The sequence below is a fragment of the Phacochoerus africanus genome, chromosome 9 (assembly GCF_016906955.1).
Source record: "Phacochoerus africanus isolate WHEZ1 chromosome 9, ROS_Pafr_v1, whole genome shotgun sequence".
NCBI lineage: Eukaryota > Metazoa > Chordata > Mammalia > Artiodactyla > Suidae > Phacochoerus > Phacochoerus africanus.
In genome coordinates this window covers 56490957-56635135 of record NC_062552.1, presented here as the reverse complement: position 1 = coordinate 56635135, position 144179 = coordinate 56490957, and the positions used below count along the sequence as shown (strand labels likewise).

The following is a 144179-nucleotide window of genomic DNA, read 5'->3' as shown; positions in this document are numbered from 1 at the left end:
TCCCAGGCCAATACTGAAAAATGACTTTATTTCTTATTAGAAAAGCAATAAAGGCTTATTACAGAAAGATAAGAAAATACACAGACACAAAAAGCAAAAAATACTTGTGATCGCATCCAGGAATAGCTACCGTTTAACCTTGGTGCATGTATATCCCTCCAAATCATTTCATTTATATAAACATGTATACATATACATATATATACATACATAAAAGTAAAACGAAAACCATGCCATATAAATCCTTGTGTAAACTGTTTACACTTTATAATACTTCAGCAAAGTTTTCTTGCCAGCAGGTGCTCTCTTTTTTTGGTCTTTTTTAGGGCTGCACCTGTGGCATATGGAGGTTCCCAGGCGAGAGGGGTCTAATTGAAGCTGCAGCTGCCGGCCTACACCCCAGCCACAGCAACACCAGATCCGAGCTGCATCTGAGACGTACACCACAGGTTGTGCCAACCCCAGATCGTTAACCCACTGAGGATCCAACCTGTGTCCTCATGGATGCTAGTCAGATCCATTTCTGCTGAGCCACGACAGGAACTCCAGCAGGTGCTCTTCTTTTTTACACTTGATAATTGTAAAATATAACACGCATAGAGAAAAGTACACAACACAAACATAGTTCAATGATTTATCATAAAGTAAACACCCATGTAACCACTACTCAAATTGAGAAACATGTCAGCAGCCTGGGAGCCCATTGTGTGTGCTCTTTTAATCAATGCTTCCTTCCCTACAAAGAAAATGTCTTACATTTTCCTTTTATTTTTCCCTTTTTTAAAAATTTTGTCACCTAAGCTTTTATCCCTAAACAGTATAGTTTAGTCTTGCCTAATTTTTAAAAAATTTTTTTTTTTGTGGTTTGTTTTTTAGGTCCACACCCGTGGGATATGGAAATTCCCACGCTAGGGGCTGAATCAGAGCTATAGCTGCCGACCTACAACCACAGCAACGAGGGATCCGAGCCCTGCCTGCAAACTACACCACAGCTCATGGCAACATCAGATCCTTAACCCAATGAGGGCGGCCAGGGATCCAACACATGTCCTCATGGATACTAGTGGGTTGTGTTACTGCTAAGCCACAAAGGGAACTCCCCCCAGTTTATGTATAAATTCTACTTTCCATACATATTTGGATTGTTTCCAGTTTTGAACTACTACAAATAGATCTACCATAATTTTTTTTTTTGTCTTTTTGCTATTTCTTGTGCCGCTCCTGCGGCATATGGAGGTTCCCAGGCTAGGGGTTGAGTCGGAGCTGTAGCCGCCGGCCTACGCCAGAGCCACAGCAACGCAGGATCCGAGCTGCGTCTGCAACCTACACCACAGCTCACGGCAACGCCGGGTCGTCAACCCACTGAGCAAGGGCAGGGACCGAACCCGCAACCTCATGGTTCCTAGTCGGATTCGTTAACCACTGCGCCACGACGGGAACTCCAGCTGAGAGTTTTTGTTGCTTCATGACTATGTTATTTTTTTTTTTTAGTTAAAAAATTTTCAGTCTTATTAAGATATAATTGACAAAAAGAATGTATATTTAAGGTGTAGTATTTGATGTTTTGATTCATGTTTACGTTATGAAATGGTCACCAACATCAAGCTAATTAAACTATCCATCACGTCATATAGTTACCTTTGTGTGTGTGTGTGGTGAGAACACTTAAGATCTACCCTGTTAGCAAATTTCAAGTATACAACTCAGGATGGTTAACTATAGTCACCATGCTGAACATTAGATGTCTAAACTCATTCATCTTGCATAACTGAAACTTTGTACCTCTTGACCAACATCTCCTCACTTCCCCTACCCCCCAGTTCCTGGAAACCATCGTTCTACTTTCTGCTTCTATAAGCTTAACTTTTCATTTTTTTAAAATTTATTTTGTCTTTTGTCTTTTCAGGGCGGCACCCGTGGCATGTGGAGGTTCCCTGGCTAAGGGTCCAGTCCGAGCTGTAGCCGCCCACCTACACCACAGCCACAGCAAAGCCACATCCTTAACCCACTGAGCGAGGCCAGGGATCGAACCCACATCCTCATGGTTGCTAGTTGGGTTCGTTAACCACTGAACCATGACAGGAACTCCAAGTTTAACTTTTTAGATTCCATGTATAATTGAGTTCATGAAATATTTCTTTTACTGTGTCTGGCAAGTTTCACTTGGCATAATGTCCTCGAGTATTATCCATGATGTTATAAATGGCAGAATTTCCACACACAATACACACACACATCTGAGGTCTGGTGACATCTTTTTTTTTTTTAATTCAAATGAATATATCACATCTGTAGTTGTATAATGATTGGTGACATCTTGAAGATCATTTGTCACTGCCTGTAGGCTTGTAGCTGCTGTCTCTCCTTATCCCCCTGAAAGAATCATGCTCCCATGGTTCTGGGTGCCCTTGAAATTCTAACCAGGTATATCTCGCCTCAGTTGAATGAAACAAAATAAATGCCTATTTTAACTTCAACATATGTTATGTATAGCTCACATTTTATTTATCCATTCATCTGTTTTGTTTTAATTTTTAAGGCTGCACCCACGGCATATAGAGATTCCCAGACTAGGGGTCCAATTGGAGCTGTAGCTGCCAGCCTACACCACAGCCAGAGCAATGCCAGATCCAAGCCACATCTGTGACCTACAACACCGGATCCTTAACTCACTGAGCGAGGCCAAGGATCCAAGCTGTGTCCTCATAGATGCTAGTCAGAGTCTTTTCCACTGAGCCACAACAGGAACTCCTATCCATTCATCTACTGACAGACATTTAGGTGGTTTCCATAATTTGGCTATTGAGAGTAATGTTGCAATGAATGTGAGAGTGCCGATACCTCTTTGCAATACTGATTAATTTTCCTCGGATATAGTCTCAGAAATGGGATTGCTGGATCATACGGTAATTTTATTTTTCTTTATGGCCACACCCACACCAAGGATCAAATCTGAGTTGCAGCTGTGACCTATGCCATTGTTTGGGTAGCTTTTCATATCTGTTGGCCTTTTGTATATCTTCATTTTGAGAAATGTCTTTTCAGATCCTTTGCTGATTTTTTTTATTGATTCACTGTGCTTATTTATTTATTTATTTATTTTTGTCTTTTTAGGGCTGCTCCTGAGGCATAGGGAAGTTCCAGGCTAAGGGTCAAATCAGAGCTGTAGCTACTGACATGCACCACAGCCACAGCAACATGGGATCTGAGCCGTATCTGCGACCTATGTCACAGCTCATGGCAACGCTGGATCTTTAACCCACTGAGCAAGGCCAGAGATTGAACCCACATCCTCATGGATACTAGTCAGGTTCATTACCACTGAGCCATGACGGGAACTCCCCCTTCGCTGATTTTTAAATCAGGTCATTTGTTTTTTCACTGTTGAGTTGAGTTCCTTATATATTTGGTGCTTCGTGAAGCAAGACGTCCATTTCCATTCTTAGATTTGGAAAGTTCTCAGCCATTTTTTTCTTTAAGTAAGCTTTCTGTCTCTTTATCTCTCTCTCCCTCCCTCCTTGCCATGACCCCCTCCTGTCTCCTGGGACTCACATAATGCATATATTATTTCACTTGATAGCATCCATAAATCTCAAATGCTTTCTCCACTCTTTTTCACTCTTTTTTCTTTTTGTTCCTCTGACTGGATAATTTTAAATAACCTGTCTTTGAGTTCACTGATTCTTTCTTCTGAATGAATGAATCTGCTGTGAAACTCACTATTGAATTTTTCAGTTCAACTCATTGTATTCTGCAGCTCTAGGATTTCTATTCGGTACTTTCTAATGGGTTCTCTTTCTTTATAAACTTTTTTTGTTCAGGTACTGTTTTCCTGATTTTGTTTGGCTGTCTGTGTTCTCTTGTAGCCCATTCAGTTACTTTAACATGATTATTTTGAATTCTTCATCAAGCACTTCATGGACTTCCATTTCTTTAGGATTAATTACTGGAGCTTTATTAGTTTCCTTTATTTTGTTACAAGTGGCAATTTTTTTTTCTCTCTTTAGGGCCGTACCTTAGGCACATGGAAGTTACCAGGCTAGGGGTTGAATTGAATTGGAGATACAGCAGCCGACCTACGCCATAGCCACAGCAATGTGAGATCTAAGCTGGGTGTACAACCTATACCACAGCTCACAACAACACCAGATCCTTGACCCACACTGAGTAAGGCCAGGGATGGAGCCCACATCCTCATGGATACTAGTTGGATTCGTTTCTGCTCTGCCACAATGGGAACTCCTCCTTGTGGTTTTGATTTGCATTTTCCTGATGGCTAATGATGGTGAGCATATTTTCATGTGTTTATCGGGCATTTGCGTATCTTCTTTGGAGAAATGCCTAATCAGATCATTTACCCATTTTTATATTAGATTATTTGTCTTTTATTAAGCTGTAAGTGTTCTTTACGTATTCTGGATACTAGACCTTCTTCAGAAATATGACTTTAAAAAATTTTCTCCTATTTTGTGGGTTGTGTTTTCACTTTCTTGACAGTGTCCTTAAAAACATGAATGTATTTCATTTTGATGCTTCTTACTATCTTAACGTCATTTTAAAAAAAAACTCTATGGCCACGCCTGTAGCATATGGAAGTTCCTATGAATTGAATCAGAGCCACAGTTGCAACCTACTGTGGCAAAGCCACATTCTTTAACCCACTGTGCTGGGCTCAGGGATTGAACCAGCACCTTCACACTGACCTGAGGTGCTGCAGTAGGTTTTCTAACCCACTGAGCCACAGCAGGAACTGCTCTTAATGCTTTTTTTTCTTCTTTTTAAGGCTGCACCTGCACCATATGGAGGTTCCCAGGCTAGCGGCTGAATCAGTGCTGTAGATGCTGGCCTACGCCACAGCCGCAATAACTTGGGATCCGAGCTGTGTCTGCAACCTACACCACAGCTCATGGCACTGCCAGATCCTTAACCCACTGAACAAGCCCAGGGATCAAACTTGCATCCTCATGGATACTAGTTGAGTTCATTAACCACTGAGCCATGACGGGACTCCCTTAATGTCATTTTTTGATAAATAAAATGTATTAATATTCATAAAGTCCAGATTATTAATCTTTTCCTTTATGGTAGTATCTTTTTTGTGCCTTAAAAAAAAATCTTTATGGAGGTTCCTGATGTGGCTCAGTAGGTTAAGAACCTGACATAGTGTCCGTGAGAATGCAGATTCAATCACTGGCCTTGCTCAGTGGGTTAAGGATCTGGTATCACTGCAGCTGTGGCATAGGCCTGCAACTGCAGCTCTGATTCAACCCTTAGCCCGGGAATTTCCAAATGCAATAGGTACAGCCATAAAAAGAAAAAAAAGAAATGAAAAGAAAGAAAAAAAACTTTGCTTATCTCAAGCTTATAAATAAGTTGTCCTACGCTATATTCTGGTGCATAGCTGCTGGATGATAGAGATATAAGCCGCAAATGAAGGTCATGCAATTTAAAAATTTCTGAAATTCCTGCTATGGCACAGTGGGCTAAGGATCTGGTGTTGTCACAGCAGCAGCTTGGTGAAAAAAAAAAGTATTAAAAAAAAATTCTGGGAGTTCCTGTTGTGACTCAGCAGAAATAAATCTGACTAATATACATGAGGACATAGGTTCAGTACCTGGCCTCGCTCAGAGAGTTAAGGATCTGGCATTGCCATGAGCTGTGGAGTAGGTCCCAGATGCAACCTGGAGCTGGTGTTGCTGTGGCTGTAGTGTAGTCCAGCAGCTACAGCTCCAATTTGACCCCTAGCCTGGGAACCTCCACGTGCTGTGGGTACAGCCCTAAAAAAGACAATAAAATAAAATAAAATAAAATAAAAATTCTGGTAGTCACATTTAAAAAAATAAAAAGAACCAGGTGAATTTAATTTGAATGTTTTATTTAACTCAATATATCAAAATACTATTTCACCATGTAATCAATATCAATTTTTTTTGGCCATACCTACACGTGGCAGTTCCCAGGCCAGGGATTGAAACTATGCCACAGTAGCTACCTGAGTCGTTACAGTCACACCAGGTCCTGAAACTGCTGTGCCACAAAGTAACTCTTGTAATCAATACAAAATTTTAATGAGATATTTTACATTCTCTAATACTAGAAGAGAAAAGCAGTGTGTATTTTATATACAGAGAACACCTCCAATCAGACTAACTACATTTCTAGAGTTTGTTAGATATATGAAGCTATTGGCTAAAGGCTTTTTTGTCTTGCTTTCCACCCAGATCTATAATCCACTGGAAATAGATTTTTGTGTATTGTGTGAGTTAGGAGTTGAGTTATCTTTCAATGGCATACAGGTATGCAGTTGACCCTGCAACACTTACCGAAAAGACCATTTTTTTCCCTGCTCTTCTGCATCTTCATCATAAATCAAATGATCATGTATCTGTTTATCTATTTCTAGGTTCTTTATTCTGTTCCATTAGTCTGTTTTTTTTGTGCCAATATCATCTGTCTTATTAATATAACTTCATATAAGTCTCTTTTTTTTTCTTTTAGAGCCTCATATGGCAGTTCCCAGCATTATAAGTCTTTTTTTTTTCTTGTCTTTTTTTTGCTTTTTCTAGGGCCGCTCCTAGAAAAATCATATGGAGGTTCCCAGGCTAGGGGTCTAATCAGAGCTGTAGCTGCCGGCCTATGCCACAGCCACAGCAACACCAGATCCGAGCCTTGTCTGCAACCTACACCACAGCTCACGTCAACGCCGGATCCTTAACCCACTGAGCAAGGCCAGGGATCGAACCCTCAACCTCATGGTTCCTAGTCAGATTTGTTAACCACTGAGCCACGACGGGAACGCTTTCATTTTTTTCTTTTCAATCTTTACCTTTATGTCTTTATTTCAGTTTGGACTTCAAGTACAGGTAGAATAGGATGGTAATTATAGGCAATTATTTCTAGTCTCAGGAGTAGAGCTTTCAATCTGTTACTATTACAAATTTGCTGGGGAGTTCCCGTCGTGGCGCAGTGGTTAACGAATCCGACTAGGAACCATGAGGTTGCGGGTTCGGTCCCTGCCCTTGCTCAGTGGGTTAACGATCCGGCGTTGCCGTGAGCTGTGGTGTAGGTTGCAGACGCAGCTCGGATCCCGCGTTGCTGTGGCTCTGGCATAGGCCAATGGCTACAGCTCCAATTCGACCCCTAGCCTGGGAACCTCCATATGCCGCGGGAGCAGCCCAAGAAATAGCAAAAAGACAAAAAAAAAAAAAGTATAGAATAAATTTCCTATTAAAAAAAAAATTTTTGCTGGTGGGGATTCCCCAGTGACTCATTGGATTAAGGATTTGGCGTTATCACTGCTGTGGCATGGGTTTGATCCCTGACCTGGGAACTTCCACATGCTGTGGATGTGGCAAAAAAAAAAAAAAAAGTTGCTGAAGATTTATCTGATTAAATAAATTACCTTTGGAGTTCCCACTGTGGAAGAGGGGAAACAAATCCACCTATTATCCATGATAGGGTGGGTTTGATCCCTGGCCTCGATCAGTGGATTAAGGACCTGACATTGCCGCATGCTGTGGTGTAGGTCACAGATGCGGCTGAGATCCTATGTTGCTGTAGCTGTGGTGTAGGCTGGCAGCTGCAGTTCTTATTCAACCCCTAACCTGGGAACTTTTATATGCCACATGTGAGGCCCCAAAAAGCAAAAATAAAAAAAAGTAAAAAAAGAAGTTACCTTCTATTCCTAGTTTGCAAAGAGTTTTAAATCATAAATTTGTGCTTTCATCAAATTCTTCTTTTCAGATGATCCTATGATTTCCTCCTTTGTTCTGTTATGTGAATTACACTGATTGATTTTCAACTGTTAAACCAACTTTGCCTTCCTGAATTGCTTATGAGGTAATACTCTATTTTACACAATGCTGATTAGATTTGCTAATATTTTATTTTAGATTTTGTTTAGAATTTTACATCCATATTTATGAGAGAGATCAGTCTGTCATTTTTCTTTCTGGTAAAGTATTTTTGGTATTAAGGTATGTAGGCCTCTTAATATGAGTAATAAAAGTACACCTGACCTTTGAACAACACCAGATTTGAACGGCATGGGTCCACTTATATATGAATTTCTAAAAATAGTAAATACGACAGTACTACATGACCTGTGGTCATTGAATGAACAGATGCTGAACCACAGATATGGAGGAACCATGGACCCAGAGGGCTGACTATAAATTATATGTGGATTTTCAACTGTGTGGAGGGTCTGTGCCCCTCATGCCTGGGTGTTGTTCAAGGATCAACTGCATTCTTTTTTTTTTTTTTTTAGGGGGAGGGTGTGTTCTTTCTTTTTCTAGTCTTTGAAAGAGTTTGTGTAAGATTTGAATTATTCAATTAATATTTGGAAACATCTAACATAAGATTAAATTCCTAGCTATAGGAATATTTCAATTTTGTATGTCTTATTATATCTATTTTTAGTAAATTATGTTCTAAGAATCAGTCCATTTTCAAGTTTGTTGGCATAGTTTTTAATAGTTTCTTCTCATTATCCTTGTAAAGTCTGTAGATTCCATCATGATACTCTTTTTCCAATTCCTGATCCTGGTAATTTGTTTTCTCTCAATCTCTTTCTCTTTCTTCCTCTCTCTCTCTCTCTCTGTCACAAAGCTTACATATTTTATTGGTTTTTTTCAAAGAAAACAGTTCGTTTTCTATTTTATTAACTTCTGCTCTTTATCCTTTTTTCCCTCCTTTCTTTTTTTCTTTCTTTTTTTTTTTTTTGCTACAGCTGCTGCCTTACACCATAGCTACAGCAACATGGGATCCAAGCCATGTCTGTGAGCTACACCACAGCTCATGGCAACACCAGATCCTTAACCCACTGAGCGAGGCCAGGGATCGAACCTGCAACCTCATGGTTCCTAGTCGGATTCATTTCCACTGCACCACAATAGGAACTCCTATTTGGTCTTATTTGCTGTTCTTTTCTAGCTTTTTAAGGATTCCTAGATAATTGATATTTTTCTTCTCTAACATATGCATTTAAAGCTATAACATATAATCAGTTTTTGCTGCCTCTCGCAAGTTGTGATATATCATATTTTTATTATCTTTTAGCTCAAATATTTACAAATTCTTTATGATTTCTTCTTTGACTCTTGGGTTAGTTGGAAGTATATTGCTTAATTTTCACACATTTGTGGATTTTCTAGCTATCTTTCGTAATTGATTTCTAGCTTAACCCCATTGCAGTCAGAGAACATACGATTTCAGTATTTTGAAATATGTCGAGACTTGCCTGATGGCCTAATACACCATCATTTTTAGTAAACACGCCATAGGCACTTGAAAAGATATGGATACTCTGTTTGTTGGATGCGGTGTCCTATATATATGGCAATTAAGTCAATCTTGCTAAAAATGCCCTAACTTGAATTCTTCTTTTTTTTTAGGGCCACACTCAAAGCCCATGGAGGTTCCCAGGCTATGGGTCTAATCAAAGCTGTAGCCGCCGGCCTACACCACAGCCACAGCAACGGCAGATCCGAGCCACGTCTGCGACCTATCCCACAGCTCACGGTAATGCCAGATCCTTAACCCATTGAGCGAGGCCAGGGATTGAACCCGAAACCTCATGATTCCTAGTCGGATTCGTTTCCACTGTGCCACAATGGGAACTCCTGAATTCTTATTTATTTATTTATTTGTTTCTTTTTAGGGCCGAACCCACAGCATATGGAGTTTCCTAGGCTAGGTGTTGAATCAGAGATACAGCTGCCGGCCTACACCATAGCCAAACCAACACCAGATCCTAGCCACTTTTGCAACCTACACCACAGCTCATGGCAATGCTGGATCCTTAACCCACTGACCAAGGCCAGGGATTGAACCTGCAACCTCATGGTTCCCAGTTGGATTCATTTCCGCTGCACCATGGCGGGAACTCCTGAATTCTTATGTATTTTGAATCTGAGTTACATACAAGGGTAGCAGAGCTTACCTGTTCTGCCATCTTGTCTTTAATCCTCCCAAATAGGGGTAGCATTGTGGGCCACTCCAAAATATGCAACTCTGACCAAGAATTCTTTTGAGTGAAAGGCATTTGAAAAGAAGAAAACACAAGAAAAAAAATCTCTGCTCCTCCCACCCACCAGGAAGGATAGGATGATTCTTTTTGGTTTTTTTTGTTTTTTTCTTGTGGGGGGGGGGGTTGGCTGCACCTGTGGCAATGTGGAAGTTTCCAGGCCAGGGATCAAACTGGCATCACAGCAGTGGCAATGCTGGATCCTTAACCTGCTGAGCCACAAGGGAACTCTGAGGATGATTCAATTCTTTTTTTTTTTTTCTCCCTGAAGATGATTCTTAATCAACAGAGACAGCTCTAGATTCTTATCAGTCTGGAGATAGCACAGAGGAATCTACATAATAAATATCTTCCTCCAATATATTTACCTTTCCACAATGTGCCACCCTAGGAGCTCAGAGTCCCATCGCTTTGGTCATTTCTTTATAATTTATTGTTCCTCTGTCAAGATGCTATAAAAGCTCACTTTTTTTTTTTTGTCTTTTGTCTTTTTAGGGCTGCACCACGGCATATGGAAGTTCCCAGGCTAGGGGTCGAATCAGAGCCACAGCTTCCAGCCTACATCACAGCCACACCAACACCAGATCCGAGCCATGTCTGTGACCTACGCCAGAGCTCACAGTAATGCTGGATCCTTAACCCAATGAGCAAGGCCAGGAATTGAACCTGTGACTTCATGGTTCCTAATCAGATTAGTTTCCACTGCGCCATGACGGGAACTCCTAACGGTCCAGATTTTAAACCACTTCTTTGAGTACTCCCGTGTTTATGCATGATGCACATGTTAGTAAACTTAGGTTTATTTTTCTCTTGTTGGCTTGTCTTCTGTCAGACTATTTTGCAGGGCCCCAGCCAACGAACTTCAGATGGGTTGAGGAAAAACATTTTTCTCCTCCTGCAATGTTTTGGTAACGAACGAACAGAGAAGACTGGGATACCCAACTTGCTCTGAAAACTGCTGATTAGTTCTTGGGACAACAGATAAAAGGTGGCAAAAGGTGGAGTTCCCAGCATGATGCAGCGGAAACAACTCCGACTAGGAACTATGAGGTTTCGGGTTTGATCCCTGGCCTCCTTCAGTGGGTTAAGGATCCGATGTTGCCACGAGCTGTGGTGTAGGTCACAGACGAGGCTCAGATCCCAAGTTGTTGTAGCTGTGGTGTAGGCCAGCAGCTGTAGCTCTGATTCAACTCCTAGCCTGGGAACCTCCATATGCTTCAGGTACGGCCCTAAAAAAAGAAAAAAGTTAAAACAAACAAAAAAAGAATACTTTCCATGCCACTCTCCTGGATGTCTGTCTGTACTGTCTGGTTGGGAGAGGCAAGAAGTTCTCCTTGTTCTCTTTGTCCAAATGTAGATTAATAGGAGAACACATTTGTGTAAACTAATTCTTTGGGTATGTGCAGCTTTGAGCGTTTGTTATTGATCCAATTCTCTCCCAAAGGGAGATGTAACTTTCCTTTGTCTTTGGTATAATTTGTAATAATGGGAAGAAGCATAAGGTAAAACATGAGCACAGGAGTTCCCGTTGTGGCTCAGTGGTAGCAAGCCTGACTAGTATCCATGAGGATGCGAGTTCGATCCCTGGCCTTGCTCAGTGGGTTAAGGATCCATTATTGCCTTGAGCTGTGATGTAGGCTGGCAGCTGTAGCTCCAACTTGACCCCCTAGCCTGGGAACCGCTGTACGCCAAAACACAAAAACACAAAACACAAAAACAAAACAAAACAAAATAAATAAATAAATGGATTTTTAGAGAGACCTCTCATCTTAAACAAATGTCATATTGGCACCTATGGAAATATCATAGGTGCTATCATAGGTATATCTCATGTGGAGGACACAAGAAAAGGATATTACAATTAGCCTGAGTGACTCCCTTAAATTTAAAAAGCAAAAATCAGAATTTGAACACAAGTTAAAAATTACAAAAGGTGGAGTTCCCGTTGTGGCTCAGGGTAACGAACCCGACAAGTATCCATGCAGTTGTGGGTTCAGTCCCTGGCCTTGCTCAGTGGGTTAAGGATCTGGTGTTACCATGAGCTGTGGCTTGGGTCCCACGTTGCTGTGGCTCTGATTCAACTCCTACCCTGGGAACCTCCATATGCCACAAGCACAGCCCTAGAAAGCAAAAGAAAAAAAAATTACAAAAGACACTCAGGCAGGCATGAAATGTATGTAAATGCTGATAGCCAGGAAAGCGAGAAAAAGAAGAAATTAAAACCAAGAGTTATTGCCTTACAAATTGAGTTTTTACAAAAATGGCTCTAAACCGTGATTCGGCTTCCTGTTTTCTACTCTAGCATGTAAGAAGCTTGGAAGTCTCTACTCTGTCCTAATAAGTAAACAATGGAGCAAACTGAAAAAAATCAACAACTCTGCTGAATTCCGTAGGGGAAGTGAGGTCACAGTGCAAACATCTGCCCCTAAAGTTGGAAAGACAAGAGGCGGATATGGAAAATCACATCTTACCAGGGCCACAGCCTCCGTGGGAACCAGTGCCTGGGGAGGAAAACCTGAGCTATGGTGTAATTGACAAATTGCTGGACACTCACTTTGATGGTTCTGAGAGTTTAAAACTGCAGGAGGACTCTGTCATTGGGAGTTCCCCTAACTTTAGTGAGTTTTATCTCCTAGGTATCTCTAACAGGTTCTCACAGAATATCGGAGAAAAATCCCCTTGCTTCTAGCAAGGCGAGGAGAAAAGGAACCATTTTTTCGTTTGTTTGTCTTTTGTTTTTTAGGGTTGCACACAGGGCATATCAGGGTTCCCAGGCTAGGGGTCTAATTGGAACTGTAGCCGCCAGTCTATGCCACAGCCACAGCAACGCCAGATCCCAGCCACGTCTGTGACCTACACCACAGCTCACGGCAATGCTGGATCCTTAACCCACTGAGCAAGGCCAGGGATTGAACCCGCAACCTCATGGTTCCTAGTTGGATTCATTTCAGCTGAACCACGATGGGAACTCCAGGAACCATTTTGAAATAGAGCATTCTGGAGTTCCCCAGTAAGTCAGCAGCTTAAGGATCCAGCAGTGTCACAGCATGTGTTTGCTCCTGAGCCCAGGAACTTAAACGTGCCAAAGGCCAAAAAAAAAAAGGAAAGAAAGAAAAGAAATAGAGCATTCTAGTCTTTATTTTTTGCTTTTTAGAGCCGCACCTATGGCATAAGTGTTTCCAGGCTAGGGGTCAAATCGGAACTACAGCTGCTGGCTTACACCACAGCCTCAGCAACACCAGATTTGAGCTGCATTTGCAACCTACACCACAGCTTATGGCTATGCCAGATCCTTAACCCTCTGAGTGGGGCCAGGAATCAAACCCAGGTCCTCATGGATACTTGTCAGGTTCATTACCACAGAGCCAAGACAGGAACCCCAGCACTCTCTTCTTAACAAGGTCTGTCCTCAAGTGAAACTAATGAACCAGAGCCTCATCTGCTGGGGTTTTATCAGAGTCTGATTGAACTGGGGGAAGGGAAATATCCAAGGCAGGCTCTAGCCTTCCACCCAGAACGAGTGAAATGCCTAACTCCAGCCCACAATTGCCATCCTGTCCCACCGAAGTTTGACGTGGAGACCAAGAAGCATGTGTGAAGTTTACAGTTCAGAGGCATTGGCTCACTAAGACTCAGACCTGATCACAGGACTATAAAATGCTTCTCCTCTCCCGGCAATTTAAACCACATTACTTAAGGCCTATTTCCAGTAGTTATTTTTAACCAACACATCATGCCCAGCTACCCAGAAAAAAACAAAAAGACATACAAAAAAGCAAAAAACACAGTCGGAAGAAACAGAGCAAAGTTTAAAACCAGACTCAGATATGGCAGGGATGTTGAAATTACCAGACCCGGATTTTATTTAATTTAATTAATTAATTAATTAAATTTTGCTTTTTAGGGCTGCACCCAGGGCATATGGAGGTTCCCAGGCTAGGGGTCTGATTGGAGCTGTAGCCGCTGGCCTACGCCAGAGCCACAACACCAGATCCGAGCCACGTCTGTGACCTACACCACGGCTCATGGCAATGCCAGATCCTTAACCCACTGAGTGAGGCCAGGGATTAAAGCCGCAACCTCATGGTTACTAATAGGATTTGTTTCCGCTGGGCCACAATAGGAACTCCAGACCAGGATTTTAAAACAATTATGATTAATATTCTGAGGGTTCTAATGGTTATAGCAGAGAGCATTTAAGAACAGATGGGTAATGTAAGCAGAGAGACAGAAATTCTATGAAAGAATCAAAAGACATGCTAGTGGAGTTCCTGTTGTGACTCAGAGAAACAAACCCGACTAGTATCCATGAGGTCTCGGATTCGATCCCTGGCCTCACTCAGTGGGTTAAGGATTTGGCATTGCTGTGAGCTGTGGTGTAGGTCGCAGACATGGCTTGGATCCCTGTTGCTGTGGGTGTGGTGTAGGCTGGCAGCTCCAGCCCCTCGCCTGGGAACCTCCATATGCTGTGGTTGCAGCCCTAAAAAGACAAAAAAAAAAAAAAAAAAAGGAAAGAAAGAAAGAAATGCCAGAGATCAAAAAAAAAAGTGCAACAAAAGGGAAGAATGCCCTTGATTGGCTTATTAGCTGAGCAGACACAACTGAGGAAAGAATCTCTAAGCTTGAGGATATCTCAATAGAAGATGATGTCATCGAGATGGCAGAATAGGAGGTACCAGCCTCTCACAAAAACAATGATTTGGGAGTTCCTGTCATGGCGCAGTGGTTAACAAATCCGACTAGGAACCATGAGGTTGCGGGTTTGATACCTGCCCTTGCTCAGTGGGTTAACGATCCGGCATCCGGCGTTGCCGTGAGCTGTGGTGTAGGTTGCAGACGCGGCTCGGATCCCGAGTTGCTGTGGCTCTGGCGTAGGCCAGTGGTTACAGCTCCGATTGGACCCCTAGCCTGGGAACCTCCAGATGCTGTGGGAGCGGCCCAAGAAATGGCAAAAAGATAAACAAAAACAAAAACTAAAACAAAAAAAACAAAAAAAACCCCAATGACTTGGTAGTCATCACAGATAAAAGCGATGGGAGCTTTGGGATGCAGGTGGGAGCTTTGGGATGCAGGTGGGAGGTTGTAAATCTATAGGTAAGACTAAGACTGAGGAGGGCTGCTTTGAAAAAGCAGATCCTGCACCCCAGGGACAAGCCCACCGACCATGGCTGCAACTGCAGACCTGGAAGCAGCCCCATAGGCCCCTGGACTAGGCTCCAGGCCCGTTTATCCATGGTCATGGCAACAGCAAGGGACTTAGGAAGAGCCATGCTTGTCATGCCCCTAGTAGGACCCACTGTCTGGAGATCTGACTGAAAATCTGGAAGCAGGCTTATGACCTGGCTTCAGCTTTTGCTCATCCAAGTTCTTAGAACCAGTCCTGATCACTCAGGGACTCAGGATGAGTCAGGCCCATGGGCACCAATATTAATATATGTGCTGACCAGACTGGACTGTAGACTCTGATGTAGCCCATAACACAGCTCAGGCCCTACTCTGCCACAGACCAGAGGCAGTCCTGCCAACCTAGGGACCTAACCAGGGATCCAGCAGAAGCCTGACCAGCCTAAACCCATTATGCACCTGCTAACAGGCCTGCCATCTCGGAGCTACAACTGCCGGCCTATGCCATAGCCACAGCAATGCCAGATCCAAGCTGCATCTTCGACCTACACCACAGCTCATGGCAACACTGGATCCTTAACCCACTGAGTGAGGCCAGGGATCAAACCTGAGACCTCATGGATACTAGTCAGGTTCGTTTTTGCTGCATCACAGTGGGAACTCCCTTTGTATGTAATTTTAAAGGTACATAATTGATGTTGGGTTATAATGATGTCCTGTTTTGACTTTTTACACTCAACTTGTAATGTTGCTGCCTGGGCTCCAGATCCTTTATCCTGGATGCTGCCTGGCATTTCATTGCAAGCGTAGTGCCCCATTCCTCATCCATTCTGCTGGTTTGGGATGGAACTACCTGCCTTCCAGGTCCTTGTTATGACACACATGGTTGTCGTAAACCTTACAGACTTTGCAAGACAGTTTTGGGAGAGGTGTGGAGGGGAGAGTGTATCCTCAAGGGAGGGGTTGCTGTGTTGTAGGCCGTGTATATTTCACTAAGTGCTGTCAGACTGGGCTCCAGGCACCTGCCTCACTTGACAGTCATACCAGCCAGAGGGCTCTTCATTCCTCCACATTCTCCAGAACTTGCCAACATCTAATTTCTTGATTTCAGGAAAGTGGTATCCGTTGTTTTGATTTGCTTTTTTTCTCAGGTCTGCTTACCAGCCAGGTGTGTTTCCCATTCTGTGTATTATCTAGCAAATCCCTTGCCCAGTTTAAAAATTGAGTTTCCTGTCTTTTTCTTGCTGATCTGCGGTTCTTGAATGTTCTTGCAATGACTCTGTTCTTGGCTTTGCACACAGTTTTTCTCAGACTGTCATTAGTCTGCTCACTTTGTCCACGGGGCACTCTATTGAACTCAAATCTTTAAGTGGTCAAATCCATTGATTTTTTTTCCCTACCTTTACAATTTAAAAAATCTTATTTAAGTGCTCCTGCCGTCCCCCAGGGTATAAAACTCTTCCTCTGATAGTTTTTATCTCTGAACCAGACACCATGCCTGAACCAGGCCTCCAGGATCCAGGGTTTCTCATCGGCAAATTCCCCTGCAGCATCAACATTTTCTATGAGTGTTCCCTTCACTTTTACCCTCTTTTTTTTTTTTTTTCCTTTTTCTTTTTAGGGCTGCACCTGCGGCATATGAAAGTTCCCAGGCTAGTGGTTGAATTAGAGCTGCAGCTGCCTGCCTAGGCCACAGCCACAGCAATGCCATATCCGAGCCGCATCTGTGACCTACACCACAGCTCATGGCAAGACTGGATCCTTAACACTGAATGAGGCCAGGGATCAAACCTGCCTCCTCGTGGATACTAGTCTGGTTCTTAAACCACTGAGCCACATCCTTAACAACTTTATTGATTATGAAGAATGTTCTTCCACTAGATGTTGAATTACTTACTGCACTATTTAATTTAAGTCCATGCTCAAACTACCTCTTTAATTAATTAATTTATTCATTCATTTATTTATTTATTGTCTTATTAGGGCCATACTCTTGGCATACGGAGGTTCCAAGCTAGGGGTTGAATTGGAGCTGTAGCCACTGGCCTACACCACAGCCACAGCAATGCCAGATCCAAGCTGCATCTGCAACATACACCATAGCTCATGGCAATGCCAGATCCTTAACCCACTGAGCAAAGCCAGGGATCGAACCTGCTTCCTCATGGATGCTAGTCAGATTTGTTTCCGCTGAGCCACTACAGGAACTCCATCAAACTACCTCTTTAGAAAGGCCCTTCCTGATCATCTTATATAAAATCCCCCTCCCCAGCACCATCTATCATTTACTCTGCTTTATTTTTCTTCACATATCATCTCCTAACAATATTTAATTATGTGCTTGTTGTCCGTCTTCTCTACTCCAATGGAAGCACAGTAAAAGCTATTCTGTTCCATGCTGTATCCCCAGCACTTGGAACAGTTTTGTCCCATGGCAGGCGCTCCGTAAATAATTTTGAAATGAATGAATGACGGTGGGCTCCAGACCGATGTCCCAAAGCATTAAACATTGCAGGAGGTGAGGCCAACATGGTGGAGTTAGGAGACTCTGAGCTCACGTCCTCCCAGGGACACAGCAGAATTACAACTACTTACAAAACAACTGTCCATGAGGATGACAGAGGAGAAAGGATTTTCTGAAACTAAACAGATAAAAAAGGAACCACAGACAGGTAAGAAAGGCAGAAATAGGATGTAGTTAAGACCCACACTCCTGGGGAGGTGATCCTCAAATGGGAGGCTAATCATAATTGTGTTTAGTGAGTGAGGGCTCTGCCCTAAATTGAGCTCCCCAGCCTGGGGTTCCTACACCAGGATCAAGAGACCACAGAAGAGCTGGCTTTGAAGGCCAACAGGGCTTGATGCAGAAGAGCTGGAAGGCTGTAGGAAACAGACTCCAGACTCCACTCTTAAAGGATATGCGCAAAATCTAAATGCTCCAAGTCTCAGCTCAGAAGCAGTACCTTTTTTTTTTATTTAAAAATTTTTTTTTTTAAATTTTTAGGGTCGCACATGTGGCATATGGAAGTTCTCAGGCTAGGGTCGAATCAGAGCTATAGCTGCCAGCCTACACCATAGCCACAGCCACAGCAATGTGAGATCCAAGCTGCATCTTCAACCTACACCACAACTTACAGCAATGTTAGATCCTAAGCCCAATGAATGAGGCCAGGGATCAAACCCATGTCCTCAAGGATACTAGTCAGATTCATTACTGTTGAGCCACAACGGGGACTCCAGAGGCAGTAACTTGAAAGAAGCCTTGGTCAGACCCACTTGCTGATCTTGGAGAGCTTCTTGGAGAGCCAGGAGGCAACTAGAACTTCCCTTGGGGACATTGATGCTGGTGGCAGCCATTTCGGGGAGCTTGTTCTACCATGAGGACACTGGTGCTGGTAAGTGCCACGTTGGATCTTCCTTCTAGCCTGTTAGCAGAAGGAGCTGACTCATCTGCCAGTGGGCTGGCACTTGCCCTGGGATGCCTCTGATTGAGGCAGGACCTGGCAGCCAAATGGGCCAGGGGCCAGCCCCATCTACCTGCACATGCATAGTAATCAGTACCACCAAAGCAGAAAAGCTCAGAGAGATGCAGTGATCAAAATAGTATGGCAAAAAAAAAAAAAAAAAAAAACCAGCATTTAGATCATAGAATAAAGCACCCATAAATAAACCCACACTTATAAGGTCTATTAATCTATGACGAAGGAAGTGAGAATATACAACAGGGGAAAGAAAGCCTCAATAAATGATGCTGGGAAAGCTGGACAGCTACATACAAAAGAATGTAGCTGGACTACTTTCTCACAGCGTATGCAAAAATAAACTCAAAGTGACCAGACACTGAAATATAAGACCCGAAGCTCCCAGAAGAAAACAGGCAGTATTCTCTTTGACATTGGTCTTAGCAATATTTTGGGGGGATATCTCCTCAGGAAATAGCAGTAAAAGCAAAAATGTACAAATGGGACCACATCAAACTAAAATTATTTTGTACAGTGAAGGAAACTATCAACAAAACAAAAAAGCTATTGAATGGGAGAAGATATTTGCAAATTATATATCTAATAAGGGATTAATGTCCCTCAAATACGAAGAATTCATACAACTCAACATTAAAAGAAAAAAAAAAAAACCCCAAACAACCTGATTAAAAAAAGGGCAGAGGATCTGAATACACATTTTCCAAAGACATACAGACGGCCAACAGACGCATGAAAAGATGTTCAATATTACTAATCATCAGGAAAATGCAAATCAAAACCACAAGACACCACCTCACATCCGCTAGGATGGCTACTATGAAAGAAAACAGAAAATGAGTGTTGGCAAGGACATGGAGGAATTAGAACTCTTGTGCACTCTTTTTGGGAATGTAAAATGGTGCAACTGCTATGGAAAAGAGCATGGTGGTCCCTCAAAAACTAAAAACAGAATTACTATATGATCCAGCAATTCTACTTCTGAGTACATAACTCAAAAGAATTGAAAGCAGGATCTCTTTGAGATATTTGCACACCCACATTCATAGCAGCATTATTCACAATAGGCAAAAGGTGGAAGCAATCCAACATCCATCAATAGATGAGTAAATAAACAAAATGTGGCATATCGGTATAATGGAGTATTACTCAGTCTTAAAAAGGAAGGAAGTCCTGTCACATGCTATGACGTGGATAAATCTTAAGGACATTATGCTAAGTGAAATAAGCCAATCTCAAATAGACAAATACTGCACAATTCCACTTAGATGCGGTATCTAGAGTCACCAAATTCATGGACACAGAAAGTAGAATGGTGGTTGCCTTAGGCTGGGGAAGGAGCACATGTAGTTGTTTGATGGGTACAGAGGTTCAGTTTTGCAAGAAGAAAAGAGTTCTGGAGATAGTGGTGATGGTTGCACAACAATATGAATGTACATAATGCCACTAAACTCTATACTGAAAAATAGCTAAGATGGGGAGTTCCTATCATGGCCCAGTGGAAACGAACCTGACTAGCATCCATGAGGATGCAGGTTTGATCCCTAGCCCCACTCAGTGAGTTAAGGGTCTGGCATTGCTGTGAGCTGTGGTGTATGTTGCAGATGCAGCTTGGATCTGGTGTTGCTGTGGCTGTGGTATAGGCCAGTAGCTATAGCTCCAATTCAACCTCTAGCCTGAGAACCTCCATGTGCCCTGGGTGCAGCCCTAAAAAGACCAAAAAAAAAAAAAAAAAAAAAAGAAAAAAAATCTAGCTAAGATGGGATTTCCCATTGTGGCTCAACTAGTATCCATGAGGACGTGGGTTCGATCCCTGGCCTCACTCAGTGGGTAAGGATTTGGCATTGCCGTCAGCTGTGGTTTAGGCCAGCAGCTAAAGCTCTGATTAGACCCCAAGCCTAGGAACTTCCATATGCCTCAAGTGTGGCCCTAAAAAAACAAAAAACAAACAAACAAACAAACAAAAAGCCTAAGATAAATTCAATGTTATTTTTTTTTACCCTAATTATTGGAAAAGTGAGATCATTTTTCAATTACAACAGAATGTAAAATCTGGAATGTATGAATATTATATTAAACATGGGCTTAAAATTATGATTAAAAATTTTTAAGTAATAAAATAAAAAATCATGTTATAATCCAGTTGTGTTTTTAATAAATTGGTCCTTATGAAATTCAGAGTGTTGTAAATTTATAGACCTACAAAAATTTTCTACTTAAACTTTCTGGGTAATATTTTCAAAGTGTAATAGTTCTCTAATTATTATTGACAGTACTGTTAAAATGTTTTATTTTAATATTCACTCGATTTTATTTTTTGACAACCTCATGCTTTGGAGATTTTGGACAAAAACAATACTGACTTCTTAATTTATCCAAAGACTTGTGAATAATTGGAATTCAATAGCCTATTGCCTGTGATGAAAATAAATCATGTAATAGATAAATTAAAGGTAAGCATTACATTTTTAAAACGAGTCTGTATCTGGGTATATAACCTAAAACAAAAGTGTATATTTCTCTACATTCCAAGCTTTATTACTCATATAAAATTCTATCAACAAATAGCTATTCTCCCTAATATGTCCCTAAGGGCATATTAAGACTTCTTTTCTCTTTAAAATAACCAGTAGTGTGTTACAATGATGCTAATAATGAAACCATCTAGACCTCTACACTCTAAGTCAGTACTATATTATAGGAGCCTAAAAGAAAAGGAAAAAGGATTCATGGCCACAGCATAATCCCTACGTGATATCTAACTCTGTATTTTTGTCTAATTGTAAAATGAACTGGTTCTTCCTAAACCCAAAATGTTATTAAGCTCTAGTAAAAGAATTAATGTGTTATTGGTTTGGTCTTATAATTTTCCCACGTAAGATTTAATTATATTTGAAAATAAAGTTTTCCTTTTATTTATTTTTTTCTTTTACTGCACCCGAGCTGCTTATTTGCTTGCTTGCTTGCTTGTTTGTTTGTTTTTCTGGCATAACCCGAGCTGCTGCAGTGACAATGCCAGATCCTTAATCTACTGCACTACAAGAGAACTCCTGAAAATTGTCTTTTATTTATTTATTTACTTATTTTAATTTTTATTTATTTATTTATTTGTCTTTTTGCCATTTCTTGGGCCGCTTCCCGAGGCATATGGGGGTTCCCAGGCTAGGGGTCTAATCGGAGCTGTAGCCGCGGGCCTACACAAGAGCCACAGCAACTTGGGATCCAAGCCGCGTCTGCGACCTACACCACAGCTCACGGCAACGCCGGGTCCTAACCCACTGAGCAAGGCCAGGGCTCGAACCCGCAACCTCATGGTTCCTAGTTGGATTCGTTAACCACTGAGCCATGACGGGAACTACCAATTAAATCTTTTAAAACTCCAGATAAGATCATAATTCAATATTTTTGCTATAACAATCTCTCATACATGTGCATATATGTGTGTGTTTTACACTAACACACACACACACACACACACACAGAATAAACTTACTTCACATTTCTCTCTTCCTTTTTTTCAGAACAATCAATTTAAAAAATGTCTTCTCTTTGTTTTCTTGGTCATCTCCAAGACATATGGAAGTTCCCAGGCTAGGGGTTGAATTGGAGCTATAGCTACCAGCCTACACCACAGCCGCAATAACACCAGATCTGAGCCTTTTCTTCGACCTACACCACAGCTCATGGCAACACAGGATCCTTAACCCACTACCTCATGGATACCAGTCAGATTTGCTTCAGCTTCACCACAATGAGAACTCCATCATAAATATACATTTGGAAAATTTAATATGCTATGTTGTCACGTGTGATTGCATACACATACGTGTGAATCAAGACTAAAAAGAAACGATAAACAGAGAACCAAACCCCCCTGATAGTTCAGAAGAAGGGGGGAGATAACTGTAAAATTTATACTTTCAAGCAGTAGAAAAATATAGATTGTCTAATAATTCTTATGTAGGACCTTTACACATATAACCAGCATTGAACCAAAGAGAGGCCGATCCAAACTCTTGAACATGGCAGCCCATCCACCCATCTCATAAAGACTTTTTTTCTTTTCTTTCTTCTTTTTTTTTTTTTTTGTCTTTTTAGGGCCATACTCTTGACATACGGAGGTTCCCAGGCTAGGGGTTGAATTGGAGCTACAGCTGCCGGCCTGCACCACAGCCAGGGATCGAATCTGCGCCCTCATGGATACTAGTCGGGTTCGTAGCCAACTGAGCCACAATGGGAACTCCAAGATTTCTTTTCATGTTAGCAGCTATACACATCTGCCATGTAAGGATAAGTTGCAGAAAGCCTCTATCAGGTATAAATTGCAAGTTATTAGAACAAAATCACCTTTAATTTGAAAATAAATGTAAACAATCAGATCAAGCTATACAAGTGTTTATACCATCACAGCCAATCAAGAATTATTACCAGTACCTATCACCTGGTAGGTCTATTCACCATATGGCTACCAAGGACCATTCACTAGTTATAATAAGTGCTGATATTATGTTTTACCTCAGGAGAAAACAATCACATGATTATAGTTCTACTGAAAGTTTTTAGTTAAGGCTCATCACCTTATGACATGAAAAGAGTAACAAATCTAAAGATTTTGGAAAGACCCATCCCCCAGCCAGGATGCACGCATTACCAGCCAAATTATGAGGGTCTCTGCATCACGTGGAATCAGCGGGACCCCTTGGAATACAAGACAGGATTTATATCTTGTAATAAACCGAACAGATTTTTGCACAGAGCCCTAATTCAGGTGAGCAGATGCTCTGTCCCTCTGCAGTCGACAAGAAGATGGAACTGTCCCCCTGCAGAGTCAGAACGAGACCCTCTTATATTCTCTGCACTGAGTTATCGAATGTAAATATTCATTGACCTTGTGTTTTTCTTTTTACCACCACACCCATGACATATGGAAGTTCCTAAGCAAGGGGTTGAATTGGCGCTGTAGTTGCTGGCCTACACCACAGCCAAGCCACATCCACAAACTACACTGCAGTCACAGCAACGATGGATCTTTAACTCACTGAGCAAGGCCAGGGATTGAGCCCGCATCCTCATGGATACTAGTCAGGTTCTTCTTTGTTTTTTTGTTTGTTTGTTTGTTTTGTCTTTTTAGGGCCGCATCCATGGCATATGGAGGTTCCCAGGCTAGGGGTTGCATCAGAGCTGCAGCTGCCGGCCTACACCACAGCCACAGCAACGTGGGATCCGAGCCACATCTTCAACCTACACCACAGCTCATGGCAATGCCAGATCCTTAACCGACTGAGCGAGCCCAGGGATCGAAACTGTGTCCTCATGGATGCTAGTCAGATTCGTTTCCGCTGAGCTACGATGGGAACTCTAATACTAGTCGGATTCTTAATCTATTGAGCCACAACAGGAAGTCCCTTATTGACCTATTGAATACACTCTTGGATGTGTTTTCGAACACACTGAAAGGTTTTTGTTTGGATGTATTGATTATATTTGTACATGACTATATTCATGGTGGTTTTAAGAATCTTAAACCACCCCATGAGAACCCTGTCTGTGAAACACAGCATTCCTTGAAACAATCTCGGGGAGTTCCTGTTGTGGCACATCACAGACAAATCTGACTGGTATCTGTGAGGATGGGGGTTCAATCCCTGGCCTCGCTCAGTGGATTAAGGATCCGGCATTGCATGAGCTGTGGTATAGGTCACAGATGTGGCTTGGATCCCTCTTTGCTGTGGCTGTGGTGTTGGCGGGCAGCTGTAGCTCTGATTAGACCCCTACCCTGGGAACTTCCATATGCCATGGGCGGGGGCTCCCCCCAAAAAAAGAAAAAAAGGCATCCCCCCAAAAACCCCAATGCTATAGATATATTCCTTATGCATGTATTTTCCTATGCCGAAATATGGAATGGATTAGCCAGAAAATAAATAAACTGATTCCTATAGAAGAGGAAGGGAATTAGGGACAGAGATAGAAGCTATGCTTGTCTGAATATATTTATTTTGTAGATTCAACTCTAGGACTATATGAATATTTAACATAAGAGTAATGCAGACTTACCTCAAAATGTGTTGGCAATTTATGTCTCCTTTTTTTCCTGATCAGTCTGTCTGGAGGTTGATCAATTTTATTGATCTCTTCAGAGAACCAGCTTTCGGCCTCATTGATTTTCTCTAAGGTTTGCCTGTCTCCTATTTTATTGATTTCCTCTCTTATCTTATTTCTTTCCCTCCACTCACTTTGAGTTTAATTTGCTCTCTATTTTCTAGTTTCTTAAGGTGGAAGTTTGATATTAGAAATTTCTTCTTTACTAATGCAAATATTTACACAGCTATAAGTGTCTCCCTAAGAATATTGCCTCTGTGTGTGTACGTGTTTGCAAAGATTTTGTTTTTAAATTACAAACCCAACTTCTTTAAATACGTACAGAGATATACAAATTGTCTATTTCTTTTTATGCCAGTTTGTGTCATTTCTCTTTTTCAATGGCTTTTCAAGGGACAGCCTGGCTGTTCAGTGCAGCCCCTCCATTCAGGTTGGAACCCAGCATTTTCTGAGCTCTCTCATAGTTGCTATTTGTCTGCCCTGCAGTTATTATGTACATTAAGTGTGTGCATAGTTTCAGGGGTGTCATTTCTTCAAGGCTCTCTCCGTGGACAGAGCTAGGGAATATATGTAAGTGTATTTCTTTTCTTATCTTTTTTTTGTCTTTTTTTTTTTTTTTGTCTTTTTGCCATTTCTAGGTCCGCTTCCTGTGGCATATGGAGGTTCCCAGGCTAGGGGTTTAATCTGAGCTGTAGCTGCCGGCCTACGCCTGAGCCATAGCAACACAGGATCCGAGCCGCATGTGCCACCTACATGGCAGCTCATTGCAAGGCAGGATCCTTAACCCACTGAGCAAGATCGAACCCGCAACCTCAGGGTTCTTAGTTGGATTGTTAACCACTGAACCACGACGGGAACTCCTGTAAGTGTATTTCTATGTACGTTCTTATATCCACATCTGTTTATCTATCTATGTTGAAAACCATAAGTTCACGTGATACCTCTAACTCCAATCCAACTCCATACAGTACCCCATAGTGTTCTCCCTTCCCATATCGTAACTCCCTTTTCTGATACTGAGAAACTTGATTCCCATTGTCTTTTTTTTTTTTTTTGTCTTTTTAGAGCTGCACCTGTGTCATATGGAGGTTCCCAGGCTAGGGGTTGAATCAGAGCTGCAGCTGTGGGCCTACACCACAGCCACAGCAACACCGGATCCCAGCCACATCTGTGACCAACACCACAGCTCACAGCAAAGCTGGATACTTAACCCACTGAGTGAGACTAGAAATTGAGAACCCCTTCCTCATGTATACTAGTTGGGTTACTGCTGAGCCACGACGGGAACTCCCCACATCCTGAATTTTTGCCCCACCTATTTTGTTTTGTTTTGTTTGTCTTATTTGCCATTTCTTGGGCCGTTTCTGCGGCATATGGAGCTTCCCAGGCTAGGGGTCGAATCGGAGCTGTAGCCGCCACCCTACACCAGAGCCACAGCAATGCAGGATCCGAGCAGTATGTGCCACCTACATGGCAGCTCATTGCAAGGCAGGATCCTTAACCCACTGAGCAAGATCGAACCCGCAACCTCAGGGTTCCTAGTCGGAACCACTGAACCACGACGGGAACTCCAGAACGGCTGTTTTAAGGGACAAAGTTTGTGGCAATTTGTGATAGCAGCAACAGGAAACAAATGCACTTAAGAAACAATGAATACACTTAAAAATTGGTTTTGTTTCTTTTCCTACCATTTGTTGGATTGATCATACTTTATTTCATTTTTTTTCCTCACTAGTGGTTTGCAAACTCTGCGTGCCATTTCTGTTATTCTGATGGTTACCCTTAATGTTTTCACCTTTTTTCAATGTTATATGTGCGCTTAATGCAGAAGTCTATTCATTGTGTAAGTCTTGTTATGAAAAACAGTAGTCTCTTCCATCCTCCCCACTACCATTTCCTTTTACCCAGTGGAAACCACTTTCACTCCTTTAGCTGATTCTTCTCACAGTTACTTCTTTATCTCCAGATAATATACATGTATTGCTGCTTCTTGATTTTTCAGTTTTAGTCATCATCTGTTGACTTTCCACTGGAGACAATAAAGATCGAAGTCTCACTATCAGTCCACACACATACTTTCCCCATCCTCCAAAGCTGGTAGGAGGTAGGAGAATGAATGGATAAACTTGGGGTGGTCACACAATGGAATATCATATAGCTGTAAAAAAAAGAACAAACTATAGTCCAGTCAACAAGCATGAATCAGGGTAATACAATGAGGAGTGAAAAAACACATTCAGACAACCACAGAGTGATAACTCTTTTGGGGGAGGGACAGGAGCCTGCACCCTCGGCGTGTGGAATTTCCCAGGCAAGGGATGGAATCCAAGCCACAGCAGTGACAATGCCAAGTCCTTAATTGCTAGGCCATCAGGGAACTCTTCTTTTTATAAGATTCTAAACCAAGTAAAAATAATACATTGTTCAGGCATTATATATTTGTTAAAATTATTTTAAATTTTGTTTTGTTTTGTTTGTTTGTTTTTGCCTTTTCTAGAGCCGCTTTCTCGGCATATGGAGATTCCCAGGCTAGGGGTCTAATCGGAGCTGTAGCCACCGGCCTACACCAGAGCCACGGCAACGTGGGATCAGAGCCGCATCTGCAACCTACACCACAACTCATGGCAATGCCAGATACTTAACCCACTGAGCAAGGCCAGGGATCGAACCAGCAACCTCATGGTTCCTAGTTGCAGCCACAGCAACTCGGGATCCAAGCCACATCTGTGACCTACACCACAGCTCATGGCAATGCCAGATCTTTAACCCACTGCGTGAGGCCCGGGATCCTCATGGATCCTGTTGGGTTCATTATTGCTGAGCCACACAGGCAACTCCCTCATTATTAGTTTTGAATGCAAACTTTTCTTTTATCTATCTGATATCATATATAATTAATCTAAATTCTTACTGTTTCTTCTGCTTGTTGGGTTTGGTATCCCTGGTTTAAGGTGTTGTTTATCTTTAAGTATTTTTCGACTCTGAGATGTACAATTGTCTTAGTGTTGGGGTGTTTCTCTTAGTTTTCACAGAGGACACTGACAATGGGCTACTAATAGGTATTCCTCCCTTCTTGCTTTCCAACAGAAACCTGATTGTGTTTGGACAGTCATGGGCCCAGCCAGCTCAGTTAACAAATCATGTTGCACTAACTGTTGTCATTTCAGTGTGTGTCTCTCTCTCAGCCTCACTTACGTGGAAGCCGACTGAGAAATTTCTGAGAATTTTTACTTTATTAAAAAAAGTCTTTTGTGAGGCAATTCAGTGGTATTGCCTTTTTCCCTTTCTTCCTTTCTGGACATGGGAGTGATGGCTGGAACGAAGCAGCCATTGTATGACAATGAGGCAGCTATGCATGAAGGAAGGTGATTTGGAAAGTTAGGAAATCTGTCTTCTAGATGGCTTCATGGAATCAGAAGCACCAAAACTGAAATGACCTCTAAACATCTTGTGATTTAATTAAATGTCTTGTTTAAGCCACTATTAGTGATTACTTGCAAAACATTCCTGGAATTCCCTTGTGGCACAGTGGGTTAAGAGACATTGTCTCTGCTGTGGCTCAGGTTTGATTCCTGGCCTGGGAATTTCCACAGCCAAAAAGGACAAAAAAAAAAAAAAAAGCGAAACCCATTCCTAACAGATGTGGCTGGTGTGTGAACATTGTAACTGTTTGCTACATCCTAAATCAAATAATTATGACTGAGGAATGGAACACTCTGCTGGGTGGGATGAATCAGTAGCTTATGTCTTTGGCCAAGGAAGTTCCTTCTTGCTTCTAAGTGTTGGCTTTCCCAGACACTGCCCTGATTTTTTATTTTAGCTCAAGTGCTCACCTTACTGCTCCTGACTGCAGGCAAATTCCTCTGCTGTTCTTGGCACAAGCAGGGGAAGAAAGCAGAGAACACAACTCTTGTTCCTACTGTCATGCCTCAACCAACTACCTTCAAGTGGCCCCAGAGGGCGTAAGAACTGATCCAAGAACTGTGATATATATTCATGAAAAGAATAATCAGTCTTATTTTTTTCATTTTTTCAAGTTTTCTTGCAATATAGTTGATTTACAATGCTGTGATAATTTCTGCGGTACAACAAAGTGATTCGTTTATACACGTACACATATCAATTATTTTTCGGATTCTTTTCCCATATAGGTTATTACAGAATATTGGGTAGAGTTCCCTGTGCTATATAGCAGGTCCTAGTATTTAAACCTGTTCTAGGACTTCTTCTGAAGAAATAACAGAAAGAGTAATCAAAGTTTTACATGCAAAGATTTCCTTTCCATCAGAACTTATGTGATAGGATTGATATCCAAGAAAGTATCAAAGCATCTTTCCAGATACATACCTTTCTTTCTATTTGGCTTGAAGGATCCACCTGCCTAGAGGTAGAAGAGGAGGTGTGGAAAGGAGAAATAGTAAATTTCACTCTAATTCATCATTCCTAAGACTTTTTTTGTAATTGGGGTGTGTCCTATAATCGGTTGGTTGACTGTTGACCAGGTAATAGTCATGATACAACTGTCACTGTCTACGCATAAGCAATTGTGGTCTGAAAAACTCCTATTAATACCTTCTATAGGGTTTTTAAAGTCTGGGGAGAAGGTTCCCATTGTGGTGCAGTGGAAATGAATCTGACTAGTATCCATGAGGATACAGGTTCAATCCCTGGCGTTGTTGATCAGTGGCAAGGGGATTCATATAAAGTAGTTACTGCTTTTTTGTTTTAGGGAGGGTTTTTTTGGTCTCTTTTTGGTCGGAGGGGGGGCCATCAGAGGCATATGGAGGCTCCCAGGCTAGGGGTTGAATCAGAGCTATAGCCTCTGGCTTACACCACAGTCACAGCAACGCAGGATCTGAGCCGCATCTGTGATCTACATCACAGCTCACAGCAATGCCGGATCCTTAACCCACTGTCCAAGACAAGGAATTGAACCCTCATCCTCATGGATCCTAGTGGGGTTCGTTACCACTGAGCCACAATGGGAACTCCCTCAATAACACTCTTGATGCACAGACAATACTGTGGGAAAAGACAAAATCATCACCAACTCTAAGCCGAAAAGGGATTCAGAGGAATGATTCTCTGCATGAGTCTCTTCTGTTTGTTATAGGAACACTTTCCAATGTATTTCACTTGTATTTTCTTTTTACCTATGTAAAAGATATATGATAAAAAATGTATGTCCAAATAAGTCTAAAAAGAGCTTTTTTCAATAAATATAAACCAACATTCTAAATGATAAGAAGACATTGTTCATAACATAATTAGCAGCTTGTTTTTCTTCCTTGGGAGTACCTAAAATAACAGTGCATTTTACAGCTAAAGGCATTCATTTCAGGGAAATGCAAAATTGTGTAAAGAATGAAGGGAGAACGGAATTAATATCCAGCTTCTGACATTCAAAATAGAATTATGCAGCAAGACATTAGCCTTGCAAAATGAGTGTTTGTCTTAAAAGTAGAACTTCTAAATTCTTTTCTTTTGATACTAGGCACATGCACAACCCCCATTCTTTAAGCATTGCAACCACCAAGCCCAGAGGATTCAGCCTGTGGGGTCCTCTCTAAATGGAGAAGATAATCCTTCTGGCTCTTGAAGTTCCCATTGTGGCTCAGTGGGTTAGGAACCTGACTAGTATCCATGAGGATTCGGGTTTGATCCCTGGCCTTGCTCAGTGGGTTAAGGATCTGGCATTGCCATGAGCCATGGTGTAGGTCACAGATGTGGCTCGGATCCTGTGTTGCTGTGGCTGTGGTGTAGGCCGGTAACTACAGCTTCGACTCAACTGCTAGTCTGGAACTTTCATACTCCAAGGGTACAGCCCTAAAAAGACCAAAAACTAAAAAATAAAAAAATCCCTCCAGCTCTGGAAAGCAGGCTGGGAGCTCCCTGCCCCCCATTGGAGGGAGGTGAGGCAGAGCAGGGCCAGGCTCACCTGTCGCAGGCCCTGGGGAAAGCTGGAGATGAAAGCCAAGAAGGAGGAGAGGAAGACAGGCAGAAATGAGACCCAAGATTGACACCCATGGTGGAGGGGGCTTTGTCTCTCTTCCTGCTCGGGACTCCTGGTGGAGGCTTCCTCTGAGAAAGTCCTGGAACTCTCCAAGCCACAGACACATCAATTTAAGGCAGGTTGGCAGGGGGAGGGCCCTGCAGCTCCAGGTCCCTGAGCCCCTGTAGCACCCCTGTTGGTGGATGGGGTACCAACCTAGCTGAGAGCCCACAGTGAAGTTGCCCAAGGGGCTTGCTGTGATGCAATACACCCCTACTATAAAGGGACCTGAGCCAATGATGGCCAAAGTCCCCTGATCTCACACCCCTGCCTTGGAATCCCAGCTGCCACACTCCTTCCCTTTTTATTCCTCAGTCACCATCCTGGACAGGAGTGGAAGACTGTAGAAGGCTAAGAGAGACTTAGCCTTGCTTGCATGTAAAGGTAGTTGGATAGGACTAAGACTTTATGCATTTATTTATTTTTGCTTTTCAGGGCCGCACCTGCAGCACGTGGGGGTTCCCAGGCTAAGGGTTGAATCAGAGCTGTGGCCACGGGCCTATACCACAGCCACAGCCACAGCAACATCAGATCCGAGCTGCACCTATGACCTACACCACAGCTCATGGCAACACTGGATCCTTAACCCACTGAGCTAGGCCAGGGATCAAACCTGCAACCTCATGGTTCCTAGTCGGATTCATTTCTGCCATGCCACGGTGGGAACTCCAGGACTAAGACTTTAAAGGTAACTTTTTTTCCCCACGCTAGCCAGAGACCAGGAATCGGGAAGACAAGAAAAAAAAATTAAAGAGCTACATTTTTTTCTTCATATCCCAGCTATAGTTGTGTTGTATTTTGAGACTCCGTGATACCGATAAAAACAAAAGCTTGGGAGTTCCCACTGTGGTGCAGTGGGTTAAGAACCTGATTGCAGTGGCGTGGGTTGGATCCCCAGCCCAGCGTAGTGGGTTAAATGATCTGGCATTGCCACAGCTGCGGGCATAAGTCACAGCTGTGGCTCTGATTCAATCCCTGGCCCCAGGAACTTCCATATGCTACGGGTGTGGACATTAAAAAACATTTTTTAAAATAAAAACTTGTAAGGAATTTAAATATACTAAATAGGAGAATGGTTTAACAAGTTATTACATGTGTATAAAATATGCTTTTGCACAATTATTAAAATTATATTTATGGACTTTTTTTTTGGCCTTACCCATGACACGCGGAAGTTCCTGAACCAGGGATCAAACCAGCACCATAGTGGTGACCTGAGCTGCTTCAGCGACAACGCTGGATCCTTAATCCTCTGTGCCAGAAAGGAACTCCTCTTTTTTTGCTGCTGTCTTTTTTTTTTTTTTGTCTTTTTAGGGCTGCACTCTCAGCATATGGAAGTTGCCAGGCTAGGGGTCAAATCAGAGCTACAGCTGCCAACCTACGCCACAGCCATAGCAACGCAGGATCCAAGCTGTGTCTTCGACCTACACCACAGCTCATGGCAATGCCAGATCCTTAACCCACTGATCAAGGCCAGGGATTGAAACTGCATCTTCATGGATGCTGGTCAGATTCATTTCTGCTGAGCCATGACAGGAGCTCCTATTTTAATTCTTTATACTTCTATTTTTCACATTTTCTACAATGAGCATGTAGATTTGAACAAATAATCATAAAAACTTAAAATCTTACATAGCAGTGTCATAAATGGATTTCCAAAGCCCCTCTCTCTTCTCAAATCAACATGCCCCAACTGCAACAGGATGTGGGTGAAATGATCAGTGGGGGAAGTGATCCCTTTCCCCTGATAATATTCAGTCCAAGTAGGAGAGTTTGCAGGGAAGAGTTGACAGGATATCTCTATAACACCAGCCCTCAACACAGAAATATAACATATCTCCAAGTTCATTCCCAAATGTTAAAATTTAACACCACCATTTCTTATTTTTTTTTTTTTTTGGCTTTTTTGCTGTTGTTGTTGTTGCTATTTCTTGGGCCGCTCCCGCGGCACATGGAGGTTCCCAGGCTAGGGGTTGAATCAGAGCTGTAGCCACCAGCCTACGCCAGAGCCACAGCAACGCGGGATCCGAGCCGCGTCTACAACCTACACCACAGCTCACGGCAACGCCGGATCCTTAACCCACTGAGCGAGGGCAGGGACCAAACCCGCAACCTCATGGTTCCTAGTCGGATTCGTTAACCACTGCGCCACGACGGGAACTCCACACCACCATTTCTTATGAGCACACCAGTGAGGAATTTTCCAGTCAGATTGGCATACATGCTGGAAATCTAGCAAAACCCCAATTCTGTCATTCTAATCCTCAGAGATAATTTCCTTCTTAGTGAGGTATCTCAGACAAAGAGTTAAATACAATGGAGGAATTCCCATCGTGGTGTAGCAGAAACGAATCAGACTAGGAACCATGAGGTTGCAGGTTCAACCCCTGGCCTTGCCCCATGGGTTAAAGATCCAGCGTTGCTGTGAGCTGTGGTGTAGGTCACAGACATGGCTCGGATCCTATATGCCACGGGTGCGGCCCCCCAAAACAAAATAAATAAATAAATACAATTGAAATGTGACCATATGCCCAAGCAGAGAGTCTGAGAAGAGTCACAAAGGGAAACTTGCCATATCGGTTTTTGGATTATCTCATAGAACTAGAAAAATTAAAAAAAAAAAAGAGGAAGTTCCTGTTGTGGCTCAGCAGTAATGAACCTGACTAGGAACCATGAGGATGCAGGTTCGATCCCTGGCCTTGCTCAGTGGGTTAAGGATTGGGCATTGCTGGGACCCCTGCCTGGGAACCTCCATATGCCACTGGTGCGGCCCTAAAAGAAAAGAAAAATTAAAACAGTGTTTTGGTACTACACAGACAGATCAGTGGACCAGAATAAAAAGTGGAGTAGGGAAAGCTTTCTTAAACAAGATGCTGAGAGGTTCTAACTATGAAAGAGAAGATTATGTTGCGTTTAAATTAAGAGCACTTACTCATCAATAGACATTGTAAAAAATGAAAAGGAAAAAAGGGAGAAAATATTTATAGCATATGTATCCAAACAAAGACTTGCTGCCAAGAATGCATAAAGAAGTCTTCAAATCAAATAAGAATAAAATAAACAACTTTATCAGAACATGGGCATAAGACACAAACAGGTATTTTACAGTAGAGAAGACATATGTGGCCTATAAATACATACAGAGATGCTTAATTGACATATTAATCAGTGAAATGCAAATCAAGACCACAATGAGATACCATTTAACATCCACGAGATTGACAAAAATTACAAAATCTAACTATACCAAGTATTGGAGAAACGATGGATTTATGAAATTTCATAACTATTCCTGATGGCTCACCTATTTTGAAATAATTTGGAATTATTGTGTACATTTGAGCATTCTTACACCCTATCACCCATTGACTCCTAGGTGGATAACTGAGAGGACACATACATACACATATATACACACACACAAAGAGACACATATCAAAGCGTTCACAGACTTATTGTGCAGAGTAGCAGAAAAATAGAATTGATGCAATGCCCATTGGTATCAGAATGATTGAATAAACTTTGGTATATTTACACAGTAGAATATTATACAGCTCTGAATATAAATGAACTATAGCTCTAGGTGTTGAACAATAGGTATGAACTTAGCATAATGATAGTGAAAAAATTGCTTCTCAGATGACCACATGGAGTGCAGTACACTTTTTATAAGACTCAAAATCAAGGAAAACACAGAACTGCTGCAATGGGATCAGCAGCGTTTTGGGAGTGCTGGGATGCTGGTTTGATCCCCAACCTGACACAGTGAGCTAAAGATCCAGCTTAGGTTGCAGCTATGGCTCGGATTCGATCCCTAGCCCAAGAGTTTCATATGCCTCGGAGCAGCCAAAAATTAAATAAATAAATAAATAAATAAATAAATAAATAAAACAAGGAAAACAATACATCATTAAGGCACCCATATACATGATAAAACCATTTTTAAAAAGCAAGGTCCATATGGATATGAAACCAAAAGCATAGACAAACAAAAAGATAAAATAGATAAACTGAACTTAACCAAAATGAAAAACTTCTATGCATCAAAGGACGTAATCAACAGGGTGAGAAGGCAACCCATAGGGTAAGAGAAAATTTTTGCAGAGCGTATATTTGATAAGGCATTAATATGCAGAATATACAAAGAACTCCTACAACTTAACAACAAAAAATCAACACAATTAAAAAGTGGGCAAAGGACTTGAACAGACATTTCCCCAAAAGAGATATTCAAACGGGCAAGAAGTCCATGAATACTGTTCAGCATTACTAATCATTAGGGAAACAAAAATCAAAACCACAGCGATGCCACCTCACATACAGTAGGATGGCTATTATAAAACAAACAAACAAACAGAAAATAACAAGTGTTGGTGAGGATGTAGGGAAGTTTAAACCCTTGCAAACCATTGGTGGAAATGTAAAATGATGCAGCCGCTATGGAAAGCAGTACAGCAGTTGCTCAAAAAACTAAAAACAGAACTGCTGAGTATCTATCCAAAAGAACTGAAAGCAGGACCTCAGATAGGTAAGTGTACGTCCATGTGCATAGCAGCATATTTTACAATAGCCAAAATTGCCCTAAAAGCAACCCAAGGGTCCATTGATAGTTGAATGGATAAACAAAAGGTGGTATATACATATAAGAAGTTATTAGTCAGCCTTTTTTTTTTTTTTTTTAGGGCCGCACCCATGGCATATGGAGATACCCAGGCCAGAGGATCAAATCATCGGAGCTGTAGGCACCAGCCTACAGTCACAGCAACTCAGGATCCAAGCCGCGTCTGTGACCCACACATCACAGCTCACGGCAACACAGGATCCTTAACCCACTGAATGAGGCCAGGATCCTTAACCTACAGGATCCTTAACCCAATGAATGGATGCTAGTCAGGCTCATTAACCCTGAGCCACAACAGGAACTCTGGGTTATCAGTCAGCCTTAAAAGGGCTACATGCTATATTTAACATGTATAAACCTGAGGAAACCATGCTAAGTGAAATAATCCAGGCAAAAAAGGACAAAATAGTGTCTGATTCCCCTTGTATAAGGTTTTTAGAGTATTCAGATTGATAGAGACAGAAAATAGAATGGTGGTTGCTAGAAAGGCTGGGGGGAAGGGGAAATGGGAGTTATTTGGTTTGTTTGTTTTTCATTATGGCCACTCCCTCGGCATATGGAAGTTCCCAGGCTCGGGGTCAAATCTGAGCTGCAGGTTTCAGTGTACACTACAGCCACAGCAACTGCCAGATCTGTGTCTGTCACCTACACCACAGCTCACAGCAACACTGGATCCTTAATCCACAGACCAAGGCCAGGGATTGAACCCACAGTCTCACGGTTCTTAACCTGCTGAGCCACAACAGAAACTCTGGGAGTTATTGTTTAATGGGAATGGAATTTTAGTTTTGCAATATTAAAGACATTCTACAGGTGGATGGTGATGATGCTAGTACAAAAATATGAATGTTTTTATTGATTTTGTTGTTTTGTTTTCCTTTTTTATTTTTTATTTTTAAATATGAATGTTTTTAATGCTGCTGAACTGTACAATTAAAAATGGTTAAGATGATAAATTGCATGTGTATTTTGCCACAATTTTTAAATTAAAGTGTAGTTGATTTACAATGTTGTGCCAATCTCTGCTGTACTGTACAGCACAATGACCCAGTCATTCACCACAATTTTTAACAAACAAAAAATGAAAAAAAGCAATGAAGGAGTTCCTGTTGTGGCTCAGAGGTAACAAACCCAACTAGTATCCATGAGGATGTGGGTTCAATTCCTGGCCTCTCTCAGTGGGTTAAGGATCTGGCTTTGCCCTGAGCTGTGGTCACCCATGCAGCTCAGAATCTGAATTGCTGTGGCTGTGGTGTAGGCAGGCAGCTGCAGCTCCGATTTGACCCTTAGCCTGGGAACTTCCATATGCCGTGGGTGCAGCCCTAAAAAGCAACACACACACACACACACACACACACACACACACACACACACACACACACACCCCCACAAACAGCAAGAGAATGATGAGCACAAAATTCAGGATGGTGGTTCCTTTAAATGTGAAAGGATGGGAACGGGAAAGGCAAGAAGCCAAGAAGTTATTGGCAGTATTCTAGTTGGATGGTGGTTTCGAGGGAATTCATTTTAGAAATGTATACACGAACAGATCAAAGTAAATAAAATGAAAGTGACCGTGCATGTACTAAACAATGAGAGTGTATTCCTATCTCTGAATTATAATCTATGTGCATTTGAGGTCCAAAAAGTAAAAAATCATTTTTAAAATGCACTTTAAGCAAGAAAGACTATAAATCACTCAGGATTTATAAACTATCACTAATTTTTTGCAGTCTTTATATGTGTACATATAAAATTTAGAAAATGGAACACTCTCTTCTGTAACTTTATTTTTCACGTTAACAATAAATTGACAACATTTTTATGTATTAATGATATGCTTTAAGAGTATTTTAAATGTGGCCATAAAATTCCATTGTATGGATATACCATGGCTTATTTAAATAAAGAACTATTGTTAGAATTTATTTATTTATTCATTTATTTTTGCTTTTTTGGGCCGCAAGTACGGCATATGGAGGTTCCCAAACTAGGGATCAAATTGGAGCTACAGCTGCTGACCAATACCACAGCCACAGCAATGCCAGATCTGAGCTGAGTCTACAACTTACACCACAGCTCAGGGCAAAGCCAGATCCTTAACCCACTGAGCGAGGCCAGGGATGGAACCCGAGTCCTCATGGATACTAGTTAGGTTCATTACCACTGAGCCAGGCGGGAAACTCCTATAGTTAGAATTTAATTGCTCTTAAAATTTCCCTATTATTAATGTGCTGAATTGAATATCCTCGTAGCTTAATCTCCACACCTGTTTTTGATTCTTTCCTCTGGGGAAATTCATGGACATAGAATGGTTGAAGCAAAGGTATAGAAAAAAAGTTTAGGTCTTCCTTGATATCAAAGTCCTTTGAGGAATTCCCTGGTGGTGCAGTGGGTTAAGGATCTAGTGTTGTCACTGCAGTGGCTCAGGTCACTGCTGTGGCACAGGTTTCATCCCTGGCCCAGGAACTTCTGCAGACTGCTTGTGGGGTCAAAAAAAAGTCTTGTGATCCTCAGGAAAAGTTGACCAAGGCTCATTCCCACCAATAAAATATGCAAATAATAAATGAGCCAATTTTCTCATATCCTCGCCAACTATAAGCTTTCTGAGATTTGAAATCCTTCCTAAAAAAACCTTATTTCCCTGATGTTTTAATTTGCATTTCCCTGATTACAACTAAGATTGAATATTAAGATGTTTCCATAGCTTAAAAAATTAACTAGTTTTTAATCGAAAAAGTAATTCATGTACATGGAAAAATATCAAACAGCATAAAAAGATACACTGTGAAACATAAGCTTCCTTCCCACCCTGGAGGCACAGTCCCCCCAAGGTAGCCATCGTGATCAGCTTTTTGTTTCTCCTTCCAAAAATATGTACATAAGCAAGCACACACACAAGAAATACAGTTATGTATATATATAGTGTCCTTTTAGAAACAAAAGAACAGGAGTTCCTATTGTGGCTCAGCGGTAATGAACCAGACTAGTATCTGTGAGGATGAGGACTCAATCCCTGGCCTCACTCAGTGGGTTGAGGTTCAGGTGTTGCTATAAGCTGTGGTGTATGTCGCAGACGTGGCTTGGCTCTGGCATTGCTGTGGCTGTGGCATAGGCTGGCAGCTGCAGCTCAGATTCAACCCCTAGCTTGGGAACTTTCATATACTGTGGGTGCAGCCTTAAAAAAAAAAAGTTAACAACACAAGAACATGTTTTTAGAGTGAAATACATACCCCCTGTCCTGCTTACGGCTCAGACCTCATCTGTACAGCCCCCTCCACCGGTTACCGCACTGACTGCACTGGCATTTTTGGGGCCTTTGGCGGTCTAAGCTCTTGCTGGCTCTAGGGCTTTTTTTCTTGTGCCCTGTTGCCTCTCAACTCAGAGCCTCTCTAGAGAAGTGTTCCCTGACTCCCTGTTCTAAAGCATCCCCACGGCACCCACTCTCCTACCATCACATCTCTGCCTGCATTTCCTACATAGCATTTACCAATATTGGAAATGATCTCACTTCTGGTTGTTTTATTTGTTCATTGCCTCTCTCCTCTATCAGGATGCAAGCTTCATGACAGCTTGGATCTGGCTGTTCTGTTTACTCCTATTTCTCCAGTACCAGGGCAGTTCTAGGCATAGTTCTTGATTAACATTTGTTGAGGAGTTCCCGTCGTGGCTCAGTGGTTAACGAATCCGACTAGGAGTCATGAGGATGGGGGTTCGATCCCTGGCTTTGCTCAGTGGGTTAAGGATCTGGCGTTGCCATGAGCTGTGGTGTGGGTCACAGACACGGCTCGGATTCCATGTTGCTGTGGCTCTGGCATAGGCCAGTGGCTACAGCTCTGATTAGACCCCTAGCCTGGGAACCTCCATGTGCCGCGGGAGTGGCCCTAGAAAGAAAATTTCTTGAATGATTGTTGAGCACACTATGTTATATTTTGCTGTTTTTACTTAACAGCAAATGAGAGAATTCAATATTGAGAGCGTGCTCCTGCCCAGAGGTATTCTTCATTCTTTTTATGGCTACAGAGTATTTCTTTGAATTGATATTTTGTAATTTCTTTAGCCAGTCCCCCACTGATGGACTGGTAGGTTGTTTCTAGTATTTTGCTATTTCAAACAATGCTCACATATGTTATTTCACATATAGGAATATAGTCATAGAAATTGTTCTACTTGGAGTTCCTGTTGTGGCACAGCAGCAACAAATCTGACTAGGAACCATGAGGTTGTGGGTTTGGTCCCTGGCCTCGCTCAGTGGGTTAAGGACCTGTTATTGCCCTGAGCTGTGGTGTAGGTTGCAGACGTGGCTCAGATCTGGCATTGCTGTGGCTGTGGAGTAGGCCAGCAGCAACAGCTCTGATTCGACCCCTAGCCTGGGAACCTCCATATGCCATGGGTGCGGCCCTGAAAAGACAAAAAAAAAAAAAACTAAAATAAAAATTTTAAAAAGACATCTGTTTCTGCTGTGGTGCAGTGGGTTAAGAATCTGACTGCAGAGACATGGGTTTAGTCCCTGGCCTAAGAACTTCCATATGCTGGAGGTGAAGCCATAAAAAAAAAGAAAGAAAGAAAAAGAAATAGTTCTACTCCTAGAAACTGAATCACTGGGTATTATGGTATGTTTGTGCATGGTTTATCTTATTTTATTTTATTTATTTATTTATTTATTTTTGTCTTTTTGCTATTTCTTGGGCCGCTCCTACGGCATATGGGGGTTCCCAGGCTAGGGGTCTAATCAGAGCTGTAGCCACCAGCCTACGCCAGAGCCACAGCAACTCGGGATCCAAGCCACGTCTGCAACCTATACCACAGCTCACGGCAACGCCAGATCCTTAACCCACTGAGCAAGGGCAGGGACTGAACCCGCAACCTCAGGGTTCCTAGTTGGATTCGTTAACCACTGCGCCACAACGGGAACTCCTTTTTTTTTTTTTTTTGGTTTGTCTTATTTTATTGAGGTATGATTGACCTTATATTAATTTCAGGTATACAACGTAATGCTTCAATATTTGTATATATTGCAGAATGGTCATTACAATAAGTAATTAGCATTCTTTGCCTAGTTATAAAATTTTTTTCTTGTGATGAAAACATTTAAGATGTATATGTTTGTAATTTTAATAGCATTGTTAAGTGTCCTTTCAAAAAATTTGCACCAATTCACACATATAGTTTCCCTAGAAATGAACGAGTGTCTCTGTATGTTATAGCCAAATTTGTACTATCAAATGTTCTGATCTTTACCAAACTGGGGGAAAATAGAGATGAAAGTAAAAATTGGCTTTCAGGAGTTCCCGTCGTGGTGCAGCGGAAATGAATCCGACTAGGAACCATGAGGTTGTGGGTTCGATCTCTGGCCTCACTCAGTGGGTTAAAGATCCTGCGTTGCTGTGGGCTGTGGTGTAGGTCACAGACGCGGTTCGGATCCCACGTTGCTGTGGCTGTGGTATAGACCTGCAGCAACAGCTCTGATTAGACCCCTAGATTGGGAACCTCCACATGCCGCAGGTGCGGCCCTCAAAAGACAAAAAAAAAAAAAAAATGGCTTTCATAGAACATGTAAATATAAATGGCTTATAAAACATGTTAAAAGACACTCAACTCCATTCAATGGTTTTGTTTGCATATCTTTAATTATGAATGAAGTTGAGCATCTTTTAACACTTTCATAACCCATTTGTAAATCTAGAATAATACTTCCCCCACCCCTTTTTTCATGCCATTAGCATGTCAGTGCAGAAATTTAAAATTCAAAGAGCCAAATTTATCAGTCTTTTCTTTTTATGGCTGAGACTCAACCAGTTAACAAAGCTCTGTTGTTAAAAAAAAAGTTACCACATATTGAAATTATTAGGCTTTTAAAAATGTTTTCTTCTGGTATTTTTACAGTACTTTAAAAGGTTTATCTTTTTTTTTTTTTTTTGGTCCTTTGTCTTTTTGTCTTGTTTCTTTTTAGGGCCGTACCCACGGCATATGGAGGTTCCCAGGCTGGGGGTCGAATGGGAGCTGTAGCCACTGGCCTACATCCAGCCACAGCAATGCTGCATGCGAGCCGTGTCTGCGACCTACACCACAGCTCATGGTATCACTAGATCTTTAACCCCCTGAGAGAGGCCAGGGATCGAACCTGAGTCATCATAGATACTAGTTCATTACTGCTGAGCCATGACAGGAACTCCTCTACTGTATTTCTAACACATACATGTACACACACAAGTCATTTTTTAGTGACATTTCCCCTTCCTGCACCGTTTCCCCTCCCATTCCAACTTCACTCTCCCTCTGCCCCTGGTATCCACCTAATGTCCTTGGTTATATATGTCTCATCAAATGTCATTGTGTTATGGTCTGAATTGTGTTCTATCAAAGTTCATATGTTGAAGTTCTAACCCATACAACCTCAGAACATAACAGTATTTGGAGATCAGGTCTTTAAAGGTAATTAAGTTAAAATGAGCTCCAGGGTTGGCCCTGATCCAATATGGTGGGGGTCCTTCTGGGTTTTGTTTTTGTCTTCTTTTTGTCTTTTTAGGGCCACACCTGCAGCATGTGGAGGTTCCCAGGCTAGGGGTCCAATCAGAGCTGTAGCTGCTGGCCTACACCACAGCCACAGCAACACCAGGTCTGATACCTACACCGCAGGTTGCGTCAACGCCAGATCCTTAACCCACTGATCAAGGCCAGCGATCGAACCCGCATCTTCATGGGTGCTAGTCGGGTTGGTTAATCTCTGTGCCACAATGAGAACTCCAACAGGTGTCCTTCTGAAAGAAAATCTGCACATAGATATGTATGCAGACAAAGAAAAGACCATGTGAAGATAAAAGGAGAAGACGGCCATCTAGAAGTTAAGAAAAGAAGCCTCAGGGAGTTCCCATTGTGGCTCAGCGGTAACAAACCAGACTCATATCCGTAAGGACGCAGGTTCGATCCCTCCCCTGGCTTGGTGGGTTAAGGAGCTGGCATTCCAGTGGCTGTGGTGTAGGCTGGCATCTATAGCTCCCACTGGACCCCTAGCCTGGGAACTTCCATATGCCATAGGTGTAGCCCTAAAAAGACAAAAAGAAAAAAAAAAAGAAAAAAAGAAGCCTCAGAAGAAACCAATCCTGCCAACACCTTGATTTCAGACTTCTAGCTTCCAGAACTATGAAGAAATGAATTTCTGTTGTTTAAGCTATGCCATCTATGGCATTTTGTTATGGCAGCCCAGCAAACTAAGACCCAGTGTTGGTGTATATGTGTGTTTGTTTTTTAATTTACACATATCATCTTAGATATGGGCACAATCTGTTTCTTTTTTTCCCCCTTAGTGCAATTTCTAAAAACATTTTCCTTTTGCATATCATATTTTCTACAGTGGATGTGTGTTTGATTTTTTTCTTATTGTTGAAAAATGTACATAATGTAAAACTTACCATCTAAACCATTTTTTTTTGGTTGCACTTGTGGCTCATGGAAGTTCCCAGGCTAGGGATCAAACTCTTGGCACAGCAGTGACCTCAGCCACAATACTGATAATTCCAGGTCCTTAACCAGCTGAGCCACGAGGGAACTCCAACCTTAACCATTTTTAAGTGTACAATTTAGTAGTACTAAGTACAATCCCACTGCTGTGATGCATCCATCTCCAGAACTTCTTCATTTTCCCAAAAGGAAAATTTATGCCCATTAAACAACTTCTTTTTCCCCCCTCCCCCCAAGCTCCAGTCCCTAGCAATCATCATACTATTTCTGTCTCTATGAATTTGAATATAAGCACACTCAGAAATATCGAATGTTTGGTTCTGAACCACCGCAATAATGAAAATAGCACAATAAAGTAAGTCATCTGATTTTTTTTTTTTTGGTTTTCCAGTGTATATAAAAGTTACGTCTACACCTTACTGTAGTCTATTAAGTGTGAAATAGTTTTATGTCTAAAAAAAAATGTACCTACTTTAATTTAAAAAATACTTTATTGGAGCTTCTGTCGTGGCTTAGCAGTAATCAACACAACAAGTATCCATGAGGATGCGGGTTCGATCTCTCTCAGGATTAGGGATCCAATGTTGCCATGAGCTGTGGTGTAGGTCTCAGACATGGCTCCGATCCTGCGTTGCTATGGCTGTGGTGTAGGCTGGCAGCTACAGGTGCAATTTGACCCCTAGCCTGGGAAGTGGTAAATTAAAGTTTCACATTTCTACTGTATTAAGTTTTCCATATGCCATAGTTTTAGCCCTAAAAAAAAAAGACCCCCCCCCAAAAAATATTTTATTGCTAAAAAATGCTAACCATTATCTGAGCTTTCAGCCAGTCGTATGCTTTTGCTGGTGGAGGGTCTTGCCTCAATGTGAATGGCTGCTGACTGGTCAGGGTAGTGGTTGCTGAAGGCTGGGGTGGATGTGGCAATTTCTAAAATAAGACAACAATGACGCTTGCTGCATCAATGGACTCGTCTTTTCACAAACGATTTCTCTGCAGCAGCCACTGTTTGATAGCATTTTATCCACAGCAGAACTTCTTTCATAATTGGAGTCAGTCCTCTCAAAACCTGCTGCTGCTTTATCAACTCAGTTTATGTAATGTTCTAAATCTTTTGCTGTCACTTCAACAGTCTTCACAGCATCTTCACAAGGAGTAGATTCTATCACAAGAAACCACTTCCTTTGCTCACCTTAAAAAGCAACCCCTCATCCATTTAAGTTTTATCATGAGATGGTAACAATTCAGTCACATCTTCAGACTCCACTGCTAATTCTAGTTCTCTTGCTATTTCTACCACATCTACAGTTATCTTTTCTCTTGAAGTCTTGAACCCCTCAAAGTCACCCATGAAGGTCGGAATCAACTTCTTCCAAACTCCTGTTAATGTCGATATTTTGACCTCTTCCTATGAATCTTGAAGATTATTTTTCTTGTCTTTTTAGGGCCATACCTGTAGCATATGGAGGCTTCCAGGCTAGGGGTTGAAACACCTTCTGCAGCTCAATACCAAAAAAACAAACAACCCCATCAAAAAATGGGCAGAAGATCTAAACAGACAGTTCTCCAAAAAAGACATACAGATGGCCGAGAAACACATGAAAAGATGTTCAGCATCACTCACTATTAGAGAAATGCAAATCAAAACCACGATGAGGTACCACCTTACACCAGCCAGAATGGCCATCATCAAAAAGTCTACAAATAATAAGTGCTGGAGAGGGTGTGGAGAAAAAGGAACCCTAGTACACTGTTGGTGGGATTGTAAATTGGTGCAACCACTGTGGAAAACAGTATGGAGATTCCTCAGAAAACTAAACACAGAACTACCATTTGATCCAGCAATCCCACTCCTGGGCATCTATCCAGAGAAAACCACGACTCGAAAAGATACATGTACTCCAGTGTTCATTGCAGCACTATTTACAATAGCCAAGACATGGAAACAACCTAAATGTCCATTGACAGAGGAGTGGATCAAGAAGAGGTGGCACATATATACAATGGAATATTACTCAGACACTAAAAGGAAAGAAATAATGGCATTCATAGCAACATGGATGGATCTAGAAATTATCATGCTAAGTGAAGTCAGATTTGACATCAAATGCTATTGCTTACATGTGGAATCTAAAAAAAGGACACAATGAACTTTTTTGCAGAACAGATACTGATGCACAGACTTTGAAAAACTTATGGTTTCCATATGAGACATGTTGGGGGGTGGGGGGATACCCTGAGGGTTTGGGATAGAAATGCTGTAAAATTTGGTTGTGATGATCATAGACAACTATAAATGTAATAAAATTCACTGAGTAATAAAAAAATATTAAAAAAAAAGAACTCATGATGAGATGGGATTAGGAATGCAAGAAGCATATAATCAGCTATGAAGAGGAAGAACAGGATTGGACAGACAAAGCCCTCAAATCACAATGCAGATCTCACACTTGTGATCAGAAAGTGGAGGAGGAATCAAGATGGGGCCAAGAGAGCCTAAGATGGAAGCAGACCCAACAAAGTCCAGGCCAGCCCAATAGGAGTTTCAACGCAATCAACCTTGACAACAATCAACCTTGACAAGGTTGAACAGAAGGTCTAATTGAACAAAGATATGATGGAGCTCAGCACCCTGCATCCTTTAAGCCTTTGAGGGTGGCCCTGATCCCTCCAAGTCTTCCCAGGATGTGATATTACTTTTTATTTATAATATTTCGAGAAGAGGAGGAGACATTTTCAAAGGCTTTTGCTGGCTCTTCCGACAGCAAAAGCCCCTGGTCCCCAGGTCAGGAAATCAACATGAGATTCCTGCTAGCTTCCAAATAAATATTTCCAAAATTAAAATTGGGGGAACTAGGGAAATCACTGCAGGGCCATTCCACAGGCCCATTGAACCAAATAAAAGACAGAGTTGGGCCAAAACTCCATTTACTGCCTGACTTCCATAAGCTCACTGTAATAGGAGCACAGTGATGGCATTTCAGGTCTTTTGATCAGCAGAGAGAACATTTTAACATTTTTTTGGCCATGCCCATAGTGCATGGAAGTTTCCAGGTCAAGGATGGAATACGTGCCACAGCAGCAACCAGAGCTGCTTCAGTGACAACAATGGATCCTTAACTCACTGGGTCACAAGAAAACTCCAACAATTCTTTAAAACTCCAGGTAGCCCCTGACTTTGGTGCATGGTTATCCAGTCAATGGCCAAAGATCCCTTTCAGGGGAGACTATTTACATTTATACCTGCGACGGTGTTTTTGTTATAATTAGAAAAACCCTTAGCCTTTGTTCTGGTTCTTGGCACAAAGCTCCTGAAAACCTGGGAAGTTCCTGAGTGATCAGGGTGATGGGAACATCAATTGCCCTAACGAAGCAAGTCCTATTGGGCCCATGGATAGCTTCAGGATGGGGGCTGGTCTCCAGAACATCCAGGACCTGGTTGGAAGCTTGAGACTTTCTAGCTCTCAACCTCTAGGAGGGAAAGTGGGCCTGGAGATTGAGTTAACTACCAATGGTCTATGATTTCATCAGTCATACCTATATAAAGAAGCCTCCATAAAAACCTCTCAATGATGGGGTTTGGAGAGCTTCTGGGATGGTAACATATCCATGCATGGGGAAGGTGGCACAAGCCAACTTTTTTTTTTTTCATTTTTTTTTATTACTCAAATGAATTTATCACATCTGTAGTTGTATAATGATCATAACAATCTGATTTCACAGGATTTCCATCCCACAGCCCAAGCACATCCCCCCACCCCCCAAACTGCCTTCTCCGGAGACCATAAGTTTTTCTGTGTCTGTGAGTCAGCATCTGTTCTGCAAAGAAGTTCAGTCTGTCCTTTTTTCAGATTCCACATGTCAGTGAAAGCATTTGATGTTGGTGTCTCATTGTATGGCTGACTTCACTTAGCATGATAGTTCCTAGGTCCATCCATGTTGCTAAAAATGCTGGTATTTCATTCTTTTTGATGGCTGAGTAATATTCCATTGTGTATATGTGCCACCTCTTCTTGATCCACTCCTCTGTCAATGGACATTTAGGTTGTTTCCATGTCTTGGCTATTGTAAATAGTGCTGCAATGAACACTGGAGTACATGTATCTTTTCGAGTCGTGGTTTTCTCTGGATAGATGCCCAGGAGTGGGATTGCTGGATCAAATGGTAGTTCTGTGTTTAGTTTTCTGAGGAATCTCCATACTGTTTTCCACAGTGGTTGCACCAATTTACAATCCCACCAACAGTGTACTAGGGTTCCTTTTTCTCCACACCCTCTCCAGCACTTATTATTTGTAGACTTTTTGATGATGGCCATTCTGGCTGGTGTAAGGTGGTACCTCATCGTGGTTTTGATTTGCATTTCTCTAATAGTGAGTGATGCTGAACATCTTTTCATGTGTTTCTCGGCCATCTGTATGTCTTTTTTGGAGAACTGTCTGTTTAGATCTTCTGCCCATTTTTTTGATGGGGTTGTTTGTTTTTTTGGTATGGAGGTGCAGAAGGTGTTTATAAATTTTGGAGATTAATCCCTTGTCAGTCGATTTATTTGCAAAGATTCTCTCCCATTCTGTGTGTTGTCTTTTTGTGTTGTTTAGGGTTTCCTTTGCTGTGCAGAAACTTTGAAGTTTGAGTAGGTCCCATTTGTTTATTTTTCTTTTTATTGTCAATACTCTGATAGGTGGATCCGAGAAGATGTTGCTGTCATCTATGTCAGAGAGTGTTTGGCCTATGTTTTCCTCTAGGAGTTTGATAGTGTCTGGTCAAGCCAACTTTAAAGGGAAAGAAGCACCCGTGCTTGGGACTATTCTGGGTCTCACCTTATATGCCTCTTTCTCAGGCTGTTTATTCCTTTCTAATGACTGTAATGGTAAGTATAATATTCTGCCAAGTCCTATGAGTCATTCTAGCAATTTACTGAGAGGAGGGGCTGAGGGAACCCCCAACTTGGTAACCAAGTCAGACAGAAGTGTGGATAGTCTGGGGATCCTATACTTGAGACCGGCATCTGGGGAGGGGGGCAGTCTTGTGGGCACAGCCCTTAAACCCAGAGGCTGATGCCAACTCCAAGGTAGTTAGTTAGTCCGATTCAAATTGGATGGCGGGATGCCTGGTTGGTGTCAGAGAAATGGAGAAGCACTTGTGTAAGGAAAAAAATCCTCTCAGTGTTCCTCAAAGGGACTTGGCCCCCACTCTTCAATGGACTTTGAAAACTCACTCATGTCTGGGTATTGACAAGGGACCAATCATTATCCATAGCAGTGGATGACATCAGCCTTTAACTTGCTAACAATCAATCAATCAGTCAATTAACTCCCTTTTATTTGGGAGTCTAGCTCCAGGGTAGTATCTACTTATCTACTCTCATTAAGCCCACAGGGCATCTCAAAGATCCCATTGGCCCTGTCCTCCTCACAGCCTCTGGGCTTCCTGGGCCCAGTCAGATGTGGTTCTCAGTGTGTGGGTACACAGTAAATCCATTCTAGAATTACCCTCTCCCTGAGCCTTATAGGTACTTTCTCAATGTCATGGAAATTCTGGCATCTCCACTTCATTGTCACATACAAGTTTATTTCTATGTATGTATGTATGTATTTTGTCTATTTAGGGCTGTACACATGGCATATGGAGGTTCCCAGGCTAGGAGTCAAATCAGAGCTGTAGCCATGGCCTACACCACAGTTACAGCAATGCCAGATCTGAGCCGCGTCTGCAACCTACACCACAGCTCAAGACAACACCAGATCCTTAACCCACTGAGTAAGGCCAAGGATCGAACCTGAGTCCTCATGGACACTAGTTGGGCTCATTAACCTCTGAGCCATGATGGGAATTCCTGTCACACACAAGTTTAGTGACCTCCACATACAATTAGGACCAGCTCCAGGAATCCTTGTTGGAATACTGAAGGCAAATTCACATCCACAAGTGAATGTCCCATGTCAATAAAATCTCTCCAATCCCACCTTATATTCTACTCCCCCTGGTCCATCAGCTCAGATCCATTGCCACATGGCTTCCCTTTGCTCCAGGTGGCACGTGTTGACTAGGTCCCGGGATTCCTTGGGCGGGTAGGCTGATCCTCTGGCAGTAGGAACTGTACCTTCCCGCTCAGTTTGTGGCAAGTCCCAATTCTGATTATGGGCATGGAGGCAATGAATGATGAAGGATGTAGATCTTAAGAAAGGCCAACGGGGTGTTCCCTGGTGGTCTAGTGGTTAGGATATGGCGCTTTCACTGCTGTAGACTGGGTTCGATCCCTAGTCTGGGAACTGAGAGCCTACATTAAGCCATAGCACACCATGGCCAAAAAAAAAGAAAGAAAAAGAAAAGTTAATGACATCTTGCAAGACATCAGCTTCCAGTGAGGTCTCTGCACTGTCTCCAGATGAGGGGAGTGGCTGCTTCTGCTGGCCAGGAGAGTTCAGGGGAATTTGAGAGTTCAAGGTTTTCAATGCTCATCCACCCAACATCCCCATCCCAGTGTCCCATGCTTTTCCTAGCGAGGCCCTGAATTTGACAGCAGATCTATCAAAGTCCTTTGGCAGCTCTGTCACCCTTATGATCAGCTGATGATCCTGTCTTTTAGCAGTTTGCCCTGAAGCTGAATGAGATGAGAGTCTTCTTAAAAACTGCCATAAACCTCCCTATGGCTTTTTACATATCTTAAGTTGGCTGTTAGCCACTCTGGGCTTATCACTCTGGGCTTGTCTTTTTTTGCAAGGTTTCACATGCCGTTGTAAAAGCCAGCCTACCATACATCTCATAATTGTCATTGTCCCCATACAATCAAATGCTCCATTCCATTTTCCAGCTCAATTTCACCTTCCACCTGTACCCTACCTCAATTAACCATGGATGAAAACCTAAGCTTTTTTTTTTTTTTTTGGCTTTTTAGGGCCACACCCACAGCATATAGAAATTCCCAGGCGGTGGAATCAGAGCTACAGCTGCCAGCCTACGCCAGAGCCACAGCAACGCTCAATCCCTGACCCACTGATTGAGGCCAGGGATAGAACCTGCATCCTCATGGATACTAGTTGGTTTCTGATGCATCATAGTGAAACTCCCAAAAACCTCAGTAATTTTGACGCCACTTCATTGCCAAGGGTGATCACACCACCGACGTACCATTAGACTGTCTCCACTGCTATCAGAACAATAGGTAATCCAATTTCACAGTCCTATGCTGAAAGTCTTTTAAGCCCCACTCTTGGGACCAATTATTTTGGGGGAAAAATGGTGCAGTGTGGCCGTGAGGTGTCAGGGACTGTTTCCGCGTGAAGTTAGCTGGAGCCCAAGCAGAGTTTGGTCACTACGGAGGGGCAAGGACAGGACAGGTCAAAGGCACTGGAGGCCAAGAGGCTCTGATGTGACATTAAGAGATGTCTGATACAGAGGCATATCATAGATTTTCTTTCCAAACTAGGTTTACCCCATTTGCATTTATTGATGTAATATGATGGATAGGTTTAGTTCTCATTCTGGCATCTCGTTTCATCTTATGCTTTCCTTCTTGAGCTCTGCCTTCGTTTTGCATCTTTTGCTCTGTGGTGTGTATGCGTATCTTCTTCAGGCTGTTTCACTGCATTGGTGACAATTTAGCACTCTACTTCTTCTGGAAGCACCAGACTTTGTCAGGACAAGATGTGTCAAATATGCTAAGATGTGATCTGGTGCATAAAAGCTGAGTCCACACCCACACATATTCCTGTTTGGGTTTGCTGTTATATATGTGTGCCCCACATCCCGATAAATGCTATTTTGCTTTCCATCAAAAGAGAAAAAAAAAAGTTGGTGTATTTATAATTGCTTGCACAGCATTCGAGAGGACACTCCTGAAAGTGCTTCCCTTTTGACTAGGCTTCATGAAAACCAAACCCTCTGCCTACAGATTGACCTGTCTGCTAAGTGGAAGAATTTTCTAGGCACCAGCTTGTTCTATGCACCATATTCCTCCCCCACTCCCACACAGTCTGAGCACCAGGCACTGCTGGGCATGTTTCTCCTGTGGTGTGACCCCTTTCCCTGCTCCTCTGTGTCACACACTTTGTGCCCTACACCAGATGCGTCCTCACAGAGGGTGGGAGGGCATGCCTACACTAGGACAGCTGGCAAAACTGAATTGTGGCTGGGAAGGACTACAGGCCACATAAATCTATTCTACAAAACCCAGACTCGGAGTTCCCATCATGGCTCAGAGGTAACGAATCCAACTAGTATCCATGAGGACTCAGGTTTGATCCCTGGCCTCACTCAGTGGGTTAAGGAGCTAGCATTGCTGTGAGCTGTGGTGTAGGTCACAGACGAGGCTCGGATCTGGTATTGCTGTAGCTGTGGTGTAGACAGGCAGCTATAGCTCCGATTGGACCCCTAGCCTGGGAACTTCCATACGCCATGGCTGTGGCCCTAAAAGGCAAGACAAAAAACAAACAAACTCAAACGCAATGTACCTCATGTCAGCTTTCCCTCACTCAGATCCACTCCAACATTATCTGGATACATGAGGCAAAGGAGAATTGGGGCAAAAAGAGATAGTGGTCTTAGCTGACTGCACCCAAACTGCCTTGCCTGTGGAAACTGTACAAAAGCAGATGCCTTTGTGAACACGCTGTTAGGGCCCTTCAACCCCATCCTTAAAAGGGACCATGGAACTGAAGGGCCCAAAACTTAAACTGTCTCCATGTAACAGAGACACCAATAACCCACAAAATATTATAAGAAAGTCCAACAAAGTTGTTTTTTCCCCCCTCATGATGATCGATGCTTTTTAGGCAATAAATATCAAATCCATAAAAAAGAAGTTTTCTTGTTTGTTTTTTTTTTTTTGCTTTTTAGGGCCGCACCTGCGGCATATGGAGTTTCCTAGGCTAGGGATCCAATCAGAGCTACAGCTGCCGGCCACAACAATACCAGATCGTAGCCACGTCTGTGACCTACACCACAGCTCACGGCAATGCCGGATCCTTAACCCACTAGCAAGGCCGGGGATCAAACACGCAACCTCATGGTTCCTAGTTGGATTTGTTTCTGCTGCGCCAAGAGGGGAATTCATTCTTTTTGGTTCCCTGTCCTGCTGGTGCCTGATCTGCCCAGATCTGCCCTGATCTGCTGATGAGGTGAGTCAGAGTCTGGTAAGCAGGAGATTATTGTTTTGTTTTGTTTTGCTTTTTAGGGTTGTACCTGCAGCACATGGAAGTTCCCAAGCTAGCAGTCGCATCAGAGCTGTAGCCACTGGCCTACACCACAGCCCCATCAACACCAGATCTGAGCCGGACCTGCAACCTACAGCTCACAGCAACACCAGATCCCTATCCTACTGAGTGGGGGCAGGGATCGAATCTGTGTCCTCAAGAATACTAGTCAGGTGTGTTACCTGAGCCACAACAGCAACTCCAGATTACTCTTCTGAAGAAAGTATTGTCTGATAGAACTCTCTGCGATGATGAAAAGCTTCTGCGTGGGCACTGGCCAGAATGGTAGCCACTGCCCACATGTTGCTAGCTATTGAGTTTTGAAATGTGTCTAGTGAGACTGAAGAATTGAATTTTAAATTTTGTTTAGGTTTAATTCAAATTTTAATAGTCACCTATGACTAGGGGCTGCCATAAAAGGCGGTAAGGATTTGGAGCCCTTTGAAGGGGAAGATGATACAGAAGGGGGAGGAGGAAGAGGTGTGCCTGCCTGTGGCTGGGACCAGCATCTTTTGGTTTGTTTTTCATCTGCGGCATATGAAGTTTCCAGGCCAGGGGTCGAATCTGAGCTGCAGCTGCCAGCCTAAACCACAGCCACAGCAAAGGCAGATCCAAGCTGCATCTTCGACCCATGCCACAGCTCAGGTTTGACTATAACCTCCCTATTGCTCTCCCTCACCCCCAGCCCCCGCCACCACCCCCGGCAAGGCCCTGGCAGCCACAGTTATACTCTCTGCTTCTATGAGTTTGATTTTTTTTTTGTCTTTTGTCTTTTTTGGGCCGCACCCCTGGCATATGGAGGTCCCCAGGCTAGGGGTCAAATCGGAGCTGTAGCTACTGGTCTATACCACAGCCACAGCAACATGAGATTTGAGCCTCATCTTCGACCTAGACCACAGCTCATGCAATGCCAGATCTTAACCCACTGAAGGAGGCCAGGGATCGAACTCGTGTCCTCATGGATATCAGTTGGGTTCTTTAACCACTGAGCCAGGACAGGAACTCTGAGTTTGAATATTTTAGATTTCTCATGCAGTGTTTGGCTTTCTTTGTCTGGCTTCTTTCACTTCCAAGTTCATCCATGTTGTTGCAAATGGCAGGGTCTCCTTTTTTTTTAAGCCTAATACGTTTTAAGCCTGCTACAATATTCCATTGTATCCATATATCACATTTTCTTCTTCCATTCAACCTTCTTTCATTCATGAGGTTATGTCCATAACCTCATGGACATTAGGTTGCTTCCATATCTTGGCTATTGTGAATAATGCTGCAAGGAACATGGGAATGCAGATTACCCCTTTCTTTTCCTTATTTTTTTTCTTTTTGCCTGCATCCACAGCAGGTGGAAGGTCTCAGTCTAGGGATCATCGAAACTGTACCACAGTTGCAGCCTCTGCCATAGCTGTGGCAAAACCAGATTCTTAACCTGCTGTACCACAAGAGAATTTCCCTTTTTTTAAGGTTTTATTGTTGTTGATTTACAATGTTGTGATAATTCCTGCTGCACAGCAAAGTGATTCAGCTTTACATATACACATATCCATTCTTTTTCAGATTCGTTTCCCATATTGTAGATATCCTTTTGGCATCACAGATTTCAATTCATTTGGACATAAACCCAGAAGTGAGACTGCTGGATCATTTGGTGGTTCTATATTTAATTTCTTGAGAAAATTGCATAGTGTTTACCACAGTGGCTGTACCAATTTATATTCCCATCAATGCTGTACAAGAGTTCCACTTTCTCCATATCCTTGCTAACTAACACTTATCTTTTGTCTTTTTTTTTTTTTTTTTTTTTTTTTGGCCAGGCCCACGGCATGTGGAAGTTCCCGGGCCAGGGATTGAACCTAGCCTGCTGCAGTGACAAGCCAGATCCTTAACTCACTGTGCCACAAGGGAACTCCTATCATCTATCTTTTTGATAACCCATTCTAAGAGGTGGGGGGTGATATGTCATTGTGATTTTGGTTTGCATTCCCCTGATGATTGGTGACGCTGAGTAGCTTTTCATATAAATTTTGGGCATGTGTATGTCTCCTTTGAAGAAATTTCTTTGCCCCCCCCCCCCTTATCTGGCTGTATCTGTGGCTTACAAAAGTTCCTGGGCCAAGGGTCCAACTCAAGCTGCTGCAGTGAAAACACCAGATCCTTAACCCACTGGGCCATAAGGAAACTCCATCTTTGCCCTCCTCCCTTTTTTTTTTTTTTTTTGGTTTTGTTTTTTAGGGCCACAGCTACTGCATATAGAGGTTCCCAGGCTAAGGGTTGAATCGGAGCTGTAGCTGCCGGCCTACACCACAGCCACTGCAACGCTGGATCTGAGCGGAGTCCAACCTACACCACAGCTCACGGCAACTCCGGATCCTTAACCCACTGAAAGAGGCCAGGGATGGAACTAGTATCCGTGTCCTCATGGATACTAGTCAGATTTCTTTCCCCAGCGCCACAACAGTAACTCCCTAGAGTGAGCTTATTAAATCTTTACAACTCCTCTGACACTGACCCCATCTCATAGAGGAGGAGGCATGGGCTCAGAGAGGTTGAAGAACTTGTCCAAGCTCACCTGGCTGGGATTCTAACGATGGTAAGTCGCTGATCTGACATCTCAGCTCAGGCTTCTTTGCTACAGGTACCCAGAGCCCTTCCCTCAGCCGCTCTGCGACCTTGCGCGTGGGGCGTAAAAAGAGCGACTCTGTGCTTAACCACTGCGCCGTCCCTGAGGGCTGTTCTCATTTTTCCGTTCCTGCTCCCTGGAATCCCATCCTTTCAGAGCTGACCGTACTAGCTCTCTTGGCCTCAATTTCCCTTGCGCGTGTGTGAGGCCTAGGTCTCCCTCTAGGAACAAGGAAGAGAGAGAGAACGAGAAGGGCGTGGCTCCGCTCCCCTCCCTATCCCCACCCGCGGCCAAAGGCCCTGCGGGCAGAAATGGGGCTCGGCCCCTTTAAATCCCGCGCGGGAACGCCCGCGGCCGCGCCGGTCCCGGATTTGCGGCTGGGAATTGCCAGTCTCGGCGTGTGCTCCCTGCGCGGCTCCTCGCAGCGCCTTCCGCCCAGCGTGCCGGCTCCGTGCCCCGGGCCGCGAGGGCTCCGCGCCCGTGGGGAGAATGAGCCGCATCTACCACGACAGCGTCCTCCAGAACAAAGCGGTGCAGAGCGCGCGGCTGCCTGGGGCCTGGGACCCCGCCGCCCACCAGGGGTAGGCTCCGCCCGCATCTCCCTCCGCCTCCCGGGCCGGCCTGCGTCGGATCCCTAGGCTCCGCGTAGATCCCGGGCTCCCTGATTGGCAGGGGAAGGGGGGCGCCACCAAGATCGGGTACGGCTGGGAGGAAAGGCGGGGCTCGCCGAAGGTCCCCTGGGCTCCAGACCTCTCTTCCCAGTGCTCCCCTCGGAGCGCACCCCTTAAGCCTTAAAACTCACAGAGGGTCGGTCCTGACTCCCAAACAGCGCTCATAAGACGGCGATTGCTTATCAACCTTTGTCTTTATCCCGCGCTGGCATATATCAGCTATAAACTTCACCACTTGCCCCTGCCTTGCCTTTAGGCCTTTTGCACACGGTGCACTCCGCTTCAGTAGGGACTGTGTGGTGCTGTGACGGGAACAGCGGGTGGGAGTTGGCCTGGGAGGGAGGGCCAGGCTTGCCTGGAGGCTTGACTTGGATCCGGAGGGCCAGGCCCTACCATCACTGGCACGGAGAACAGAGAACGACTAGACCACTCCATTTGCAATTACAAATACAACTGAATGAAGGGAGTAGCGGGATAGATAGGGGCGAGTGAGGTACTGGGAGTTTTCACTTTTCAGCCCCATCTCTTCACCTGCCCCCACCCCTCTCCCATTTATGTGGTTCCAAAAAGGAAGTCCCCAGGTTCTGCTTTTGTGAAAATTAGGATTGGCAAGCCAGGGTCTGGTTCCCTTTAATGAGGAACTCTGATTTTTTTGTTTTGTTTTTTTGTTTGTTTGTTTTTTTAGGGCCTCTCCCACAGCATATGGAAATTCCCAGGCTAGGGGTTGAAGGGAGCTGCAACTGCTGACCTATGCCACAGCTACGGCAATGCCAGATCCTTAACCCATTGAGCAAGGCCAGGGATGGAACCCGAGTCCTCAAGGATACTAGCAGGGTTTGTTAAGGCTGAACCACGATGGGAACTCCTGGGACCCTCTGATCTTGGCCTAGTCACAAACCTTCTGAGTCTGGGTTTCCCCATTTCTAAAGTGGATATGAATGAGAGCGGGAGTGTGAAAGTGCTTTAGAAGTTCTCTTGTGCACAGAGGGTTAAGGACCCTGTGTTGTCACTGCAGCAGCTGTGGTCACTGCTCTGGTGTGGATGCCATCCCTGGCCTTCCATGGGAACTTCCATGTGCCACGAGGGCAGCCAAAAAATAAATTTTTTAAAAAGGAAGTGCTTTAAAACACGTGACAAGAGAAGCTACTTAGACCCTACCCCCTGAAAAATTTGGTTAAATAAAAAAGTAAAATCTCTTATATTCAGTAAACACTTTAATAGTGTACACAGCACCTTCACATACATGATTGTGTGTTGTCATCATCATAGAAGCAGAATAGGGTGGCTGTGATGCTCCCATTTTGTGGATAAGAACACTACAGAGGTTATAGTAACCCCCTGCAGGAGGGGCCATAGCTTGGTCTTACAGCCTGGCAATACTGCTTCCTACTTTCTGGATGATACCCCAGACTTTGGGACCCTTAGAGGTGTGGGAGCACAGAGAAGGGGGCTGCAACATACTGGGCCCTTCTCGGGGGCCAGGTGAATGGGAGACAGGTTTGGGACACGCTTCTGTCTAGTATACACTCTGAACTGGGCCATGGCCCTTGTGAGGGGCTCTTTCCTCCAGACTGACAGAACCAGTTGGTCCCCTCTTCTCTCTCATTCCCAGGGGAGATGGTGTCCTGCTGGAGGGAGAGCTGGTCGATGTATCACGGCACAGCATCTCAGATGCCCATGGCAGGAAGGTGAGGATGTTTCCTTGGGGGCACCCACAGGGCACTGGCTTCAAGGTCCTTACCCTCCAATGCATTTCCCTCTGCTTGGTGCCGCCAGTGCCAAGACTTGGGGTCCAGCTCTTTGCTCAATCAAGGGCCTCCCGGGACAGGTGAAGAGTCTGGGAGATTGGCAGCCAAAAGGAGCCGTAGGTGGAAGGGATCAGTTTGGGCTGTGCTGGGTGGTTAACAGGTGAGAGGGCCTGGGTTCTTAAGAAGACAGACCAGGCTCTAAACCCAAGGGGTGTGTTTGGGGCTGGGACTAGGAGGACTGAGAGCAAGAAGGGGTGAGGTAAGTAGTTCAGGACTCAGGCTCTGAATGCTGAGTGAAGGGATCTTGGCACCTTCTGATGGAAGAGATTTAATGTGCTGGGAGGCTTGGAGTTCCCATTGTGACTCAGCGGTAATGAATCTGACTAGTGTCCATGAGGACGCAGGGTTTGGGTTTTTGTTTGTTTGTTTGTTTGTTTGTTTTCTCTTTTTGTCTTTTCTAGGGCTGCCCCTGAGGCATATGGAGGTTCCTGGGCTAGGGGTCCAATCGGAGCTGTAGCCGCTGGCCTATGCCACAGCAACGCCAGATCCAAGCTGTGTCTGTGACCTACACCATAGCTCACGGCAATGCCAGATCCTGAACCCACTGAGCAAGGCCAGGGATCGAACCCTCAACCTCATGGTTCCTAGTCGGATTCATTATAACCACTGAGCCACTACGGGAACTCCAAGGATGCAGGTTTGATCCCTGTCCCTCGTGGTTCCTACTTGGGTTTGTTTCTGCTGCACCATGACGGGAACTCCATGTTTATCCATTTTAAATGTTTGTATCTATTAAATCCAAACTCCCAGTCCATCCCTCTCCCTCTCCCTTCCCCCTTGGCAACTATAAGTCTGTATTCTATGTCTATGAGTCTGTTTCTGTTTCATAGATAGATTCGTTTTTGTCATATTTTAGATTCTGTATATAAGTGATATCATATTGTATTTATCTTTCTCTTTCTGACACTTCACTTAGTATGAGAATCTCTCGGTGCAGCCATGTTGTTGCAGATGGCATTATTTCATTCTTTTTTATGGCTGAGTAGTATTCCATTATGTATATGTACCAGATCTTCTTTTTTTTTTTGGCTTATTAGGGCCACACTCACCGCATATAGACATTCTCAGGCTAGGGGTCGAATTAGAGCTACAGCTCCCAGTCTACACCACAGCCACAGCAACTCGGGATCTGAGCTGCATCTGCAACCTACACCACAGGTCATGGCAACGCCAGATCACTGAGTGAAGCCAGGGATTGAACCTGCCTCATGGATACTAGTCGGATAGTCGGATTCGCTTTCCACTGCGCCACAATGGGAACTTCTACCACATTTTTTTTTTTTTTTTTTGCTGCATTTGTGGCATATGGTAGTTCTCAGGCCAGGGATCTAACCTGTGCCACAGCAGTGACTCAAGCCACTGCTGTGACAACAACAGATCCTTAACCCACTGTGCCACAAGAGAACTTCTGTATCACATGTTCATAATCCATTTGTTGATGGACATTTATTTAGGTTGTATCCAAGTCTTGGATATTGTCAATTGTGCCGCTGTGAACATAGGGGTGCATATATCTTTTTGAATTATGGGTTTTGTCCAGGTATATGCCTAGAAGTAGGATTGTTGGATCATAAGGTAGGTCTATTTTTACTTTTATGAAGATCCTCCATACCGTTTTCCATGGTGGTTGCACCAGCTTACATTCCCACCAACACTGTAGGAGGGTTCACTTTTCTCCACGCCTTCTCCAGCATTTGCTGTTTTTAGACTTATTAATGATGGCCATTCTGACTGGTGTGAGGTGGTACTTTATTATAGTTTTGACGTGCATTTCTCTGATCCTTAGTGATGCTGAACATCTTTTCATATGCCTACTGGCCATCTGTATGTCTTCTTTGGAGAAATGTCTATTAGGTCTTCTTCCCACTTTTTTGATTGGGTTGTTTGATTTTTTGTTGTTGAGTTATATGTGTTGTTTGTATGTTTTGGAGATTAAGCCTCAAGACTGCTCTGCAGTGATCCCACTTGCTTTCCCAGCCTGGACTCCCATGAAGCCTCTAAGGGTCTTGTGTTGCTCAGACATACACACGGGAGTTCTTGCTGTGGCACAGTAGGATTGGCGGCACCTCTGGAACACTGGGCTTCAGGTTCTATCCTCAGCCTGGCACAGTGGGTTAAGGATCTGATCCCTGCCCTGGGAACTTGTACGCTGTGGGGCGGCCAAAAAAGAAAACAAAAAATAATAAACATTTGTTAAGGAATTCCCAGGTGACTCAGCAGGTTAAGAACCTCACATAGTGTCTGTGGTGATGTGGGTTTGATCTCTAGCCTTGCTCAGTGGGTTAAGGATCCTTGCTCAGTGGGTTGCAAGTTGCCTTGTAGGTCACAAATGTAGCTCAGATCTGGATGTTGCATAAGCTGGCAGCTGCAGGTCCGACTTGACCCCATTTCAAGAACTTCCACATGCCTTGGATGTGGCCCTAAAAAACAAAAAAAAACTATACATACTGGATTTTGACTTTTTTTTTTTTTCTTTTCTTTTTAGGGCTGCACCCAAAGCATATGGAAGTTCCCAGGCTCGGGGTCAGATTGGAGCTGTGGCTGCCAGCTTACGCCACAGCCACAGCAACGCAGGATCGGAGCTGCGTCTGCAACGACACCACAGCTCACAGCAGCGTCGGAGCCTTAACCCACTGACCAAGGCCAGGGATCAAACCTGCTTCCTCATGATACTAATTTTCCACTGAGCCATGGTGGGAACTCAAGACCTTGACTTTTATTTTATGTACCTGTCAAGGCTTTTGATATTCTTTTTTTTTTTTTTTTGAGTTAAGAACAAGTCATTTTATTTTATTTTATTTGTCTTTTTGCCATTTCTTGGGCCGTTCCTGCGGCATATGGAGGTTCCCAGGCTAGGGGTCGAATCGGAGCTGTAGCCACCGGCCTACTCCAGAGCTACAGCAACTCGGGATCCGAGCCACGTCTGCAACCTACACCACAGCTCACGGCAACACCGGATCGTCAACCCACTGAGCAAGGGCAGGGATCGAACCCACAACCTCATGGTTCCTAGTCAGATTCGTTAACCACTGCGCCACGACGGGAACTCCTTACTTTAATTATTTAAGTAAATACTTAAGTACTGAGTACAATAGGAAATAGCGTGTTGAAAGCATAGACTCTGGACCCAGTCCTGCTTTTACTACTTAGTATTATGGGTAAGTTGTTACCATTTTTGTTTTTGTTTTTTTGGCTTTTGGTATTCTTCCCACATCCTTTTCTTACAGTTGCGGGTTTTTCCCTTCTTGCCTCCTCTCTTTCTCCCAGGAGGTGCTTTCCTCTTCTTCAGTCTCTGAGAGCATCTGGCCCACCTGTTTTGATGAGGATAGCTGGCAGGCACACTTCATGCTTTACCCTGTGCCTGCTCCTCCATTATCTCTTAAATCCTGACAACGAGGAGCTCCCATCGTGGCGCAGCAGAAATGAATCCGACTAGGAACCATAGCAGTTTCCTGCCTGGCTCAGTGGTAATGAACCATGAGGACTCGGATTCCATCCCTGGCCTTGCTCAGTGGGTTAAGGATCTGGCGTTGCTGTGAGCTGTGGTGTAGGTCGCAGATGCAGCTTGGATCTGGTGTGGCTATGGCTGTGACTGGCAGCTGTAGCTCTGATTAGACTCCTAGCCTGGGAACCTCCATATGCTGTGGGTGCAGCTGTAAAAAGACAAAAGATAAAAAAAGAAAAGAATTGATATTGGAGTTCCTGTTGTGGCTTAATGGAAACGAACCCAACTAGGATCCATGAGGATACAGGTTCGATCCCTGGCCTCGCTCAGTGGGTTAAGGATCCAGCATTGCCATGAACTGTGGTGTAGGTCACAGAGGTGGCTCGGCAAAAAAGCAAAAAAAAGTGAAGTTCCTGTTGTGGCTCAGTGGTTAACAAATCCAACTAGGAACCATGAGGTTGCGGGTTCGATCCCTGGGCTTGCTCAGTGGGTTAAGGATCTGGCGTTGCCGTGAGCTGTGGTGTAGGTTGCAGACGGGGCTCGAATCCCGAGTTGCTGAGGCTCTGACATTGGCCAGCAGCTACAGCTCCGATTCGACCCCTAGCCTGGGAACCTCCATATGCTGCGGGAGCTGCTCAAGAAATGGCAAAAAGATAAAAATAAAAAAAAAAAAAAAGCAAACAAAGCTGACAACATGCCCTAAACATCATTTTGTCTCCAAGGCAACAGGAGAAACCGAGGTTAGGAATGATTTGCTCCAGGACCCACATTTGTGAGAAGAGGCACAGTGGCTGTCCTCACTCAGAACCTCATTTCAGTGTCCTTTCCATGGCCTCTTTGCTGCTGCCACTCCTCCCTCATGGTATTTGGGGTCCTTAGTGCTTGGGTTTTTTGTATATACTTTCTGTCTCTGACTGCATGGAGGCTTCAGGGTGTGGCTCTGAGCTTGCCCTCTCGAGGAAATCTCGTATGGCTCATTATGTGTGACAAGTTCTCTTTCTTTTTCTCTTTAGGGCCACATCCGCTGGCACATGGAGGTTCCCAGGCTAGGAGTCAAATTGGAGATGCAGCTGCTAGCCTACACCACAGCCACAACAACGTAGGATCCGAGCCGTGTCTGTGACCTACTCCAGAGCTCCTGGCAACACCAGATCCTTAACCCACTGAGCAAGGCCAGGGATAGAACCCGAGTCCTCATGGATACTAGTTGGATTTTGTTTCTGCTGCACCACAACAGGAATTCCAACAAGTTCTCCTCTAAACACATGAATGAATGATAGTGCAGTGGGGTCCTCTGGCTAATGTAAACATCTTTTGGAGCTGTGGTGGGATTCTGGGGGTAGAGAGTAAGGTTGGGGGGGGGGGTTGCTACAGCCAGAGCATATGGGGAGTGTGTGTGTCGGAGGGTGAAGCATGAAACAGCCCCCTCACTCTCTCTCTGCCTGGCCCCAGGAGCGCTACTACGTGCTGTATATCCGGCCCAGTTGCATCCATCGCCGTAAGTTTGATCCCAAGGGAAATGAAATCGAGCCCAACTTCAGCGCCACCAGGAAGGTGAACACAGGCTTCCTCATGTCATCCTACAGTAGGTACCCCCTCTTCTTCCCTTAGGGCCCCCCTACACTGTGGCCTTCCATTGTTTCCAGGGGTCTCTTGGCTCCTAGAAAGTATCTTAGCATGGTTGTCCTTGAAGCCCACACTTGGCCTGAGGACTCCCTGGCTGGACTCTTCCTGCCCCTGGTTCACTCAGGATCCCCAGTGCTCCACGTCAGTCCTGAGGGCCTGGCTACCTTCTCGGCTCTTACCATCTTCTGCAGCCTGGCAGAATCATATGTGAACCTGCCTTTGTGCAGAGTTCAAGCCAAATGGCCTCTATTTTCCTGCCAAAATTCTTTTTCGTGTGTGTCTTTTTAGGGCCACACCTGCAGTCTGTGGAAATTCACAGGTTAGGGATTGGATCAGAGGTACAGCTGCAGGCCTACACCACAGCCACAGCAACGCATGGTCTGAACAACGTCTGCAACCTACCCCACAGCTCACGGCAATGCCAGATCTTTAACCCACTGAGCGAGGCCAGGGATAGAATCTATGTCCTCATGGATAGTAATCAGGTTCATTACCGCTGAGCCACAGTGGGAACTCCCCTGCCAAAATTCTTACTTGGTTCTCGGGCCCTCCCTGATCTCATTCCTCTTCCCCCACTTTTGGCTGTAGAAGGACATTTTTTTTTTGTCTTTTGTCTTTGTTGTTGTTGTTGTTGTTGTTGTTGCTATTTCTTGGGCCGCTCCTGCGGCATATGGAGGTTCCCAGGCTAGGGGTTGAATCAGAGCTGTAGCCACCGGCCTACGCCAGAGCCACAGCAACGCGGGATCCAAGCCGCGTCTGCAACCTACACCACAGCTCACGGCAACGCTGGATCGTTAACCCACTGAGCAAGGCCAGGGACCGAACCCGCAACCTCATGGTTCCTAGTCGGATTTGTTAACCACTGCGCCACGACGGGAACTCCTGTAGAAGGACATTTTTGCTGTCTGCCCCTCATGAGGTTTTGAGGTTGAGTGGAAATCCACCCCTCCATCACGTTATCTATTCATGCTTTCGGTTGCTCATTGATTTTGTGAACATTTAATGAGAATCCACCCTGAACCACACACTGAGGGTCCAGAGAAGGGCAAGACCCGGACCTGCACTCAGGATGTTCTTAGTCTAGTAGAGGAGCTGGAGGCCATGACTGGAGTCCAGGCAGGTGCAGTCAGCGGAGGTGCCCTGGCAGAGGGAACGCTAGTACTGGATCCTGAAAGATGAGCAGGAATCATCTGGGTACTGAGGCGTGGAAAGGTGTTTCAGAGATGGGGCAGCATGCCAAGGGAATTCTGGGAATCGAGGGCTCCCAATGCAGGTGAGGAGAAGCCTTCCAGGGGGAGCTCTGCAGTAAGTGGTTTTAAGTAGGTGAGTGACGTGATTAGATTTTAAAAACCCCTGGGGCGGGGTGAATAGACTGGAAACCAGGAGGCTGTTAGGAGGCTGCGATGGCAACTAGGAAGGAGATATGAGGCCAGGATGAAGGACGGGTCAGTGAGGATGGAGAGACTGGGCAGGCTCAAGATAGAGGAGGAGAGTTCCCGCTGTGGCGCAATGCAATTGGCAGCGTCTTGGGAGCACTGGGTTGCAGGTTCAATCCCTGGTCCAGCACAGTGGGTTAAGGATCTTGCTGTAGCTGTAGCTTAGGCTGAGACTGAGACTGCTGCTTGGATCTGATCCCTGGCCCTGGGAACTCCAGGGAGGCCAGAAAAAAAAAAAAAAAAAGACAGAGGAGGGATGGTGGCTTCAGTGTTTGTTTGGATATGGGGAGGATAAGGGGAGTCCAGGGTGACCCCAGGATTTGGCTTCGGGTGCCAGGTTTAGGGGACAGAGGTGCAATCAGAGCAGTTTGGGGAGGAGTTCTGTTTGGGACCCATAGCATTAGCCACGTGGTAGCACTTCCAGCTAGAGGAGGATGTCTCCTGGAGGCTGGGTGGTACTGTTCTAGAACCCAGGAAGAGCCCTGAGCTGGCTGCACGTATTTCAGTGTCATCACATGTGGGTGGTACTGAAGCTGCTTCAGTGAATAAGTCACCCTGGGTTGTCCTGGGTAACAATAAGGACAGGGGCTGGACAGGGAAGGAGCCTCAAGGAGCAGGGGAAGGAACACGAGAGGAGTCTGAACAGGATGGAGAAAGCGTGTGTCTCTGAAGCCCAGAGAAGCCCAGGGGGACAGGAGTGAGGAGTGGCAGTGGGGTCAGGGGCTGCCCAAGGCCCAGTGAGGTCAGGACTGCGGAGCACCCAGTGGGCTTCACGGTGATGTGCTCCCCCGTAGCTCTGCAGGGGTGGTGTGGTCTGGAGTGGAGGGCGCCACAGCCAGAGCACAGGAAGGCAGATAGGCAAGATCTAGGCAAGGAAGACAAGCAGGTCCCTGAAGAAGTGGGAGGGGGTAGGACCTGGGGCCCGAGATCAGATACTTTGTCCTTTGGCAGAAGGGAAGGAGGGAGGAGTTCCCGTCGTGGCACAGCAGAAAGAAATCCGACTAGGAACCGTGAGGTCTCAGGTTCCGTCCCTGGCCTCCTCTCAGTGGGTTAAGGATCCAGTGTTGCCATGAGCTGTGGTGTAGGTTTGAAGACATAGCTCAGATCCCGCATTGCTGTGGCTGTGGTGTAGACCAGCAACTGTAGCTCTGATTTGACCCCTGCTGTGGGTGCAGCCCTGAAAAGCAAAAAAAAAAAGAAGAGAGGTGGTGGCAGGAAGGTGAGTGGCCCCACCTCTGGCTTTTGTCATCTTGCGAAGTAGGAAGTGAGGTGGCTCTTCTGGGGGGATGTTGAGCCGGGTAGGGGTTGAGGAGAGGGAGCAGTGAACCTCCTCCTTGCAAGTGAGATGTCTAGGGGTTCCTGGAAGGCGTTCCTGGCAGAGCTTGTCAGAGGTTTCATGCGATGAACCAAACGTGGTCTGGTCTTTGTGGCCGGCAGCCCTCTGGATGTCGGCATGGGGAAGGTGGCCTGCAGAGAGCTCCGGGGTGGCCATGAGAGGCCTCGCTTCTTCGTCTGGCACTGGGACTGCCCTCTCCTCCCCAACCTGGGATTAGTGGATTTGGGACTTTCGGGGTAGATGAGTGAGAGGGGCATCCTCCCTGAGTCTCTGGGCTCTGCCAGGGCCAGGATGAGAGGCATGGGGACCATCAAAGTCTGCTCCTGGTTCCAGCAGACCCCACCCCAGCCAGGGTGACCTGAGGGCTGGGAGAGAACCCTGCCTAGTCACTGGGGTCGCCATGGGAAGGCAGAATTATGTGGAGGGGCGTTCCTGTCGTGGCTCAGCGGTTAGCGAACCTGACTAGCATCCATGAGGATGCAGGTTCGATCCCTGGCCTCAATCAGTGGGTTAAGGATCTGGTGATGTGGTGAGCTATGGTGTAGGTCGCAGACACAGCTTGGATCCTGTGTTGCTGTGGCTGTGGTGTAGGCCAGCGGCTACAGCTCTGATTGGACCCCTAGCCTGGGAATTGTGGTGGGTTCGACCCTAAAAAGACAAAAAGACCAAAAAAAAAAAAAAAGAATTATATGGAGGGCTTGAATCTTGCCTCTTCCGCTGACTAGCTTTGTGACCTTGGGCAAATTAATTAGCCTCTCTAAGCCTTAGTTTTCTCATCTGTAAATAGGAATAAGAAATACAGTAACACTTGCTGAGGGTTTGCTGTGTGCCAGGCCCCATCCTAAGTGCTTTGCTTGCATTAGATAATTCTTTTACACCTCCTGTCAACCTCATCAGTAGGTACCACTTTTATCCCTATATGTCAGGCACAGAGAGAGGTTAAGTAACTTGCCTGTGGTCCCACAGTGTGTAAGCAGATTTGCACCAGGCAGTCTGGCTCCAGAGCCTGAACTCAGAACTCCTTGATGGATACTCGCAGGATGGGAGCTTCAGAGCCCTTCCTTCAGGTGGTTGTGAGCAGGTGCAACACTCATCCTTCACCTGGCTCTTAAAAAGCCCTCCCAAATTGCTTCTATCCCATGGTGGCTCAGTGCTAACAAACCCGACTGAGATATCCATGAGGATGCGGATTCGATCCCTGGCCTTGCTCAGTGGATTAAGGGTCTGGTGTTGCCGTGAGTTGTGGTGTAGGTCATAGATTTGGTTCAGATCCCACATTGCTGTGGCTGTGGTGTAGGCTGGTGGCCACAGCTCCAATTCGATCCCTAGCCTGGGAACTTCCGTATGCCCAGGCTATGGAAGCCTGGGTGGGTGGGACCATAAAAAGACCAAAAAAAAAAAAAATTCTTGCTATTATAGTGAATAACCCACTTGTGCTGTGTACCTGCAGAGGTGGAGGCCAAGGGAGACACCGACAGACTCTCGCCCGAAGCACTGAAGGGGCTGGTGAATAAGCCAGAGCTGCTTGCGCTGACCGAGAGCCTCACCCCCGACCAGACGGTGGCATTCTGGATGCCTGAGTCAGAGATGGAGGCCATGGAGCTCGAGATAGGGGCTGGGGTCCGGCTGAAAACTCGTGGTGATGGTCCCTTCCTGGGTGAGCAGGGCAGCCTCCACTGTGGCCTGATGCTCCCCTATGACCTGTCGGGGCTCCTGGCCTCCTGTTCAAGGCTTCCCCATCCCTCCCTCTTAGAGCTCCTGGAGCAGACCAGGTCTGGCCTCCCTGTGGACATGACCCCTTGAGATTTATGCCCAAGTCCCTCAGCCAGTACCCTGGATCCTGGGGTGCCGCCCAATCCCATGATTCCTGTCAGGGACCTCTTCTACCTGGTACCTTGCGGGTCCCACTCAGGGCCTCCCTGAGCACACCCAGGCCTAGGGGACCCCAGCAAAATGGGCCAGCCCCTTCTATGTTCTGCCACACAGAAAGAGGCCATTCACCTTCTCTCTTCTTCAGAGTCATTAGCCAAACTTGAAGCTGGAACAGTGACCAAGTGTAATTTCGCTGGTGATGGAAAGACAGGAGCGTCCTGGACAGACAACATCATGGCCCAGAAGTCTTGGGAGGGGGCCGCGGCAGAGACCCGAGAACAGGGGGACGGCGCAGAGGACGAGGAGTGGGTAGGTCCAGGGAGGCGACTGTGGACCTGGTGTTGTGGTTTATCTCTTGGCGAGAGCTTGGTACTAGTTGTGGTTAGGTGTAGGGCAAAGAAACAACAACATAAACTTTACTCCACAGCTTTGGGGGGGTTCCTGAGGGTATGTTAGCATCAAGAGGATTCCTTCAGGGTATGAAGAGTGACATCCTGGGACCTTTCTCTTTGGTGGGTCTGAACCGTGCCAATCAACAAGAGAGCCCCAGAGATTTATGAAAGGACAAGATGGAAAGGATGGCATGCAGAGAGGAACCAAGGAGACTTAATGCCATTAAGGCTCCAGATACTTCCACTTCTAGTGAAAATATCTGCCACGTTGGGGCAGTTGAGCTGCTGAATGAGCATTTTCCCCCCACTTTGTTCTGGGCTCCTTGCCCAGAGTGGTTGGAAGAATGGCTGACTTGGTCCTTAAGAGTTTTTTTGGCCCCAAAGTCAGCTCCTTAGATGATCCTCAGCCTATTTGCCATTGATTTGGTTTTTCTCTTTCTTTCTTTTCTTTTTTTTTTTTTCCCTTGCTTTTTAGGGCCAACCTGCAGAATATGGAAGTTCCCAGGCTAGGAGTCAAATTGAAGCTGCAGCTGCTGGTCTACACCACAGCCACAGCACACCACATCCAAGCTGCATCTGCAACCTACCCCACAGCTCATGGCAACACCTGATCCCTACTGATCGAGGCCAGGATTGAACCCGAGTCCTCTTGGATAATAGTCAGGTTCATTTCTGCTGCACCATCCTGGGAACTCCTGATTTGATTTTTTGAGGTATATTTCACTAGAAGATTTGTATTGGTGTGAAAAGACCCTAAATTGAACATTGAAAAAAAGTTTTAGGAGTTCCTGTCGTGGCACAGTGGTTAACGAATCCGACTAGGAACCATGAGGTTGCAGGTTCGGTCCCTGGCCTTGCTCAGTGGGTTAACGATCCAGCGTTGCCGTGAGCTGTGGTGTAGGTTGCAGACACGGCTTGAATCCCGAGTTGCTATGGCTCTGGCATAGGCTGGGGGCTGGAGCTCCGATTCGACCCCTAGCCTGGGAACCTCCATATGCTGAGGGAGCGGCCCAAGAAATAGCAAAAAGACAAAAAAACAAAACAAAACAAAACAAAACACGGGCAATTTCTCTAGGTGATGAAGATGAGTGATATTTGCTAGAGAAAACAGAGACAGGGAGCGTGGAGAGACTGGGTTCCCTTTTGACTTAATAAAGTGAGTCTTGGACTGAAAAAGCAATTGGAGTTGCCAGACTGGCTTCCTGGGCCAACTCTGACAAAAGGAGGCCAAGGCCGGGGCCCCTCAATAAAATGCTTGTTTGTCTGAGGACTTGGAGGAGACGTGTGTGAAATGTGCCCTATTCATCTCTCTTTACTTTACCCCAGGATGACTGAGGTCAGTGAGAGATGGGGTGCCTCCAGGGCCCACCAGCACTGTTAAGCATTTCTTCCATCACCTTTCATCCTGGAGCTCGCAGAAGCAAGTCCGCCAAGCCCTACCCTGGTTCTTCCCTACAGCGGCCACGGAACACCCTTTGAACAAGCTCTGCTAAAATCAAACCCAAGACCCTGGTGTTAGCACTGGGGCCCTGTGCTGCGCCTCATGAAGCATCTCTCCCTGGATGTGAGTCTAACCTTCCTAGACATTTTCATGATAGCGAGTTCCCCAGGGCATTCAGGGGAACTGGACTTGGTACAGAACTGGGGGGGAAAAAAAATCCCTCATCTGCATGCAGAATGGCTCAGAGAAGTTAGCAGGGCCTCCTTCTTCTGTTCTTGTTGTGTAGCCTGCTTTCCTTCTTAAACTGCCCTCTTCCCTAGCACTCTGTGCTGTAGCCTCTGTGCCCCTGCTCAAGCCTCCTTGTCCCCTTTTCAGCCCCCCAGAACTGTCAGTTTTTTTCCTCCTCTGGTTGTCTGTATCTTTGGGGTTCCTGTCTCCTGACCTCCCTTTGCTCCTTTCCCAGGGATGCTCCTCTCAGAGAGGCTGAGAGCATTCAGAGGTGTGGCTGGCGGGTCTCCATCTCTGACTTATTCTGCCAGACTACATTTTTTTTTTTTTTTTTTTAAAGCATGCACATGTGGCGTATGGAGGTTCCCAGGCTAGGGGTCAAGTCAGAGCTGCAGCTGCTGGCCTACACCACAGCCACAGCAACGCCAGATCTGAGCCACGTCTGCAACCTACACCACAGCTCATGGCAACACTGGATCCTTATCCCACTGAGTGAGGCTAGGGACCAAATCCACCACCTCATGGATCCTAGTAGGGTTCATCACCGCTGAGCCATGACAGGAACTCCCCCAGGCCACATTTTTTATAACACTTTTCTTGTTTTGTACCTTGAGAACTTTTTATGAATGAATAAAATCTTCAGGAAATGATTCCTCTATACCGACTGGGTTGTTATTTGATATAAACAGCCTCCCAACTGAGCAATCTCTGTATAAGAAGAAAGCCACATCATTTTGGTCATGAATATTGCCTTGCTGGATAGTGTGCCCAGAACCAGATCTAGGAAGGGACCCGGAGTTGAAATCTACAACCTTAATCCTAAGCACAGTCTCAGTCCTAAGAATAAGCAGAACTTGGTGGAATGTGGATCCTGTTTGGCTCAGAGAAGAGAGGAGGTGGTGGTAAACTAACAATTATCAAGTCCCCTAATGTGTCAAAGTCAGCACTAGATGCTTTCCACGGTAATAATTATAGCCACTGGCTGTTGAATGACTCCTGCTGCTAGTCCTTGTGCCAAGCACTTGTGCCAGGTACTTGTAGTATCTAACTTAATTGTCACAATTGTCCCAAGAGGCACATGTGATAATTAGCTCCATTTATTTCTATATGGTTTTCATGGTTGAGGTCCCAGCATTTATTATCATGGTTCACATTTTCCTTTGCCTTCCGGTGTATTTGATCCTGGGCTCAATGATCTGGCTGTGAGGCTTGGAATCAACACTTCATTTAGGCTACCTGAAGGTCACTGAACTGCTCTCTGGTCTCTTCTGTTCTCACTGCCCTTTTCTTAGTCACTCAGCTCAGTTACTGTAGAAGCCGCCTCCCTGTTGTCCTTTGTCTGAATGAGGCTGGCTCACTGTTGAGCATGCTGGGGCCTCAACCATAACAGTGGCCAGGGGAGGGGTTAAACAGGAGGAGGCCTGGGGACACTGACTAGGGGAGAGACACCTAACCAGGCATCCTGATGCCCAGAGCACCATGGCCAAAGGGTATGGCAAGGGCATGTGGACAGGCCATCATTCTAAACAGGGAGGCGCAGTGTGTCAATGGGGGGGATGCCCTGGGCAACAGCTGGGCTTGGTGTCTCAGAGGCATGGGGCTGGGCTCTTGGCAGGAAAAGGCCACCCTGCCTGGAGCTCAGAGAATGGTGGGAGTGGAACAATGTTTGAGATGAGGCTGGAGGTCAGGTGTGTCATCACCAGTGTGTTAAGTATTTTGAGACTCTATCCTTAACATCTTGGCAGCCAGTGATCCTAGGGAGGGAGAGTAATATGATCCGATTTGTATATTTCGAAGATCACTTAACTCCAGAGAAACTGAAGGCAGATTGAGTCCAACTAGGAGATTGCAGTTATTGTCCAGGTGAGAGCCTAGAACGGTTTGGTCTGTCACGGTGGCAGTGGAAACGGAAAGAAATTCAAGTAGACAGGTAGAAAGGGACTCTCCAGTGAGAGAGGAGGACCTGCAAGTCATGGAGATGGGGAAGTGGTGTGATCTTGGACTCTGTGATTTCTGTACATCGTCATTGCATTATTATACAAACATAAAATTTGATAACTCTTTGTCAGTTAATGTTATATAACCATTTTCTATATAGCTACACAGTCTTCATACCATCATTTTCAAGATTGGCTACCTTAATAGCACTATCATTTTCCAAAATTTGGTGAATTAATTGATCCCCATTTAGAACTGTGTCAAAAACTATTACAAATTACACAGTTTTCTCAACCTCACCCTCAGGCCCCCACCCCATACACTATATTTTGAGGGCTATTTCTTTAGGGATGGATTCCCAGGAGTCAGATTACTAGGAATCTTAGAATCTTTGGTAAAGCTCTGGTTATATTGCCAATTGCTTTCCAAAAGCATTATTCTTTTTTTTTTTGGGGGGGGGGGGTCATTTTGCCTTTTCTAGGGCCGCTCCTGCGGCATATGGAGGTTCCCAGGCTAGGGGTTGAATCAGAGCTGTAGCCACCAGCCTACACCACAGCCACAGCAACAGGGGGGTCCGAGCCGCGTCTGCAGCCTACATCACAGCTCACGGCAACGCCGGATCCTTAACCCACTGAGCAAGGCCAGGGATTGAACCCTCAACCTCATGGTTCCTAGTCGGATTCGTTAACCACTGAGCCACGACGGGAACTCCCAAAAGCATTATTCTAAATTATTGTCTCGCCAGCAATGTAGGAGAGGACCATTTTCATGCTACCTTTGCCAGACTTGGGTATGATAAAATTTTTTAAATGGTATTTGTTAAGGAGTAAATAATACTTTAATTTTATTTCTTTATTTTTGTCTTTTTGCTATTTCTTGGGCCGCTCCCTCAGCATATGGAGGTTCCCAGGCTGGGGGTCGAATCGGAGCTCCAGCCCCCAGCCTATGCCAGAGCCATAACAACTCGGGATTCAAGCCGTGTCTGCAACCTACACCACAGCTCATGGCAATGCTGGATCCTTAACCCACTGAGCAAGGCCAGGGATCGAACCTGCAACCTCATGGTTCCTAGTCGGATTCGATAACCACTGAGCCATGATGGGAACTCCAATAATACTTTAATTTTAAAATTAATACTTTAATTTTAATTACCACTTTCTCCCATTAATAGTGAACTTAAACATTTTTTTCATGTTCATCTCCTAGATGTCTTTCCTTATGTGTTACTATATTTTAAATATAACCATTTGCTAAATCTTAAAAACATTTCCATTTATCTTTGTTTAGTTGGTTTTTTTGTTTTGGCTATACTCATGGCACTTGGAAGTTCCAAGGCCAGAGATTGAACCCATGTCATAGTAGCAACCTGAGCCACAGCAGTGGCAATGCTGGGTCTTTAAGGCACCAGGTGCCGAGACCAGCTCAGCAGGTTGGGGCTGAAGAACAGGTGCTGTGAAACTTAAGGAAAAAAGTTAACATAAAACAAGACACAGAGACATTTATCTTAAGTAAAGGTGGGAACCGGGGACTCAAGTTCTCAGGGACAAAGAGTGCCACCTCAAGAAACCACACTGCTTTTATTGTGCTCTTGAGGATTACATCAAGTGAGGAAGGGGTTACAGGTGCAGGATATAGGTTTTTTAAAGTTATTTTAAAAGTCACATAGCCGGTTGCAGATTAAGCTTTTATTCTGACCTTTAGGCTTTTAACACTGATTAGCATTGAGGAAGCTTAGTGTCAGCTATCTATGCATAGCATTCTAGAGAATCACCACTGTGGTTCTGCAGAGGGCGTGCCTATCTGCAGCAACTCTGCAGCATGCCTAGGTTTGCACCTCGGTTCTCCTTGCTAATGCATGTCCTGCTAACGACCCCTCATAAACCCCTTGGGCCGTGAGGCTCATCTTCCTCTTAGTCTTTAGAGGACATATCATGCTTGTACAAACAGTGTGCCTTTCTGCACAGGTTCCACATGCCTAGACCAACGCATTATGTCCTCATTCAGCTGACCCTATGAATATGCCTTTAGGTCTTTGTTCTTAAGCTTAAGTCATTCACCAGCACTTTGACTGTTTTTCAAGCAGGAAGATGGGGTAAAGTAAGGCAGGACATGATGGAGTTTTCAGCATAGAAAATAGAAGCAAAGAGGCTAAGAAAATATTGTAGAAACATGTCTCATGACACCAGGGAACTCTGAAAACTTTTCCATTAAAAAAAATTGATTTGGGAGTTCCCATTGTGGCACAATGGAAACGAATCCGACTAGGAACTATGAGGTTGTGGGTTCGATGCCTGGCCTCACTAGTGGCTTAAGGATCTGGCGTTGCCGTGAGCTATGGTGTAGGTTGCAGATGCAGCTCGGATCCCGCATTGCTGTGGCTGTGGCTGGCAGCTGTAGTTCTGATTCAACCCCTAGCCTGGGAACCTCCATATGCCACAGGTTCAGCCCTGGTAAAGACAAAAAGACCAAAAAAAAAAAAATTGATTTGGAGTTCCTGTTGTGCCTCAGTAGTTCCTGTTGGATACTGAACTTAACAAGTATCCAAGAGGATGTGGTTCAGTCACTGGCCTCGCTCAGTGGGTTAAGGATCTGGCATTGCCATGAGCTGTGGTGTAAGTCGCAGACACAGCTCAGATCTGGCGTTGCTCTGGCTGTGGTGTAGGCTGGCAGCTGTAGCTGGGATTCGACCTCTAGCCTGGGAAGCTCCATATGCTGCTGCAGTTGTGGCCCTAAAAAGCAAAAAATAAATTAAAAAAAAATATATAATTCCACCATTTAAAAAATCACTTTTGTAATAATTATATACTATGCACTGCTCTGATTACTTAAAAATATTAACTCTTTTGTGCTATAATAACTATCTGAGGAAAGTAGAATCTTTTTTTTTTTTTTGTCTTTTTGCCTTTCTAGGGCCGAACCCACGGCACATGGAGGTTCCCAGGCTAGGGGTCAAATCAGAGCTGTAGCCGCCGGCCTACATCTCAGCCACAGCAACTTGGGATCCGAGCCGCGTCTGCAACTTACACCACAGCTCATGGCAACACCAGATCCTTAACCCACTGAGCAAGGCCAGGGATTGAACCCGCAACCTCATGGTTCCTAGTTGGATTCATTAACCACTGAGCCACGACATAAATTCCGAATCATTTTTTTCAACCAGAAAAAAACCCCAAATTTTACAGTAAACTGATTATTATGCCTGTTTTACAAATGACACTTGCTCACGGTGCCCAGGCAGTCAACACAGCCAGGGTTTTAACCAGGGCATTGGGGTTCCAGAGGCCTGTGCTGAACATTTTGATGCTGCCATTCTATGAGACACAATTTTTCTTCATATTTTGGTGTATATACCTCCAGTCTTACAAAGTGGTGGTGTTCCTTTGTGTAATCGTTTCACTTACAGATAATGCCATGATCATTTCCCTACACCATAAATCTTTCATACCATGATTTTTTTTTCTTTTTCTTTTTTTTTGTCTTTTTGCTATTTCTTTCGGCCGCTCCCACAGCATATGGAGACTCCCAGGCTAGGGGTCGAATCGGAGCTGTAGCCACCGGCCTACGCCAGAGCCACAGCAACTCGGGAGCCGAGCCGCGTCTGCAACCTACATCACAGCTCATGGCAACGCCGGATCCTTAACCCATTGAACAAGGGCAGGGACCAAACCCGCAACCTCATGGTTCCTAGTCGGATTCGTTAACCACTGAGCCACGACGGGAACTCCTCTTTTTTTTTTTTTCTTTTTAAGGCCGCACTGTGGCATATGGAGGTTCCCAGGCCAGGGGTAGAATTGGAGCTACAGCTGCCAGCCTACACCACAGCCACAGCAACATCAGATCTGAGCCTCGTAGTCTGCAACCTACATCACAGCTCATGGCAACACTGGATCCTTAACCCACTGAGCAAGGCCAGGGATCGAACCTAAAACCTCATAGTTCCTAGTCAGATTCGTTCCCGCTGCGCCACAAATGGAACTCCATACCATGATTTTTTATAGCTATTTAATATTTCTCAAATGCGTATGGATCAATGCATTTAACCAGTTTCTCATTTTGGAATAACTAGTTTGATTTGTATTTTCCTCTGTGATAATGTTGCTGAGATGTACATTTTTGAGGCTAAATCTTTCCATAATCATTTTATTTTATATATATATATATATTTTTTTTTTGTCTTTTGGTCTTTTTTAGGGCCACAGCAGCAGCATATGGAGGTTCCCAGGCTAAAGGTCCAATTGGAGCTTTAGCCACTGGCCTTCACCAGAGCCATAGCAATGTGCCATCCCAGCCCAGTCTGCCACGTACATGGCAGCTCATTGCAAGGCAGGATCCTTAACCCACTGAGCAAGGCCAGGGGTCAACCCGCATCCCAGTGGATGCTAGTCGGGTTCGCTAACCGCTGAGCCACGATGGGAACTCCTTTATTATAAATTCTAAAACTGGAAATACTGAGTCTAATCTATATTTTAAAGGCTTTTGATGCATATTTGCCAACAGACCTCAGGGTAGATGATTCCAATTTGCAGTTCTATCTGCAATAAAGGGACAGGCTTCACCTCACCCCCACTAAGTCATTAAAAGAAATTTGCACACATACACACACACGCAAAAGCCAAATTTAAAAAAGAAAGAAAAAAAAATACAAAGACTACCGATCTGGGATCGTCAGTACCTATTAAATGGAATTGCATTAAAGATCCCTTAATTCCACCATTCACTGTCTACCATGGACAGACAGTCCTTTTGCATGAAGAGACCTCTATATAATTCAGCATTTATGTAATACTAAAAACGAACATAAGGTTCCCCAACCGGGAAATGGCTAAATTAGCCTGCATCTGCACACGTGGAATGTTCTGCAGTGTTAAGGGGAAGAAGGCAGGACCGTATGTGTTATTGCCGCCGAGGAGAAATGGAAGATCCCACAGCATTTTCATCTGGGAGCGTGGTTGCTGTTGGGGTGTCTGCCTTTTTGTTTTGTTTTTTTGCCGCGCCATCCTGCGTAAGTGCCTGGGCCAGAGATAGAACCTGCACCGCAGCAGGGACTCAGCCAGATCCTTAATCCACTGAGCGATCTTGATCTGCTTTTCCGACGTGCTCGGCTTTGCGCCTGGCGGGATTCTTAAGCAAACGGTGGGTATGCACGAAGGGCTAAGAGCCAGGGTGGCGTCTTAGCCAGACCCTAACTGGCCCACCGGCTCTGGCCTAGGGGCCGGACCTCCTCAGCCTCGGAGTCCGCACCAGCCCTCCCGCGGCGAGCCCAGCTCCCGCCCTGCGGTTTTCACCAAGGCGTGCCGGGAGGCCGGACTCTTCGTGGCCCGGCCCCTGGGCGCCGGGACAGGTTTCCTGAGGCCATTCTCAGCAGCGCATCAACCGGAAACGTCTGTGTTGTGGCGGAAGGAGATGCTTTCTGGGAGCAGCCGGTGCTGAAAGAAGCGTGGCGGGCAAAGATGATTCAGGCGATTCTGGTTTTCAATAACCACGGGAAACCGCGGCTGGTCCGCTTCTACCAGCGTTTCGTGAGTGCGGCCTAGCTTCGTCACGACCCTTTGGGGCGCCTGCACCCCCCTCCCTCCCTTTGGCCTGTGCGAAGCGCGCGGGAAAATGCCCGCAGACCTTTTCGGGCTCCCCTGTGCCATGGGTGACCCCCAGACTCAACCTGCCCCGGCCCCGCTACCCCCGTTCTTTCCTACCCCTTTCAGGACCCCAGCATTTCTGTGCCGTTTTGTGACACTTCTCCAGTGTCTCAGGTGGTGGTTAACAGCTTAAATGGTTGAGGTCGCTTTCACCTTATCGGTTGTCGGGGTGAAACTCACCTCGCAGTTTCACGAGGGAGAAATACGCAGCTTTTTAAAATGGTTTCGCTTTAGCCAGAGGATTTAGAAAAGTGCTTTCTTGGAATTAGTTTGCTTCAGTGGAGGCTGGGACTGCCTAGGGACTAGATACCTTTCACTCTGTAGAGTTCAAAGTCAGTTTGGAAAGTGAGAAATGGTGAGAAATTATAAATGCAGCCGCGTGAGGGCTCAGTACCTGATGATGTGAATTTGAGTTTTCCAAAAACGTTTCTTTGGGAAGAATAAACGTCATTATTTGCTTCCTGTCCCCCGACGTTTTATTTCTTCAGAGCTAGGTTAAAAATGTAATTGGTGGGTTGGTGAAACCTAGAGGAGAAGTGAGAAAACTTATGTTCAGGTCAAGTTGATAAATCTCTTTCAGATTTTATTTCCTCTTTTGTCAAATAGAAATGAAAAAAATTTTTTTTACCTTTTTCATATAATTTTTAGCTAGATTACATTTTATTAAATAATTATATCGGTTTTATGTTAGCATTTAATAACACTTCAATTTGTATTTGCATGTGTGTGTGTGAATTTTTCTGTCAGGGTTTTGCTTTGTTTTGTTTATGACTGTACCAGAGGCATATGGAAACTTCTGGGCGAGGGATTGAATTTGAGCTGCACCTGCCTCAACACCAGATCTTAAAGCTCTATTGCATAGGGCTGGGGATCAAACAGGCACCTCCAGAGTAACCCAAACCACTGCAACAGGGTTGTTAACCTATTGCACCACAGCAGGAACTCCCTCCATCAGGTTTTTTAAGGTGTTACTGAGATCTAAGTTACATACCATACATTTCACCTTTAAAAAATATGCAGTGGAATGGCTTTTAGTACTTCACAGAATTATGCAACTATCACCACAATTTTAGGACATTTTCATTATCCAGAAGAGGAACTTCTACCCATTAGCAATCATTCCATATTTCCCAGTCAACAACCCCAGCCCTTGGCAACCACTAACCTACTTTCTGTCTCTAAATTTGCTTATTCTGGACATTTCATATAACTGGAATCAATATAATATGTGGTCTCTTCTGACTGCCTTTTTTCACTTAGTATGTTTTCAGGGTTCATCCACGTTGTAGCATGTATCAGTTTTTCATTCCTTTTTATTGCCATTGTGTGGATGTACCACATTTTAATTGTTATTCATCAGTTGATGTTTTACTTATGGCTCTTGTGAATAATGGTGCTGTGAACATTCATGTACAGGTGTTTGTGGGAGCATATATTTTCATTTCTCTTAGGAGTAGCATTGCTGAGTCACATAATAACCTTATAGTGAACATTTGGAGGAACTTGGCAAACTTTTACAAAGTGGCCGCACCGTTTTACATCTCATTAACAGTATGAGCTGCAGTTTTTCCGCCTCCCTGAAAACATTTCCTATTATCTTTTAAATTAAAGACATTTTAGTGGTGCAAACTGGATTCTCCTTTTGTTTTTTGTTTTTTTTTCCCTGTCTCTTCTAAGGCCACACCCTCAGCATATGGAGGTTCCCAGGCTAGGGGTCTAATCCGAGCTGTAGCTGCCAGCCTACACCAGAGCCACAGCAATGCCACATCCGAGCCATGTCTGCAACCTACACTACAGCTCATGGCAATGCCGGATCCTTAACCCAGTGAATGAGGCCAGGGATTGAACCTGAAACATGGTTCCTAGTCGAATTCATTAACCACTGAGCCACAACGGGAACTCCTCCTTTTGGTTTTAATTTTTTTTTTCCTGGTGACTAATAATGTTGAGCATCTTTTCATGTCTTTATTGACCATTGTGTATCTTCTTTGGAGAGCATAGGATTTTTCTAAGAACTAAATTAGCTTCTGAGTGAAAATTACCTTGCAAACTGCAGAGTACTGAAAGATATGAAGGATTATTAAAATAATTGAGACATGTAAGCTATTGATAGTTTACCATTTCATTAAATTGGATATTAGGTATCCTCACCATTTCATACCATTTACCCACTGTCTACTGCTATTTCCCCAAAGAGTCAGATGAAACGCTTTCATGTAAAAGATGTTTGTGTAAAAAAGTGCTGATGCTTAGCATGTTTTCTGTTTCTGAGTACCCAGAGTTAATCCTTAACAGCATGCTGGCGTCTGTGAGCTTTCTGAATTCTTTAAATGGGAACCAGAAGATAGCAATTCATTTACTCAAACTTACAGTGATACGATTACCAAGTTTTCATTCATCCATTCAGTAAATACAGAGGGCCACTGTACGCCCACGTTAAGTCGAATTTATGAAAAGTAATTTCTCCACAACGACACTTTCCCTGTTTTTTCCCCTCTGTTTCTTTTAAATAATTAACCATTTCACGCCTGATTAAGTGCTGTAGAAAGGGGTTAACGTTACTTAACACTATTATCTGAATCTTAAAGCAAGTCCAATCCTAAGGTTTTCTTAAGCTTTCCAACTTAAAATGTGGTCCCCAGACCAGCAGCGTTTATATCACATGGAAATTTGTTAGAACTGCAGTCTCAAGACTTACCCCAGAGTGACTAAATTAGAATATGCATTTTAACAGCATTCCCAGATGATTCATTACACATTGAGATTTGAGAGCACAGGTCTGGAGCTTTTAATTATATTTATCTTAATGACTGATTTCTCCCTCCCATTATCCTTTTTTACAACCATACTTATTATGAACCTCATCTGTATAAATAGAAACCAAATGTGGGTTTTCAAGAGATTTGATCACAGTTGAGCTTTGTCATGTGAAAAAAGGTTATAGCTCTATAGTTGTTCAAAATTCTAATCTATAAATAGAACATTCTCTTTTTCAGTAGTACTTTGTACAAATACAAATAAGTACCATAGTATATATAAATATGGCGTCTTATATATAATATCTATATAACCAGTACAAACAATGGCAAATTCAGATTTTTAAAACATGTGCATGGGAGTTCCCATTGTGGTGCAGTGGAAACAAATCCAACTAGTATCCATGAGGATTCAGGTTTGATCCCTGACCTTGCTCAGTGGGTTAAGGATCCAATATTGCTGTGAGCTGTGGTGTAGGTCGAAGACATGCCTTGGCTCTGGTCTGGCTGTGGCTGTGGCGTAGGCTGGCAGCTGCAGCTTCGATTCACCCTCTAGCCTGGGAACTTCCATATGCTGAAGGTGGTCCTAAAAAGCAAAAAATCAAAAACAAAACATGTGCACAATTACATTTTGACTTCCTTGAAGTATTAGACCTACTGACATTTATTATTTACCGTGGCATAGATGTTTTCTAGGGTGAAACAAAATGTTTTCGGATCAGGACTTCTACTTCTTCTTTGACTTTATATGAAGTTGTTGGTTCTCCTTTCCTTGGTTGTTAACAGTAAAGAAATATCAACTTACCTATCAGGACAGTAATGATTAGGGACTAGATATCTAGGTAAATATACCCTATTTTAATTCCTGTAACAGAGCCTTCTTGTCCATTTTTCCGCATAGATTCTCCTTTTTTTTTTCTCTCTGCTCCTCATTTGTCTTTTCTGGAAATGGATACGGAACATTTAGATCATTCCTAGCTTGGAAGCACTTCCCTTTTGTCCATCCCCATTAATGGGATGTAGTTTTTCAGACTTTCCCACTGATCCACTCTGTTTCTTTTATCCCGTAGCCAGAAGAAATTCAACAGCAGATTGTTCGAGAGACCTTCCATTTGGTTCTCAAGCGGGATGACAACATCTGTAACTTCTTGGAGGGTGGAAGGTAAACGATGGGTCTCCTCCCCATCTCTCTACTTTCGGGTGGCTTTCATCATGCATGCTTCTCAGGCAGTACTTGATGCATCTTGAGCCGAGTTTAGCATGATTTCCTCAGGGTAGACCCAGTTCTGTTTCGGAAGCTGTTGTCTTTTTTTTTAGGGCTGCACCCATGGCATATGGAAGTTCCCAGGCTAGGGGTCAGATTGGAGCTGCAGCTGCTGGCCTACACCATAGCCACAACAACACCAGATCTGAGCCGCGTCTGCAATCTACATTGCAGCTCACAGCAACACTGGGTCCTCTACCCACTGAGTGTGCCAGGGATTGAACCCGTGTCCCCATGGATACTAGTCAGGTTTGTTACTGCTGAGCCACAACAGGACCTCCCAGATGCTGTTAAATGGTGTGCCTCAAATGTTTAGGTGTTTGGTTCCTTGGGAGGATGGTCAGAAGAAAAGGTAAAGTAGCTTTAGGCATCTCTGCCAAATTTGGTTGCCTTTAACCTGGTAGAAATGGTCTTTTGTTTGACCTGTCCTCCTCCTTTCTGTTGGGCCTGCTCTCATTCCTTGGCACAGAGTTCTCTTTGATGTGTTCAATTAAGGTATGTTCATTTAAATGTTTCCCATCTTCCACAGTTTGATTGGTGGCTCTGACTACAAACTGATTTATCGGCACTATGCCACCCTCTACTTTGTATTTTGTGTGGATTCATCAGAGAGCGAACTTGGGATCTTGGACCTCATCCAGGTACGTGTGGCAGGCAATGATGGCAGCCACTTTAGAGAGTTTGCACTGGATTTTGGGATAGCCATCCTGTAGATTCTTTTGTTGGTCTCTTTTATCGATACTGGTAAAAATTGCTAGATATCCACTAGATGGTGCTGCAAGAAAGTTCCTTAACAACCCGTAAAAACTCTCAGAGCTGCATTTGTAGATCTCCAGCCCTCTCACTCCCCTTGGTTTTTTTCTATGATTCTTACACCAATTCCAATGTCTGTAACCCCTGACCCTAAGCAATTAACTCAGTTCTCCATGGACACTGACCAGGGGTCCTACAAATTAACTCAATTCTGACACTGTCTACCTAGAGATAGACACCAGTTGCAAGTACAGGTTGTCACCTGTGCTTCTGACTGACTGGCTGTAGCTTTAGAGGTTCCCAGGACTTCCTCCTCGGGTTCGATTAACTTGCTAGAGTGCCCTGCAGAACTTTCTGGGAAACATTTTGCTTACTAGTTTACCGGCTCAATATAAAAGGATGTAACTCAGGAACAGTCAGCTGTAAGAGAGGCTTAGGGCAAGGTCTGGGGGAAAGGCGTGGAGCATCTGTCTCTTCTCCAGGTACACTGCTGTCCTCAAATTGCCACGCGTTCACCAGCCTGGAAACTCTCCAAACCTTATCCCCTTCGCATTTTATGGAGGTCGCTTTACATGGGCACAAGTGATTAAATCATGGGCCACTGGTGGTTGATTCAATCTCCATCCCCTCTTCCTTCCCCAGAGGTCTGGAAGTGAAACTGAAAGTTCCAACCCTCTAATCACATGGTTGGTTCCCCTGGCAACCAGTCCCCATTCTTAGGTGCTTTCTAAAAGTCATCTTATTAACTGAACAAAAGACACCTTTATCACTTAGGAAGTTTCCAAGGTTTTTAGGAGTTCTGTGCCAGAAATGAAGATAAACGTCAAATAGTTCTCATTATAAATTATAATGTCATGTCATATTTTGAAATTTTTTTCAGGTATCAAACTAAATGACATTTAAAAATGCATATTCTGTATTTTCAGTTGTAATTCTGGCCTAAAACAAAGAAATGTGATGTTTTATGTAGTCTGTGCAGTCTTGACATAAGTAAACATGATTTTTTTTAGGCTTACTGAAAATTTCAAATGGCTTATAGATTTTTTTCATTACCTTCATGGAAATTAAAATATGTAGGGACCCTGTATTGGGAAGCATCAATATAGTGCAATTCTATTATTTTATACATAATATTCTAGATAAGCTTTAAGTGACTTGAATGAGTCACTTAAGTTGAAAGTACTCAAAAGAAGGAGTTCTCTTGTGGCACAGTGGGTTAAGGATCCAGTGTTGTCACTGCAGCGGCTTGGGTCACTGCTGTGGCGTGGGTTTGATCTTTAGCCTGGGAACTTCCACATGCTGTGGGCATAGCCAAAAAAAAAAGAAGTCACTCAAAAGGAGCTTGCATTAAAACCTAGTAACAACAATTATAGAAAACTCCAGCTAGAAAATATAAGGTTTACATGCTCACAAATATATTTTATTTTGTTAAGATAAAGTAAAGCTAAATTTGGAGTTTCCGTCATGGCGCAGTGGAAATGACTCCGACTAGGAACCATGAGGTTTCGGGTTCGATCCCTGGCCTCGCTAAGTGAGTTAAGGATCTGGTGTTGCTGTGAGCTGTGGTGTACGTTGCGGACGCTGCTTGGATCTGGCTGTGACATAGGCCAGCAGCAATAGCTCCAATTAGACCCCTAGCCTGGGAACCTCCATATGCCGCAGGTGCAGCCCCAAAAGGACAAAAAGACCAAAAAAAAAAAAAAAGAAGCTAAATTTAATATACCTAGGGACAAATAAATGGAAATACTGAGTGTGTGTTTTTATTTTAAATATACTATACTCTTCCAAAAAGTGATATTTCTTGGACATAGTAACTTTTAATTAATTAATTAATTTATTTATTTAGTCTTTTCTAGGGCCACACCCGCGGCATATGGAGGTTCCCAGGTTAGGGCTCTAATTGGAGCTGTAGCCACTGGCCTACACCATAGCCACAGCAATGCCAGATCTGAGCCGCATCTGCAACCTACACCACAGCTCATGGCAACGCTGGATCCTTTACCCACTGAGTGAGGCCAAGGATCAAACCCGCAACCTCATGGTTCCTAGTCAGATTCCTTAACCACTGAGCCATGATGGGAACTCCTTAAATTTTGTTTATTTATTTACACCCATTCACTTTCAGGAAATGATTTAAGATGATTAATTTTAAAATTTCATATATCAAAATCGCTATCATACATAAAAATAAATAATAAAGACATCCAAAAGATTCATTTTAAGATAATCTTAAACGCTTTCTTAACACCTGAGTCAGATAGGACATTGAGAGTCAATGTGGCATAACAAGAAAAGCTCAAGATTGAGAGGTTTGAGTCATGGATCTGCCATCTGAATATAGAAATATTAGCTTGTAAAAATGGAAACTAAGTTACAGCTACAGAGAATAAATGAGTGGTTGCCAGAGGGAAGAGGGATGGAAGTCAGGGGCAAAATAAGTGAAGGAGGAGTTCCCGTCGTGGCTCAGTGGTTAACGAATCTGACTAGGAACCATGAGGTTGCGGATTCGATCTCTGGCCTTGCTCAGTGGGTTAAGGATCCCGAGTTGCCATGAGCTGTGGGGTAGGTTGCAGACGGGGCTCAGATCCCGCATTGCTCTGGCATAGGCCGGCGGCTACAGCTCCAATTCGACCCCTAACCTGGTGAACCTCCATATGCCGCGGGAGCAGCCCTAGAAATGGCAAAAAAAAAAAAAAAAAAATGAAGGCGATTAAAAGGTACAAACCTCCAGTTATAAATAAGCCATGGGGATACAATATACAGCTTAGGAATATGGTCAATAACATTGTAATAACTTTGTTAGGAAACGGATGGTTACTAGATTTATCCTAGTGATCATTTCATAAAGTATACAAATGTCAAATCACCATGTAGCACATCTGAAACTAACATAATATTCTTTGTCAACTATATTTCATTCAAAAAAATGAAATACTACGTTGAAGAATTCAAATGTGACAGTATACTTTATAGTATTGTAAACTATAGAATGTTAAAGAAATGTGCAAGTAATAAGTATATTAGAAAATAAGGAAATAGATATATTTTAAATATTGAGATGCGGTTACTATAGGAAAGCACTTCAGATATCTATATTAACAAGACGAAAAAAGAAATGTAACTTTAGTAGTGAATATTTATGAAACGCTTAGCATACATTGGATTTGGCAAGATAGATAAATAAAAAGTGAAAATAATAGGAACTAAGAGGTTTGCTCTTCAGAAAGACAATAAAACCAATAGTGATCCTAACATAAAGAGAATAAAAGAAATAGAAAACATCAAAATGTTTTTAGAGGTTGCTATACATAGTTATAGTGCCTATATATTTGAAACAGCTGACTTCAAAAAATAAATATCCAAGGTAGGTCCACAAAAAGACTCAGAATTAAAAAAAAAAAATTTTTTGGGGGGGGTGTTTTTTGTCTTTTTAGGGCTGCACGCACAGCATATGGAGGTTCCCAGGCTAGGGGTAGAATCTGAGCTGTAGCTGCCAGCCTACAGCGCAACCGCTGCAATACGGGGTACAAGCCGAGTCTGCGACCCACACCGCAGCTCACAGTAATGCTGGATCCTTAACCCACTGAGGGAGGCTAGGGATTGAACCCGCATCCTCATGGATGCTGATCAGGTTTGCTAACTGCTGAGCCATGACAGGAACTCCAGGATTTTTTTTTTAATGTTGAAGCAAACTTTATTACATAAGTTATTTTTAAATTCAAACTAAAAAAATCATACTGCTAAGTGTATTTTATGGAGTAAATTGGTTGTGATCCAAAATCCTCTCGAAAAGAAAATATTTAGTCAGATATTGCATGGAATTATTGGTACAGAATTATCAAATAAAATCTTAGCAAATAATCAGTTGAGCCAAGGAGTCATGAGACCTGGCTCGTTTCAGACTCTCCCATTAACAAGCAGCGTGGTAATAAATTATTTAAGTTTCGTTGGCCCTAGGGCTTTTGTCTTGTTTTGGTTCTCTGTGTGTGTGTCTGTGTTTGTTTTGATTTACAAGGATACTGGATGTTCTTTTCTAGCCCTAAAATTCTTTCTCTCTTAGGAATACTGCATAGTAGAGAATCATTCATTACGTCCAAATAGTCTTTATTCCAAGGATACAGGTCAGTTAACAGTGAAAAACTCTTAGAGTCTCCATTAAACAGTAAGAAAAATAGTAGAAACTAATTTCACCAGTAGATGCCAAGAGAAATGATTACCTGGATTATATTTCTGATATACTCTTAAATTGGAAGCATTTTTGCTTGATTATTTAGTGCATGTTTATTTATTTAGTGTAAACTTTTTTTTTTTTTTTTTGGTGGGGGGTGGGGGGTGCTCACCCATGGCATATGGAGGTTCCCAGGCTAGGGGTCCAATCAGAGGTATAGCTGCTGGCCTACACCACAGCCACAGCGATGGGGGATCCGAGCCACATTTGCGACCTACACCACAGCTCATGGCAACACCAGATCCTTAACCCACTGAGTGAGGCCAGGTTCAAATCCGTAAACTCAGGGTATATAGTCGGATTCATTTCCACTGCACCACGACAGGAACTCCTAGTGTAAACTATTTATGGTTGAAGAAATGATGCATTTATGTGATTCAAAATTCAGAAGACACATACCAAGAATGTACAGTGAAAAACATCTTTCTTCTCTAGTCACCTAGAAGCAGGCAATTTTAGTTTAAAACCAGGAGCCAGGAGTTCCCGTCGTGGCGCAGTGGTTAACGAATCCAACTAGGAACCATGAGGTTGCGGGTTTGGTCCCTGCCCTTGCTCAGTGGGTTAATGATCCGGCGTTGCCATGAGCTGTGGTGTAGGTTGCAGACGCGGCTCGGATCCGGAGTTGCTGTGGCTCTGGCGTAGGCCGGTGGCTACAGCTCTGATTCAACCCCTAGCCTGGGAACCTCCATATGCCGCGGGAGCGGCCCAAGAAATAGCAACAACAACAACAACAAAAAAGACAAAAAGACAAAAAAAAAAAAAAACAGGAGCCAGGAGTTCCCATCGAGGCTTAGTGTTAACGAACCCAACTAGTGTCCATGAGGATGCAGGTTCGATCCCTGGCCTTGCCCAGTGGGTTGGAGATCCATTGTGGTGTAGGTCATGGACTCAGCTTGGATCTTGAGTTGTGGTTGTGGTGTAGGCCAGCAGCTACAGCTTTGATAGGACCCCTAGCCTGGGAACCTCCCTAGCCACGGGTACAGCTCTAAAAAGACAAAAAGGCAAAAAATAAAATAAATAGGGAGTTCCCGTCATGGCTCAGTGGTTAACAAATCCGACTGGGAACCATGAGGTTACGGGTTTGATCCCTGGCCTCGCTCAGCGCGTTAAGGATCCAGTGTTGCCGTGAACTGTGGTGTGGGTCTCAGACCTGGCTCAGGTCCTGGGTTGCTGTGGCTGTGGTGTAGGCCAGCAGCTGCAGCTCCGATTTGATCCCTAGCCTGGCAACCTCCATATGCCGCCAGTGCAGGCCTAGAAAAGACCAAAAGATAACAAAATAAATGCAAGGGTGTCTCTTACTGTTTAGTCTCATTTGATCAAACATTTGTAATGAGTGATTAAAAAAAAGAAATGAAGTCATATAGTAAAGGATAAGAGCAGTAAGTTATCACTGTAAGATAGCCTATGTACCTAGAAAACCTTAAAAAAAAAAGTTGGGAGGAGGATTGTAACAAGTAGTGAATGACATGAACAAAATAGTATGAGAATATGAGATAAATTCACTAAAATTGAATTTCCTGTTTCTTGTGAAAACAGGTGGAAATTTCATGAAGAAATTTCACTTACATTAGTGACAAAGGTATTTAATGTTTGGAAATTAATATGGTATGGAGTACTTGACATTCATTCCAATAAACTTGTAAGATCTTAGAGGAAAAACATAAGGAACACTTGAAATAAAGGGAACTGCAAGCCTCCTCTTACTGGCAAGAAAGATTGCCACTGAACAAAGATTACAGAAGTAATCAATAGATTAAATGGGAAATTAAGTCTAAGTCCATCAGGAGATCTTAGAGGACTTGGTAAAGGGAAAGTTTATCAGGAAAAATAAATGGTCAAGAAATGCAGAAGTCTGTTTTAAAGGAAAAGGACAGTAATGAGGGATTGGCTTCACTAGGTTTCAGGACATATAATGGTTGCAGGTGAAATTATTATTTACCTAGAAAATCCAAAACAGTCAACTGAAAAACAATTAGAATTAACAATAGAGTTCATTAGGGGAACTGGCTACAAGTTTGATCTAAAAATTAATAGCTTTCCCTTAGCAAAAATGTTATAAAATATAATATTTAAAAGGGCCCACTTACAATAGCAAAAAGTTCTGTAATATACCCAGGAATAAATGTTAAAAATGCAAGAACTGGAGTTCCCGTCGTGGCTAAGTGGTTAATGAATCTGACTAGGAACCATGAGGTTGCAGGTTCGATCCCTGGCCTTGCTCAGTGGGTTAAGGATCGATCCGGCGTTGCCGTGAGCCGTGGTGTAGGCTGCAGACTCGGCTCGGATCCCGAGTTGCTGTGGCTCTGGCATAGGCTGGCAACTACAGCTCCGATTGGACCCCTAGCCTGGGAACCTCCATGTGCCACGGGAGCAGCCTTAGAAAAGGCCAAAAAAAAAAAAAAAAAAAGGAAGGCAAGAACTGTATGAAGAAAACTTTAAAAGATAAACACAAAATGAATAAAACATACTCATTGTCTGTTGCAAAAACCCATGAAAATGTCAGTATAGTTGACCCCTTGAACAACATAGGGATTAGGGGCGCTGACCCTCTGTGTAATCAAAAATCCACATATAATTTATAGTGGACCTCCTCCATACCTAGTTCTTCTCTATACACAATTCCTCCTTATCCATGTTCTGTATCTTTAGATTCAACCAACTGGGGATTGTGTAATACTGTAGTGTTTACTATTGAAAAAGATCTGACTGTTAAGTGGACTCACAGTTCAAACCTATGTTCAAGGGTCAGATGTACTTCCAGATTATAAATTACTGAAAACCCAATCAGAATCCCAGTAATATTTTATAGTTTTTTTTAAATTATTTTTATTACGAAACATGTATATGCAAACTATATACAAAACATACCTATACAGTTTGAGGAATTCCAATAAAATGAAACTCTCCCAGATTAAGAAACAGTACTTTGCAAGGACCTACTGTAGAGCACAGGGAACTCTACTCAGTATCATGTAATAAACCATATGGGAAAAGAATCTGAAAAAGAATGGATACATGTATATGTGTAACTGAATCACTTTGCTGCATATCTGAAAGCAACACAACATTGTAAATCAACTATACTCCAATGCAAAATCAAAATTAAAAAAAAAAACTGAAGAAAAAGTAGGAAGAAATTGGAGGGAAACAAAGTGGACAGTAAAGTAAAAAAAGAAAGGAAGGGAGAAAAGCAGGTACATTGCTAGTACCTTAAAGCTCCTGTGTGCCCCTCCTCGGTTACATCCCCCTCATTCGCTGCATCCCTCCTCAGACTTAAGTTGATTCTTTCTTTGCTTCTCATTATAGTTTTAACATGTAGTGTCTATTCCCTAAATGGTATTTTACTAGTTTGAAAAAAACAGAGTAAATAGATACGTTAGGAAAGTATAATTTACCGCTTTTAGACGAAAGCTTCCACGAGAAGATAATCTGAGCAGAGTGTCATGATCTGGCTTCAGTATCCCCGAGTTTATCAGAAGCCCTTGTGGGAAAGTCTGAGGGCAGTCGTGTGAGTGAATCTGGGAAACTTAGAGCCCTCTGTAGTTGAGGCATTGGGCCCTGGCTGTCTCGCAGGAACATGGACAGGAGAGTGGACCCGCTGTATATTTTCTGCTTCTCAGCTTGTCATGCTACCCCTGTATTTCAAGAATAATTCAAAACAACATTCCAGTGGCGGTAAAATGAAGGTTCTCAGCTGATGGAGTCAGCAGAGCAGTAGAACAGATACTAGACAGTTTGAGTGTTTCCATTTTTCTTTTTTAATTAGTTTCCATTTTTTATTAATGTGAATAGAACTACTATAAGTTTTTATGTAAACTGCTGTGCCTCTTTCACCCTAATGAAATTCCTGGGTCAAAGGGATTAGTATTCCTAATTGTAATGCATGTTTCTAGATAGATATTTAGAAAGATTAAATTTATAATTCTTCTAGAACTGTATCAGTTTATTTGTCTTAGCTCCAGCATTGGAATATGTCTTTTTTAAAAGATTTTTATTTTCTCTATTATAGTTGATTTACAATGTTCTGGCAATTTCTGCTATATAGCAAAGTGACCCTGTCATTAATATATATGTATTCTTTTTCTCACATTATCCTCCATCAAGTTCCATCACAAGTGACTAGATATAATTCCCTGTGCTATACAGCAGGGTCTCTTTATGGCTTACCCAGTCCAAATGCAATAGTTTGCATCTACTAACCTCAAGAAATATGTCATTTTTAATTTCTATTCAGAGGCGGAGTAGTACCTCACAAATGTCAGAATTTTTGTTTTTATTAATTATCTACTTTTTCCATGTGTGGATTTATAATATTCTTTTTCATGTAAACCTTTTGTGATATAATTGAACCACTTGGCCAGTTAAGTCTAGGTCCTGGTTTATATTATTATATTTCATCAACTCTAAGATAACATATTTTTCACACTTGAATAACTAACATGAGGATGTGTATTACAGTAGGTGACATCTTACAGTTAAAACTGACAGTGTTTTTTTTCTTGGTTAATGGTTTGCTTGTAATCAATGAAAAAGTAAATCTCTATATTATTTTATTTTATTTGCTTTTTAGGGCCACACCAGCAGTATATGGAGGTTCCCAGGCTAGGGGTTAAATCAGAGCTACAGCTGCCGGCCTACACCACAGCTCACAGCAACACCAGATCCTTAACTCACTGAGTGAGGCCAGGGATCGAACCCACAACCTTATGGTTCGTAGTTGGATTCCTTTCTGCTGCAGTATGATGAGAACTCCTTTTTTAGTTTATTTTTGAACCAACTTTTCTCTAAACAGTTACATTAGGTATAAATAATCCATTGTTGAAGAAACTTTAGTGTTTTAAGTTTAGAGTAAAATCCAAAAGCCCAATCACAGCTTGCAAGGTCCGACGTGGTATGGCTCCTTTGTCTCCGTCTAACCTCACCATATACATTCTCACCTTCCCGCTGCTCTAGCTAGCCATTCCAGCCTTTTTCTGTTCCTCATACACAAGTACATTTTTTTACCGGTTCTGTCTGCTGGAATGCTTTTGCCCAGGTTCTTTCACCCTTCAGCTCTTTAAAAGACCGACTTCTTCATCATTCATGACTCAGCTCAAATGTTATCCTCAGAGAGACTTTCCTGACTCCCTGTTTGAAGTAACCCCCATTGCATCATTGCCTTTACTTCTTCAGAGCACTTGTGACAATAGAAAGATCTTATTTATCTGCCTTGTTCTCACTATACTCAGAACATAACCCAGGCGAGAATGTGACTTGTTGACCTAGGTTTCCTTAGAGTAGACTGGTATGTGCCTGGTGCTTAGTAAATACTCACTAAGTAAACTGAGTAAATATTTAATCCATAGTAGATTTAGTGTTTACTTTTCACTTTGTTCCTCTGAGTTTGAGTCTCTTTCTGCGTTAGTTTCATGCTGTTTTATTTGTGGTTGTTATAGAGGGTCATATCCGTAGGAATGCCAATTATTTACCTTGGGTACAGTTCTTTTACAAAATATTCTCTGATATTTATAACCATTTATTCATTCATACACATTCTTGAATGAGTTGTAAAGGTCCCCAGAGTTCCTATTGGATTATAATTAACAGTGAATATAGGAGTTCCTGCTGTGGTGCAGTGGGATCAAGGGTGTCTCTGCAGCAGCAGGGATGCATGTTCGATCCCCAGCCTGGCACAGTAGGTTAGGGATAGCTGTGGCATAGATTGCAGCTCAGTCTTGGATTGGATCCTCGGCCCAGGAACTCCATATGCCGCCTGGTGGCCAAAAAGGGGCGGGGGGGTGGGCAGGGAAGAAGTGAATTTAAAGTAGCATTTCCTGGAGTTCGTCGTGGCTCATTGGTGAATGAATCTGACTAGGAACCATGAGGTTGCAGGTTCGATTCCTGGCCTTGCTCAGTGGGTTAAGGATCTGTTGTTGCCATGAGCTGTGGTGTAGGTCACAGATGCTGCTCAGATCCCAAGTTGCTATAGCTCTGGCGTAGGCCGGCGGCTACAGCTCCATTAGACCCCTAGCCTGGGAACCTCCATATACGCAGGAGCGGCCCAAGAAATGGCAGAAAGACAAAAAATAAATAAAGTAGCATTTCCTTCCATTCCATATATTCATTTCTTTCTTTTGACTCTTTCACTAAAGCTTTGTTTTTCTGTAAAAACAATGCCGTAATTTCTCATGGTTTATTCTGGAGTTTTAGGATATTTATCAATCATCATGTACACAAGTGTTTCTTCACCATTATACAACCTTCCCTTTAGTTCTTAGTTTACTCTGTTCATTCATTATTTGTGCTTCAGTATAGCAACTATTCACTTTACTTCTCTGCTTCTTCATCAGTCATCTTCCTATCACACTTGGGATGAAATTCCAAACCGTTTGTTGTCAATTAAAAATGTATATTTTATATATATATATGTATGTATGTATGTATATGTGTATATATATGTGTGTGTGTATATATATATATTTTTTTTTTTTTTTGCTTTTTAGGGGCATATTCATGGCATAGGGAGGTTCCCATGCTAGGGGTCCAGTCGGAGCTATAGCTGCGCCTACAGCAATGTGGGAACCAAGCAGTGTCTGCGATCTACACCACAGCTCATGGCAACACCAGATCCTTAACCCACTGAGCAAGGCCAGGTATCAAAAACCTACCACCTCATGGTTCCTAGTCGGATTCATTTCCCCTGCGCCACAACAGGAACTCCAAGCTTTTTTTTTGTTTTTTTTTTTTAATCTTTTTAGGGCTACATCCACGTCATAGGGAAGTTCCCAGGCTAGGGGTCACATTGGAGCTGCAGCTGCTGGCCTATGCCACAGCCACAGCTATGCAGGATCTGAGCTGCATCTGTGGGCTACACCATAGCTCATGGCAATGCTGGATCCTTAACCCACTGAGCAAGGCCAAGGATCGAACTCTTGTCCTCATGGATACTAGTTAGGTTTGTTACTGCTGAGCCACAACGGGAACTCCATATTTTGTTAAGCTTTTTAGCACAAAGATTATTATGTCTTTTTAATGCAAGATTTATTTCAATATATTCTGAGATAGGGAGCTCAGTTACTTTTTCTCCATTATCATTATTCAGTTTCTTCAAATTATTCAGTCTCCCATTGTTCTGCTACTTCCAGTTTAACTTAAATTTATGATAAATTTAGGCTTATTTCTGGAATTTCAAGTACATTATTTTGTTTTGGGTTTTTTAAATTATATTAAGTAGAACCTGAATTTTTTTTTATATAAAGGACTTGAACGGTAAGGTTATTAAGTAGAATGAAGACATCTTCCTCCTTAGCATTTATTCCCTTCTGTCATATACCATTCCCCTTTCTAGAGGTAGCTGCTATTAAGTCTTTTAGTGCATGTACACACACAGACCCACATATGTGTCATATACATATTTTTTATTTGTTTGTTTCTTTTCTGTTTCTGGCTGCACCTGCAGCATATGGAAGTTTCTGAGCTAGAGATCAGATCTGAGCTGCACTTGTGATCTATGCTGCAGCAGGGCCAATGTGAGATGCTTAACCCACTGTGTCTGCCCAGAGATCAAACTGGTGCCTCCACAGAGACAATGCACTGCACCACAGTGGGAACTCCTACCTATTTAATTTAAATAAAAATTAATCACTATATACATAGTTTTGCAACTTGCTCTTTTTTTTATCACTTAATAAGTCTTGGAACTTTTTCCACTTCATATAATCTTTTTAGTAGTGCATGATTTTCCATAATATGAATGTATCTTAATCTGTTATTCAGTACCCTACTTGTGAGCATTTAGATTTCTCCCATTTCTCACTATTGCAAATTATGGTGCAGTGACATCCTTACACATGCATCCATATGTGCATATATTAGTTTTAGGGGGATAGATTCCTAAAATTGGAATTGCTGCTTTAATTAAAGATGTGTGCTTTTTTTGTTTTTTGTCTTTTTGCCTTTTCTAAGGCTGCTTCCTCAGCACTTGAGGGTTCCCAGGCTAGGGGTCCAATCGGAGTTGCAGCCGCCGGCCTACACCAGAGCCACAGCAACTCGGGATCCGAGCCGCGTCTGCAACCTACACCACAGCTCACGGCAACGCCGGATCCTTAACCCACTGAGCAAGGCCAGGGACCGAACCCGCACCCTCATGGTTCCTAGTCAGATTCATTAACCACTGAGCTACGACGGGAACTCCAGATGTGTGCTTTTTACATTGATAGATATTGCCAGATCGCCTCTCCCCAAAGTTGTATTTCCTCATAACCTTACCAATTTTAAATATTAAGAATACTTTCTAATGTTTGCCAGTCTGATGGGTGCAAAAGTAGATATTCGTTGTTTCCCCTAGCTTCCTTGAATACTGGGCTGCATATCTTTTAGTGTTTACCAGTCATTTGTATTTGAAAATGTCTGACCATTGTATATATCTACCTTTCTGTGGCTTATTTGTTTTATTTATTTGTAAGTGTTGGGTTTTTTCCTAATTTTTATGGATACCAATCCTTTTCTTTTTTTTTTTTTTGTCTTTTTGCCATTTCTTGGGCTGCTCCGCAGCATATGGAGGTTCCCAGGCTAGGGGTCGAATCGGAGCTGTAGCCACCAGCCTACACCAGAGCCACAGCAACGCAGAATCTGAGCCGAGTCTGTGACCTACACCACAGCTCACGGCAATGCCGGATCCTTAACCCACTGAGCAAGGGCAGGGATCGAACCTGCAACCTCATGGTTCCTAGTCGGATTCGTTAACCACTGTGCCACGACAGGAACTCCTCTTTTATATTTATTGTAAATATTTTCTCCTTGTCTTTTAACTTTATGTAGTTAGGTCTGCCTTTTTTCTTATAGCTTGAAGGTATAAAAATGTTCTCAAAAGTAAAAAAGTTTTTTAAAAAGGGGAGTTCTCTTGCAGCTGAGCAGGTTGAGGATCTGGCATTGTCACTGCAGTGGCTTGGGTTTGATCCCTGGCCTAGGAACTTCCACATGCTGTGGACATGGCCAAAAAAAGTTTAAATATGTCCTCCAGTATTGCTGTTGCTTGTTTTTTCTTTTGAGAAAACCATATTTATTGTCATCATTGCCCAGCTTATTTATGTAGCAAATGGCCCAACTATCTAAAGAATAGAATATCTACATAACATTCATGTTTCAAACGACGAAAATAACAGTAAGAGGTTAAGAACAAAAATACACAAAACTGGACACAAAAAAATCCATCTATGAGATTTTATCCCACCTGTAGCTTTTGTAGATTTGAAAAGTATAGAATTCATGAGCTAGAAAATATTGTTGGGAGTTCTCACTGTGACACAGTAGGTGAAAAATCCAATCGCAGTGGCTTGGGTCGCTGAGGAGACATGGGATTGATCCCCAGCTCAGTGAAGTGGGTTAAAGGATCTGGCATTGCTGCACTTGCTGTGTAGTTTGCATCTGTGGCTCAGATTCAGTCCCTGGCCCACGAACTTCCATATGTTATAGGTACTGCCATTTAAAATTAAAAAAAAGGGAATTCCCTTTGTGGCTCAGTGGTAACAAACCCAACTAGAATCTATAAGGACGTGTTTGATCCCTGGCCTCGTTCAGTGGGTTAAGGATTCTGTGGCTTGTGGTGTAGGCCAGCAACTGCAGCTCCACCTTGACTCCTAGGCTAGGAACTTCCATATGCTGCAGGTGCAGCCCTAAAAAGAAAAAAAGAAAAAATCCATCAAGTTTAATAGAAATACATTTAATCTGATTACAACACTAACATCAGTATCACTGATTTAATATTTACAAAAAATGATATTTCCCTCCAGCTTTATTGAGATATAATTGATATGTAATACATAACATTGTGTAAATTTGAGATACACAGAATGTTGTTTTGATAAACCTATGCATTGCAGAATGACTACTGCAATAGTGTTGGCCAACACCTCTTACCCTGTCACATAATTACTATTTCTTTTTTTGTGTGTAGTGAGAATCATATTTTCTAGTACATAAAAATCATTGTGACATCCATGAAAAGTTAGAATGCTAGGTGTTTGGTGCACAAGGACCTGACATCTGGAGAACTCTGTAAGTCCCAAACTTTAAATGTATAGTCACCTTCAAACTGTATCCATTCCTCAATTGGAAGATGTCTAACCCAGTCCCACTCCTCTTTATGTGGGCATGTGATCTTTTGATACTTAGCATCCAGGTTTCAAAAGACTATTTCCTGTTACTTCATAGTCTTATGACTTTCTTCATCAACTGAGCTGTATCCAGTGTTTTCGTTTTTATTTCTTGTTCAGCAAATTTCATTAGATTCACAGCTCCTGGGTTATAATAGCTAAATGTGGCTCTTCTGGTCTCTGCCAAAGCTTTAGCTTGCAGGGCTGCCGTTTGAGCCATCATAGCCACTCAAGGAGTTACTTGTGTTCTCGATGACAGCAGGACAGCAACATAGAAAAGCTCCAGTAGCTGCAGCTATTTCTTGTTTTTGTTTTTCACCATTTCCTTTTCTTGTAATTTGTCCATCCTTTCCAGCCTCCTAGGATCAAGACTTTTCCCATTCCTTTTTTCTCAGATGATGCCTTTTATGAGGCTTTGATCTTGAGTAACTTCCTCCACTTGATGACTTTCTTTCTTTGCAGTTGTGTCTGTCCTCCCCGTTTTCAGATAAATTTAGTTTCCCTGTGAGAAGAATGAGTGTTCTTTGTCATTATGTTCCTCAAATTTGTTTTTTAGACTATTTTTAGATTCATGTCATACTCTTTTGCTGAGTCTCTAGCACATTCAGTTCAATCTCTTCATGCATTAGCATATTCTTTGCTTCTGTTCTTTCCTACATTATCTGACTTTTGTTCTCTTGATCATGATCTTGAATAATGATGTTTTGAGAAAACTTTAGGAGAAACAGATACACCTGACTGCCTTTTTTTGGCGGGGGGGGGGGGGGAGAGGGCCACAGGTGTGGCACATGGAAGTTCCCAGGCTAGGGGTCGAATTGGAGCTGCAACTGCTGGCCTATGCCACAGCCACAGCAACGCCGTATCCTTAACCTACTGAGCCAGGTCAGGAATGGAACCCGTGTCCTCATGGATAGTTGGGCTCATTTCTGCTCAGCCACAACAGGAGCTCCTGTGACTGCTCTTTTTTGATCTCTATCTGGGGCTGTCTTTTCTGGAGCTGTTCTGTCTCATTCTGTATCACTTGCTTATTGAGAACCCAATTGTGTCCCCCAAAATTCACATGTTGAAGTCTTAATCCCCAGTGTGGCTGTATTTAGAGATGGGGTCTTTAAGGAAGTAAGTTAAGCAAGGTCTAAGGGTAAGGCCCTGATCCCATACAACTTATGTTCTTATAAGAAGAGGAAGAGACTCCAGAGGCCTCTTTCTTTCTGTGCACAAATCAAGGAAAGGCCTTTCATGGACATAGCGAGTCTGCAAGCCAGGAGTAGAAACTGATCCTGCAAGACCTTGATCTAGGACTTTTAACTTCCAACACTGCCGCTGGCCTACACCACAGCCACAGCAACACCAGATCCAAGCTGCGTCTGTGACCTACACCTCAGCTCATGGCAATGCCAGATCCTTACCCTATGAGCAAGGCCAGGAATCAAACCTGCATCCTCATGGTCACTAGTGAGATTTGTTTCCGCTGAGCCATGACAGTACCTCCTTGTTTTGTTATGGCAGCCCAAGAAGACTAATACACCAATCTTAATTTCATTAACCCTCTTTAATGGAAACAGCCCCTTGGCACTGTGCTGCTGAGAAGTATGGTCTGCCTCTCCTTACATACTCCAGGCTTCTTAGTCCAGAGTCCTGGCAGTAGGGTAGTTGATTTTCTTCCTTTAAAACTAGAGAACACACACACACACACACACACACACACACACACACACAAAACCTAGAGAACACGAATTTTAAAAGAACATGTATACACTCAAGGGCTCAGAGAACAGGAGAGAAGACAATAGCAAGGAATTTTTTGAAAGCAGAAGAATATGAGTTCCTCTCTTGACTTGGCTAGTCCAAGGAAGCCACATCCCAGGCCAGCAGTGTAGAAAGCTGACACCACACTACAGAATCCTCAAAGCACAGAGTCTCTGGGGTGTGGGTATAGAGTAGACAGGGAAAGCTCTCTGAAAACTGGTTAGGTCCCTAAGTCCTTCCCCCGGTTCCAGACAAAAACAGCAACAACTACAAAAACCCCAAACTGGGCTGCTAAACAAACAAGAAACATAGAGCAAAATGATCTCTTGGAAATTAAAAACTTGAAAGGAAAATGGGAGGAAAAGATAGGAAAATGGCAGGTTCAATATCCCAATATAAACAGCTCAAAAAAAAATATATATATATATATATACACTAGGAGTATGGAAGGACTTTGAGTTGTTAGATTGCAGGACTCACCAAGTGTCCAGCACAGTGATTGAAAATAAACCCAGGTTTATGTATGTTATCCTTACAGTGGATGTTGAGTCACTTTTAAAAATGTAAGAGTTATGAATGGTGCTATAATGAAGTTACTGTGTGTGGTTTTTTTGCATACATTTGTGTGCATTTCTGTTGAGTATATACCTAGGAATAGAATTGCTGGGTCATGGGATATTAGTAAGTAATGTCACATAATTTTCCAAGGTGGTTGGAGATATAATTTCCATTTATATCAGTTTATACCCAGTCAAAAAAACTGAAAAAAAACTCAAATGTCCTGTCTGGAGTAGAGTAGGTAAATAAGTTTAAAAGTGAAATAACCATACCTCAGTGAATATGAACAAGCCTTTCATGACATGCAACAGCATGGAAGAATTCACATTGTTGAGTGAAAGAAGCCAAATAAAAGGAGTACATGTTTTATGACTCCTGTGTAAGTTCAAGGACAGACAAAACTAAACTGATAGTAGGAGTCAGGATGGTGGTTACCTTTGGAGAAAGGATAATACCTGACAGGGCATGAAGGGGCTGTCTAGGGAGCTAGCAGTGTTCCATCTGGATGATAGTTGACGTGACATGTTCATTCTGAAAATTCATGAAGCCATACCCTTATCACTCGTACACTTTTCTGTTTAAATGTTATATTTAAAAGTTAAATTAGGAGTTCCCATTGTGGCGCAGTGGAAATGAATCTGACTAGGAACCATGAGGTTGCAGATACAACCCCTGGCCTTGGTCGGTGAGTTAAGGATCCAGCATTGCCGTGAGCTGTGGTGTAGGTTGCAGACGTGGCTTGGATCCCGAGTTGCTGTGGTTGTGGCATAGGCCGGCAGCTGCAGCTCTGATTAGACCCCTAGCCTGCAAACCTCTACATGCTGCAAGTGTGGCCCTAAAAAGCAAAAAAAAAAAAGAAAGTTGTAGGCATGTTAACTAACGTTATTCATGGAATAATGTTTTGTTTTGCGGGGGTTTTTTTGGCCATGCACCTATAGCCTGTGGAACTTCCTGGGCCAGTGACTGAACTGAAGCCACAGAAGTGACCTGAGCCACAGCAGCGATGCCAGGTCCTTAACCTGCTGAGCCACCAGGGAACTCTGAAAAGTATTTTGAAGTTAATGAAATTAGTAAGAGTTATGTTAACACCATAAAAATGAAAAATTTTTGGTACTTATATACGTGGAGGCTTGGGGAAAGGACAGTATTTTAAGTTTTATTTTGTTTTACAATGGCACCTGCAGCATATGGAACTCCCCAGGCCAGGGGTCAAATTGGAGCTGCAGCAGGGGCCTGTGCCATACCAGATCCAAGTCGCATCTGTGGCCTATGCTACAGCTTGTGATCGTGCCAGATCCTTAACCCACTGAGTAAGACCAGAGATCAAATCTGTATCCTTACAGAGACAATGTTGGGTCCTTAACCTAAGCCACAATAGGAACTCCTAAGTAGTTGTTACTTCAATTTGTTTTTGGTTTTTTTTTGTCTTTTTGTCTTTTTGCCATTTCTTGGGCTGCTCCTGCTGCATATGGGCATTCCCAGGCTAGGGGTCAAATCGGAGCTGTAGCCAATGGCCTACACCAGAGCTGCAGCAACGCGGGATCCGAGCTGTGTCTGCAACCTTCACCACAGCTCACAGCAACGCCGGATCGTTAACCCACTGAGCAAGGGCAGGCATCAAACCCTCAACCTCATGGTTCCTAGTTGGATTCATTAACCACTGCGCCACGACGGGAACTCCCAATTTGTTATTTTTTAATTTAAGTTAGCATCTTACAAAGGGGGAACGAAAGCCACATGTGACTGCTTGTTGTGTTAACTTTACTGAAAACAAGTTGTCCCCTTCAAATTGGGATAAGTAGGGTGATCAGCTAGCTAGTGCTGGTAGGTTTGGAGTGGGGCTGTTAGGGTTTTTTTGAGACTTATAATGTAGAGAGTTTCTCTCTCTCTCTCTCTTTTTTTTTTTTTTTTTTTAAAGGGCCACACTTGCAGCATATGGAAGTTCCCAGGCTAGGTGTTGAATCAGAGCTGCAGTCACCTACCACAGCCACAGCCACAGCAATGCAGGATCCCAGCCACATCTGCGATCTACACCACAGCTTATGACAATGCCAGATCCTTAACCAGAGTAAGGCCAGGGATCGAACCCACATCCTTATGGTAATGAGTGAGTCAGGTTCATTACCACTGAGCCACAATGGGAACTCCTTAAAGAGTATCTTCACTGCCCCCTTTACTTTCATATGCGACATTTATGAAGATGTGAATTATGTATCTGTTTCTCCTTATTTCCTAGGTTTTTGTGGAGACTCTGGATAAATGTTTCGAAAATGTTTGTGAATTGGATTTGATCTTCCATATGGATAAGGTACCGTCTCTCCTAAACCAGGTTTACTAGGAAACTAAGAACCTAAGACATCTCTAGCTGTCTGTACCCCTTCCTGTTCTTTTTTTTTTTTTTCTTTGCCTTTTATGGCCACACCCATGGCAGATGGAGGTTCCCAGGCCAGGGGACCAATCAGAGCCACAGCTGACAGCCTACACCACAGCCACAGCAACATAAGATCCAAGCTGCGTCTGCGACCTACACCGAGGCCAGGGATCAAACCTGCAACCCCATGGTTCCCAGTCGGATTCATTTCCACTGAGCCACAGCAGGAACTCCCCCTTCCTGTTCCTTCTCTTGATTTTTTACTCTGGGGATAGTCCTAGACTTTATTTTATTTAATTCTTAAGTTTAATAGTTGGGAGACTATTTTGCTGAGATTTGTCACTAGTTTTAACACACACAAGATTATTCCTGGGCCTATGTTATAATAGGTTTGTCTTTTCACAGTCAGACTTCTTGGTTTAGGTGAATGATGTCACTAGACTGGCTACCAGTCCAACAGTGAGATAAATAATTTTATATTGGTCATGAAATGTTTCCTAGTTGTAGTCCATTCATTGACAGGAAAGCTTTGGAGTAAACACAACACAGGGGTTTTTGACTTAGCTAGTAAAATTTACCCTCTTTTCCTAAAGAGTAATGTAGTGGCTAAGACATCAGTAACATAGTTTGAGGTCATTTATTTTACTTTGTAGGGAACCAGGATATCAGGCGGAATTGAAGTTGTCCAAAAGTACCACAGTTTTGTGTTGCTAGCTGGTGACATGTTTATGTCCTCATGTGCCAAATTAAATGTGGGAGATAGCCAGCAGGGGGGTAGGAACGGCCACATTTATTTTATCCAGCTGGCACATTGGTGGAGGTTGGTGCATCTTGGGTTTTCTTGGTCCTGGTTTTTCTTCTGCTGATTATTGTCACTGTGATCCATGGCCCTTGGAGGGAGTTAATGATTTTTACAAGACAGCTACTCATTGCTAAGCTATGATCCTTTGTTATCTGTTTTCATCATGATGAAATAGGTATTTTGAGATACATCATTGCCGTCTAGAAGACTTGCTTTCATTTTCCAACAGGATCTTCAGTCTCACTTAAGTCTCCCAAGGGCTTCTCGTATGGCACTTTCTGGATTAATGCAGTGAGTGCATTGGATGTTGGAATGGAGTCAAGTTTTCTCTCCCAACATCTGGCTTGGCTGTGTGGCTCCCTGAGCAGCAGGTGCAAGACAATCACAGAACCCCATCCCTTTTTAAGATGCTTGACTTGGGGCTTCCCTGTTAGCCTCACAAGGCTTCCAGAGCTCACTAAGGCTTTTGAGGTGGTCACACTCCCTTTTCATATGAAAGGGTCTTGCCCTCTTTGCCAGCAGTTAAAGTTGTTTTATACTTGTCGGTTCTTAACGGTGTTGCTATCTTATAATTTCTGTTAAGGAGAGCCATAGCTCAAATCTGGTTTCCTTCTGTACTAGTAGGGGGAAAAGGTTAAGATTAAAGAGACTTGAGACTATGGAGGGAATGGTGGAATGCCTTCCCTTAGGCCTTTATTGTTATTATTTTCAAAGTTTTTTTTTCCCCCCTAATTGTGAGATACAAGGTGTTCCCTGGGGATTCCCACCTGGTTTAAAGTGGTTTCTTTTGTGGATGTGTCCTGTTGCTTAACAGATCAATGATGAATCCACATCTCAGATCATGGATTAAGGGATAGGTTTTATTAGGGAAAGGGAGTTCCCATGTGAGAGAAGAGGAGGCACGGGTCACCCATCCTTCCATTGTCCCATTGAGTGGTGTGTCAGGGCCTCTCTCTGTTGGAGGGACTCCCCTGCCCTCCTCCCAGTGCCCTCTCTTTTTATCAGGAGTAATCTTACCAGTGAGGAGATGCGCAAACTACCTGGATGCTAAGAGTCTGTATTTGGGTCTCAGCAATCTATAGACGTTGTCTGGGAGTGCCAGCTGCCCAACACTTGAAACCTTGGGGACCATGGGACAATACACCTGCAGGAAGCAGTTTCAGGTCCTGTGGGAAGTTGAGCTTGGGTCTTTTGCATTTTAGTGTACAATTTAGGGTCAGTTTATACGTTACACACGTGCGTATGTATAAGCACACACAAGAGCATGTACACACACACCCCTGTGGGGATTTTGGTTGTAATTGCATTGAATCAGTAAAACATCTGAGGAGAATTTACGTTTTTACAGTATCAAGTTTTATCCATGTTACAGTATATCCATTTCTTTAGGTCTTTGAAGTTTTTCAATGAACTTTTACAATTTTTCCATTAGAAGTCTTATATATCTTTTATTAAATTTATTCCTAGATACTTGTTTTATGTTTTTTATGTAATGATGTTTTAAATATTCATTTTTTGTTTATTGCTGCTATGTAATATAGAAATCACTTTATTTCTCCATGTTCATGTTGACTCCAGAGATTGTGTTAAACTCTTACTAATTCTGATATTTTATCTGTAAACATTTTGCCTTTTTCTCTTCAATCCTTGTCTTTTTCTTACTTTACTCTGCTGACTAGGATTCCAGTGTCATGTTGAATAGAAATGGTAATAGTGGGCATCTCTTTTAGTTCCTGATTTCAAAGGGAAGTCTTCATCCTGCCAGAATTTGTTGTATATATAGCATTTGATATTCCTTATCAAGTTAAGGATGTTTCTTCTCTTCCTACTGGCTGAAAGTTTTTAGTCATGGAAGGGTATTAAAATGTATCAAAAGCTTTTTCTGCATCTCCTGAGCCAGTCAAGATTTTTTGCCTTATCATTGTAAATTTTTTTTTGCAGATATTTGTGAGGATACCTGCTAAAGCAGAGAAGTAATTCCAGTCCCAGCTATTTTATTAGACATGGCTTTTTTTTTTTTTAAGTTTTATTGAAGCATAGTTGATTTATAAGGTTGTATTTCTGCTGTACAACAAAGTGATTCAGTCATACATACACATATCCATTTCTTTTTTTTTTTTGCCTTTTTAGGGCTATACCCTCCACATATGGAAGTTCCCAGGCTAGGGGCAAAATCTGAGCTACAGCAGCCTGCCTACCCCACAACTACAGCAGTGAGGGATCCAAGCCACATGTGCGACCTATATCACAGCTCACAGCAATGCCGAATCCCCGACCCACTGAGCAAGGCCAGAGATTGAACCCATGTTCTCATGGATACTAGTTGGATTTGTTGCCACTGCGCCACAGCAGGAACTCACCACATATCCATTTCTTTCAGATTCTTTCCCCACATAGATTATCACAGAATATTAGGTAGAGTTCTCTGTGCTATATAGCAGGTCTCCATTGTCCAATTTTTCCATATATACTTCAGTGTGCATGTGCCAAAGGCGTGGCTTTTAAAGAAAATAAAAGGCCATAAAAACATTGTTCTTTCTCATGTCTGACCTTCAGGTAAGTTCTGTAAAGCGTTTTGCTGCTGCAGCACATTTCCTTTACAGATTGTAAAACTTTATTTTTAGTTGCTCATATGACTGTCCATATCTCCTGAAGTTTTTGAAAAGTGATGCAATGAATCTGAACCTCATTGTACTCATCTGTAGAATGCCTGAAGGTGTTTTCTAACAGGTGGCTTTCAGTGGGATTTCTGGCTTACCTTTGCCCTCATAGAGAGCAGTTGCTAATTCGGCATATCTTCTATTGATAACAGAAAATGGCCTTTTTACTGAGATAAGCAGAGGACCTATCATAAGACAATAGGCATATCAGCTTGAACACTGTCCTTCTTAACTGAAGAATCTCCCCACTTTATGTCAGGAACTCCTATCAGACCTTTACTTTCTGCATTGGGTTGTCATGGAAAGCTGCCCCATTCCCCTAAGTGGCTGGAGGAGCAGGCCTGTGTGAGGACCAGAAATGACTGAGCTCCTGCTGCCCTGGCAATTGTTTTGTCTCATCTTGAGATTTCTTTCTTTTTTTGTCTTTTTGCCTTTTCTTGGTCCGCTCCCGCAATATGTGGAGGTTCCCAGGCTAGGGGTCGAATCGGAGCTGTAGCTGCCAGCCTACACCAGAGCCACAGCCACGGGGGATCCGAGCCATTTCTGCTACCTACACCACAGCTCATGGCAACACCGGATCCTTAACCTACTGAGCAAGGCCCGGGGTTGAACCCGCAACCTCATGGTTCCTAGTCAGATTCGTTAACCACTGAGCCACAATGGGAACTCATCTTGAGATTTCTTTCTCAGCTTCTAAATTGTTTTTGTCAGTGTCCTCTTTTTATCACTACTGCTGTCTTTTTTTCTCTTACCCTTTCTTCCTATCTTAAAGGAAGATTTGTTCCATTCTGTTTCTAGAGCTAAATCCTCTTCCCATCTCTCCCTGACATACACCATAATCTCACTTCTTCAACCGAGGTGCCTTTATTTGTTCCTTCTTTTGTAACTACAGATTTCCCCAGATTGTCCCAATTTCTTAAAGAATACAGCTCTTCAGAGTTCCCGTCATGGCTCAGTAACTGACTAGTAACTAACTAGTAACTCAGTAACTAACTAGTAACTGACTAGTAACCATAAGGATGTGGGTTCGATCCCTGGCCTTGATCAGTGGGTTAAGGATCTGGTGTTGCCGTGAGCTGTGGCATAGGTTGCAGATGTGGCTCAGGTCTGGTGTGGCTATGGCTCTGGCGTAGGCCGGCAGCTGCAGCTCCAATTCACCCTCTATCCTGGGACCATCCATATGCCTCAGCTGTGGCCCTAAAAAGACAAAAAAAAAAAAGAATACAGCTCTTCCCAGACTTGCACTGCTACTTTTAACTATATTTTCATTTCCATTGTTTCATTTCAGATAAACTTCCTCAGTGAGTGAGTGGTTTATGCCCAGTCCTGCCTTTCCGCTTTGTCTGTTTCTTCTCTGGAGCCTGTTGCCTGGTTTTCATTTCAACTCAAAATCCACAGATGATTTCCTAATCTCAGTTGCCTTCTTTAATGTTTCTGCGGCATTTGATGCTGCTGAGCATTCCATGGAGCCCTGCCTCAATCCTTTTTCTACCTTACCTGTCACATAGAACTCTCCTGGTTTTTTTCTTATTCTCGTCCCAGCTTCTGCCAATAACTCATGACATCAGTCATCTCTCACCTCACTCTTTCCCTCTAGTGCCTCTTTCTTAGATGTCATCTCTTTCTCACACTTTAACTGTTATCCACTTAGGTAGTTCCTAAGTTGGACATTACTAGTCCTGATGTATGGCCTAAGTCTTATTCTTATTTTTCCAACTGCCCAAAGACATTTCTTTCACATTTCATTCTAGTATTTTATTTCTTCTTGCCACTTCGTATCTGGAGCCAGATTCATGTGTCTTCTGAAAACTGTTTCTTCCCCCAGTTTACTTTTTCCGGTGGAAAACTGTGGAAGCATACTGTGTCTTGTTCATTCAAAACCCTTCTTTCCTCCCTCTTCCTTGCCCCTAACCAGCAGTCAGGGTTTTTTTTCGTAGAGTCATTCTTACACCTTTTTTTTTTTGGCCACACCTGCAGCATGTGGAAGTTCCTGGGCCAGGGATCAGACCGGAGTCACAGCAGTGACAATGTCAAATCCTTAACTGCTAGGCCACCAGGGAACTCCCTCATTCTTCTTTGAAGTTCCTGGGCCAGGGATTGAACTGACACCACAGCAGTGAAAATGCTGGATCTTTAACCTGCTGAGCCACCAAGGAACTCCAGCTCCCTCATCCTCATTCTCATATCTTGTTCTAAGATTCACCAGTCATTAATATTTGTCATACCTGCTTTTATATCTCTCTCGATATATGCTTTTTCCCTGAACCATTTGAAAGTCAGTTGCAGTCATCATGATGTTTTAACTCTTAAGTAGTTTAGCAGACATTGAACTACATAGGTTGTAGACGTGGTTCATATCCTGTGTTGCTGTGGCTGTGGCTGTGGCGCAGACCTGCAGCAGTAGCTCCCATTCCACCCCTAGCCTGGGACCCTCCATATGCCACAGGTATGGCCCTAAAAAAAGAAAAACAAATTAACATTCAGGAGTTTTTTTTGGTTTTGTTTTGTTTTTCCTTTTTAGGGCCGTACCTGCAGCATATGGAAGTTCCCAGGCTAGAGGTCAAATTGGAGCTGCAGCTGCCAGCCTACACCACAGCCACAGCAATGAGGGATCCTACACCACAGTTCACAGCAACACCAGACCCTTGACTCGTTGAGCGAACCTACATCCTCATGGATACTAATCGGGTTCGTTTCTACTGCATCACAATGGGAACTCCCATTCAGGAGATTTAACATAAATAAATAACTGTTATTCTAAATATACAAGGTTTTTTTGCTTTTTAGAGCTGCGTCTGTGGCATATGGAGGTTCCGGGGCTAGGGGTTGAATCGGAGCTATAGCCTCTGGCCTATGCCACAGCCACAGCAACACCAGATCCGAGCCTCGTCTGCGACCTACACCACAGCTCATGGAAATGCCGGACCTTAACTCACTGAGTAAGATCAGGTATTGAATCTGTGTCCTCATGGATGCTAGTCAGATTTATTTCCCCTGAGCCACGACAGGAACGCCTATATATAGTTCATTTAATTTTTCCCATTTGTCCCAGTAATGCCCTTTATATATATGTAAATTTTAATCCTAGTTTCTGTTATGAATCAAGCACTATCTTGGGTTTTTGGTTTTTGCTTTTTTTGCTTTTTAGGGCCGCATGTGTGGCATATGGAAATTCCCAGGCTAGAGATCGAATCAGAGCCGCAGCTGCCAGCCTGTGCCACAGCCACAGCAACACGGTATCAGAGCCGCGTCTGCAACCTAACCACAGCTCACAGCAATGCCGGATCTTTACCCCACAGAGCAAGGCCAGAGATCAAACCCTTGTCTTCGTGGATACCAGTCGGGTTCATGCCTGCTGAGCCACAAGGGGAATTCCCAATCAAGCACTGTCTTTATGTGCTTATGTATATCTCTTGATTTCAGTTATGTCTGTCAGATTTTCTACCTTATTTTCTCTTCCTTCTTGTTGATCTTGCACACTGGAAATAGATTCATTTTCCCAAATCACCTTTTAAACTAGCTGCTCCCTTGATCACAGACCTATTTTGGTCCCCCATTATCAAGCATTGACTCCCTGGACAGGTGTTCAGAGCTGTCCAAAATTTGTCCCTATTCTACCTTGGCCTCACTTAGGCCAGGTGTCTTCTGCTCTAGCCAGAGTGGACCAGTCTCAGCACTTTGTAATTCCTGCATCAGAGCCCTTGCCCGATTTGCCTTTTTCACATCTTCGTATAACTGTATCCATCCTGTCATTCAGGCTCAGCTCAAAGCCTGCCACCCTAAAGCTTGTCCTGGTCCCCTTTGCCTGTCATGATCTCTGTAGACAACATGTAGTGCTATTTCTGTCCTTTTATACCATCGTTTATGTATGTTTTCCCTGCTTGGTTAGACTGTTCTTTTGTGTGTGTTTACCCTTGTCTCCCTCACTGGATCTAGCATGGTGCCTTTTACTGAGTGAAGTGTACATAGGTGAGTGTCACTAAAGAGGTCTCAGATCTCTAGCCTCATAAGCTTCTTCATGATTTAAAATGTGCAGGTTGGAGTAAAGTCTGATTGTATAGCCTCTGGTGTAATCCTCAGCTCTCTAGACTGTGCCATTTGGAGCTTATCTGGCCTGGGGCAGTTGGTTGCCTTTCGATTTTAGAACCCCTCCCCCCCCCGCACAACTTAACATCATGACTGAGTTGGGTATTGGTTAATTTTGATGAATTGAGTTTTGTTCAAAGAAAACCATGTGAGTAGCCTAACATTCCGGTCTACCAGTGTCTCAACAGCAGAGCTGGATTTGGAACTCAGTTGGGTTTTCAAGGTTTGGTCATCAGAATCACAATTTAATGACTATGTCAAAGGAATTCATCCAGCCTGAGTTGGAATATGCTTTGGGGCAGGTCTGAGCCCAGGAATCCTTGTAGTATGGAATTTAAAAATCTCTGTTAAGTATAGGCTGCTAAAATGGGAAAATGCTGAGGGCTCAAAATTGAAATGACTGTTGATCCCTAAGATGAAAGGGTCATAAATAGTAATAATGGTTGTACTTGTTAACTGTCCCTTCTGGGAACAGAGGTTATGATAAGAAAACTCATTAATGCCCTCCACACCCTGGTGACGTTGGAGCAGGTATCCTGATTGCTGTCTCCAGGAATGGAGGAAGAGTAAAGCACGTACATCCAATGTGGTTTTAGTGAGGAAGGAGGAGCTGATGAGGCTAGAAGAACAAGACAGTCTGTTTGGGTTTTAGTTCTTTTTTTTTTTTTTGGTCTTTTTAGGGCCACACCCACAGCATATGGAGGTTCCCAGGCTAGGGGTCGAATTGGAGCTGAGGCTGCCGGCCTATACCACAGCCACAGCAATGCCAGATCCAAGCCGCGTCTGCAACCCACACCACAGCTCACCGCAACAGCGGATCCTTAGCCTACTGAGCGAGGCCAGGGATTGAACCCGCAACCTCATGGTTCCCAGTCGGATTCATTTCCACTGCGCCACGACAGGAACTCCTGTTTGGGTTTTAGTTCTTGTGAAAGGTGCTGGTTGGCATGTCTGACCATCTGTCTACCTTTGTTTCTCTCTGGATGTGCCTGAGCGAGCCAAGGGGACCTGCCTTTTGTTCCATTGCATCCTGAAGCCTGCTCTGCTGATGCTTGAGAGAGAAGAGTTTTGTGGCAGAATATTTTTCAGAGGCCAATATCTTATTCCCTCATGACAGCTGAGAGATTAGCAATAATGATTTCTTAAATTTCTAGCATTGCTAGGAGTTCCCACTGTGGCTCAGCAGGAAGGAACCGGACTAGTATCCTTGAAGCTATAGGTTTGATCCCTGGCCTCACTCATGGGTTAAGGATCCAGCGTTGCCGTGAGCTGTGGTGTAGGTAGCAGACATGGCTAGGATCCCATGTTGCTATGGCTGTGGTATGGGCTGGCATCTGCAGCTACAATTCTACCCCCTAGCCTGGGAACTTCCAGATGCTGCGGATGTGGCCCTAAAAACAACAACAACAACAACAAATTTCTAGCATTGCTATACTTTGTTTTTAAAAAGAGAATAAGAACTCAGAATGCTCCAAACTACACTTACAGTACACACACTCTCTCTCTGTCTCTGCTACAGTACACACTCTCGCTTTCCTTACTTGAACTTTGCACTGCCTTGATGCATAGTCTCGATTGCCCCTTGAAATGACAGAGAATTGTTTTGTTTTTTTTAATCATTCCTTATTGCTGGTCAATGGCATTAGGATGACAGTGTACACAAAATAGCAGAATTTGACCTTTAGAGTTGCCCATTTGTTATCCAGCCTTTTTAATAAAACCTAGTGTTTGTCAGGATTGTAGTTACAGCAAAGCTTATTACCAGTGATATTACTTGGTTGTGTTGCAGATAAGGCAAGTGTATGTCACTTTGACTGCTGATGTGTAGGTCCCCCAAAAGGCTGGAATTGAGATTCATTTCCACTGTTCTTGCTATTATTCTTTATGATGCAAAAGAGGATTGGCCTGCTCTGAGATAAAAAACAGAATTTCTTGATCCCTAGTTGAGAACCCCTTGCCAACCTTGATGTTTATATCAATCTAGGTAGACTAGGTAATAACATAGCTCTAAACTTTTAATAGCTTATAGCAGCAAGGTTTATTTCTCACTTATGTAGCCATTGTGGTGTCTCTGCTCACTGTAGCCCCTCAGAGGTCCAGGTTGATGGAAATCATGAATGTGTACTTCCATCTAGGCACTTGCGTGTTGGCTCTTTTTTTTTTTGTCTTCTTTTTTTTCCTTTTTAGGGCCGCACCCACTGTATCTGGAGGTTTCCAGGCTAGGGGTCCAGTCGGAGCTGTAGCTGCCAACCTATACCACAGCCATAGCGACACCAGATCCAAGCCACATCTGCCACCTACACCACAGCTCACGGCAATGCCAGATCTTTAACCCATTGATCGAGGCCAGGGATAAACCTGTGTCAGGTTTGCAGGATGCCAGTCAGATTCATTAACCACTGAGCCACCGCAGGAACTCCTGTGCTGGCTCTTCAGGTGATACATCCATTGCACTCACATTTTATTAGCCAAAAGCAAGTCACATGCCCATACTTAAGAGCCTAGGGAATTACAGTCCTACCATGTGCCCAGGATGGGGGAGAACCAGAAATAGTTTTGAATGTTACTAATGGTTAGTGTAGTTTTTTTTCCACTTATTTTCTTAAAGGAAAAGCTGATGTTTGCTCAGTATCATTTTCTAGGTGGGCATTTAGAAATTTTAGTATCAGAACAATAGAAGAACACTCCAAGAAGGAACCATGGCTAAATCTTAGGGGAAGACATCTCGTGTAACAACTTCTCAGTTTCTCTAATGGAACATTTGGCATCTATAGCTTACATACTTGCCAGATGAATTTAAGGTGACTTATGGAATTAAAACTTCCCAATAGAATAAATTGCTTCCTTACCTGAGAGGCATCTCCCTCCTTACAGAGGCTTTTCTCAAATTATCTATACTTACCTTCACTTTCTGACCTTGGTATACAGTGCTAATGTCTGCTGAGAATGTTTTTGTCTTTTTTTCTCTGACTGTCAAACAGCAAACTTTTTTTTGTCTTTTTAGGGCCACATGGAAGTTCCCAGGCTAAGGGTCTAATCAGAGCTGCAGCTGCCAGCCTACACCACAGCTGTAGCAGTGCCAGATCCTACACTGTAGCTTGCGGCAACACTGGACCTTTAACCCACTGAGTGAGACCAGGGATCGAACCTGCATCCTTATGGATACTAGTCAGGTTCTTAAGCTGCTGAGATACAGTGAGAACTCCCCAGCAAACATTTTTTACTAAGGACGATATTGTGTTAAATATGGAGATATAAAGATGGAAAAGACAAATGTTCTGTCCTCACTCAAGGGGTTCGTAGTCCAGTTACAAAGATGGTCACATGGAGACATTCCTCAGTGTTGGACTAAGCAACATTTTTGGAAAAGAAGTCATAAGTTGGATGTAATGTTTTAGTAGGTATGTTTTATATGAGGGAGCTTTTGTACTATTTTATGGAAGTGATCACAAGCATTGTGTATAGTCAAATATATATAGTATATCTGCATATTGTACTTCATAAAACTAAAGTGTATGTAAATTATTTATACAGAATGATACAGTACCTAATCATGAGCTCGTGTATTTAATTGGAGGTAGAGAAAGAAGAATGGGACTTTAAAGAAATAGCTGTTTCTGAGGCTAGGTTCTGAAATAGAATGGGGTAGGATAGATGGTGGCCCATCTGCAGCTTTTGGCTGAGAGTCTGGGGTCTTAGATATGGAGCGTGCTGGGCAGCCTACCAATTGAGTGCAGTGGCCCATGCTAAGTGTGGCAAGGCTGGATGAGCACCACAGGTGTAATGGCCCTAAGTTGGATATCTAGAGAAAACCACTTGAGATAGAAGGTCAGTGCGGAGTGAGAAGAGCAGCGAGGGCTGTAGAAACTCCTGTGTAAAATTAGTCAGCCCTCCATGTCTGCAGGTTCCACATCTGTCAATTCAACCAAGCTTAGATTGAAAATATTTGGGGAGAGAGTTCCCATTGTGGCACAGTACAAATGAATTGGACTAGTATCCATGAGGATGCGGGTTCAATCTCTGGCCTCACTCAGTTGCCGTGAGCTGTGGTGTAGGTTGCAGATGAGATGTGGATCCCGAGTTGCTGTAGCTGTGGCCCTTTGGGGTGGGAGCAGTACCATCCTAGACGAAGAGCACTGGGGTAGAGTACAGGGTGTATATGGGATTTGTCAGGGAGAAGTTTGAAGAAGTAGATGATGATCAGACTGTGGACAGCCTTGTCCTCTGCATTTCTTCTGAGTCCAACATGCGCTTCCAATGCGCTTCTCACCATGCAGTTTTGATACTTCCTCTTTCTTGAAGCATCCTGTATTCCTAGTTTCCTTAATACACGCTCACCTGGCATTTTATCTGCCTTTCTGGCCATTCCATCTGGTGTTTTGAACTTTTTAACTCTTGAATGATGCCTCTTCCCTTTTCTTGTAAACACTCTCTTCTTAGGAAATCTTATACAATCCCATGACCTCAATTATCTTTCTGCTGGTGATTACTAAAGTACCTGTCTGAACTCAACTTGATTTCAAACTCAGTTCTGTCCAAAACCGAATCTCTAGCCCCCTGCATTTCCAGACTGACCATTCTGACTCACTATTTAGGGAAACATTTCCTGGCATTCCCTTCCCTGCTCATAGACTGAAATAGTTGTACTTGTCGTTGTTCCCCCAGCCCCTTCAGCTGCTTTTGCCATTGCATTTAACAGTGATTTTTGCTTATTTACCTGCTTAAGAGCACATACTCCAGAGCCAGCATGTCTAGGCTTGAACCCTGGCTCTGCTGCTTAGGAACTGTATGGCTTGTGCCTTAGGAACTAACATGTAGACAGGAAATCAAGATAGCACTTAGTTTATATGATAGATGTGAGCGTTAAATAAATGGAAAGTGCTTAGAACTGGGCTTATACAGAGTAAGTATTTTATTCGTTTGTTTGACCCCCCCCTCCCCACCCCAGATATTAAGAATCTTGTTTACCACTGTGTTCCCAGATATTAGCACAGTACTTGACACATACTGGTTATTCATTGTTGAATTCATTTCTCCATCCACTATTCTAGGAAAAGAGTTAATCAGACATTCCTCTCTTCATGAATCTTACATCTGCTAGAGGGAGACAGAATAAATGTTAGGTGGTGATAAGTGCAGGGGAGAAAATAAAACAGGCTAAGTGGTGGGTGGACAAGACTTGATGTTTTATATACAGTGCTTAGGGAGGGCATCACTGTGAAGATGGCATTCGAGCAAAAACCTGAAGGAAGAGAAGTGAAGGATTCATGACTCCCTGGGGAAGCACATTCCAGTTAAATGGAACAACAAATCCAAAGACCTTGGGGCCAGTATAGCCGAGTGGAAGTGAGAAAGGGGGAAAATAATAGGAGTTGAGGTAGGGATGGGGAACGAGGATCGGGTAAGTCATTGTAAGTCCTTTTTACAGAAGAGATTGGTAAGGGTCACTGCCTCTGGAGCGAGGAGCTAGGTAAGCGTGAGGACTAACTTTTCAAAAATATTGTGCCATGTGCACGTATTGCCTTTTTATCACTCTGGGTCTTTTAGGCCCAGCACACTGAAGAGTACAGTCCTCTGTGTGTATAAGCTTTATGGCCCAGTACAGTAAACAGTTTGAAGCCAGATAAACTGACAGATTGTCTATGAATTACCCCTCCTCCCTAACCTGGGAACTGTGGTTCACTCTGGAGTGGAGAGGGGTGAGGGAGTATGTGCACAGCAGTGCTTATGACCCAGAGTACACTGCAGGACACATTTATGGTTCTGAAAGCATTTATGGATCCAGATTGGTCAAAAACAATGCACTGCAATGACATCCCAGTCATTGACAAATCTTTGTGGCCTTATCTGCTTCTGATTGCAAGAATTAAGGTCCAGATTTTATAGAGAACAAGTTGCTGAACCTGTGTCTGAAGTTTGCCAGGTCTGTACCAGGAGACATTTTCAACAGCTTATGGCAGAGGGATGCCCAGGCCCATCCCCTTGCAGTTTAACTGCTGATCGCACTGCAGGGAAGTCCAAGCCTGGAGCTGAGCACTGCTGGGGTTTTTTGCCCTGTCACTGCACAAGTGCATCCCTTTAGATTCCCGGAATTAATGTACCTGAATTTACCCTAAAAGAACCTTGTGAATGTTGATTGGAGAAATCTCAGGGTAGGGATGGAAGGTTCCCTGCTGACAGACTCATTGAGCTTTAAGACTGCTGCTCTTCCTGCCTGCAGAGTGAGAGAAATGGGCACCTTCCCTGCAGGTCTGTCACTGGTACCCTGCTGACTTTCTTTCTATACATTCATCCTTGGGCACTCATCCACTTTGATACAGATGGATGACAGATCTGCATCTCACTCTGACACAAGCAAAAGGCTTGTTTTGCTTTTTTGTTGTTGTTTTGCCAGTTTGTTTCTTTTTTTGTTGCCTGGATGCTCACTCAGGCCTTGACAGTGAACTTCCAGAGTGGGTACACCTGCTCCTTCCACTGCTGCTTCTTGGTCTTCAGGTCCTCCTTGTGCGTGTTGAGCCGATGGCACGTGGCACGTGTTTTCCTGGGCCGTTAGATCCAGAGGTTGTACTTCTTGCCCTTGTAGAATTTCCTCAGGTTCTCTTTCTGAGTCTGGTTAATGACGGTGAGAACATGGGCAATGGATTTGCAAACAACTCGGATCTTGGAGAGTTTGGAAGCCGCCCTGCCTGTTACTTTCATGACATGCATTGGGGCAGCTCCACCTGCAGGTCCTCCAGTTGCTTCAGCAGCATCTCCTTCCTCTGGCCTTGAAGGTCTTGAGCCTTAATCTTGGCCACAGCTGTTACAAGCTGCCGCTGCCGCCCTCTCAGAGGGAAAGAGCTAAAGGCTTGTTTTTCTGGGAGTAGACAGCACCTTTCCATTTGGAAGACCTGCCACTGCTTGCAGCCTGGTGTGCACCAGTCCACTCATGTTTCCTCCCTTCTTCATCCCCTTTCCTGCCTGCCCCTTCACCCTTTACCCACTCACCCGCCGTCTTCTCGTCTTAACTTTCCTTATTCTGTCAGCGACACCATCTTCCTTCAAGGCATGAAGTCTCAGGGATGCCCACTTTGCCTTCTGTTTCCAGTGGTCACACGATGATGTTGGTTCTTATTCAGTGTTTGCTTCAGCCCCAACTCCTCCTTTCCTTCCCAGGTAGCTAACATACCAGTTCTAAGCAGCCATAGCAGCTATATCTAGTCTTTCTCCCATCTTTTCAGTCTAAACTACAGAAAACATTTCTCCCATTTTCCCTTCAATCTACCTTCTGTGGCCCCAAAGGATCTCTGGATGGTGGATCCTTTCATTGTTCAGGAGCTCTCTGCTCTGGAACGAAGACTCCTCAGGCCCAGCAGACACTTCTTTGTGTCTGAGCCCAATTCCCACCTCTTTGCTTTTGCCGGTGCCACGGCCCCACCCTGAAATACCCTCATCTTCCCCCAAATAAGCGTTCAAGATTTTGGCACCCAGCTCATTGTGCATTCGATGGAGTCTTCCCTAAACTCCAGTATCGTAGTTCTCCAAGCTGTCTGTCTTCTTACTCTTGCTTTTTGTCCTAATTGTTTCCAGTAGCTTGTTTACTCTTGGGACAGTGTCAGCATGTAATACTTTGTTGGTTATCTGAACAGCACAGGGCACTCAAATATAGTTGATAGTTCATTTGATGCTGTTGATTGATTGTCCAAATTCTGTGTGCTTTCAGAAGGTTTTTAATTTTCAAAGCCCTTTTCAGATAAAAGGTCTGATTTAACACAGCTAGAAGCCTATTTTTAGAAACTGGATTCTAATTAGACCTTGACTCTCAAGGTTATATTATGTATGCTCACTAGTTTCAGAATAGGACTCATTCAGCTTTGCTTCTGCTCTCTCAGGAGATGAACTCTGGGTGAACTCAGAAGGGACCCTGGTTTTCAAGTGGGATTTCTGCCTGAAGTGGCCTCATGGGCTTCATGGGCTATACCAGATTCTAACTGTGCAACTTAGGCAACCCTCTTAAGGGCCTCCTTGTGTCTCAGTTTCTTCATTTGTAAAACAGGGCTGATACCATATTTATGTGATTCTTAGACTCCCTTTTTGGGTAATATTTATAATTTTAACATAGCAAATCCAGATTTGTCTTACAGTCAGTGGCATTTTTAGTTCAATTAGCATTTCAGCATTTTCCTTTTTGGTGATAAATTAATTTTGTGATTCATAATCAAGGAGTTTTGACTTTGATAAAATACATTAACTTCCACCATTCATGATTATTTTGAGGGTTGGACTTAGTGAGTAATTGCTTAGCTCAATAAATGATGATTTTGTCTTTATTTTTTTTCCTACTCTTCTCTTTGCCTCCAATATTACCCCCTTAAATCCATCCTTTACACACCTGCCTCCTACTAACATATTAGTAGGAGGTTTTTTGGTTTTTTGGTTTTTTGTCTTTTTAGGGCAGCATGCATGGCATATGGAAGTTCCCAGGCTAGGGGTCGAATCAAAGCCGCTACTCCACAGCCACAGGAACACCAGATCCAAGCCACATCCACGACCTACACCACAGCTCGAGGCAGTGCCAGATCTTTAATCCACTGAGCAAGGCCAGGGATGGAACCTGCATTCTCATGGATACTAGTTGAGTTCTTAACTCACTGAGCTACAATAGGAACACCTTAAAAGTGTATTTTTTATTTGAATAATTCACCCCATAGCAGTGATTTTTTTTTTTTTTTTTTAGCTTTTTAGGGCCACACCTACAGCATATGGAAGTTCCCAGGCCGGGGATCAAACAGAGCTGCAACTGCCAGCCTGTGCTACAGCCACAGCAACACAGCATCTGAGCCATGTATGCAGCCTACCCCACATCTCATGGCAACGCCAGATCCTTAACCCACTGAACGAGACCAGGGATTAAACCCACGTCCTCATGGATACTAGTCGGGGTTCGTTACCAATGAGCCTTACTTGGTTCTTGGGTCCTCCCTGATCTCATTCCTCTTTTCCCAGTTTTGGCTGTAGAAGGACATCTTTGCTGTCGGATACCAGTCGGATTTATGACCACTGCGCCACAATAGGAACTCCTGTAACAGTGATTGTTAAGGACAAGGAAGACACGCCTCATTCCTTTCCCTGCCTTCCTCAAAGCCCTTACGAATGCTAAATGACACTGGGTGATTGAGAACAGTGTGTTAAACAAGTGAATTTTTGTGAATGTGGAAAAAGAAATGGAGACCCTTGCCAACAGAATGGCACTGAGGCCCTTAAACATTCACAGAGGCCTCCAAGGCCTCCCAGTCCACTCTCCTAGCCTTACCTCTTGCCATCACCTCCTTTGACCCTTGTGTCCCAGTAGTACCGACGGTTTATGTAATTTGTCTTTAGGGAGGTTATAGCTCTGTAAATGTTTGGTCCAGCATGTAAAAGGTTAGAGAGGGTGGAGGAGGGCCCAGGGCTATTCCAGGGGCAGTGCTATAGAAGGAGCAAGAACTATGGGGATGGAGATCATCTTCTTAGAAATGGACTTGTGGATCCAAGCATGGCATTTGGATTTTTTTTTCTCCCATTTTTGACCACCCCACAGCGTATGGAGTTTCTGGGCCAGAGATCAGATCTGAGCCACAGTTGCGGCCTATGCCACACTTGCGGTAATGCCGGATCCTTAACCCATTCTGCTGGGCCAGGGATCAAACCTGCATCCCAGGGCTCCAGAGATGCCACTGATCCCATTGCACCACAGCAGGAACTCCTAGGATTTTTTTCTTGATGATCAAATGAATTGTGTTTCACTTACCTGACTGCCTGACATTTGCTCAGTTTAGAAAAAGTGATGGAATCCCAGGGTTGGAGAGTAGGGACTTATTCTTTGCTGCTCCAGAGGGTGCACATAGGGCCACGGGATGGAAATGGTTCAATATACTTTGTAGCTCAGCAACTTAAGAACTTTCTGATAGTTGTTGCTGCTCCACAGTAGGGAACAGTAGTGAACTCTCATCACTGAAGGATCTATTCTGTCTCAAGAGCCAAAAAATAAATTCCTGCATCAGGAAGGACGTTGGACAGGATGACTTAAATTGTAATGACTACATTCATCAAGAACTAATTTGTATGTATGAGGCACATAATAGTTAAGTGCTTTAAATTCAGTGTCTGAATTATTTCCTGCATCATCTCATTTATCTTTAGAATGGGTACATCAAGTAAGAACTCCAGTTCTCCCCATTTTACAGATGAAGAAGCTGACTTTAGAGCTAGGATGCCTGAGTTTCTCCAAGGTCACACAATAGTAAGTGGCAGAGGCAAACTCTAGACCCTGGGCTCTGACGTCAGAGTCTGTACTCTCCTCCCTGCTCTGCTGCCCTTAGTGTCCTCTCCTGCTTTAGCATCCTCACCATGGTAAGAAATGTATTTGACTCATGTTTTGTTAACAAATAACCACCCAGAGAGACAACATTCAAGAAAACAAGGCCTGGACCATTTACTTTAACCAGCATTGTGCTTAATATTTGGGACCAATATTGCAAACAGGCAAGAAATGAAGGAGGAGGAAACAGTAGACAAAGAAGAAAAAGTCCTGGAGTTCCCGTCGTGGCGCAGTGGTTGACGAATCCGACTGGGAACCATGAGGCTTCGGGTTCGGTCCCTGCCCTTGCTCAGTGGGTTGACGATCCGGCGTTGCGGTGAGCTGTGGTGTAGGTTGCAGACGCGGCTCGGATCCCGAGTTGCTGTGGCTCTGGCGTAGGCCGGTGGCTACAGCTCCGATTCGACCCCTAGCCTGGGAACCTCCATATGCCGCGGGAGCGGCCCAAGAAATAGCAACAACAACAACAAAAAGACAAAAGACAAAAAAAAAAGAAGAAGAAAAAGTCCTGCTAGAACATTTTATATTGTATTATTTTATTTTGTTTTATTTATTTGCTCTTTAGAGCTATACCCATGGCCTATGGAGGTTCCCAGGCTAGAAGTCAAATCAGAGCTACAGCTGCTGGCCTACATCATAGCTGTACAGCAATGTGGGATCCGAGCCACGTCTGTGACCTACACCACAGCTCACGGCAACGCCAGATCCTTAACCCACTGAGCATGGCCAGGCATTGAACCTGTAACCTCATGATTCCTAGTCAGAGTCGTTTCTGCTGCATCACAACGGGAACTCCATGCTAGAACATTAAAAAAATTTTTTTTCATTAGAATGTATTTTATTTACAATGTTGTGTTAGTTTCAGGTGTACAGCAAAGTGATTCAGTGATATATATATTCATATTCTTTTTCACATTCTTTTCCATTGTAGGTCCTTAAAATATATTGAATGTAGATCCCTGTGCTATAGAGTAGGTCCTTGTTGTTTATCTGCTCTCTATATAGTAGCCTAGGAGAACATTTTAAAAAAATGGAATCACAGAGAACTCTGAATCGTAAAAGAAATTTGTTTAAAAAGGGGGCAAGGAATTGGGTCACTGATGTGGCTTGGATCCGAGTGGCTGTGACTGTGGTGTAGGCCAGCAGCTGTGGCTCTGATTGGACCCTTAGCCTGGTAACCTCCATGTGCCCCAAGTGCAGCCCTGAAAAGCAAAAAAAAAAAAAAAAAAAAAAAGAGGGGGGAAGGAATAATATGTAATGTGTGTACTTTGCTGCAATCTATGATACATACTCAAGAGCATAAAACATGAAACCAGCGAATAAGTGATTTTTGTTAAAGAATAATTATTAGTAAAGCATAAGGATTGGTTAATGAGTTACTGGGCAGCTTCCATTCCTTCCACGTGGGTGCTTTCTCTTTCATCTACTGGTTAGTTTAAGGCCCATCCTCTGCTGACCTTTGTAGCATTTCATACTTGGACCGTAGTACTTATCACAGTCATCCTTTCATTATCATTAATCCTGTACATGTTTTATTTTCTCTACTTGACTAACCCCTTTGAGGACAGAGGGTCCACATCTTATCTTCATTTCCTCCATTCTATGATGTTCAGCATATTTGAAAACAGACATTATTACAAATCACATTCTTTTGGCAAAAATGAAAGAATGTGTTTAATATTTTTTGTTTGTTTGTTTGTTTGCTTTTTAAGGCCCGTACCTGCACCTGCAGCATATGGAAGTTCTCAGGCTAGGGGTTGAATCAGAGCTATAGCTGCCAGCCTGCGCCAGAGCCACAGCAACGTGGGATCTGAGCCGCATCTGGGACCTACATCACAGCCCATGGCAACGCCAGATCCTCAACCCACTGAGCAAGGCCAGGGATCGAACCTGCAACCTCATGGTTCCTAGTCAGGTTCGCTAACCACTGAGCCCCAACAGAGGCTCCCCGAATGTGTTTAATCTAACACATTATCTTGAGTGTAAATGGATACAGTGGGCTTGCATACATGTACTTAGTTTACACAGATCACATCTCTAACCCTTTGGCAAAAAGAAAGAACAAAAATTCTAAATACAGGATGATTCTGCCTACAGTTCTACTCCCGTGTGCCTGGAGTGGTTGTGAGATGGAAGATTTAAATCAGTTCTTCTTTGCCTCTGCTCTCATGTGTCTGTCTTGTGCCTAACATGAGCATCTTATGGTGTTTATAGTGATTTGAATGCTTAAAGATACAGTATAGATTTTCAATCTGTATGGTCCCTACACAAACCAGCCTCTTCATCTGGTGCTTCCCAGGGAGCTGGGGGGAGTAATCAGTACCATTGGGGAAGGAGAGACCAGCTGACTTGGACTATGTACGTGGTCTAAGAAATTTTTAGCTCCGTATAGTTTCCATCTTACTTGGTGACCCGAGAACTTAAACCTTATTATATAAGATGAGATTCCACTGGATTCCTTCATTTTTTTCACTGAAAGTATGTGTAATCATGTGAATGAAAGAGAAAGTAAGATAAACAATCAAGGACTAGGGATTGAGTTTTGTGGAATTTCATGACAAGAGGACATCTGGAGAAAACCGTGGAGACGTCCAGTGTAAAGATTAAGGAAGGTCATAAAAGTAGTTCACAAGACACTAATAGCAAGGAAAAGAGAAGAACAGAACTTTACAATGCATGTTGTGCTATCTGCCTGCTTTCTTTAGCAGAGCGTACCAGATTTCTGAAAGTCATTTTTATACACTCTTCCTTTTGCATTTCTTTTTAAAATGGATAATATGGGAACTGGAGACTGACTTTGGGCAAAATGACTCTCAGATGATTATTTCTTCCCGTCAGTGTTGAGATTACTTGGTGTGTCCTCCTACCCTTTGGCCTATTAAGAGCCACCACACCCCGTAGCATGGACCAGGAAAGGATGCATATACCCCATCCTACCATGATCTCCTCTCACCTTACTCTTTGGAGACCTTTCCTAGGAACCAATGAAACCAACCAAGCCAAGAAGGTGAAGGAAAAATCATTAGCACTTAAGCTTTTATATAGTAGACTAGATATCTTATTAGCAATTAACAGTTCTTTTAAAACTTGAGGGTTGCAATAGTGGTCTCCTCCCGTTCCAGTACATGCACCGTGACAGTGCTCTTTTGTAATTGGTAGTGTTTTATTGTCTTCTATGTGGTAATGGTTGTTTTAAGAAAGATATGAGAGTGTGGGTAAACAATGGGGATATGAACCCCTGTCTTCTTGGTACAATAGATTTTGTCCTCCAGGGCAAAACATCTGGGGAGGGATTGATTTAGTTTAGTGGTTTCTATGGATGTGATTGAGCTTGGAGTATCTGGTGCATTTACCTGTCGTGGAAGATCTTACCTACCCTCTATCCCTGGGGAGTTCTGCTGGATAGGTTCTTGCCGTCCTAATATAGAACTGCATTTTACTACAGAAACAGTAGTATTCATAGTACTTAGTTTACACAGATCACATCTGTGCAGGGGTGCTCTATGGTACCACATTCTAGGTAGCATTATGGATTAGAGCTAGCTTTTGTGTGCTGCTGGCATAAAAACCTTACTTATATCTGTAGAAAAATACATTGGGGAGTTCCCATTGTGGCACAGTGGAAATGAATCCAACTAGTATCCATGAGGATGCCAGTTCAATCCCTGGCCTTGTTCAGTAGGTCTGGGATCCAGTGTTGCTGTGAGCTGTGGTGTAGGTCACAGACACGGCTAGGATCCCACGTTGCTATGACTGGAATAGGCCGGCAGCTGCAGCTCCAATTCGACACCTAGCCTGGGAACTTCAATATGCTACAGGTGGGCGCCCCCAAAAAAGAAAAATACATTGAAAAATACTTAGAACTTTTGGAACATAGCCAGCTCAATGTCTGGAGACTGTATTTTTTACGAGAGGAAAAAGAGTAATGTTTATTATCTTGAAGCACCAGATCAGTTTGCTTTTAGTGATTGTTAAAGGTCAGAGGGAACAAAAAGTGCCCACCAAACTAAGGTATCTTGAGACTGAAAACCAAGGCAGGCAGCTCTACATAATCAATGGAATCCATTTATTACAGGGTACTTTATAGGGTGGGATGGAGCAGACATTGACCTAGGAGCATTTGCAGCTGCATTCCACACTGCTGAAGGGATACTGGAACAATTTCATAGTTCACCTAGTATAGGAGGGTATATGCTTGGAAACACTATGTGCATTCCTTTTTTAAAAAAATTTTTTTATTAAAACATAGTTGATTTACAGTGTTGTGCCAATTTCTGCTGTATAGCCAAGTGACCTAGTCATATGTATATACATTCTTTCTCTTTTTCTAATATTTTTTTAAGTATAGTTGATTGACTGTTGTGCCAATTTCTACTGTGAAATGACCCAGTCATACATATACATATACATATACATATACATATACATATACATTCCTTTTCTTATATTATCTTCCATCATGGTCTGTCCCAAAGATTGGATATAGTTCCCTGTGCTGTATGTATACTCATTAATTGTCCATCCTAAATGTCATAGTTTGCATTACATTTGCATTGGAGCTCCCGTCGTGGCTCAGAGGTAACAAACCTGACAAGGATCCATGAGGATGCAGGTTCAATCCCCAGCCCCACTCAGTGGGTTAAGGATCTGGTGTTGCTGTGGGTTGTGGTGTAGGTCGCAGATGTGGCTCAGATCCTGCATCATGGTAGCTGTGGCATAGGCTGGCAGCTGCGGCTCCAATTCAACTTCTAACATGGGAACTTCCATATGTCTCACCTGCGGCCCACAAAAGCAAAATAAATAAATAAATGTAATAGTTTGCATCTGCTAATGCCAAATTTCCAGTCTATCCCTTTCGCTCCTGCCTCGTTCTTGGCAACCACAGTCTGTTCTCTTATGTCTGTGAGTATGTTTCTGTTTTGTAGATAGGTTCATTTATGCTGTACATTTTTTTTCTTTTTCGGCTGCTCGATGGCATTTGGAGTTCCCAGGCCAAGAATCAGATTTGAGCTGCAGCTGTGACCTATACTGCAGCTACAGTAACACCAGATCCTTAACCCACTATGCCAGGCTCTGAATCGAACCTACATCCTAGCACTCCAGAGACACTGCTGATCCCATTGCACTGCAATGGAAACTCCTGTGCCACATTTTAGATTGCACGTATAGGTGATATTATATCACTTGTCTTTTCGCTTTCTGACTTACTTCACTTAGTTTGATAATCTTTAGGTCCATCTGTGTTGCTGCATTATTTTGTTCGTTTTTATTGCTGAGTAGTATTCCATTGTGTATATGTACTACATCTTCTTAATCTATTCATCTGTCAATGGACATTTAAGTTGTTTCCATGTTTTGCCTACTGTGAATAATGCTACAATGAACGCAGGGCTACATTTATCTTTTTGAATTACAGTTTTGCCCAGATATATGCCCAGGAGTGGGATTACTAGATCATATGGTAGTTCTATATTTAGTTTCTGAGGAACCTCCATACTGTTTTCTATAGTGATTGTACCAATTTACATTCCCACCAAGAATGTAGAAGGGTTCCCTTTTCTCCACACCCTCTCCAGCATTTGTTATCTGTAGACTTATTGATAGCCATTCTGATTGATGTGAGGTTGTACCTCATTGTAGTTTTGACGTGTATTTGTCTAATACTTAGTGATATTGAGCATTTTTTCACGTGTCTACTGGCCATATCTTCTTTGGAGAAATGTCTGTTTAGGTCTTCTTTCCATTTTTTCAGTTGGGTTGTTTATTTTTTGGTTGAGTTTTATGAGTTGTTTGTACGTTTTGGAGATGAAGTCCTCATCCGTTGCACTGTGTGCAGCTATTTTCTCCCATTCCATAGATTGTCTTTTTGTTTTGATTTGTTTTTTTATGGTTTCCTTTGCTGTGCAAAAGCTTGTAAGTTTGGTTAGATTCTATTGGTTTATTTTTGTTTTTATTTCTATTGCTTTGGGAGATTGACCTAAGAAAACATTTGCATGATTTTTGCAGGACATACATTCATTCTCAAGTCAAGATTTATGAATGAGTTACTAGTCTCATGGGTGCCAGGTATACGTCAGCAAAGGTCTTCAGCATTGTTTGGGGACTAACAGAGCATAGAGGCCACCTGGTCCTAATGGTGATTAATTAAACAATATCTGTTACATACAAATACAACAGCTAAGTGATTTACCTCACAGTGCAGTCCCAGGTAGGCTTTGTGGAAGGGCAGGAGGAACTCAGTTATGTTAACAGCCATCAGTGATGGTCTCTATTGACCTGGGATTGGATTCAGAACTTTTTTTTTTTTTTTTTGGTCTTTTTAGAGCCACACTTCAGCATATGGAGTTTCCCAGGCTGGGGGTCAAGTGGAAGCTACAGCTGCCGGCCTGCCACCACAGCCACAGCCATGTGGGATCCAAGCTGCCACACCTGCGACCTACACTATAGCTCACGGCGAGGCCAGGAATTGAAACTGCATCCTCATGGATACTAGTCAGATTTTTTCAACTGCACCATGACAAGAACTCCAGATTCAGAACTTTTTGACTTTAGTGAGAAACATAACCAAGGATGATTTTTTTTTTAATTTTTTGTCTTTTGTCTTTTTTTTTTTAGGGCCACACCTGTGGCATATGGAGTTTGCCAGGCTAGGGGTCTAATCAGAGCTGTTGTTGCTGGCCTACGCCAGAGCCACAGCAACGCCAGAGCCAAGCCGTGTCTGTGACCTACACCACAACTCACGGCAACGCCGGATCCTTAACCCACTGAGCAAGGCCAGGGATCAAACCTGGACGTACATACACTGCAGATGTGGCAACGCCAGATCCCTTGGCCCACTGCACTGGGCCAGGGACCAAATCTACACCTCCCCCAGCAACCTGAGCTGCTGTATTTGGATTCTTAATCCACTGCAGTACAGCGAGAACTCCAACCAAGGATGAACTTTTGAAGACCCTGGAATTGTCTGTTCTTGGATATGGTTGTTGAAACTAACTTGTCTCCATCCCCAGAAGTTCCAGAGCTGTGTCTCTAAGAAGCACCTCTATCCTTGAAGTTATACTTTTATTTTCCGTCTTAGACTCCATCAATCCTGACATGAAATGAGCAAGCTCATTCCAACCCACTTTTGCTGTATGACACTCCTTTGTCCCAGGCAGTAGAGCCTTCTCCTTAGTGCTAGAATCAGATATCAGGCCAACTCAAAAGTCTTGTGTCTCCTCAAAATCAGGACTTTTGGGGGGTTCCTGCTGTGGTGCAGTGGGTTTAGAATCTGACTTCAGTGGCTCAGGTTGCTGCGGAGGCACAGGTTTGATCCCCGGCCCAGTGCAGTGGGCCAGAGGATCTGGCGTTGCCACATATGCAGTGTATGTATGTCACAGCTGTGGCTTGGATTCAATCCCTGGCACATAAAACTCCATATGCCATGGGTGCAGCCATAAAAATTAAAAAAAAAAAAAAAAATTTCAGGGAGTTTCCGTCATGGCTCAGCGGTAACGAGCCCTAACAGTATCCATGAGGAATCGGGTTCAATCCCCGGCCTCACTCAATGGCTTAAGGATCCAGCATTGCCCTGAGCTGTGGTGGAGCTTGTACACGCGGGTTGGATCCCACGTTGCTGTGGCTGTGGCCTAGGCCGGCAGCTATAATTCCGATTAGACCCCTAGCCTGGGAATGTCCACAGGCTGTGGGTGTGGCCCTAAAAAAAAAAAAAAAAAATCAGGTCTTTTGAACTAGATGAGCCTCTTCCGGCCATTCAAGCTAGTATTTATGAAGTACTGCTGTTTCCAAGCACAGTCCTAAGCAATGAGGACCCCGAGATGAATATGGCACAGAACCTGCCCTCCTAGAAAATCATGGTCAAGAAGAAAAGACAGACAAGTGAAAAATATGACAGTGTGCTGAATTGAGTCCCTTAGGAGAGGTACACCTGGGTACAGCAGTATCTTAAAGAAGAGGATGACTATCAGCCTAGAGAGGTCAGGTCCTTCGTCTTTCTTGAACTTACTTGGCCCAAGCCTGGGATATTCATCACCTCAAATCTTGGAAGAAGATTTTTGCAGTCTCTGATTTTCACAGAACTGCTTAACAGGATCTGCATGAAGGCTGGTAGAAAATAGTGAGGGTTAGGATTAGCAGTTCTCAGCACAGTTGGCAGCACTATAAGCCCTTGTTCCAATTGGAGAAGTGCTTTCTTTCCCCAGGAAGTCCCGACAGGTTAGACAGTCTTTAAACTCTCCTCCAATACCTCCCAGTGTTATTTTCACCCTTCTGTACATTTTCACAGTGGAACTGCTTACCAGACCTTTTTGGCACAGAACCTCTGATTCAAGCTCTTTGGAACAGAAGAGTCACTCCTTCCAAGAGTCCCAAAGCTATACCTAAGCACTGTTGAAAGCTCAGCATGCACCAGATTCGTTCTTCTTAGTTCGTCGATTAGTTAACTGGGTCACAGAAAAACTTCCTGGGAAAGCCCAGGGTACAAACTTAGAGGACTCTGTCCTGATCAGGACATTCATATTGCTGCTAAGGAGTGAGATGGGGAGGGTCTCAAGCAGTTAACATCTACTGAGACCAGGTTGGATGCCTAGAGGATGTAGTGATAGAAGCAAGTACCTTCCAGGGAGGGAAAATGATGTGACAACTTCCCAGAAAAGAAAAATGAAGGGATTTCCAGATGTGGGGGGAGCAGAGAATAGTCTTGATAGCCGGTTAGATTGCCTTGAGAGGAATAAAGCAGGTTAGGTTGCCTTGAGAGGAATAAACATCGTGATTTTAGTAACCATTCCTACTTTTTGACCGTTTTGAGGGATTTAAGAGATATTTAATGGGACAGAATTATAAACACCAGCTTCCACTCATTAAAGTGTAGACATAAATTTTTATATCTTGATCTTATGTAACACCAATTTCCAACCAGTATTTTACCTGTTAACATTTCAGATTAATCATCCAAAGTATTTCCTCTGTTGCCTTCTCCTTATATCAAGATAACTTTATTGGAATTATCTTAATCTTATTTTTTAAAGACTTTATCTTAAACTCTTGTTGGTTGTGATTACTCCTGGGTCAGATTACCACTGGCTTTGCCAAGAAAAGAAATCAGTAGCACTTTGGTTGAAACTCTTAAACGCTTCTTTTGTTTTGTTTTGTTTCGTTTTTTTCAGGGCCGCACCCAGGACATATGGAGGTTTGGTTCCCAGGCCAGGGCTCGAATCCAAGCTGTAGCTGCCAGCCTACACCACAGCCACAGCAACACAAGATCTGAGCCACGTCTGTGACCTATACACCACAGCTCATAGCAACGCTGGATCCTTAGCTCACTGAGTGAGGCCAGGGATCGAACCTGCATCCTCATGGTTGCCAGTCGGGTTCGTTAACCACTGAGCCACTATAGGAACTCCAAAACTCTTAAACACTTCTGAGTGAATTTTGCTAGCATTGTTATTTTAGATGGTTGCTGAAATAGCAGAAAATCTTATTATTACTTGATAATTCCTATTTATATAGTGCATGCTATGTTAGGCTGGTTTCAGGCTCTGAGGGCCTTTACCACTTTGCCTTCTGTTCCTGGGGTTTGCGTTGCCACCTCAGATTTCTCTTTCCAACACTTTGCTTTGTTGATGTGATCTTTTAATGTTCAATGTTCTCTGAGGTATTTACCTACATTTCTGCTGGTGTCCCATCAGATCGCTCCTGTCATTTAATTGAACCATTCTCTGTGATCTGAGTTTATCTCTAGGTTTTTAGGTTTGAGTTTGGCATTGATTCTTGGCTGCCTTCTCCCCACGCTCATGCTCGACAAACTCCAGCTTTCTTCGTGTCCCCATCTCCACTCAGAGAAACATCACTCAGCTTGCGGGATCTGCTCGTTGTTCAGTGGAAGGAGGTCTGCACTGGCTTGTCAGCTTAACATGGGCAGCTAGTGAGCTAATACCTACTTCCTCACCCTCTGCTCATTCACACCACATGGGCCACTGTGCTTACCAAAGTTCAGTTGTGATGGCTTCAGATCTGTTGATGCAACTTTTATTGGTATTATAATTACGTGGTTTTTATTTTATTTACTTATCTATTTATTTAGTCTTTTTAGGGCCACACTCTTGGCATATGGAGCTTCTCAGGCTAGGGGTGGAATCAGAGCTGTAGCGGCTGGCCTACACCACAGCCATAGCAATAACAGATCCGAGCTGCATCTGTGACCTACACCACAGCTCACAGCAACGCTGGATCCTTAACCCACTGAGCAAGGCCAGGGATCGAACCTGCATCCTCATGGATATGAGTCAGATTCCTTTCCACTGAGCCAGGACGGGAACTCCTATAATTATGTGATTTAATTAATAATATACAGATAAACCATGAGTGAGGAAAGAATTGTGAAAATAAAGGTGACTGCTTTGGAAAGGCAAATCAGTTAAAAATATGAAATGAAGTTGGATTAAGTTTGGGCAGGATACCTGTGGAATACTAGAGGTGGGGGACTCTTAAAAATCTAGAAAAATTCTGTACTTCCTGTTTCATAGGAGCCTGAGTTCTCCCTCTCCTTTAGAGAAACTGGAATTTGTAGATGATGCATTATGGGCAAATTTTATGCAAAATGGCATAGATCTCCAGCCAGCAGAAGAGGTCTTGTTGGCCCTACATTCATAGTTTGGTGGCTCTCAAAGTATTGTTTATAGTGGATGGTTATGGGCTTGGACATTGGGGAAAAAAAATCACAACAAAAGTCAAAATAGTTATCTTTAGGAGTTCTCTTGTAGTGCAGTGGGTTAATGATCCAGCCTTGTCACTGCATCAGCTCAGGTTGCTGTTCAGGTTACATCCCTGGCTTGGAAACCTTCCACACGCTGTGGTCAAGGCAAAGGAAAAGAAAAGAAAATTTGTCTTTATTACATGAGTTGATTTTAAATGCTCTCCACTGGCTCTCAGTCATTGAAGATGAGGAAATCAGAGTTACTATTCTGCCTTCCTCCTTCCCCTCTCCCCCATCTTCCTAATTTTTGCTAGCCGTAGCTTTTCTACAATGTCAAAGCATATAACATTGACACTCTGTTGTCACTCGAATGCCACTTGGGAGATTCTGTCTTTCTGCCATGGTTTTTTTCAGTCACCCCTTAGTTGGCAGAAGTGTTTTCTTCTGCAGTTTTCTAAGAAGATTCATGGGAACAATATTTCCCATCCTGTTACTCTTGATCCTACCATCAGCTGGGTGTAAAAATCTTGAGTTGTAATTTCCTTGGGAATTTTTGTTAAGTATTGCTCCTTTTTCTGCTAGCATTGAATTTTACTGCAGAAATTTTCAAGATTTTCTTCTTTTAAGTGATTTGATTTTTTGCCTGGTTGTGAAAATCCAGAAATCTTACCTTCAATTTCTATCTAGGCACTGACTGTTCTGGACCAGTTTTTCCATGGGATAAAATGTGCCTTTTAAGGAACTTTTTTTTTTTTTGTCTTTTGAGGGCCGCACCTGCAGCATATGGTGGTTCCCAGGCTAGGGGTCCAATTGGAGCTACAGCTGCCAGCCTACACCACAGCCACAGCACTGCCAGATCTGAGCCATGTCTGTGACTTACACCACAGCTCATGGCAACGCCGGATCCTTAACCCACTGAGCAAGGCCAGGGGTCGAACCCGCAACCTCATGGTTCCTAGTCGGATTCATTTCCACTGAGCCACGGAACCTCCACTTTTTTTTTTTTTGGTCTTTTTTTGGTATTTTCTAGGGCCGCACCCACAGCACATGCAGGTTCCCAGGCTAGGGGTCTAATCGGAGCTGTAGCTTCAGGCCTACACCACAGCCACAGCAATGCTGGATCCGAGCCACATCTGTGACCTATACCACAAGTCATGGCAACGCCAGATCCTTAACCCACTGAGTGAGGCCAAGGATTGAACCTTAGACTTCGTGATTCCTAGTCGGATTCGTTTCCTCAACCTTGTGGTTCCTAGTCAGAATTGTTTCTGCTGCGCCATGACGGGAACTCCAGGAACATCTTGAATTGCATTTTTTTGTCTTCTTTATGAACTGGGTTTTTACATATTTTTTCCGTTCCATGTTACAGTTTTCTGTACTGTCTTCTGTAACTCATTTTCTCCCTACTCCTTTTAATTCTTTTTTCTTTACATTTTACTTGCTCTTTAAAACTTCCCTTTTTGTTCCTTCCTGTGTTTTCACCAGTGTCTCTTCTCCCTTTTGTGCTTTCCAGTTTTTGTTTTTTGTTTTTTGCATTTTTGCATGTTTCTTCTCTTCCACCTATTTCTTGTCTCCTTGCTACTCCCATAAGCTCTTGCAATCATAGCTTTGAAACTCTCGCTTCATAGTTTTCTTTTTTCAAGTTACAAAATATTTCATTACCTTTCATCTGCTCCATGGCAGTGTCTTTTTGGTGTGTAGTCTTAGTCTGTCCTTCCGTTTTCCTGTTTCTTCCCTATTTTTTTCTCTTTGTACCTTTATATAGATCCTCTGCAGATCTCATCTTTATGACATCTTTAAATAGGTGAGTTTTTCAGGGACCAGCTATTTGCAGGATGCTGGTTTAGGGGAGATGCCAAGTCTGTGTTCCCGACTGGCTGCAGTGTTCTCATGATTTCAGGTTCTGGGTGAGTTCCTTACCCTTTATTTCCACTCAGCCAAGAGAGATGGGAGTCTGTGATTTTTCCACTATGCAAAGACTGTCTTCTTTGCTGCCACAGGGACTGGTAAATAGAGATTGTTTGGGTGGTTTCTCATTTAGCCACAACTGTAGGTGGAAAGAAGTTCCTATCTTCCAAAAACAAAGAGTCTGATCCCAGAGGTTATGTCTTTTACCTACGAGAAGTATCTTTTTGCAGATCTTCCTGAGTGCTCCAGCTCCCATGTCCTCTCTGAGCATCCTTTCTCCCTATCCTTCTCTAAAGGAAAGGAGCCATTGCTTGAGCTCCCTGCTTTTGACAGCTTTTACACTCATTTGCGGGGCTGGGATTGTGGTTTTCTTCTAATTTCATTGGAATTAGAATTTGCATTTTTATTTATTTCTCCTTTTTGCACTTGAAATACATTTTGAATAGCGTTTTAAAATTATGACTTCAGGAGTTCCCGTCGTGGCTCAGTGGAAACAAATCCAACTAGGAACCAGGAGGTTGCAGGTTCAATGTGTGTTGCTGTGGCTGTGGTGTAGGCTGGCAGCTGTAGCTCCAACTGGACCCCTAGCCTGGGAACCTCCACATGCTGCCTGTGCAGCCCTAAAAAGCAATAGATAAGTAAATAAAATTACGACTTCATGTTGCAGTGTTCAAAGCACAAGTCTTAACCAACCTTTTCTATTAATCAACCACTGGGCCCCATAATATTCTCTGTTAGGCCTTTTACTACACTTTCTCCATGAAAGCTCCACTGCCACAGTGTCATGCATCCTCCAAGCACCTAAAGCACATGGAGGATGCTGATCAGACATAGGAAAAGCCTTTTATTCATCCAGCATGCCTCCTGCACACTGGGCATTGCTCTAGGCTTTGGGGATAAAACAAGGAAGAATTCCTACTCGATCTTTGAACACCGAAGGCCAGTCTTAAAACAAGTCCATGTGGACTGAGAGATGAACAGGCTGGAAGACATAATCTGGGATCTTAAGGAAGTGTAATGGAAAGAATAGAACATGACTTCTGGAGTCGGACAGACCTAGATCCAGCTACTAAATATGTGACATTCAGATAGTTTCTTGACTTTTTTATTTATCAGTTTCCTCATATAAAATGAAGATAACATTACCCCCCTCAGGTGGATGTTATAAAATCAGACCAGAGTGGGTACTCCACAAGTACTACTCCCCATGAAGGAGTTCATTAAATGAAAGGAGTAAATGCTAGGAGCACTCGTCTAGAGGCTTTTTTTTTTTGGCTGTGCCCATGGCATGTGGAAGTTCCTGGGCCAGGGATGACACCTATGCCACAGCAGTGATCCGAGCTGCTGCAGTGACAATGCCGCTGTGCCACAAGAGAACTTTGTCATCAATTTTTACGTACGGTTCAGTGGTGTTTTAAATGTGTTCGCATTTTTGTGTAGCCCATCTCCAGAAGTCTGCATCTTGCAGAACTGAAATTCTGTACCCATTAAACAACAGCTCCCCAGCCCCTCCTCCCCCTGGCCCCTGGCACCCACCTTTGTACTTTCTGCCTGTATAGTTTGGACTACTAGGGATCTTATACAAGTGGAACCATACTATATTTATCCTTTTATGTCTAACTTCAGTTAGCGTAATGTGCTCAAGAATCATTGGTGTTGTAGCATGTTTCAGAATTTTCTTCCTTTCTATTGCCGAGTAATATTCCATTGCATGTAAATGCCACATTTTGTCTATCTGTCCATCCATTAATGGACACTTGGGTTGTTTCCACCTTTTGGCTGTTGTGAATAATGATGCTGTGAAGACAGATGTACAAATATCTCTTTGAATATCTTTTCAGTTCTTTTGGGTATAAACCCAAAGGTAATAAGGTAATTTTATTTTTAATTTTTAAAGAAAATACCTTAGTGATTACGGAGGCCTGTTTCTTGATGGGGAAGTATAAACTGTGTAGTTCCCCAGGGAATAATTTCAAGAACAGTCTTGTTAGTTTTGTAAATTATCTGTAGATGAGAGTTTTACCGTGGAATCTCCATTGCATGTAGATAATGAAGTCGTTCATATTGTAGAAAATTTAAGAACACCTCATGTGAGCATATATGTGGACAGAAAAGTGGTTAATAAAGCTTAATAGCAAATGTATTTTATTTGTATTTAAATGTATGCTTTAGTAAACTCCCTCCTCGTGGTCCAAAGAAATACCTTAGATATCTGTTAGTGTGTTCCCCTCACGTACTGTGGGCGAAATGTGGAGAACGAATGTGCCAGGAAACTTCATATGGCAGAAATTCACATGCACCAGTTCCCGTTATGGATGAGCAGTAACGAACCCGACTAGTATCCACGAGGATACCAGTGATGAAAGCCATTATTATTTATTTAGAACCCAGTGTGTCCCAGATACCAGGCTAGGCATTTGACATGAGTTATCTCATTCAGCCCTCTCCACAATCCTGAAGGGGTAGTTGCCCAAGGTCACCCTGCTAACAAATAACAGAGCTGAAATTTAAACACAGTCTAATTTCAAATGAAACCTGCCCCCTGCTTTGAGTGTAGCCAGGCTTTTCTGCCACTGCTCATGGGAGAGATTTGTGTCGTGACAGGCTGAGATGTGGGGGAATCCCCCATGGTCTCAGTCCAGGGGGCTGAGGCATTTGTTATGAATCAGGAGCCAGTGTCAGGTCTGGCCACTCTGCTGCTGCAGGAAAACCCACAAGGTTTCCTTTGGGGCCACACCCCAAACACCACAAAGAGCTCTAACCTGAATTATTTTTATTTCCCCTTTAGGTGCACTACATCCTTCAGGAGGTGGTGATGGGTGGAATGGTGTTGGAAACAAACATGAATGAAATCGTGGCTCAGATTGAAGCCCAAAACAAGCTGGAGAAATCAGAGGTGACCGTGCAGGTGTAATTTTGCCCTCGCTGGTTAGAGAAGACCCAGGCAGAAGGAGGAATGGCTAATGTGTTGGTTTGGGTTGCTGTGGAACCTTTAGGATGTTTTCTCCTCATCCTCTTTCTTCCTTAAATCCATTGAAACTCACTGGTTTGAAGACCAGCCCTGAAGATTAAACAGTTAAGAATGAGGCTAAAAGTGTGAACCGAAGAGCTAGGTGGCACAGGAAGGCACACATCTTCTAGCTTGAGAGGTTATGGCCCATGTTTGTGGTTTGTAATTCCTCTTTTCAAAGCCACACATTGCCTGGAGGTACGCAGAATCCCCTTCTCTGTTTCCAACGTGGTTTCCTAGTTTGTGTGCCTATGAGTCTGGTCTCCCAGCAGCCATTTCTAGTGGTGTCTTTCAGACCTCAGAGTTGCCAATTTCCTTATTTCCAGTTAGCCTTATAAAAAGCTACAGTAGAGTTTGGGCTGGTTTCAAAATAACATAGCCCAGATCCACCCCCACAGAGTGCCTCGTTTGATAGAAATGCTCACAGCCAAGTCTATCCTGTTCCTCTGAGGTCTCTCCATCACCTTTATCAGCCTCTAGCAGGGAGTAGAGGGTCCCATGGCAGAATGAGCAGGACCTCTCTATCTGAGTGACCTAAAGAGCTTCATTACTTTGTATAATGGAACTTGATCTTGCGAAAACAGGGATTCGAGGGTCCCATGGCAGAGTGAGCAGGACCTCTCTATCTGAGTGACCTAAAGAGCTTCATTACTTTGTATAATGGAACTTGATCTTGCGAAACCAGGGATTCTTCTTTCTGTGAGGACTGGCAGTCCTGCTGAAGAAGCTCTTCCAGACCGCGGCTATTGTGGCAACTGTAGTTCTTTCAGAAATGTGGGCTGGGACGCTTCCAGGAATAGTAAGTGAGTAAGAGGCAAGGAGTTTGGAAACCAGAAGAAACGGAGACTTGCTGCACGAGGGTAGAGTTGGAGTTGGGATCCTGAAAGCAGTTGATGAGGAGGAGACAGCTTTGATGACATCACGGTCAGCTTCTGCTCACTGGGGCTGAGCCTGGTGGGCCAGGGCTGACCACAGGCACCTTTCCTCTCTGTGTCGTTTCCAGACCTTCTGGGTCTGTGACTTCACTCTGCTCCCTACGTGGCCTTCCTCCCATCTTGTTGCCACATGACATTCCCAAAGCAGCTCTTTTCCATTTCCCATTATTAGTTGGCAAGCTGTTGTCCTGAGCTGTGACATTCATTTTCCCTTTAACAATTCCCCTGTGACTCTACTCGTCTGTAAGAGTCTTCAGTCTCCTGAGGAAAGGGTTTTGCTTTATTTTGTTTCATAACCTGAGAAGTGCCTTGACATTGAATGTGACTTGGTTAAACTACCTCAGATTATTTCAGCAGGCATCTATGGAGCACCTACTGTGTGCCAGGCGCTGTTGGTGCTGAGGCATAAGGCATAGCCCGCCTGTAGGAGCGCAGAGTTTGGGTCCCTGTGCCATAGAACCCACTAACCTAAAGGTTGTTTTGAGGTGTAAGGAGGGCACAGTTTGGACCTGTGCTCAGTTTGGACATTTTCTAGCTTCTTTCGCTTGTTTTTCTTTTCTTCAAGCATTGAGCAAGTGATACTGATGGTTTATCTCATATCTGCCTTCACATCTCCTCAGGGTGGCCTTTCAGCAGCGCCTGCCCGGGCCGTGTCTGCTGTGAAGAATATCAACCTGCCAGAGATGCCTCGGAACATCAACATTGGCGATCTCAACATCAAGGTCCCTAACCTGTCCCAGTTTGTCTGAGGGTGGAAGACAGCTGACCTGAGTCCTTGGAACCAGCAAGGCCAAGCCAGGCCGGCAACAGAACTCACCCTGCGCCCTGGAGGAGTCCGGCCTTGGGCCCTGGCCCCTGCTGTCCTGGAGTGGGGAGGAGTCCTGTGCCCACTGCCAGCCTGTGCTCTCTTCTCACATGTGCAGCCTCACCTGCCTCTCATACATGCGGCCTCTCAGGTGTGAGGGGTCCTGGCTTCCTCAGTGGGGGTCAGGTGCCCAAGTCACTTGCCCCCTTACCTTCCACATGCAACCACTCCCAGGCACTGGGGACTGGAGTGAGAGCCCTCCCACCCCATTCCCAGAGCCCCACCACAAGGACATTCTTTGATTTGAGTGTTCAACCCTAGCACCCTGAGGTCCTGTAGCGTTGACTTTCCTGGTGAGGTGCCAGAGCTAGGAAAGGGCCGATCCTCTAGATTCGGGGATGTGGTGAGTGGTAAACAGGGCCATGATTTTATGAGATCCAGAGTCGCCTACTGGCCCTCCTAGGGTTGTCACACCCAGAATCCTTTGTATGGCCATGCTTTCAGAACACCACCTCCCATGGAACACCTTGTCCCACTGCCACAGTCCTGGCGCTGCTCTCATAGCTGTTAGTGTGCAGGACACAATCCAAATCATAAACCTGGTGCCTGCCCCCCACTCTTCTGCCAACAGGGAGACCACCCCCCGCTGCAGCCAGAGGGGTCCTCCTCAAAGGGGAGAGACCCTGTGTCTGTAGAAGGCAAGCTGACAACATGTGGAACATCTCAGAATTACAACTCTTCCCAAGTATAAAATACATGGTCCTCACGAGGAGTGGATGCGTCAGTTGCTGTGTTATGGATGAGTCTTCTCTGTATAGGAAACCTGCTGCTGTCTATACCAGCCTCTGGAGCACAAATCTGAGCTCGGGTCACGTGTTCTGGACCTAGCACAGAGGAAGGCTGGGGAAATGGGCAGTGTGCTGGCTGAGATGGGTGGCAGTGTAGCATCTTCTCCTCACTGAGCGAGGGGTCCATCCCTGAGCACACATATGGGCCCCCCTGCTCCCCTCAAATGACAGTCCCCTAGAGCTGGCTGTGGAAACCTGTAAGTGTTTATGTGTAATTAGAGTCTTTCTTCTTGTGGATAACTCAGAGCTGAACTGCTCTTTGGGGTAGTGCCTCCCACTCCTGCACTGCCTCGGAGGCCAGGTCTCTGGTATGGTGCTAAGCTGCCTTGAGATTGGGGAGCAGCTTGAGATTGGGGAGCTCCCTGCACCGTCATGTCAGGACTTCTTGTGCGTCCCAGCCGGTGGTCCAGGCTGTCCTCAGGCTTCCTGATGGTTCCCAGGGTCCATCTGAGGTGGTGTGTGAGAGGACCATGTGTCAGGACTACGTCTTTTCCTGCTTTGACAGTGCTCCCTGTGGTTGGTGCCCTTTGCTCCCTGTAGCCTCTTATTCTCATTCTTTCAGAACCTCTCTGATAACCTCAGAGATGGGCAGTGTTGGTCAGAAGGTAGGCCCTCCCATGTTGGAAGAGGAAGTTGTAGGTAAATATATCTGATGTCAAAACCTCTGATATTATTCTTTTAAAAGTTTAATTTTTTTGGAGTTCCCATCATGGCACAGTGGAAATGAATCGGACTAGTATCCGTGAGGACGCAGGTTTGATCCCTGACCTTGATCAGTGGGTTAGGGATCCAACGTTGCTGTGAGCTGTGTGTAGGTTGCAGACACAGCTCATATCTGGCATTGCTGTGGTATAGGCCTGCAGATACTGGGAACCTCCATATGCCATGGGTGTGGCCTTAAAAGACCAAAAACATATATATATATATATATGATTTTTTTAAACAGTCATTTCCTCACATTCACATCCCTTTCTCTCACATTAGTTGAAAGTGAAATAGGAACTAAGGAAGGGAAACAGTATTTATTTTGCACCTACTGTAAGGTAGCTTCAGCAAGATCTTTGCACAAACCTCACAACAGACATTGTTATCTCCATTTTGCTAGTCAAGAAAGTAAGAGAGGTCAAGTAACCTGTTTTAGATCACACAGGGCTAAGCATTGAGACTATGCCCAAATCCCCTGTCCTTTTTTTTTTTTCATTGCTCATGATGGCTTCTCCCAATTTAATCTTTCTTATGGATAAGGAAGCTTCAGAGATGTTGGTTAGCTTCTCACAAACTGTGATAAAAAAATAGGTTTGGTTTTCTACGATGTCAGTGACAGCATCATGGAGTGTATCATAGAGTGTATCAGCGACAACATGGTAGAGTGTAGGAGCTGGAGGGTACTTCACATCCCTCCACTGAAGTGGTGAGGACATGGAAGCCCAAAAGGTTAAGTGTTGCGTTGAGGGTCGCAGAGCTAGAACCCAGTCGTTTTTCTTGAGTTTGTTTTACGGTTTATTGTATTCTTGGAGGACAGCCACCTGTCCTGGATTTTCTGGGATAGTCTTAGAATGTTTTGCCTGCCAGAAACCAATGATTCCCCAAACCCACTTACTGGTCCTGTAGACTTCCAACAGTGGGCATCCCAACATCATCCCTCTACTGCCTCTAAAAGTGACATACAACTTGAGCCTGGTCTTCTGTGTGGTCTACTTGAACCCCTTGGACGAGCCATAGCAATTGTACATTAAGTACTTGTGGTTGCTGGCAAATCCAGGTAGTTTTCTTGCCTGCTATCAGCAAAGCCATAAACCTTTTTTTTTTTTTTTTTTTTAAGAGGGATACAAATATTGCTGCTGAGAGAGATGGGTGTGAATATGGGAGTCCTTGGCCCTGGGTGATTTACAACGAGGATTTCCTAAAGTAGAACGGAATACTGGGTTTTCAGTGCTCACTGCCACTAATTAAAATCTAATATTCCTCAATTATGCAGTTTCTAAGTGCCTGGTGAATGCCAGGCTCGGTTCTAGGCTCTGAATATTGAGAGAGAGAGAAATGAGACTGCTTCCTACTCCTCTCTGCTGAGGATCTCTGTGTGCTCATCTTGAGTCTGACTGGCATCTTGAATTTGTGGAGACCAGTCAGTGACTTTGTGTTCATGGACTATTTAAAGGACAGCAGCCCAACTTCCAGCCCCAGCTGACCCCATTATGCCCTGCTGTCCATGCTCCAATCTGTCTTCAAGCTACTGTAACAAAAGTACCATAGACTGGGCAGCTTAAATAACAAATTTTTTTTTTTTTCCTTTTCAGCCATACCTACGGCACATCGATGTTCCCAGGCCAGGGGTTGAATCGGAGCTGCAGCTGCAGCCATACCACAGCCACAGCAACACTGGGTCCTTAACCCTAAGCCACAAGGGGAACTCCTTAAATAACAAACATTTCTCACAGTTCTTCAAACTGATCAAGATCAAGGTGCCTGCAGATTTGGTGTATAGTGTGGACCCACCTCCTGTCTCATTGAGGACCGTCCTCTTGCTCTGTGCTCACATGGTGAGGAGAAAGCTCTAGACTCTTCATCCCCTTAGCATCAACCCACCATGGGGGCCCCACCCATATGACCACATCCAAACCTAACTACCTCCCAAAGGCCCTGTCACCAAACAGCATCCCACTCAGACTTGGATGTCAGTGTGTAAGTTTGGGGAAAGACACATTCAGTCCATACAGTATACCTGATTACCCACCTTCCTTCTAGGCCTGGTCCTGGCCCTGTGCTTGTCACATAGAGGACATTCAAGATGTCTCAAGTCTTCTTAAGTCCCTGTTATTCGGGCCTCTGCCACTTCCAGAGCCGGCCTTTCCTTCTTACACATCTACCTTTAAGGAGCCAGCCTAGTGAAGCCCTGCCTGGGCCCAGCTTCAGAAAAAAAATCAGAGAAGTGTGACTCAAACCAGGCTGATGGCTAAATCCTGTCTTGTGGGCAGAATTTCCTTAGTGTGGGCCTTGGGTTTCCAAATAGGATGCATTAGTGATTTGGCGCCTGAAGATAAAGACCAGGAGTGAGTATGACGACCAGTGAGGGCCATTTAGGTGTGAGAGAGACCTGGGGAAAGGGGTGATGTCGGCTCCTAGCAGACATCTTGGTCTTCGGCTTCCCAAGTCCTCTGCTCTTCCACCAAGAGGGTGCCCATCTCACTGTAGTTGTTGTGAGCCTGGGGTCCACAGACTTGCAGACACCAGCATGCGGCCAGTGTCCATAGGGTGCAGGATGGCTGATAGGGTTTAAATGTCACCCACTGGGAAGCTCTGGAGGCTCCCACATCTACAAATGCTGGCAGCAGTTGGCAGATAGGCAGACAGGACCTCCTTTAACGAAATAGTTCCATGGAAATGATTACTCTTTCCCAAAAGATTGTGTAAGTTCTTTCCTATTAAAATGAATTAATGCTTAGAAAAGGAAATACATTCAAACAGTTCAAAGTTTAAGAGAACAAAAAAGTTCAGCCAGACTCCCACCCTGTTCCCCCAAACCACCAAGCCCCCTACTAGATCCTTGCTAGAAACAAGTGTTTCCAATTTAACATAAACAAAGCCCATAGATTTTTATTACCAAAACCGAGAGTGTACTTCCTAAGAGTTCTGTTCCATTTGACTTTGCTGGTTGACCTCAACCCACTACAACCATGCTGTCCTCATAGGGAGGAGGGGCTTCCCAGATGAGCCCCTACAAAGTGAGCATGCCCTGTCCTTGCTCCGTTTTCCGTAACACTCTGACCTGCCATGTGTCTGGGTTGTGGTCATTGTCTTCCCTACCAGGATGTACACCCCTTGAAGGGCTGGCATTTTCGCTCTCATTCAGTGCTGAGTCCCCACTGTTATGAACAGTGCCTGGTACATACAGCTCAGTAAATAACCCTTGAATGAGTGAATGGTTGAGGCAAACAGTAAATCATAAGAGTAACTCATAGCTTGTGTTCCCCAGGGCCCCATGCTCAGTTGGCACTTTGGGAAAGAGAACCAGGGGGGATGGCATTGGAGCAGCTGGCAGGGAAGGACCACGTGGTGGCCTATGGGGTAAGGGAGGGGCACAAGGCAAAGCTGGTGGCGGTGGAGCCCAGGTGACTAGATGACCAGCGAGCGAGAGTTACTTGGGAGGGAGGAGGCAGTTTGGGAGGCAAAAGGCGCAGAGCTCGGCTGTGCACACATGAAGTTGGAGTTGCCAAGAGTGTCTGGAGGCAGATGTCCACCAGCCAGCTGGAACCTGGGTGTGGGCAGAAGAGGAAATGAATGTCCATCCCAGAGATGATGGTTGAAGACATGGGAGCAAGTGATGTGGCCAAAGGCCGAGAGGAAAGGGTTGAGGATTGAGCTGTGGGGAGAGGAGGGGAGATGGTGGAGCAACCTCAAGTTGAGGGGGGCTGTCAATGGGTAGGCACCCTGCTGAGAGGCCAGGGAGTGGGACTAGGAGGAGATGACCTCTCAGTCTAGCCATTGTCCCCCAAGCTCTTGGAGTGAGGCAGCTAAATGAGGGAACTTCAGAAGGGGCAGTTCAGGCTAGGCAGCAGCGAGGTGGATCCAAACCACAATGTGGTCTTGTGAGGGTAAGGGTCACAATCCAGCTCTGTGACACAGAGCCTTCAAAAGTCCAGCGTCCTCATCCGCAAAGGGCACCAGTAACTCCTGCCTCAGGGGACTGTTTGACGTTAACAGAACCGATATAGACCAGGAAGGACTCCATAAGCACGGGCTGCAGTCATCATTGGGAGTTTTGCAGAGGGAACGGGAGCTGGAGTAGATGCACTCAGCTGGGTGGACCCTGCTGGTGCTGGGAAGGAGAGACCAGCCCATGGCACTGAAGTCCTGGCAGAGGAGGAGGAGGAACCAAGGGCTGCAGAGGAATGACTGGGACAGTCCAGCCCTGGGTAAAGCTGTAGGGAAAGTGAAGTCTCCTTTACAAAGAGGAGTTTAAAGACTGGTGGGACCAGAAGTTCAGGGACACGGCCTGGAACCCCGTCCCCCGGAGTCAGCGGGAAAGGAGAGGTCCTGCAGGCCAGGACTGGGCTTGGCTGGGGGCTGGTCTTAGAGGGACTTCATGCTTACCCTGAGAAATGAGATCTTTGGGCTTTCTCAAGAGCAAACTACATTTTTAAGAATCTTTTTCTCTTTGGCTGTGCCAGTGGCATACAGAATTTCCCTGGCCAGGGGTTGAACCCTTGCCACAGCAGCAACCTGAGCCACAGCAATGACAACAACAGATCCTTAACCTGCCAAGCCACCAGGGAACTCTGCAAATTTTACATTTTTGTTGAACTCAACATTAGCCTGGCCTCCTATAGCACTTGGCATCAGGGGTGCCTTCTGCTGCCACTTAGAATGGGCCCTGCTTCTGCATTGATGAGGATGAAAACCCTTTGCAAACCCATGGGGTAAAGGCACAGCTGAAATAGTATAAAGGAGGAGGTACAGGTAGATTTTTTATTTCATTTTTTTATTTTTTTAAGAGTTCAGCTTTTGGGGTTCCAGCTGTGGCTCAGCTGGTTAAGAACCCGACGTAGTGTCTGTGAGGACACAGGTTCGATCCCGAGCCTCACTCAGTGGGTGAAGCATCTGATGTTGCTGCAAGCTGTGGTATAGATCACAGATGCAGCCCTGATTTGACCCTTAGCCCAGGAACTTCCATACTCCACTGATGCGGCTGTGAAAAGGAAAAAAATTGAACGTGTTACAAAGGAGGTTTAGTCCAAAAGCCCAAAGCCCATGTTATCATCAGACTCCTCAGATTCTTTCTTTGCTTCCACTGTCTCCTACTCAGCTGGAGCAGCAGTGGTGGAGCAGTGGCGGGACCTCCTGCTGGTCCAGCACCAGCTGCTGGGCAGGCCCACCAGCCCAGGCATTGCAGCTGAGGCCTCCTATGTTGACACTGGCCAGAGCCTCGGCAAACAATCTTGCCCAGAAGGGGTCAGCATTTACACTGGCTGCTTTAATGAAAGCATTGATCCTCCATGAATGAAGGCTGAGTAGATGCAGGCAAGCTCTGAGAAAGAGGCCACGGTGCCGGTGAGTGCTAGGCAGGTACTGCCTGGCACAGTGCTAGTCACCGTATGAAAGGAGGACCTGACCCCAGTGCAGCCTGAGCTTCCTCGGAGAGACTGAGCACCCTAGCAGCAGCTGAGCAAAGGAGCCATGTAAAACTTTCACAGCTCCCCAGACTCAAGTGATAACTTAAAATGTTTACCAACAGGAATGGTTCAGGCACCGATGATTGGAGGTAACAGATGGGGGCTTGGGGGTATTACTGGGGGTTCATGATGCTTCTGTCACCAGGTCCCTGCCTCTCCTGTGGCAACAGAGGAGAGAAGCCCAGAGACCACCTCACCCGGAGCTGCCACAGTTCAGTTTTCTGCTGGCCTGGGTGAAGTGAGAATGAGGCCCTGTTGGTTGTAGCTGTGGCTTGGTGAGTCAGCGTCTCACTTGGCCACTGTGGTGGGAGGGACAAGGGGCCTTCTTGTACCCCACCCCTAGACCCTCACAAGCTGGCAGTGAAACTAGAAGCCACAAGCCCAACTCAACGCCCACTGCAGAAGATCACCGCCTTTGCCCTGGGCGGCCTGGGAGTGAAGCGTCCCTCCAGCCTCCTAATTCTGAGCACTTGGCTCTGGGTGCCCTTCCTTTGACCCCTCTCCAAGCCTCCCAGTGGCCCCCTAGCTGGCCACAGGCCACAGGAATCTTACTCTGGCTGGCAGGCATGAGGAAGCTGCATGCCAAGGATGGCACATGTATGCTGGGAGGTGATCTTTTCCTGCAGAAGTGCTTATCTAACTGAGGCCAGGTAGGATTTGACCTGCCAACTGCTAAACCAGCTTTTCTGGACCTTCCTTTGTGTGTCTGAGAGGTACAGCTGGACCTGCCCCCTCAGCACCGGCCACCAGGAGGTGGCTCCCACTCAAACGTTGGACTGGGCACTTTGGGGCATTTTCTGCTGAGTTTCCCAGGCTCTGCTCACTTCTTATCCACCCAACCCATCCACTGTTTAAAGTGCACGGTGATGTTAGAGGATTGGAAGGAAACTCCTGAGTCCAAGGTCTGTGCCAAACAGGCAGACGTCACAGTGACACTACCTGGCATTGAAATGCACCTGGCAGACTGACAGCCCGCAGCAGGCCCTCCCTGCCAGGCCCCGTCCTGAGCCACAGTGCTCTGGGTTACAACCCTTTTCCCTGTCAGGTCACCGGCTCCCAGCCCCAGCCCAGAACTGCTGAGCTGCTCTGGGCTCCCGTGGCCCCAGAAAAGCCTCAAATCCCAGGCCGTCCCCTCTGCCCGTCTCCAGGTCTTCCTTGCTCCCTCTCTTCAAGAGAGTTTCTGCACAAATGCCACCAGCAGAGGACTTCCCTGTTCTTCCCTATTTCTCATGGCATTTATCACCTGACAGAATAGTGTATATGCTGTCAAACTGATCTAAAAAAATTTTTTATTATAGTTGATTTACAATGTTCTGTCAATTTCTGCTGTACAGAAAAGTGACCCAGTTATACATACATACATTTTATATATATATATATATATACACATTCTTTTTCTCACATTATCCACCATCATGTTCCACCATAAGTGACCAGATGTAGTTTCCCATGCTACACAGCAGGATCTCATTGCTTATCCACTCCAAAGGCAATAGTTTGCATCTACTAAACCCAAACTCCCAGTCCATCCCCCTCCCCCTCAAGTCTGTTCTCCAAGTCCATGAGTTTCTTTTCAGTGGAAAGGTTCATTTGTGCCATATATTAGATTCCAGATATGTG

At 43.9% G+C, this 144179-nt stretch overlaps 2 protein-coding genes and 1 pseudogene across 3 annotated transcripts; 2 read left to right on the top strand and 1 right to left on the bottom strand.

The window, feature by feature from the left end:
- Nucleotides 1-55037: 55037 nt before the first annotated feature.
- Nucleotides 55038-69581, top strand: ARPIN (actin related protein 2/3 complex inhibitor). Of its 2 annotated transcripts, XM_047795125.1 has the most exons (6): nucleotides 55038-55249; nucleotides 56952-57027; nucleotides 62045-62177; nucleotides 66441-66647; nucleotides 67008-67171; nucleotides 68581-69581. In XM_047795125.1, exons 1-6 carry the CDS (start codon nucleotides 55158-55160, stop codon nucleotides 68587-68589), a joined length of 681 nt encoding a protein of 226 aa, XP_047651081.1. In that variant the 5' UTR covers nucleotides 55038-55157; the 3' UTR covers nucleotides 68590-69581. The 2 variants fall into 2 exon arrangements, with proteins under 2 accessions (XP_047651081.1, XP_047651082.1); XM_047795126.1 differs by lacking the exon at nucleotides 56952-57027 and having other exon boundaries at nucleotides 55198-55249; nucleotides 68581-69287.
- A 6631-nt stretch (nucleotides 69582-76212) lies between these two features.
- Nucleotides 76213-136325, top strand: AP3S2 (adaptor related protein complex 3 subunit sigma 2). Its single transcript, XM_047795127.1, has 6 exons — nucleotides 76213-76380; nucleotides 80324-80415; nucleotides 81047-81158; nucleotides 100172-100243; nucleotides 133580-133687; nucleotides 135357-136325. Exons 1-6 carry the CDS (start codon nucleotides 76312-76314, stop codon nucleotides 135483-135485), a joined length of 582 nt encoding a protein of 193 aa, XP_047651083.1. The 5' UTR covers nucleotides 76213-76311; the 3' UTR covers nucleotides 135486-136325.
- LOC125135564 (60S ribosomal protein L35-like) lies at nucleotides 114281-117156 on the bottom strand (annotated as a pseudogene).
- Nucleotides 136326-144179: the final 7854 nt, after the last annotated feature.

Bases quoted from the DNA above. Each gene is read 5' to 3' on its own strand.
- AP3S2 (XM_047795127.1), top strand. From the start codon at position 76,312: ATGATTCAGGCGATTCTGGTTTTCAATAACCACGGGAAACCGCGGCTG. The intron at 76,381-80,323 runs GTGAGTGCGGCC...TTTATCCCGTAG, and splicing joins TCCGCTTCTACCAGCGTTTC to CCAGAAGAAATTCAACAGCA. The intron at 100,244-133,579 runs GTACCGTCTCTC...TTTCCCCTTTAG, and splicing joins TGATCTTCCATATGGATAAG to GTGCACTACATCCTTCAGGA.
- ARPIN (XM_047795125.1), top strand. From the start codon at position 55,158: ATGAGCCGCATCTACCACGACAGCGTCCTCCAGAACAAAGCGGTGCAG. The intron at 57,028-62,044 runs GTGAGGATGTTT...GCCTGGCCCCAG, and splicing joins CAGATGCCCATGGCAGGAAG to GAGCGCTACTACGTGCTGTA. The intron at 66,648-67,007 runs GTGAGCAGGGCA...TCTCTTCTTCAG, and splicing joins TGGTGATGGTCCCTTCCTGG to AGTCATTAGCCAAACTTGAA.